At 45.5% G+C, this 129,147-nt stretch overlaps 3 protein-coding genes and 1 pseudogene across 5 annotated transcripts in view; 1 reads left to right on the top strand and 3 right to left on the bottom strand.

Moving 5' to 3' along the window:
- Positions 1-4,513: 4,513 nt before the first annotated feature.
- On the bottom strand, positions 4,514-5,593 carry LOC309352010 (neo-calmodulin). The gene has a single exon (XM_081880266.1). It carries the CDS (start codon positions 5,456-5,458, stop codon positions 5,009-5,011), a length of 450 nt encoding a protein of 149 aa, XP_081736392.1. The 5' UTR covers positions 5,459-5,593; the 3' UTR covers positions 4,514-5,008.
- Positions 5,594-10,934: 5,341 nt separating this feature from the next.
- LOC309351975 (neo-calmodulin pseudogene) lies at positions 10,935-21,393 on the bottom strand (annotated as a pseudogene). The gene is made up of 2 exons (XR_014161551.1): positions 20,650-21,393; positions 10,935-11,191 (listed from the first exon to the last, which is right to left on the bottom strand). The product of XR_014161551.1 is annotated as a neo-calmodulin pseudogene (transcript).
- Positions 21,394-39,117: 17,724 nt separating this feature from the next.
- NET1 (neuroepithelial cell transforming 1) lies at positions 39,118-107,024 on the bottom strand. Of its 2 annotated transcripts, XM_081879902.1 has the most exons (12): positions 106,758-107,024; positions 82,297-82,363; positions 76,888-76,947; positions 51,253-51,360; positions 49,372-49,539; positions 48,150-48,212; positions 46,989-47,085; positions 46,007-46,083; positions 45,017-45,274; positions 43,719-43,889; positions 41,993-42,179; positions 39,118-41,202 (listed from the first exon to the last, which is right to left on the bottom strand). In XM_081879902.1, exons 1-12 carry the CDS (start codon positions 106,949-106,951, stop codon positions 40,793-40,795), a joined length of 1,860 nt encoding a protein of 619 aa, XP_081736028.1. In that variant the 5' UTR covers positions 106,952-107,024; the 3' UTR covers positions 39,118-40,792. The 2 variants fall into 2 exon arrangements, with proteins under 2 accessions (XP_081736028.1, XP_081736029.1); XM_081879903.1 differs by lacking the exons at positions 76,888-76,947; positions 82,297-82,363; positions 106,758-107,024 and adding an exon at positions 57,034-57,315.
- A 20,525-nt stretch (positions 107,025-127,549) lies between these two features.
- The window catches only part of TUBAL3 (tubulin alpha like 3), a 14,124-nt gene continuing 12,526 nt past the window's right edge, over positions 127,550-129,147 (top strand). Inside the window, exon 1 of the mRNA XM_081880068.1 lies at positions 127,550-127,751. Within this exon, the coding sequence (XP_081736194.1) occupies positions 127,749-127,751 (3 nt within the window). The 5' untranslated portion in view covers positions 127,550-127,748. The remainder of the gene's footprint in view (positions 127,752-129,147) is intronic.

Genomic DNA, 129,147 nt, shown 5'->3' with positions numbered 1-129,147 from the left:
TGGCATCCAGATCGAAAAGAGGAGGCCGGCGGTATTTTGTTTAGCTCCGAAAACACAAACGCCGAGATGGCAAAGGCCACACATTCCGTGGGGATCTCCGAAGGTTTAAGGAAAAGAAAAGGGAAAAGATGAGCCAGAAAGGGATGAAATCTTTTGGCTCTCGTTCCCAATACATTGTGCGGGAGTGTTTGGCTGGGAGGGGGTTCAGGAGGAGGAAGCCATTCTAGGAAGGAATAGGGGTAGTTCGTCTTCATGCCTGGAGAGTTACCAGGATCCAGAGCCCAGAAAGGCCATAGCCATAGCTGTCAACTGTCCCTTATTTGGCGGGAAAGTCCCTTATCCCAGCGCCGTGTCCCGCTGCTGTCCCTTATTGATGATGTCCCTTAAATTTCCCGGGTTTCCAAGGAAGCAGCTCCTCTCCCTCCCTCCCTGCTGGCCAGGGAGGAGGGAGGCTCCAACTGTGTTGCTCACCCAATAAGGAGTCTGAGAACGACTGGGGGGTGGAGCTTGCATGCCTTGTGCCAGTCAAATCGGCCGCGTTGCCTGGGGACTCGCCTTTGCTCAGCGCTTCCCAGCGGAGAGGGGACGGTGGTTTTCCTTGCTGCATCCCCTTTGCCGGGTTGCTGCGCTGTGGGAACCACCGCTTGAGGCTTCGTTTGGCTGCTGGCTGGGCTTTCTGCCTTTGGCTTGGAGGGGCTCAGAAGTTGAACATACCTGTGCTCTGAAAATCCCTCACTTTGGCTGCTGATCCCTTATTTTCAAGGCTGCTGGTCCCTTATTTTCAAATCTCTAAGTTGACAGCTATGGCCATAGCTCACTTGTAGAACATCTGCCTTGCACAATAAAGGTTCCGGGTTCAAATCCCGAGGGGAAGTGTGTGGAACAGGTCTCAGTGTTCTGAATTCTGGGAATGGGGTTGAGAGACGCCCTAACCTGGGGAGAAAACAGCAAAGACCCCATGAAGAGAGTACAGCAGAGGTTATATTTTCTGAGAATCCTCTGGAAAAACAATCTCCTAAAGGACCTGTTGATGGCATTTTACCATTGTACTGTGGAGAGTGTATTAACTTATGGTCAGTGTGTGTGGTTTGGGAGCTGCACGGTCAGGGGAAAAACAATGCTGTCCAGGGTTGTGAAGACTGCGGAGAGAATAACTGGGTGCCCTCTTCCCACCTTGGATCAAATCTATGCTGCCAGGTGCCATAAGAAAGCTGCAGAGATAGCGCAGGATAGTGCGCACCCCGGAAATGAACTCTTTCAGCTTCTGCCTTCTGGAAGAAGGTCCAGGGTTATAAAGACCAGGACTAGCCGCCTGAGAAACAGTTTCTACCCAAATGCTATTTTGGTTTTAAACACAGTGTAAGGTAGTCAATGCGATGTGGGTGGCGCTGTGAGTTAAACCACAGAGCCTAGGACTTGCTGATCAGAAGGTTGGCGGTTCGAATCCCTGCAACAGTGTCAGCTCCCGTTGCTCAGTCCCTGCTCCTGCCAACCTAGCAGTTCGAAAGCACATAAAAGTGCAAGTAGATAAATAGGTTTCCATGCGCTGCTCTGGTTCGCCAGAAGCGGCTTAGTCCTGCTGGCCACATGACCCGGAAGCTGTATGCCGGCTCCCTCGGCCAATAAAGCGAGATAATAATAATAATAATAATAATAATAATAATAATAATAATAGTAATTTATTATTTATACCCCGCCCATCTGGCTGGGCCTCCCCAGCCACTCTGGGCAGCTTCCATAGAAACCAAAAATACAGTAAAATGATGAGCGCCGCAACCCCAGAGTCGGTCACGACTGGACCTAATGGTCAGCGGTCCCTTTACCTTTACCTATAGGAGTATATTGTATTTAATTATGGGGTATCAGAGTTTTTAGGAGGCTAACCAGGCTGGGATAGCAGGCTTGTTGGTTTCTGAATGTCTGATGTAGATTTTCAATTTTGTTGTTCTGTATGGCACAATGACAATAAATATTATCGTATCGTATCGTATCGTATCGTATCGTATCGTATCGTATCGTATCGTATCGTATCGTATCGTATCGTATCGTGTCATCTCCAGGTAGCAGGGAACCCGGCCTGAAACCCTTGAGAGCTGCTGCCAGTCAGTGTAGGCCATACTGAGCTAGATGGAGCAATGATCTGACTCAGGATAAGGCAGCTTCCTATGTTCTTATGGCTCCTCCTCAGTCTAGTCCCTGACATTGAGTGAGCTGACATCCACATTGTATAGTGCTAATGGCAGAGGAGCCTCTGGTGCTGATTGGCTTATTGCAGCCAACTAATCTGCATGGATTCCATGAATGGGCAGCATGGATTCCATGAATGAGAAGCAAAGTCAGGTCTTTGGGGTGGGTGTGTTGGCAATGGGTCCCCTGATAGGGTGCAACCCCTGGAGCTGCCTTTGAACACCCCCAGGGCTTCGCCTTGGATAGCTCAGTTCATAGAATCATAGAATTGTGAGTTGGAAGGGGTCCTGAGAGTCCTCTATTCTAACCCCCTACAATGCAGGAATACACAGTTGTCCTATAAGGGGATTTTACCTGCAACCTTGGCATTATCAGCACTGCACTCAAACCAGCTGGGCTACCCAGGACATGGTGCTGATAACGCCAAGGTTACAGCTTTGATCCACGTTTCAGACAGCTGCGAACAGTGCCTCGCGGCCTAGGACCCCTGTACCTACGGGACCGCCTCTCCTGGTATGCCCCACGGAGGACCTTAAGGTCCATAAATAGCAACACCCTAGTGGTCCCGGGCCCTAAGGAAGTTAGATTAGCTTCAACCAGAGCCAGGGCCTTCTCAGTGATGGCTCCAGCCTGGTGGAACACTCTGTCTCATGAGACCAGGGCCCTGCAGGATCTGATTTCTTTCCGCAGGAGCTGCAAGACAGAGTTGTTCCGCCTGGCCTTTGGCTTGGAGCCAATTTGATTCCCTCCCTCTCTTTCTTTTTCCTTTCTCCTCCTGTGATGAGGCTGCATTTTAATACTTTAATGTTTCCATATTTTAATGTTGTATTTTAATGTTGTTTTTAAATTGTATTCATTTAACTTGTTTTTATTATTGCTTGTTAGCCGCCCTGAGCCCGGCCTTGGCTGGGGAGGACGGGGTATAAATAATAATAATAATAATAATAATAATAATAATAATAATAATTACAGTGGTACCTCGGGTTAAGAACTTAATTCGTTCCGGAGGTCCGTTCTTAACCTGAAACTGTTCTTAACCTGAAGCACCACTTTAGCAAATGGGGCCTCCTGCTGTTCTCATCCTGAAGCAAAGTTCTTAACCTGAGGTACTATTTCTGGGTTAGCCGAGTCTATAACCTGAAGCGTCTGTAACCTGAAGCGTCTGTAACCCGAGCTACCACTGTATTCCTGCAGAGGCTTGGACTACAATTCTGTGATTCTCCTACAACGATGTATCACAAGGGACATCTTCTGAGTGATGATGACTCTCTGCCTGCTAAGCTTCCAAGGAATTTGGGGGGGCCCTGGAAACACAGTCAGAGCAGAAACAAGATTTCAGCCAATCTGGTTTACTCACTTCCCACCCCTCACTTGTGGGTTGGGAGCCAGAGTTTGCGATCTTTATCACCAGCGTTTTCAATGTATACTTGGAAAACATGTCCGTGTGACGCAGTCCTTCTTTCCTTTCCCTTTTATTCTTCCTTGAGCAAGCAAACGAGCGTTTAATATCTGATGCCGTCAGAGTTCAGCGCAGACCGCAAAGGACAAAAGCCGACAGGCTTGGAAGCCACTATAAATAGCACAGCCCTTCTATTGTATTTCATCTGAATACATGTCACAACACTCTTTTTATAGCCTCGCTGAACCTGATGTTTTCGTTGGCTGTTCAAACCCTGCGGACCAGAGAAGTCAGAGGAACAGCGGCCATAAAGACACCTCCTCTCTTTCTTCTTGAGGAATCCCATCTGTTCACAAAGACTTACTCTGAGCTCTGTTTCTTGGTCCCTTTAGAGCATGACAGAAAAGTTGGGAGCTGAACTCAAAAGCCAACTGCCAACCTTCCATCCCTTCCCACGCAGGGAAATTTATTTATTTATTCATTTAAGCAATTAAAATTTAACTCATTACATTACTCTGCTTGGGGAGGGGGAATAAAAGAGTTTTACGAAACCCTCAGCTCCTGACACTGGTACTCCCCATTTGTAAGAACACTTTCCTACGGAACTTTCCAAGTCATTGCTGTGCCCATTTCACAGAAACAGGAAGCAAGGGCATCAGAATTCTTTCGGGGGTTTTTTTAACAAAAACTCTAAGGCGCACCTATCAGAGCCTGGCACAAAATGGTGGTTCGGGGGGTGGAGCCACACCCACAAATCGTACACCAGAATGACCTGCATTCTACAAGTGCAAATCTGTATTTGACATACGACACATCAGTTAATCTGGCCCCAAACTCTTAATATTGGTTAGCAGTGTTGGAATCGCGGGGGGGGGGGGATAGAACAGATCAAAAGCAACCAATTAATAATATTTGCATTCTGCAGACGAGGTTAAACAATTAAAACAAGACCAGCCACGGCAACATTTATTTTCACTTGCTGATGTTACACTATCAGGCGTCAGAAATATTCATTATATTATTTGTACCCGTCCCATCTGGCTGGGTTGCCCCCTCACCAATCTTCTACAGTCCACCAAGTAGATCATAATCTACCTTCCATCTGTTGGCTCCGTTCTAGACTGTGGTTAGCCACCTCCTCTCAATTCATTTTCTAGCAAGAATGCAACGTGATCCCATTTGCCGCGCCACAAATCCCTCTGAGCCACAGAGAAAGCGAAAGGAAAAAGTGCATTGGAACTCCGGATTCTTCCATCAAATTAACGCTCCACCGCTCATTATCCGTTTTAATCATATTTGATCAGCCACTAAGCCAAACCACCTCACCCAGACTATGCAAAGGAGAAGAAGACATGTCTACTGAAATAGCTGGAAGTCCCACTGTCCTCGGGTACGCAGACCCAAGTCCCTCAGGAGCGGTCTTCACTTGCCGGACATGATCCGCAGGAATTCCTCGTAGTTGACCTGACCATCTCCGTCCACGTCAGCCTCCTTGATCATGTCCTCCACCTCTTCGTCCGTCAACTTCTCACCTAGCTTGGTCATGATGTGGCGCAGCTCCGCAGCGCTGACGTAGCCGTTGCCGTCCTTGTCGAAGACCCGAAAGGCGTTCCGGATTTCTTCCTCCCCATCGGAGTTCTGGATCTTCCTGGCCATCAAGGATAGGAACTCTGGGAAGTCCACAGTGCCGTTCCCGTCAGCATCCAGCTTATCGATCATTTCCTTGAGCTCGGCTTCTGTTGGGTTTTGCCCAAGAGACCTCATGACGGTGCCCAGCTCCTTTGTGGTGATGGCACCATCTCCATCTTTGTCAAAGATCAGGAAGGCCTCCTTGAACTCAGCGATTTGGTCTTCTGAGAGATGTTCAGCCATGGCTTCCTCCTTGCTTCTGACAACTTCCACGGTCGCCCTGTGACTGCCTTGGCGTTCGCCGGTGCAATGAAGAAGTTCTTCTCTTCCCTTTTTTGGGAGTTGCCAAGAACCGCGGGTGTCTTCTCTGGCCCTCGGCCCAGGGATGAGCCACAATTTGGGGAAAGGTTAGGCAACACCCAGGTGGAGCTTCTGCTGGAGCAAAGTGAATCACGGGGAAGTAGGAGATCCACACCCTTTTAAGTTACACAACCTGCCTGTCCCGTTTGGGTAGAAGAGGCCAGAAGGTAGCGTACATTATTTTATTTTATTTTGGATTCCATGTAATTGGAGGAAGGGGAATCATGAAATTAGAAGTGTGGTTTTATAGGAAGGCCTTCATTTGTGGGCAAAAGCAGTTTGCAGAATCTTGGGATACTAGAGGTAAAAGGGTTAAATTGTAAAGGACCCCCTGGATGGTTAAGTCCAGTCGAATTTGACTATGGGGTGCGGCGCTCATCTTTGTTTTCAGGCCGAGGGAGCCGGCATTTGTCCACAGACGAATCTTGGAGGTCCCAGGCCACAGGGAGGTTAGGCTGGCCTCAACCAGAGCCAGGGCCTTTTCGGCCGTGGCCCTGATCTGGTGGAATGCTCTGTCCCAAGAGACTAGGGCCTTGTGGGACTTGACATCTTTCCGCAGGGTCTGCAAGACAGAGCTGTTCCACCAGGCCTTTGGCCAAGGCACAGCCTGACCCCCTCCTTTGGTAATCCTCATAGAACTCCAGCCCAGTGGTTGCCATTAATTTGATTTGAACTTATTTTATAATTAATTGATTTTAGAATGCTGTATTATTTTTCATAGGGACGTGGGTGGCGCTGTGGATTAAACCACAGAGCCTAGGGCTTGCCGATCAGAAGGTCGGTGGTTCGAATCCCCACGACGGGGTGAGCTCCCGTTGCTCGGTCCCTGCTCCTGCCAACCTAGCAGTTCGAAAGCACATAAAAGTGCAAGTAGATAAATAGGTACCACTCTGGCGGGAAGGTGAGCGGTTTAGTCATGCTGGCCACATGACCTGGAAGCTGTACGCCGGCTCCCTCAGCCAGTAAAGCGAGATGAGCGCCACAACCCCAGAGTCGGCCACGACTGGACCTAATGGTCAGGGGTCCCTTTACCTTTACCTTTACCTTTACCTTTACCTTTATTATTTTACTGTTGTTAGCCACTCTGAGCCCGGCTTCAGCTGGGGAGGGCGGGATATAAATAAAATATTATTATTATTATTTATTATGTGGGCAGCAGGACTAAACTGCTTCTTCCACAACAGGACACTGTGATGGAAGCCAGAGCGCATGGAAACACCATTCACCTTCCCGCCAATAGATGACATAATAAAAGTTTATAACATTCGGCATGGCATGGGTGGAGAAAGGAATTTCTCCCCCTGTCATAAGTCTAGAATTTATAGGCATCCAAGGACGCGGAATGTTGGAAGATTCAGGACAGATCATTTAGCTTTGGAACTCCTGGCCTATTGAGATAAAGTACGTGCTTTCCTACTGGAGTCTCTTTGGCACCTGATAAAAAGGTTCTTGTTTAGACACATCTACCCACATGCTTAGAAAGTTGGAATAATTTCAATCTTGTTTCAGTATGTTTTAATGCACGGTTTTGAATTTTTCCCTGTTTTGCTGTTTTATCTTTTTGTAAACCGCTGGGACTTAAAAAAACCCCAATTAATAGGTGTATATATTTTATGAAACAAAGACAGACAGACAGACAGACAGACAGACAGACAGAAAGAAAGAAAGAAAGAAAGAAAGAAAGAAAGAAAGAAAGAAAGTTCTTTTCTTTTTATGAAGATTACCCACTCTGGGATCCCACAGCTAATTCTCCCCTGGTCTCCTCGCTGGCCCAAACAGGACTAATTTAGCCAGCTAGCCCTGGTGATCATCTAATGTTTATTGGATGGATTTCCCCCCTAAATTGATTTTTGAATTCTGAATTTATTGTTATTCACGTTTTATACTGTATTTTATGCTGTTTTGGCTGCATCAATTGTTAATCAATTTATTGTTAGCCGCCCTGAGCCCGGTTTTCTGAACTGGGAAGGGTGGGGTATAAATAAAAATCTATTATTATTATTATCATCATCATCATCAGACTAGTACTTGCAGACATCCACTGAAGCTGACTGTTGGGAGATTCGGGACAGAGGAAGAAAGTCCTTCTTCACACAGCCCAGAGTTAAACTGTGGAACTCCCTCCCACAGGAAACTGTCATGGCCACCAACATGGACGGCTGTAAAAAAAGGATTGGAGAAATTTATGGACGACTAATGGCTGTGAGGTTGGAAGTGGTATGTTTCTGAATACCAGCTGATGGAAACTTCAGGAGAGGGAGAGTTGGTCTTGCACTCAGATCATGCTTGGAGGTTTCCCTAGAGGCGCAAAATTGTTAGGGGTGCAAAATTTCCACACCCGGTGCTACCTCAATACAGCTGCAAGCTTCCGTCTCCAGGCTCCGTTGCAAACCAGGAAGCAACCTCTCCAGACAATGGAATGATTCTTCTTTTATGATCTCTGTGGTTTCGGTCTCCTGGGTGACACGGGAACCCTGAGGCAGTGCTCCCTCCCTTTCCCTCCCTCCCACCATCCCCTCCACAAAGCCCCGGGCACTGGCAACCCATCTAGATCAGCATCTAGATCAAGGGAAGTAATAGTGCCACTGTATTCTGCTCTGGTCAGACCTCACCTGGAGTACTGTGTCCAGTTCTGGGCACCACAGTTCAAGAAGGACACTGACAAACTGGAACGGGTCCAGAGGAGGGCAACCAAAATGGTCAAAGGCCTGGAAACGATGCCTTATGAGGAACGGCTAAGGGAGCTGGGCATGTTTGGCCTGGAGAAGAGGAGGTTAAGGGGTGATATGATAGCCATGTTCAAATACATAAAAGGATGTCACATAGAGGAGGGAGAAAGGTTGTTTTCTGCTGCTCCAGAGAAGCAGACACGGAGCAATGGTTCCAAACTACAAGAAAGAAGATTCCACCTAAACATTAGGAAGAACTTCCTGACAGTAAGAGCTGTTCGACAGTGGAATTTGCTGCCAAGGAGTGTGGTGGAGTCTCCTTCTTTGGAGGTCTTTAAGCAGAGGCTTGACAACCATATGTCAGGAGTGCTCTGATGGTGTTTCCTGCTTGGCAGGGGGTTGGACTCGATGGCCCTTGTGGTCTCTTCCAATTCTATGATTCTATGATTCTATGATTCTAACCCACCCTATGCCACTGACCACCAGGATAATGTCAAACCTAGACCGCACTGGCAACCCACGCTATGCCACTGACCACCGGGATAATGTCAAACCTAGACTGCACTGGCAACCCACGCTATGCCACTGACCACCAGGATAATGTCAAACCTAGACCGCACTGGCAACCCACGCTATGCCACTGACCACCAGGCTAATATCAAACCTAGACCGCACTGGCAACCCACGCTATGCCACTAACCACTGGGCTAATGTCAAACCTAGACTGCACTGGCAACCCACGCTATGCCACTGACCACCGGGCTAATGTCAAACCTAGACCAGTTTTCCCGTGCTTCCTCTTCAGCTGATGAGCTGCCGCCGCTGAAAACATAACTAAGTATATCAAGGTTAAATTTGCATTCATTGCTCTGTGCACTTTTGTCTCTGGCCCACGCATCACCAGCATCCGGCCCCCAGATGGCTGCCCAACAGGGAATGGGGCCCTCGGGCCCTCATCCACGTGAGTACAACAAAGCGGCCTTCCTGTTCTCTGGATCTAATGTCCTCCTTCCCTCCCTCCTTGCTTCACTTCCTGGCAGGCTGTCTGGAGAAAAGATCTGGTGGCTCAGCGTGGTGCTTCTGATCTGACCATCATTTGTCATTTTAGTTTCTGGCCCCCATATGGGATCATCTTTCACCCTCCGTCATTTTCCGTAGGAACCCAAAGGCCTCTGACAGAACAAGAGCCATTTGCTTTTCCTCCTCCCTTCTCAGGGAACGCGTGTTTGGCTCAGAACTACTCTGAGATGGTTATTTTTCACCTGCGTCGGGGAATCAAGTTGTTTGGGGTTGTCCGATGCTCTGAAATCACCACCTTGAGACTCAGGGGTGGAGCCTTGAAGCTAAATACCTCAAGGACTGCCTCTCCACATATGTCCCAGACCTTGTGATCATCATCTGGGGCCTTTCTTCAAGTGCATCTTCCACAAGAGATCAGGAGAGCGGCAACCTGAGAATGGGGCCTTTTCTGTGGTGGCTCCCCGTTTGTGGAATGCTTTCCCTAAGGAGATTCACCTGGCACCATCACTACAGATACTTAGTTGCCAGGCAAAAAAAATCCCTCTTCTCCCAGGCCTTTGGCTAATTAAACATGGCCTTCTGACCTTCTGGCCTTCTGGGTTGTGGTTTTTGTTGGTTACTATGGTATGTATGTATGTATGTTATGTATGGTATGGTATGTATTGGGATGCGGGTGGCGCTGTGGTGTAAACCACAGAGCCTAGGGTTTGCCGATCAGAAGGTCAGCACTTCGAATACCCGTGACGGGGTGAGCTCCCGTTGCTCGGTCCCAGCTCCTGCCAACCTAGCAGTTCAAAAGCACGTCAAAGTGCAAGTAGATAAATAGGTACCACTCCGGCGGGAAGGTAAATGGCGTTTCCATGCGCTGCGCTGCTTTTGGTGTCCCATTGTGCCAGAAGCGGTTTAGTCATGCTGGCCACATAACCCAGAAAAACTGTCTGCGGACAAACGCCGGTTCCCTCGGCCTGTAAAGCGAGATGAGCGCCGCAACCGCAGTCGTCCGCAGCTGGACTTAACTGCCAGGCATACTTTACCTTTATGGCATGTATTTTTGTGTTTTTATACAGTCATAACTCATGTTACGTTTGCTTCATGTTACCTTTTTTCAGGTTGCATCCTGCGGCGACCCAGAAGTACTGGAAAGGGTTACTTCCGGGTTTCGCCGCTTGAGCATGCACAGACGTGCAAAATGGCGTCACGCGCATGTGCAGAAGCGGCGAATCACAACCCGCGTGTGTGCAGATGCGCCGCTGCAGGTTGTGTTCCTTTCATGTTGCGAACGGGTCTCTGGAACGGAGAGGTACCACTGTATTCTAAACCACCCTGTGATCTTCGGATGAAGGGCAGTATAAACATCTAATAAATCAGAATAATGATTCTCCCTGGCTGAGATGGGTCCGTGCCCTAAGTTTCACTGGAAACCAAATTGCCTGTGAATTGCCTATGACTAAAGTTTGAACTGGAACGGGTAGATCTTCTGACAAAAGGGCCAACCCAATTGCAAGGGAGGATCAAAGCTCAAAACCTGCTTGCCCTGGCTTACAAAGGCATGGGACCCAACCCTGGGAAGGTCTACTGCACAAGCACCCCTGAACTGAATGGGAGAATCTCCCAGGGGATTGTGCCCAGAGATGGAACTGCCAGCCCTGCCAAATAATAGACTCCACAACTGAAAATAGTACCATGGATTTATTTTCCCCTGGGGCTTGAGACGTCAACATCAGCAACATCTGTCCCAGATCTTTATTTTGGGTGTGTCTCCTTCAACCTGGCTGTGAGGAGGAAGACGCTTGAGAATGTTCCTTTGCAAGCTCCTCCAGTTCTCAGGTTGCAGTTCGGGGTATTAAGTGTCAACGGGGATGGTGGCGAGATGCATAGCATTTTCCTGCAAATTTCAGCCAGCGGGTAAACCGAAGTCTCAGCTCCGCTGCAAAGAGAAAAGGGGAGAAAAAAGAAATGGTAAAATAGAGAATATAGTGGTACCTCAGGTTACAGACACTTCAGGTTACAGACGCTTCAGGTTACAGACTCCGCTAACCCAGAAATAGTACCTTGGGTTAATAATAATAATAATAATAATAATAATAATAATAATAATAATGATAATAAATTTTATTTATATCCCGCCCTCCCCAGCCAAAGCTGGGCTCAGGGCAGCTAACAACAATCAAAATAATCCAACGATTCTAAAAACATTTCATTATAAAAATTAATTAAAATCAAATTTATGGCAACCAATAAGCAAAATTCTGTGCAGATTGCCAGAGGAGGGGGGTCAGGCTGCGCCCTGACCAAAGGCCTGGTGGAACAGCTCTGTTTTGCAGGCCCTGCGGAAAGATGTCAAGTTCCACAGGGCCCTGGTCTCTTGTGACAGAGCGTTCCACCAGATTGGAGCCGCGGCCGAAAAGGCCCTGGCTCTAGTTGAGGCCAGCCTAACCTTAAGAACTTTGCAGTCCATGGGACTCTCAAGAGTCTCCTCCAGCACCATAATTCAAAAGCATCCATTCTTTGGCGATCAGCCTTCTTTATGGTCCAGCTCTCACTTCCATACATCACTACTGGGAAAACCATAGCTTGAACTATACAGTGGTACCTCGGGTTACAGACGCTTACAGGTTACAGACTCCGCTAACCCAGAAATAGTACCTCGGGTTAAGAACTTTGCTTCAGGATGAGAATAGAAATCGTGCTCCGGCGGCAGCAGGAGGCCCCATTAGCTAAAGTGGTACCTCAGGTTAAGAACAGTTTCAGGTTAAGAACGGACCTCCAGAACGAATTAAGTTCTTAACCCAAGGTACTACTGTATGGTGAGGACTATTCGTCGACCCACTTGGAGTCATTATTATTATTGTTATTATTTATTGAATTTATATAGCGCCCTATACCTGGGGGTCTCAGGGCGGTTCACAGAATAAAATCAAGATATAAAACCACAAAATACCTAATAAAAGTAGAAACAACAACCCAATAGCCCCCCAAACCCCCACATAGGATGCAAATCAGATCAGTCAAAGGCCTGGTTAAAAAGGAATGTTTTTGCCTGGCGCCTAAAGGGGTATAATGAAGGTGCCAGGTGAACCTCCTTGGGGAGAGCATTCCACAGACGTGGAGCCACTGCAGAGAAGGCCCTGTCTTGCATTGCCACCCTCCAGACCTCTCGAGGAGGAGGCACACGAAGGAGGGTCTCAGAGAATGATCTCGGGTTCATATGGAAACAGGCGGTCCTTGACATATTGCGGTCCTGAGGCGTGTAAGGAATCGTGGAGTCGGAAGGGTCCTCAAGTCCAACCCCCGCAACGCAGGAATCTCAACTGAAGCATCGCTGTCCGATAGCTGTCCTATTGTCCAAGAAAAAGCTAGCAAGAGCTTTCACACCGCAGACAGTAACGGAACGGCAGGGAACCCAAAGATCATCTGTTCGGGCCTCAGGGCCACCTGGTGGTGAGGCCAACGCCAATAGCCAAAAGTCCCAAGGAGAGTCCAAAATCCAAAAAAGCTGTGTTCATCCAGTATTTTATACACACACACAGAGAGAGAGGTTCTCTTGCATAGCAGCGGTTTGGACTAGATGACCGCCCGGGTCCCTTCCAACTTCATGAGTCCATGGATATATATAGAAAAACACCAAAGAGCAGCAGTACATAGCATAATCGCCAGGACAGATCCTGTACCATTATCCCTCACCTCTTCTGTTGTTCCCATCCTATGAGAAGGTTACTACCGAATCGGACTTTATATTAAAAAATGTCCTTTAACATGCGTGTTAGAGACGTGTAACTAGAAGCTGCTGGAGGGGCAGATAATGATTTTAATCACAGCAGGCAGAGTGGGGGAGTTTAACCCTTTCCTTCCCTCACCGCCGCTGCAATCCTGATGAAAAGGACCCCTCTGAAGCTGCTGTTTGCACAGGAAGGACACACACACACAATCGGGTGCCAATGTGAAGAAGACACGTTCCGTCTCATGCCCGGTTTCGTCCTGGTAAAGCCTTTTGTAAGGCTGGAGCCGTGAGGAGAGGTCTACAGAGCCTCAGCCCTATGGGACCGCCTCTCCTGGTAAGTCCCACAGAGGACCTTACAGTCTTCAAATAAAAACATCTTGGAGATCGCGGGCCACAGGGAGGTTAGGCTGGCCTCAACCAGAGCCAGGGCCTTTTCAGTACTGGCCCCAATCTGGTGGAATGCTCTGTCACAAGAGACTAGGGCCCTGAGGGACTTGACATCTTTCCACAGGGCCTGCAAGACAGAGCTGTTCCACCAGGCCTTTGGCCAAAGCGCAGTCTGACCCCCCTCCTTTGGTAATCCTCACAGAACTCCAGCCCAATGGTTGCCATTAATTTGATTCTGAATTGATTTTAGAATGAATTGATTTTAGAATGCTGTATTACTTTATTGTTGGTAGCTGCTCTGAGTCCGGCTTCAGCTGGGGAGGGCGGGATATAAATAAATTATTATTATTATTATGAAGCAGAGTTCATCCCTCAGCCTGCTATGGCCGGCCAACCAGGGGGATCCAGGTAAACCCACAAGCAAGACAGGAACTTCGCCTGACTGAACGTCGTTGCTCACACAGATCCTTAGGACTCCGAATCCCATCAGCCCCAGCAAGGGTAAGGCTGGCTATTAACAACTTGGGACCACTTCAGCTATGAGACACATTCGCTGAGATTCCTGCCTTGCAGGGGGCTGGAATAGAGGACTTTGGGGTCCCTTCCAGTTCTACAATTCTATGAGATCACCTTGCCCCACATGAGCCCATTCAAACGCTTTGATTGGTGGAATTGGCATGGGTGCCACGTACAGTGATACAGTTAAGTACTTAATTCGTTCCGGAAGTCCGTTTTTAACCTGAAACTGTTCTTAACCTGAAGCACCACTTTAGCTAATGGGGCCTCCTGCTGCTGTTGTGCCGCCGGAGCACGATTTCTGTTCTCATCCTGAAGCAAAGTTCTTCACCTGAAGCACTATTTCTGGGTTAGCGGAGCCTGTAACCTGAAGCGTATGTAACCTGAAGCGTATGTAACCCGAGGTACCACTGTAATACCTGGTCCACATTTGTAATAGCTCGATAATTCAGCATGGCAGCATCTACACTTTGGAAGTCCCTGCCTATTGATAGGTGCCTTCGCTGTACTCTTTTCGGTGCCTGCTAAAAACATCCTTGTTTAGACGAGCCAAGCAGTTCGAAAGCACGTCAAAGTGCAAGTAGATAAATAGGTACCACTCTGGCGGGAAGGTAAACGGCATTTCTGTGCGCTGCTCTGGTTCGCCAGAAGCGGCTTAGTCATGCTGGCCACATGACCCAGAAGCTGTACGCCGGCTCCCTCGGCCACTAAAGCGAGATGAGCGCCGCAACCCCAGAGTTGTCCATGACTAGACCTAACAGTCAGGAGTCCCTTTACCTTTACCCAGATTCTTAGAAAGTTGATGTGAATTTTAACCTGTCTCATCATTTTAATTTCTTGTAGGTTTTTAGCTACTGTTGTCAATTCCCCTTGATTTTACTGTTTTGCCTTTACAGGCTGTTTTTTACAGTGTATAAATCTTATGAAATAAAACAAACAAAAAAAGTTGATTTTTTTTGTTTTGCTGTGCCTTTTTTTTTGAGTCGACCTTTGATATTTGTGTCTGTACCTCTGATATTTACATCAGGAAAATGGCATGGGAGGGGTTAAGCCAATCCTCTCTCCCCAAACCTCCTGCTCTGGTCAAGCTCAGAGCCCTCAAAAACTGTGTGTTTCAGATTGTCGCCAGCCAAGCGTTAGATGCATCAAAATTCATAGGCCAAAGTTAGTCACATCCATACATTTCACCCTCGGTTTTGGTCGTTCTTTAAAAGCTATTCTGTGCATCCCAAATATATTGAAATGAAAGGTAGTTTGAGAGCTGAGAATTAGGCAGAGAAAAGAAGCAAGAGAGAAGGCCAGCAAGAAACACATTTCTGATTCTGCCCAATTTTCATCCCAAAATGGGATATATAGCGTATTTCCACATTTTTTCTCAGAGAAACCCATGATAAAGTGCTGACAGATATATGCCTAATATAAACATTTTTGCTAAGCAACTTCTAATATAATGCATCTTTGCATCTCGTCGTTTTCAGGAGTTTGCATTGCTTGGTTGGGGCAAGAAAACCAGAATGCAAAATTCGAATTCCTGCCCTGTCTCTAAGAGATGGCTCCCTGCCCATGGTCACATCTCCCCTCTTCCCTCATCCTTCATCCACGCATCACTGCCAAACTCTTGAACTGGAAGCTCCTCAGGGCAGAGAACTCTCCTGCAACTGTGCATTTAATGTGAGATTAACCTGTACCTAGAGTGCAGGGCCGCGGGGATCTCTGGCCACCATCAGCTTCTCAAACTCCTCGTAGGTGACTTTCCCATCTGAGTTGGCGTCCACCTGTCTCATCATCTCCTCCACCTTCTCGTCCGTGAACGTCTCCCTCAGGTTGACCAGCACGTGCTCAAGCGAGCGCATGACCTCTCCCAGCTCCGATGAAGTGATCACCCCATCGCCGTCCGTGTCAAAATGTGTGAAGGCCTCTTTGACCACGTCGAGTTCTGCTTCTGTGAATCGGTAAGCCATGGTGTGTCCGTCCTCTGCTCAGCACAGCCTCTCTCTCTCTCTCTCTGGTCCCCAGGAAATCACTCTCTCGTTATCCCTGCTGAAATGGGAAAATCTAGCATCTGCCGGAAGGAGGAGATGATGAAGGGACGGATTGCTTCGGTCCACACCCTGGCCTGGAGAGGGATCTACTTGTTTGTGGCGAAACCAGAGGAACAGCTTTGCCCCAGTGTAGGTCGCACTCTTATAGGGTTGGCAGAAGCAGGTGATACTCCACTATCGACATCCATCATCTCTGCAACTTCAAGGAATACAAATTGGGTGGAGCTCTCGCACGTCGCATTATCCGTCGCATTATCCGTCCGGTTTCGTGACATCAGGACAAAGCCCTGAGGTCTCCCTAGTTGATTTTGTGGGTGTGTGGGTGTTTGTGTGATAAATGCACCATTCGCATAGGTGTCAACCGTCCCTTATTTGGCGGGAAAGTCCCATAGAATCACAGAATCGCATTCTTTCCTTGTGCAGAAAGAATGCAGTCTGTCACTGAGCTACATAGGCCAAATATTAATCCTCCACACAGTGATTCTGCTGCAGGTGCAACACATTTTCTCAGCTCTCAAGAGACATCATTTTACTGACAGGGAAAACACAGTTCCCTCTCTAGTTAGTCCATTGCTATTGCTGATCCTTCGCTCACAGTTTGGTGATGGACTCAACATCAGGTATTTGGGTTTTTTAAAAAAAATATTGGGCAAATTCATGGAGGATTAGGCTACTGATGGTTCCTATACTTGATGACGAGCCTCCTTGTGCCTCTCAGCGCCAGGTACAGATGGAATGCGTTCTTTCACACCCTGAGATTCTAGGAAACATCTGAGATGAAGAACAATGGACCTCTATAATTATGTCCTTATTGTAAGCACACATAATTATTTCCTTATTATGCCCTTTATAATTGCATCCTTATTATGACCACAATGTGAAACATTGATCTCATCAACCCTCCTAGACCCATATTGGACAGGGATATCACTGGTGACAACTTACATCATCCTTCCTCCTGTCTGCATCAAACTGAGACCTTTTCGAATTTGTGTTGTTGTTTTTGCATAAAATTTTAATTAAATTTTCTGTTTTACAATTTAAGATACATATTTTTACACCCTTAAAATATCAGTGACTTCCCTCCTTCTCTTTCCATGGTTCATTTTACATATCATAAATCCCTGCATATTTTACAGAAACTATACCATTCAGAATTCCATCATTACATCCATCATGACTTATTTACCCTGTTGACTTTATCTTAATGCTGCCAGCGTTTTCAGCTGTACACAGTTATTTCCCATATATTCAATAAATGTTTTCCAATCTTCTCTAAACGTATGTTCTTCTTGTTCCCTTATTCTAGATGTTAAGTCTGCAAGCTATACCTGAAGGAGCATCTCCACCCCCATCATTCAGCCCAGATGTGGAGGTCCCACTTTGAGGGCCTTCTGGCAGTTCCCTCCCTGTGAAAAGTGAGGTTACAGGGAACCAGGCAGAGGGCCTTCTCGGTGGTGGCGCCCGCCCTGTAGAATGCCCTCCCGTCAGATGTCACAGGTATGTTCAACTTCTGAGCCCCTCCGAGCCAAAGGCAGGAAGCCCAGCCAGCAGCCAAACGAAGCCTCAAGCGGTGGTTCCCACAGCGCAGCAACCCGGCAAAGGGGACGCAGGAAGGGAAACCACCATCGCCTCTCCGCTGGGAAGCGCTGAGCAAAGGCGAGTCCCCAGGCAACGCGGCCGATTTGATGGGCACAAGGCATGCAAGCTCCACCCCCCGGTCGTTCTTAGACTCCTTATTGGGTGAGCAACGCAGCCAAGCAACACAGTTGGAGCCTCCCTCCTCCCTGGCCGGCAGGGAGGGAGGGAGAGGAGCTGCTTCCTCTGGAACCCGGGAAATGTAAGCGACATCATCAATAAGGGACAGCAGCGGGACACGGCGCTGGGATAAGGGAGTTTCCCGCCAAATAAGGGATGGTTGACAGCTATGGGCCTGTGGCTCCATCAAGCCAGTGCCCCCTTTATTCTAGCATCCCGTTCCTACAGCAGCAAGCCACAAGTGGTACCTGAGTGCAACAGCTCTCTGGAAGTAAGTGAATGAGCAACAAGGACACAGGGTGATATCCAGAGCTTGCCCTGCTCAGATTTGCCCTATTGAAATTCTACAATTCCTGCATTGCAGGGGGCTGAACTAGAAGAGCCCTTCCAACTCTACAGTTCTATGCTTCCCATGGCTAACTGTGCCCCATTCATTTAAGTGTGTCTACCCTGAATGCAACTTGTTGTTGTTGTTGAGTCGTTTAGTCATGTCCGCCTCTTCGTGACCCCCTGGACCAGAGCACACCAGGCCCTCCTGTCTTCCACTGCCTCCAGCAGTTTGGTCAAACTCATGCTGGTAGCTTCGAGAACACTGTCCCACCATCTCGCCCTCTGTCATCCCCTTCTCCTTGCGCCCTCCATCTTTCCCAACATCAGGGTCTTTTCCAGGGAGTCTTCTCTTCTCATGAGGTGGCCAAAGTACTGGAGCCTCAGCTTCAGGATCTGTCCTTCCAGTGAGCACTCAGGGCTGATCTCCTTCAGAATGGATTGGTTTGATCTTCTTGCAGTCCATGGGACTCTCAAGAGTCTCCTCCAGCACCAGAATTCAAAAGCATCAATTCTTCGGCGATCGGCCTTCTTTATGGTCCAGCTCTCACTTCCATACATCACTACTGGGAAAACCATGGCTTTAACTATACGGACCTTTGTTGGCAAGGTGATGGCTCTGCTTTTTAAGATGCTGTCTAGGTTTGTCATTGCTTTTCTCCCAAGAAGCAGGCGTCTTTTAATTTCTTGGCTGCTGTCACCATCTGCAGTGATCATGGAGCCCAAGAAAGTAAAATCTCTCACTGCCTTAGAATGCAACTTAGATGGATACAAACCACAGGAACAAAGGTAACTGAGTCCGGCTGTTGGCCCATTGAGCTTGATATTGCCCACACTGACTGGCAGAAGCTCTCCAGGGTTTCAGGCCTCAGTCCTCCCCACCCCTGCCTGGTGATGCTGGTGGAATGGAGCTGGGATCTTCTGCACTCAAAACGGATGCTCTGCCGCTTAGCTATGGAGACCTGCAGGATCAGGCCAGTGTCCCAGCTGCTGCAGCACCCTGTTCACGCAGCAGCCAACCAGACGCCCGTGGGAAACCCACAAGCAGGATTAGAACACAAGATCCCTCTTCAACGCTTGTTTAAATTACTGGATTGAGCCAAGATGGCAAAGCTGACATGCCTAATCAGAGAAAAGCCTTTGGCAACATTTACTAAAGATGGGGGGGGGGATCTTAATTTTTTTGCACAAAAAAGAAAAAAATAAGTCATTATATTTCGGGTTGAGGATTGAAGATAATGTTGGCATATAGAAAGCAGTTTTGCTGGCTGTTTGGATGTGTTGAATAATTTTTATGTACAACTGACAGATGAAGAATCGGAAGTTCTCTTTTTTTCTGTTTTCCTCTTGCTTTCTCTTTTCCCTTTTCTCCTTCCTCTATTTCCCTGTTTTCTCTCTCTCTTTTTGGTTTGTGTTTTCGCTTAGATTAGGTTTCCAGTTTCGACAAAAAGAGATTTGGTCATAAACTTCGTATTCCTTTCCCCCCAGATCTTAATAAAACCGATTCAAAAAATAAAATAAAAAAGAGTCGTCTCCCCTCCTGTGGATTCCAGGAACTGGCATTTAGAAGCACTCTTTGCTGCCTCCAGCAGTTTGAGAAGCCTCTCAAATTTGCTGAGTTGCAGAGAAACGGAGTGCAGGCGGAGCTTTGTCCAGTTTAATTGTCAAATTTCTCCTGCCCAGTATACCACCACCTTCCCAGGAAGGAAGGCTTCTGGTTAGGCAAAAGAAAAAGTGAGAGCACAGAGGACAGAAGCGAATGACTACTAAGGGAAAGTGCAATTTGCGGAGCTCCACGGAGCTCCCTGCGAATTAAACATAGAGCTCCACGAATTAGTGGTCATCGTTGGCCACAGTAAAGTCTATAGGCCTGTGCCAGTACCTGCTCATGCCCATCTCTGTATCACCCTGGCTTTTCTTATTCCTCCTTTCCCTTCGTTCTCTCTCCAGTTGAGTTTTGGGACTGTAAGCACCTTGGGGCAGGGAACTGCCTCCTGCACCCCACCGCAAAGCAATGCACCGCTGTGAAAATTGCAATGGTTCGAAGCTTCTGGGAAATGATAAATAACGAGATGAAAAAGATGCTGAAATATACATTTATTAAGAAACCAGAAGCATTTTTACTTGGCATTGTAGGAGATGGTATTAACAGACAGGATTGTAAGTTGTTTTTATATGCAATGACGGCAGCAAGAATATTATTGGCACAAAAATGGAAGCAAGAAGAACTACCGATGAAAGGACGAAATCGATGGACTATGCAGAATTAGATAAACTAACAGGAAGGATTCGAAACCTGCGGGACCAGAGATTCTTAGAAGACTGGAGTAAATATATGAATTATTTGAAAAGTAATAGTAATGAACAGATTACGCCAGTCGGATTGCCAGAAGTATTGTAAGGAGGACTATTTGAAAATATTACAAGTAAGATTATGAGGGGAATTATTAGTTAGTGATAATTAAGAATAATAGAGAAATTAAGAAATGCAGAAGAACGGAAAATCATCAGAGGTGTTGACGGAAGTCAGAAACATTGTATAAGATAAGCAGTTATGTTATATGAATGTTGGAAATGATATGTTAAAAAGCTAATAAAAAATATTTTTAAAAGAAAATTGCAACGGTTTGTTACCTAGGGCCTTTACTTCTCCATCATCACCCGCACAAATTCTTCGTAGTTGACTCTTCCGTCTCCGTCCACATCGGCCTCCTTGATCATCTCGTCCACTTCTTCGTCCGTCAGCTTCTCCCCCAGGTTGGTCATGACATGGCGCAGCTCTGCCGTGCTGATGTAGCCGTTCCCGTCCTTGTCGAAGACCCGGAAGGCTTCCCTGATCTCCTCCTCGCTGTCGGAATCCTTCGACTGCTTGGCCATCAGCGAGAGGAACTCTGCGAAGTCCACCGTGCCGCTGCCATTGGCGTCCACCTGGTCGATCATGCTCTGCAGCTCTGCTTCGGTGGGGTTGTGGCCCAGGGAACGCATGACGGTGCCCAGCTCCTTGGTGGTAATGGCGCCATCGCCATCTTTGTCAAAGAGCGAGAAGGCCTCTTTGTACTCGGTGAGCTGCTCCTCCGTGAGCCGCTGAGCCATGCTGCTGCCTCCAATCTCACAACAAGCAACCTCGCTCTCTCGCTCTCGCTCTCTCTCAGTTGTGATCCCTGCCAAAACAGGAAAAGCTAGCATGGTGTAGGGGCGTTGAGTGATGTCAGCCCACACCCTCATTTGTGGCCTAAGGCCTGGCTTTAGATCTTGCTCCTTTCTGGAGAAACCTGCTGAGAAGATAGACTCATCAGGCGTGGTCTGGTGCCAGAGATGGAGGGTGCTCCTCAGGGAGGGGCCGTAGCTCAGTGAGAAGATCATCTGCCTAGCAAGCAGAAGGTGTCAGGTTCAGTTCCCACTGACATCTCCAGGAAGGGCTGAGAGGGACTCCTTTGAGCTAAAAGCACCGGTTGGTTACTGTGACTGGCCATAGTTCTAGGATCACAGAATTGTAGAGTTGGAACGGCCCTTGAGGGCATCTATTCCAAGCCCTTGCAGTGCAGGAATCTCAATAATAATAATAATAATAATAATAATAATAATAATAATAATAATTTATTTGTACCCCGCCCATCTGGCTGGGTTTCCCCAGCCACTCTGGGCAGCTTCCGACAAAGACCCAAAATACACTAAGATGTCACACATTAAAAACTTCCCTGAACAGGGCTGCCTTCAGATGTCTTCTGAATGTCAGGTAGTTGTTTATCTTTTTGACATCTGATGGGAGGCTGTTCCACAGGGTGGGCGCCACCACTGAGAAGGCCCTCTGCCTGGTTCCCTGTAACCTGGCTTCTTGCAGGGAGGGAACTGCCAGAAGGCCCCCAGCGCTGGACCTCAGCGTCTGGGCAGAACGATGGGGGTAGAGATGCTCCTTCAGGTATACTGAGCCGAGGCGAAGCTGAACAATATAACACAACACGATGGCCAATAACAATGGCACTAAACACTATTTATAGACTAATGCAAATGGTCAGAAATTGCAACCAAAGTCTCTAAATCTTCTTCTCCAGTCGCGGTAGAATAATTCAAAAGTTCGATATGTACGTAATCTGTCACCAAATATTGCCAGAACAGAGTTTCCAGATAACCAATCTGTTTCGCTCAATGCTTCATCAGCCTATCTTGATCTATTCTTCATCAGCCAGACTTGTAAGAAGTAATATGAGAAGGATGCAGTTCTATTTCTTTACAAGACAATCTTGCAGTATCATATGAGCACTGATCCAGAGCATATTTTCTACAGCGTTTATATTTGCTTACATATAAGATTGGCAAAGAAGCAAAGCAGCTAATAAGCCTGATCTTTATTGAACTGTTGCAACAGGGTGCTCCCCTCACATGCAGGAAAGGAGGAAGAAGATGTGCCTGCCCTTATATAGACATTTTAAATTGCCCGCCCTGGAGTCCAAGACCACCCCCAGAAACATCAAAGCTACATCACAGAAAAGGTGGTCTACAGTAGAAATCTGAGTGGGTTGTTTATCTCTTGTCTGGCAAGTTACCTGTTAATGCTTACTTGATTGGATACCCTGTAGAGCCTGGCCAGTCTTTTGTAATGATGAATAATTAGTTCCTGGGCCAGGTCATAAAGGTAAAGGGACCCCTGACCATTAGGTCCAGTCGTGGCCGACTCTGGGGTTGCGGCACTCATCTCGCTTCGCTGGCCGAGAGAGCCGGCGTACAGCTTCTGGGTCATGTGGCCAGCAGGACTAAGCCGCTTCTGGACAACCAGAGCAGCGCACGGAAACGCTGTTTACCTTCCCGCCAGAGTGGTACCTATTTATCTACTTGCACTATGGTCATAGGCTCACCCTATTCATACACAGACATACCCTTAAGACAGGATTTGTGAAGGAAAAGACAATGGGGAGGCTTTTCCATTTGACTTTGCAAACATTTGGTCAGTTTGGGAGTCCAAAACGCTTCCGGGACTGTTTTCCTGTGCTGCTTCAGACATGTGGTTTATATATTTATGTAGATGTTTGCTTGGTACATTTATTATATATGTAATACCTTAATTTTTTTTATTTCACAGGGGAAACCGCCCCCCCCAATTGTCTGCTACTCTTCTGATGACTTAAACATTCTGTTTTCCCAAAGCAAGAGAGCTGCTCCATCAAGAGGGGGAAGAGGCAAGGAGGAACATCCGAAGGAAAACAAAGCAACTTCATATCATATGATTCCAGCGCTCCACCCCTCCGTTACACGGGAAAACACTTTGGGCTGTGTGGAAATTTCCAGGGGGCGAGACCCCCCTGTGACGCAGTGTTTTGTTTGTTTGTCTGTTTGCTTTCCCAACCCCTCCACCTGGGAGCAAATCTCTGAAGCAAGCTGCAAAGGGTTTGTTGCAGGGATTTATGTATAGGTTTGGGTGGAGGGTTGCCCCTCTAGCAGATATCATGCACATGCAGCCCACTACAAAAATCAGCAAAATTGCTTTTGTGACTTTTATGATTTGTCCCCACAAAACATTTCATCACAGTTTCTTCCTATCTACTCAAAGGGCCTCTGCTGCACAATACCAAATGTAAGAATTCACTGATAAATGTCTCTATGTACTGGCTCACTGGGAAAACGTCAGAAATTCATATAGACATGTGAGCTCAGCTACTCAGCAGCCCTTCTGCCTGAGTGATAATCCCTGGCATCCTGATACCTGAGTGCCAGACAGGTAGCCATGCCAGAAATAACCAACCCCGATGAAGACAAAGGGTGTGATTAACTTGGCTGGGAAACAGGGAAATGTAAATATCTCTTTTATCACACTTGATGGGTGTTTGGTGGAGGGCAAGGGGAACCATGGGGCAGGGTCCAGGATGCTCAGATTACTGCCACCAGACCTCCCCTTTCATGATGTAACCATGATGTATTAGTGATGTAGTTTAGGGGGGGTGTAACATGGGGATTCTCTTTTGTTGGCGGCTTCCATCTTGTTCCACCTGGTGGCAGGTGGGAGTCCTGTCGCGACAGTCTTCAGTAAAGACCAAGCCTACTGGCTGCTGTTATGCTCTGGTATTCCTGGCTGGTGTCCTTGTTTTTTGTCCAAGGGAGACCTCAGATTTCTCCATTAACAGGTTTTAGATCAGCAACTCCTTTTTTTAAAAAAAATAATATTACTTACTTTTAAAAGGAAAAAAGACAGAAGAGAAAAAACAAAAGAGAGGGGGAAAAAGACAATACAATACAATATATAAACAATACAAAACACAACCTAAACCCATTAAACTAAACACATTAAACTAAACTAAACCAAACCCTAAATAAAACAAAACAAAAACTATTTTAAAAAAATACATCCCCCCTTTTCGATACTCTTTCTTTCATTCCCTTGTTTCCTCGACCTCCTCTCACCTCCCTTTTTGTATTCCACTTCTACTAGTTATTTCAGCAGATCCTTTCCATCTTTCTCTATTCTCTATCATATTATAAATAACATTTTTTTAACCTTATTTTAACATTAAAACTAAAATACTTATATATGCTTAACTCCTTATAACATTTCTGCTAAATCCATAAAATATCAATCCACCATTTTTCTATCACTCATTAATTTTGCGAGATTTCTATATATAAACTTTAAATTTTCCAATCTTCTTCCATCAGCTTAGATCAGCAACTCCTGAGGATCAGCTAGGCTCAGGCTAAGGTTGCCAACTTTCAAATCAGCTTGGCCAGCTGCGTCTTTCGCAGCAGTTTGAACAGCAGGGATTTCACAGCATAGGTGTTAAGCGCCTCTTGCCCCTGGGAAATTGCCTGGGAGGGAATACAATCCTCTGATAGAGTTTCTCCACCCAGCTTAAGCAACAGTGACGGATCTCTTCCTCATAAACACCACTGTGGACTCATTCACCCTCGTGGCAGAGCTGGGCCTGTAACTCTCTGCTTTAACAGGACTTCACATGTTCCTGGAACGGATCCTGGCACCGGACCAGATTCCGTGGCTCAAGAACTCAACATAATCCTTTAAATACAAGAAGGATTCCCCCTGCCTCTGTGCTATTGTTTTCCATTATTACTCAGTTCTACAGTATTTCTCTCCGTAGTGTATTTTGAGCCTGAACTGCCCTTGCAATTCTCCAGAGGTCTCTTTTTCAAGAAACAAAACCAAGGCGTTGTCTGTGTCGCTGACAACCCAGGAAGAATCCGCCTTTATTTCCCCATGAAACGGGTGCCTTGATGCAGAAATCTCATGCACGCAGCGCCTGGGTTGTTCAGTTTCACTTCTTTTCTCGCTGTTCCGAGGTACTCGGAGGACGAAGATGACTCATTTCTAAACAGGATGTGACCCTTGCCAACCCAGTCTGACTTCGGTTTCCAGTTCAGGCTCTTCGTTTCGTTTTGGTGCCGTGTCCAGTCAGTCGCTGGAGAAGAGGACGCTGAGGTCTCCGTCAAGCTAATGCAAGCTGTTATAAGAATTTTAAGGTCTTAGATATGTAATAAATGTTCATAAATGTACCAAGCAAACACGTACATAAATATATAAACCACATGTCTGGAGCAGCACAGGAAGACTGTCCTGAAACCATTTTGACTGACCAAATGTTTTCTCTGCAAGGAGGGAGGGGGTGAGGGAACATTCCCATTGTCTCAGGAATTGGGTAATTACCATCTCAAAGGAATGGCCAGACTACCAGGAAAGGCAATCAGCTAAGGCATTATCAGATAACATGGCAGACAGGAAAAACAACAACACTCAAATTTCTGTTGTAGACCACCTTTTCTGTGATGTAGGTTTGATGTTTGTGGGGGGTGGTCTTGTGCTACACCCCTTCTGTGATATTTGTATGATGTATGGAGGGGTGGTCTGGATCTCCAGGACAGGGAATTTAAAATGTCTATATAAGGACAGGCACACCTTTGTTCTGGGTCCTCCTCCTCTCCTGCGTGTGAGGGGAGCACCCTGTTGCAACAGATCAATAAAGATCAGGCTTACGAGCTGCTTTGCTTCTCAATATTCTCTGGTTGGCCTCTGTTCTTATCTCCGACGGATGGAGAACCTACAAAGGATTCTTGTGTCCCTATAAGGGAATAAGGGCAGATTTTCGTTTATTACACATGCCGGGGGGGGGGGGAGCAGCAAACTGGACGTAGAGCTCCCTCCCCCTCCATGTTTCTTCAGGTGCTCGAATGAGATCTATATTTTAATTCTTTGTTGAGTTTATAACCCACTTTTTCCATTTTAAGGAGCTGGAGGTGCTGGCACATGTTTCTCCCCTTCTCCTCATTAAAGCCCTACAACAACCCTGTAAGGTAGGTTAAGAGGCAGCGGCTGGCCTAGGGTCTCCCAGTGAGCTTCAGGGCCAAATGGGGATTTGAACCCTGGTCTCCCAGGTCCTAGTTCGATGCTCTAACCATTACAGAGTAAGGGCTGTGGTTGGAATTTCCAACACCTTTTCCAGAAATTCACCTGTACGTGTGCACATGTGTGATTTGCAGGAAGATACCACTGTTAGAATTCCTGCTCCGTGGTTGCAGTCATGGGATTTTTGTCTATCACATGACGTCGTATGTTTTGACTCCACAGAGTGGAGAGTGATGGAGACAGGATGTTTGTGTTACTGTGTCCCGTGAAGTGGGACTATTGTCCTTTTTCTCTTTGCTGTCTGATGCTAGAGAGAGAGGGAGCCAGGTTGCAGTGCTCCGTGTGTAAATAAAGTAGATTAGCCAAAATGCTGAGTTGCTGAGGTCTGTCACGCAAGCTGCGAAGACTCTGCCGATCCATAAGTGTGCCAATGTCTGTTGACATCAATCACTGTGATGTTCAGGCTGAAGAAAGCTTTTGAAGCTCCCGAATGATCGACCAGGAGGGAGAGAACATGCCAGTCGGGCATGTGTCTCTGCCAGGGTCCTACTCGAGTGTAGGCTGAGCTCCTGACAACCACATGGGGAGGAAACAGCTTTAATGCTTCCCCACCCCCCTCAAGGCACATCTTCCAATTTAAAACCACACCTGTTATGTACTGAGTTGAATAGGAATCAGAATGCAGCAGTCTGATTGGTCCTAGAACAATAGGATCCATAATACAGCAGTCTGATTGGTCCGCAGGAGCCACCCAATCCAACTCCAGATGGAAGTGAATCCGCAACCTGATTGGCCTATAGGAGAATCCCAGAATTAGCCAATCACGTGGGACCCATTGTGTAAATAATGTATATAAAGCAGACATTCGTGGGAAACTTCCATTCCTCACTACTATGAGCTGAATAAAGAGCATGAAATCCACTCTCGACTCCAAGTATATTTCAACACCACTTTTTATCATCATCACAACCACCACCTATTAGTGACAGAAAGGAAAACAGGCTGTGCCCGGGGAGCGGGTGAAAATCTGCATCAGGACCAAAACTTGGTGGTGAGAAGGATTGGACCACCCTTCAAACTCCAAACAGGTGCTTTTTTTGGTGGGGGGAGGAGATGTCAGAGCTGCCACCCCACATCTGCCCCAGCCGTCAGTCCATAATAATTCAATCTGTAAAAGTGAATCATAGAATCATAGAATCATAGAGTTGGAAGAGACCACAAGGGCCATTGAGTCCAACCCCCTGCCAAGCAGGAAACACCATCAGAGCACTCCTGACATATGGTTGTCCAGCCTCTGCTTAAAGACCTCCAAAGAAGGAGACTCTACCACACTCCTTGGCAGCAAATTCCACTGTCGGAACAGCTCTTACTGTCAGGAAGTTCTTCCTAATGTTTAGGTGGAATCTTTTTTCTTGTAGTTTGGAACCATTGCTCCGTGTCCGCTTCTCTGGAGCAGCAGAAAACAACCTTTCTCCCTCCTCTATTGACATCCTTTTATGTATTTGAACATGGCTATCATATCACCCCTTAACCTCCTCTTCTCCAGGCTAAACATGCCCAGCTCCCTTAGCCGTTCCTCATAAGGCATCGTTTCCAGGCCTTTGACCATTTTGGTTGCCCTCCTCTGGACACGTTCCAGTTTGTCAGTGTCCTTCTTGAACTGTGGTGCCCAGAACTGGACACAGTACTCCAGGTGAGGTCTGACCAGAGCAGAATACAGTGGCACTATTACTTCCCTTGATCTAGATGCTATACTCCTATTGATGCAGCCCAGAATTGCATTGGCTTTTTTAGCTGCCGCGTCACACTGTTGGCTCATGTCAAGTTTGTGGTCAACCAAGACTCCTAGATCCTTTTCACATGTACTGCTCTCAAGCCAGGTGTCACCCATCTTGTATTTGTGCCTCTCATTTTTTTTGCCCAAGTGCAATACTTTACATTTCTCCCTGTTAAAATTCATCTTGTTTGTTTTGGCCCACTGGTGCAGTGGAGAGTGTAGAACTAAGACCTGGGAGAGATCTTGTTTTTTTTTTTTTTAAATATTTTTATTAATTTTACAGAATAAAAAAGAACAAAGAATAAAATACAAAAATTTCATAAATCATATTTCTTTTACAGAATCTTTTGGACTTCCCCACATCTTCCCGAATCTGCATTATTTATAATACCAATTTCAGCATTTTGTTATCTTATTTCATCACTTATTGTATCTTTCATTTTGTCATGTTACCCATTTCAATATATTTATAACCCAATGTTCATATTACAAAGTCTTCAGCTATTTATTATCTTATTTCATTACTTATTGTATCTTTCAGTTCATTATTGTATCTTTCAATTTCATGTTACTAAAGTCAAAGTTATTGTGACCATGATCTTATATATTGTGATTAAAACATAATGCAATAAAGATTTTTCTTAATTTCACCTCTCTTTTCTTGTGCCTTAATTTTAATTTCACCTAATTACCATTGCTGGGGCTAATATTTCCTAAAAAGTGCATTTTCTTAACATTCATACAGCTTATAATATTTTTGTAAATAGTCCTTAAATTTTTTCCAGTCCTCTTCCATTTTTTCTTCTCCCAAGTCTCGGATTCTGCCAGTCATTTCCGCCAGTTCCATATAGTCCATCAACTGCGTCTGCCATTCCTCCAGTGTGGGTAAATCTTGTGTCTTCCAACACTTTGCGATGAGGATTCTTGCTGCTGTTGTAGCATACATAAAAAAAGTTCTATCCTTCTTTAACACATTCTGGTCTACAATGCCCAGAAGGAAGGCCTCCGGTTTCTTAGGCAAGGTATATCTAAATACCTTTTTTAACTCATTATAGATCATTTCCCAAAAGGCCTTCACTTTCGGACATGTCCACCAGAGATGAAAGAACGTCCCTTCCGCCTCTTTACACTTCCAGCATTTATTATCAGACAGGTGATATATCTTAGCAAGCTTGACTGGGGTCATGTACCACCGGTATATCATTTTCATAATATTTTCTTTCAGGGCACTACATGCCGTGAATTTCAATCCGGTGGTCCATAACCTTTCCCAGTCCTCAAACATAATGTTATGTCCAATATCCTGTGCCCACTTTATCATGGCGGATTTGACTGTCTCATCCTGTGTATTCCATTTAAGCAGCAAGTTATACATTCTTGAAAGTAATTTGTCTTTAGGTTCTAACAATTCTGTCTCTAATTTCGATTTTTCCACCTGGAACCCGACCTTTTTGTCTGTTTTGAAAATTTCCCGAATTTGGGCATAATGCAACCAGTCTCGCACCTTACTTTTTACATTTTCAAAACTCTGCAGCTTCCAATTGTCACCATCTTTTTCTATTAATTCCCAATATTTTGGCCAGTAGGCCTCCATGTTAAGTCTCTTGCGTGCCTTGGCCTCTGCCGGTGAAAGCCACCTTGGTGTTTTACTCTCCAATAAGTCTTTATATTTTGTCCAGACCATAAAGATTGCTCTTCTAACAATATGGTTTTTGAACATTTTATGAACTTTAACCTTGTCATACCACAAATACGCATGCCACCCAAAAGCGTTATCAAACCCTTCCAGATCTAGGACATCGGTGTTCTCTAACAAAAACCAGTCTTTCAACCAGCAGAAGGCTGCAGATTCATAATATAACCTCAAGTCTGGCAGGGCAAATCCCCCCCTTTCTTTCGCATCTGTTAGTATTTTAAACTTAATTCGGGGCTTTTTGCCCTGCCAAACAAACTTAGAAATATCCCTCTGCCACTTTTCGAAGCATACCACTTTGTCCACAATCTGCAGGGTCTGAAACAAAAATAACATTTTCGGCAAAACATTCATCTTTATAGCTGCTATTCGGCCTAACAAGGAAAGTTTTAGTCTTGTCCAAGTTTCCAAATCCCTTTTGATTTCTGACCAACATTTCTCATAGTTGTCCTTAAACAAATTCAAGTTTTTAGAAGTCAAGAACACCCCTAAATATTTTACCTTTTTAACCACATTTAATCCTGTCTCTTTCAAAAACTCATCTGTTTCTGTAGACGTTAGGTTCTTAGCTAAAACCTTAGTCTTTTGCTTGTTCAACTTAAATCCCGCCACCCGACCATAATCAGATATTAAATCCAAAACTCTTTTTGTGCTAGAAACTGGCTCCTGTAATGTTAGTACCAAATCATCTGCAAATGCTTTCAGTTTATATTGTTTCGCTCCGACCTCAATGCCCCGAACTGACCGGTCCCTTCTAATCATATTCAAAAGCACCTCCAGGACCGAGATAAACAATAATGGGGATAGAGGGCACCCTTGTCGTGTCCCTTTTTCAATATTGAATTCCTCCGTCACCACATTGTTTACTATCAATTTAGCTTTTTGGTCTGAATATATTGCTTCTATACCATTTTCAAACCCCCGTCCCACTCCCATCCCTTCCAAATTTTTCTTCATGAACATCCAAGAAATGTTGTCAAAGGCTTTCTCCGCATCAATAAAAATTAACGCCGCTCTAGTGTTAATATTTGTTTGTAAGAGTTCCAAGATGTCAATAATGTTTCTCGTGTTGTCAAACAAATGCCTACCCGGGAGAAAGCCTGCTTGGTCCTTGTGAATCACTTCATTCAATACCTTTTTAAATCTATTTGCCAAAATATCTGCAAAAATTTTGTAATCCACGTTTAGGAGTGAGATGGGACGGTAGTTCTTAAGTTGAGTCTTTTCAGTTTCTGTTTTAGGAATCAATGTGATGAAAGCTTCTTTCCACGTTTCTGGTGCCTTCTTACCCTCCATAATCTGGTTACATACCTCCATCAAGGGTTGTATCAAATAATCCTTCAAAACCTTATAATATTTGGAGGTAAGTCCGTCGGGGCCTGGAGATTTGCCTAGTTGGAGGTTCTGTATGGCACTCTCGATTTCCTGCTGTGTAACTTTAACATTCAGGGTTGTTCTCATTTCCTGAGGAATTTTTTGTAATCCGTTAGTTTTAATAAATTGATCTATCTCAGATTCTTTCTGCGGCCCTTGTGCATAGAGATCTTTGAAATATCTCTGGAAACATTTCCTAATTTCTTCAGGCTTCTGAACCATTCTTCCTTCAATCTCTAGATTTGTAACTGTATTTAATTTTTGTCTTTTTTTCAACTGCCATGCTAGCAGTTTCCCACATTTATTTGCTGAATCGAAAGATCTTTGTCTCATTTGTTTAATTTTCCACTCCACTTCTTGGTTTATCAGTTTCATATATTGGGCCTGGAAAAATTTCACTTCTCTCAGCACTTCCTTAGACTTGGGCCTAGATCTTAATTTCCTTTCACCCTCACTTATTCTCTCCAATATCTTCTGCTTCTTTTCATTCCAGAGTCTTTTCTTTACAGTGTTTTGTTGTATTAGAAACCCTCTCATCACCGCTTTACTTGCGTCCCAGATTGTTCTTTTTTCCACCGTAGTGTTCAGATTTATCTCAAAGTAATCTTTTAAAGTTTTTTGGGCCTTCTTCACAATCTCCTGATCTCTGAATAAAGTGTCATTCATTTTCCATCTGAAGGATCCGGTTATATTTAGTCTCAATTCCATTTTCAAAGCATTATGGTCGGAGCAAGTTTTTGGGCAGATTTCCACTTTTCTAGTTTTAGGTGCCAGTCCTTTAGTTATCCATATTTGGTCGATTCGTGTCCATGACAAATGAGCTTCAGAAAAGAAAGTTCCTTCTTTTCCTAGGGGGTTCTTGACTCTCCATATATCAATCAAATCCATATTGTCTGTCATTTCAAAAAAAGTTTTAGGTAGTCTGCCTTCTTTTGTTATATTTACACTCTGCGACTTATCCATATTTACAGAGACAACCCCATTCATATCTCCCAACATAATAATGTTGTTATAATCCAGATAGTCCAGTAAAGTCTCATGCAGCTTCTTAAAAAATTCCGATTTTCCATCATTTGGCGCATAAATTCCTAATATCAAAAATTTTTCACCATGTGTGTAAATTTCAATAGCCAAAATTCTGCCTTGTTCATCTTTAAATAGAAATTTCGGTGACAGGCTCTCCTTTGCGTAGATCACTACTCCTCTTTTCTTAACTCTGTCCGAAGAAATAAATTCTTGGCCTAGCCTTTTATTGATTAGCACTTTCCGATGAAGCCTTGTCACATGTGTTTCTTGCAGACAAATAATGTCCAATTGCTCTTTCTTCAATATATGGAATACTTTCCTTCTTTTTTCTGGAGAATTTCCGCCATTTATATTCCAACTAAGAAGTTGCAGAGACATCCTGAGTCAATTTGTAGGCCTTACAATGGGGTGTCTAGATCTCCCGTTCCCGGCGGTGGCAGTGATGGTCCAGCTCCAGGCTGTTTAGTTCCTGGTGGTGGAGGTGGCCAAGACGCAACTGCTCCTTTCTGGAGGTCTTCCCCGTTGTCGTGAAGAAACTTCTGCTGGTCCTCTGGTGTTCTGATTCTTGTTTTCCTTCCTTTATAGCTAAATGATAGTCCTTGCGGGAACTCCCACCTATAAGGAATTGTGTTGTTTCTCAACAACTTTGCCAGTTCTAAGTATGAGGCTCTAAGATCCAATAACAATTTGGGTATATCTCTGTAAATTTCAGCCTTTTTACCTTCTATCTCTAGAGATTTTTTGAAATGTAGGCCTAGTATCTTGTCTCTTTCCTCTCTTGATTTCAGAATAACCAAACAATCTCTGGACTTGTCTTTCTTCACCGATCTGCCCAGTCTAAATGCAGTCACAATTTTAAAGTCTTTATCCTCTTCTATTCCCCAAAATTTGGAGAATAAAAGTGTCAAAAATCCCTCCAAGTTGCCTTCCTCCAATTCTGAGACAGCTCTCAACCTGAGGTTATTCTCCTTGTTTCTCAATTCCACCATCGACAGGTAGGCCTGTTGTTCCCCTACCTGTCTTTGCAGAGGCTTGATTTCGCCTTTAATCTCATCAACTTTTTTACTTGCTTGCTCCGCTTTTTGATAGGCTTCCACAGCTAATTTATGATTTTCAGCTGTAGCTCCTTGTAGATTCTCAATTGCCTGTGTGTTCTGAGAGACCTTTTCAGAAAGTACGCCAATAGTAGTTGTTGCTTGGTCTATTTTTAGTGATTGACTGTCCACTTTTTGATTTAAAATTGCTAGTTGTTCTAAAATTTGTTTCAAAACTGTGTCAGATCCTCCTGTTGCCATGTCCTCTTCAGCAGGCTGTTCGGCCTCCACCTCCTGTGCTATCAGGACGGTTGGAACAGATGATCTACGATGATGAGCTAAAGTTGTTTGGACAAGTTGCACAGGCTTCCTTTCTTTTTCTTTTTCTTTTTCTCTTTCTTTAGCTTTGGCTGCTCTTGTTTTCCCTGTGCCACTCATTCCACACCTGCCTCTTGTTCAAGGTCAAGTTATCCTTTATTCCATGAGAAAGCAAGTCCGGAGTACACACAATTAAACCACAGAAATTCCAAACAAAAAATGTTTCCCAGGCCTCTATAGCTCCACAGTCCTCTAGGGGGAGTATCTTAAAATTTCAGGGAAGGAAAAGATTTTTCCGCCATTTAAAGTTTCTGTAATCTCTTTTTTAGTTTGTAATTCCAAGACAAAAAGGAAGATTCGCAGAGTCCTTTACTTTTTAAGCTAAAGCCACTAGGAGCCAGACTGGTAATTGCAACAGTATTTCAAACGTTTAAAGTTTCAATATATGTAGCAACTTAAAATCTTGTTACTATAGTCCGCAGTTTGACCGCTCAGTTACATACTGACAGCCCGACGACTTGCGTTCTTAAAACAAAGTCCCAAATATAAATCCCATAGGCAAAAATAAAGTCTCTCTTGGTCTTTTAAATAAGAAGACTGCAAATTCTGTAAATGCACAATAGTTCCACTTTACAAAGTTCCCATTAAGCGCCTCAGCGCTCCTCTGTACTTTTGCTTTTGATCTTGTAAGCAGTATCGGGAGACGGACTTCCTTTTACTCGTCACCCGTTTTCAAACCCGGAAAAAGGATATTTAAAGTCCAAATTGTAGTTCACTTTACTCACGGGTATGTTACTTGCCAAATTGATGTTCACAGGAAGAAAGGTCGACGCTCATCAGCAGCAGCTGCGCGGCTTCGCCTCCCGCAGAAAGAGCGATGAACTCACAGCGCCGCTCCCCCTTTCGCGCTCCGGAGCCCCTTACGGGGTCCCTTCCACACTTCTGGGGAAGTTCCTGGCGCCCGCCGAGTCCCACGGCCACGGGCTCCCTCTGCCCGTGGTTTTTTCAAGCGGGTCGTCGCTATGCCGCAGCGAACGACCCTTTTCTGCGGAGCCCCTCTTCAGACGACGAAGAGGACCGCCATCGCTGTTTCGCGCCGCCTCCGGAAGTCAAGACCTGGGAGAGATCTTGGGCCAGTTCCTGCCTCTCAGCCTAATCTACCTCACAGGGTTGTTGTAGGAATTCAATGAGGACTAGGGCCTGGGAGAGACCAGGGTTCAAACTCCCATTCTGCCATGAAGATCACTGAGGAATGCAGGTGGCATTGTGGTCTAAACCACTGAGCCTCTTGGGCTTCCCAATCACAAGGCTGGCGGTTTGAAGCCCCACGACGGGGTGAGCTCCCGTTGCTCTGTCCCAGTTCCTGCCAACCTAGCAGTTTGAAAGCACACCAGTGCTGTTGTTGTTTAGTCGTTTAGTCGTGTCCGCCTCTTCGTGACCCCCTGGACCAGAGCACGCCAGGCACTCCTGTCTTCCACTGCCTCCCGCAGTTTGGTCAAACTCATGCTGGCAGCTTCGAGAACACTGTCCCACCATCTCGTCCTCTGCCGTCCCCTTCTCCTTGTGCCCTCCATCTTGCCCAACATCAGGGTCTTTTCCAGGGAGTCTTCTCTTCTCATGAGGTGGCCAAAGTATCGGAGCCTCAGCTTCAGGATCTGTCCTTCCAGTGAGCACTCAGGGCTGATTTCCTTCAGAATGGAGAGGTTTGATCTTCTTGCAGTCCATGGGACTCTCAAGAGTCTCCTCCAGCACCAGAATTCAAAAGCATCAATTCTTCGGTGATCAGCCTTCTTTATGGTCCAGCTCTCACTTCCATACATCACTACTGGGAAAACCATAGCTTTAACTATACGGACCTTTGTTTACTGGTAAATAATTTGGGGTCCTAGGAATTCACTAGGGTGGCACTTGAACTCAGTTCTTCTATTCATGATGGCGATGGCACTGAGTTCTAATCCCAACCCAGTGACTTCCACTCAAAAACCCCAAAATATCCAAGAATGGAATTGTTCCTCTATCATTATCGCAATTATATCATGTGCCAATGTATAAACGACATACCTGCTTGATGCTATTGTTTTTAAACAGGACACTACATACCAGCTGCATGATGTTCTAGGGATAATTGAACTATATCCTAATTAATCACATGGCTAATTAAAGCACCTGACCAGTAGCCGCAAGCAATTCGTTGACTAACCCACAATTATTTACGACGTCTGCCTGTTTCCCTCACCTGTCTTTGCTCTTCTCCCAAGTCCTCAATTATCACCTTGCCCAGAAACTCAACAGCTAACCATCGCTCTCTCTGAGAGGCCATCTGGGATGTTGGAGTAATACTCTTGACCTACCCTGCGGACAACAACTACTAGACTTTTAGAAGACATCTGAAGGCAGCCCTGTTTAGGGAAGCTTTTAATGTTTAATAGGTTATTGTATTTTAATATTCTGTTGGAAGCTGCCCAGAGTGGCTGGGGAAACCCAGCCAGATGGGCGGGGTATAAATAATAAATTGTTGTTGTTGTTGTTGTTGTTGTTGTTGTTGTTGTTGTTGCTAGTTGGGCCACCTGTGGTTTCGTGCTGGATTTTCCCTCTGTTACCAGACTGGGGTTAGGGGAGGATGCAGCTGGGAGATGCAAAGGGAGATCATAGAATCATAGAATCATAGAGTTGGAAGAGACCACAAGGGCCATCGAGTCCAACCCCCTGCCGAGCAGGAAACACCATCAGAGCACTCCTGACATATGGTTGTCAAGCCTCTGCTTGAAGACCTCCAAAGGAGACGACTCCACCACACTCCTTGGCAGCAAATTCCACTGTCGAACAGCTCTTACTGTCAGGAAGTTCTTCCTAATGTTTAGGTGGAATCTTCTTTCTTGTAGTTTGGAACCATTGCTCCGTGTCCGCTTCTCTGGAGCAGCAGAAAACAACCTTTCTCCCTCCTCTATGTGACATCCTTTTATATATTTGAACATGGCTATCATATCACCCCTTAACCTCCTCTTCTCCAGGCTAAACATGCCCAGCTCCCTTATCCGTTCCTCATAAGGCATCGTTTCCAGGCCTTTGACCATTTTGGTTGCCCTCCTCTGGACACGTTCCAGTTTGTCAGTGTCCTTCTTGAACTGTGGTGCCCAGAACTGGACACGGTACTCCAGGTGAGGTCTGACCAGAGCAGAATACAGTGGCACTATTACTTCCCTTGATCTAGATGCTATACTCCTATTGATGCAGCCCAGAATTGCATTGGCTTTTTTAGCTGCCGCGTCACACTGTTGGCTCATGTCAAGTTTGTGGTCAACCAAGACTCCTAGATCCTTTTCACATGTACTGCTCTCAAGATCGGGAAAAGCTGTTGCACAGCTTCAAGGAGGAACGGCGAACGAGCCGCAAGTGGTACCCGCAGCCTCATTACAAACAAGCTCGGCGTCTGACGTGCAGCTCAGCAGCTGAAAACAATTAGGCTTCAATTGTGTGTCCCCCTCCCCCTTTTAAATAAAATGTTCTGGACCAGATGTTTTCCAAAAGCACATCACGCACAGCGAGACACAAAAGCCAGATGCTGCTTTGAACAGAGCGTGCCGATTACAACTTGGGCAGAGGGAATAACCGCGCGAGCTTTCTGGGGTTCAGAGGGCACTTTCGAACAGAAGCAAAGCCTCGTGTGCTTTCATTTCAGCTGAACGTATAAAAGGTTGGGGGATGGAGAAGTCTGGAGACTTTCTCTTGCTCCAGGAGACCCGCTCTTCCCCTTGGTGCAGGCAACCCAGACCAGCATGGAGATAAGGAGTGGGACTGCATGTCCACCTTTCCAGTGGACAGATTTCTCTTTGAAGGGTGGTTGGGAGAGCTGTGTAAAGGATTCAGCTAAAGCCAGACTGAATCAGGCCTATTTGGGAAAGCCATGCTTCAGCCAAGGATGCAGGTGACAGCTCCAGATCACTCCGAGATTGGTTGAGCCACCTGGTGTGTTCTAGGGATGTCAAGAAGCAGGGCCGACTGATGCAGGAGAGACATGTTTTGTTGCTGCTGGGGCAGAGGAAGGCGTCCGGTTGTTCTGCTGCGGATGCACCAGGGAGGACGTTGCTTCTCTCTGCGCTCCTCCCAGTGGTCATTCCTCCTCTGGTCACTGCACAGCCTTTCTGCCTGTCTCCAGGCAACTGCAGTCGTCTACAAGGGATTCCCACACGGCGGAGTTGACGGAGACATTTTTGCAACGCAGTGTGCGGGTGGTGCTGTGGGTTAAACCACAGAGCCTAGGACTTGCCGATCAGAAGGTCAGCTGTTCGAATCTCCACGACGGGGTGAGCTCCCGTTGCTCGGTCCCTGCTCTTGCCCACCTAGCAGTTCAAAAGCACGTCAAAGTGCAAGTAGATAAATAGGTACCACTCTGGCAGGAAGGTAAACGGCATTTCCGTGCGCTGCTCTGGTTCGCCAGAAGCGGCTTAGTCATGCTGGCCACATGGCCCAGAAGCTGTACACCAGCTCCCTTGGCCAATAAAGCGAGATGAGCGCCGCAACCCCAGAGTTGTCCGCGACTGGACCCAATGGTCAGGGGTCCCTTTAACTTTTACCTTTAATGTTATTATGTAGGCGTCATGCCATCAGTTTCAAGCAAGAGGGATTTTTAAAAATGCAAATATTTACAGCCAGGTTCCCTTGGACTGTTTGTGTATGCAATGCTAGCTTCTTATTGTGCTGGGAATTGGAGAAGGGTGGTAGTTCAATGGTAGAACTCATGCCTTACATTTATAAGGTCCCAGAGACAGTTACCAGAATCCTCAGGTAGGACTGCAAAGGTGGACTATTGGTTTGACTCCACATAAGCCAGCTTCCTATGAATGCACACATTCCCTTACTGTCAACAAGCATGGCTGCCATATCCAGATCACTCAGTCGAGTAGAGCATGAGACTCTTAATCTCAGGCCTCTGGGTTCGAGACTCACGCTGGGCAAAGGATTCCTGCCTTGGCAAGCGGCTTGGACTAAATGACCCTTGTGGTCCTTTCCCAACTCTATAATTCTATGGTTCATTTCCCAGCAGCAAAGCCCATATAGCTTGCAACAAGCTCATCTCGACTTTTAATTATGGATGGAGATATTTTTTGAACTAAAACCATCAGCTAGCTGAACTTTACTACTTTGGGCCCACAAGAGGCCAATGGGCTCAGTAAAGAGACCGATAACCCAGCCTACTGTAAGGGAGTATGTTTCATAAGATAAATATGTGTGCTGTTTTCAGGAGACGCAGCCTCAAAGCTGTGTGACAGAGCTCACGTCAAGTGCCATTTTGCTTCACTATGTGTTTACTGTTAAAATACAGAAAAGAACCCTCTCGGAAAAATGAAAGCGATAAGGATAGTACAATATGCACCAACAGGTTTGGGACAGATGTTCCCATTGGGATAGGAACCCAGGTATCTGAACCACAGCTGGAGTTAAAAGATGCCAGTGAGATTTCTCTGCTTGACCTGGAGAGCTGGCGATTGATGTGCCTGATAAACCACTCTCACATTAAAGATGAAAGACAAGGAAATATGCAGGAAGTTTTAATTGTTCACCACACTTAACACTGTACAAAAACACACACATTTTTACAGAGTCGTTGTGCTTTGGTTGTTTTATTATTTACATTTGTTTCCAGAATTTCATCCCCATTCTAGCTTCTAGCCTGATGGTTCTTCTGCACCAGAAATTCCCCCTCGGGGAAAAAAAAAAGAAAACTTGCAGAACTCGGCTAATTTTTGGAAGTGCTTCAGATGCATTACTAGAAGCGCTCAAAGTTTCTTCCTGCTAATTTGCGTTACACTAAGGTAAACTGCCCTCCTTCCTTGAAATTCAGCAGGGGGGACGACCTCAAAACTGCAAGTAAGGACTTCACCCGTTTCCTTCCTTCTCCTCGCTAACACCACCTCCTACCAAGTCTTGCAACATACACTGTGCCTCCTTTTTGCTTCCAAATGCATCTTTCTGATGCTCCCTTCTAAAGACCTCCTCCCTTTTGTGCTCACTGTAGTATAATCTCCTCTTTAACTAAACCTTCTGCGACATTCCCTAAGCCTTCTGCGTCCACTGCGATCTGCTTTCAGTAGTTTGGAGTACACAAGGCACTCTACGGGCCTGTGGCCAACCCAAAATGCTACATCAAAACGGACCTCAAATCTTCCCTCCCCGTAAGATTGCCAAACTTGCGGGCCACCTAACTTCTCCTGTACCTTTAAAAGGAAATACAGAATTCTGATTACTCAGCACCTTCTCTCTGCTGAAGTAGAGCTGTTTTAAAGGCACAGGCACCCCAGGTCAGTTTGGGGGATGGGAGTAAAAACTCTTGTTCTCCCATTTTCCCAATGGCTCAAGAACATATGGCTTTGTTTCACCTTGAAAAGTCCTGAACTGGCTTTTAAATATACATAACATACCAACACATGCTCTCTCTCACACACGCACTTAAAAAAAAAAAAAGGAAGAAAAACGCCAATTCGGATGTTGAGAAATACAATGAAATCAAAGTACAAAAGTTCTCTACAAATGTATTCAGGTAAAAATAATAATAATAAAACAAGATTAAATACTTGGCAGGTCATGTCAATTCACACAAGGAATGTACAACGAACAAACAAAAATTAAGTACAGAATTCCAGTCAGTAAAATGGAAACCTGTTGAACGTGGGAGTCTGTTTCTCTGAGAAATGCGGGTTGCAGGTCTCAGACCACCTTGCTTCTGCAGTAAGGGCTGAAATAAACCAGATTTAACAACCTAGGGGGAACTGCATCAATCCGAATCGCTCCACAAGCCAAAGAAAACTCAAATTTTAAATAATGAGCATTTTTTCCATGTGGAACTGCTGAGAGAGAAATAAAACACTCTTTTAAAGATAGGCCTGCTCTATTTTCTTTGGGAATCAAGCCTCAAAAAATTCACAGCTCCTTGGCAACAGCTGAAGCTTGCTCCAAAACATTCCTCACAGATGCAACGTTTTCAAAACCCACTTTGTAACCCCAAAAATCAGAGTCCTTGCTTTTCAGAATCAGACTCCAATTCAACAGCGTTTGCTGAAAACCAGTAGCTGCCATCAAAGGAGAACAAAAACACAAACAAAAAGACCACAGACATTTATATTCAGAAGGAGTAACCATCCTCACATTACAGGAAAGAAAATGTACACTTTTTATTTATAAATAAACAGTGGGGAGAAGGGCTTCCGAACCCTTCAAACGAGTGTCTCTTTCCGCTTGCCACTGAGCTGGGCTCTCTCCCTCGTCCTCCGGAGCCCAGAGTGCATACAGTACGGCTTGGGGTTCTTGGCCTCATCCGCCGCCATGTCCGTGACTGAACTGCACTCCACGCCGTTCTCGTCCAGCTCCATGTGGAGGCTGCCGGAGAGGGTGGACGGCCTCCTCTTGATTTTGGTGCTGGGCACAGAGGGCTTGTTCTCCTCTGCCTCTTCGCTGAGCTCCGGCAGCTCTTTGAGCTCGCAAGGCGCAGCGCTCAGCTGGTAGGGCCCAATGGCCGCCCGGATGCAGTTGAACCACTGTTGCTTGTGGAAGATGTCGTTGGCCTGCAGCGTGTGGGACTGGCCAGGAGCTGGGTCTCGGAAGCGGACCCGGAAGATGTTCTTAGCTGCAGAGGGGGGAAAACAAGGGGAGGAGAGATGTCATCAGAATGGAGCTTCAAGATTGCTGATTGACACGAGTTAACTGAGCAATAAGGACGTGGGTGGCCCTGTGGTCTAAACCATGCAGCCTGGGGCTTGCCGATCAGAAGGTTGGCGGTTCGAATCCCCACGACGGGGTGAGTTCCCGTTGCTCGGTCCCTGCTCCTGCCCACCTAGCAGTTCGAAAGCATGTCAAGTGCAAGTAGATAAATAGGTACCGCTCTGGCGGGAAGGTAAATGGTGTTTCCATGCGCTGCTCTGGTTTGCCAGAAGCAGCTTAGTCATGCTGGCCACATGACCTGGAAGCTGTCTGCGGACAAACGCCGGCTCCCTTGGCTAGTAAAGCGAGATGAGCGTGGAACCGCAGAGTCGTCCATGACTGGACTTAACAGTCAGGGGTCCCTTTACCTTTTTAACTGAGCAATGGTCATAGAGGTTCACTTGCCCGACTACTATGACACATGTTCCTGGGTCAGCCAAAGTCTCCCTCCCAGCTCCCTCCCCCAGAGGTTTTCATTTGCTGAAAGGGTTTCACGAATGTTTGACCTACATCCAAATCATGAGTCACATTCAGGACCAACGCTGATATTTTTTCAGGGCCTGGCAAGTCCCAATCTGGATTTGTGTGGAAGTTAATGCCAAAATCCAGGGGAAAGGGGACTAATCCTCACAAATTCCCATTAAAGCAAAGACTGCTGCATACAAGCCAGCCTTCGGACAGAATTGCTGAAGGATGTGAGCCTATTTGCTTCATACCTTTATCGGAATTGCCAAAGGCACCTCGAAAGGAACCTCCCATTTTCACGTCGCCATCCTGCAAGTCCTCCAGTACCAGGTCCTGAGCGGGTATCGGCTGCCGGTACACTTGGTAAGAATGACGCTCGTTACGTGTCACAGGCCGAGTTAGAACCAAGATATCTTGGAAAAGGAAGACGTAGAGCTTCTGAAGGGGGGAGGAAAAGCTTCGGTCAAGATCTTAAATTGGAACAAAATATATGTATATACATGCTACATGCAGAATTACCGTATTTTTTGCTGTATAAGACTCACTTTTTACCTCCTAAAAAGTAAGGGGAAATGTGTGTGCGTCTTATGGAGCGAATGCAGGCTGCGCAGCTATCACAGAAGCCAGAACAGCAAGAGGGATTGCTGCTTTCACTGCGCAGCGATCCCTCTTGCTGTTCTGGCTTCTGAGATTCAGAATATTTTTTTTTCTTGTTTTCCTCCTCCAAAAACTAGGTGTGTCTTGTGGTCTAGTGCGTCTTATAGAGCAAAAAATACGGTATTAGGCACTTCTCCAGTTGAAAGGATCCAAGGGGCCCTTGCTTGAAAGACCTGCCCAAGGCACTGTGCTGGCAGTCAGAGAAAATGCTCAAGCAAACTGGGTCAGCGGAACAACTCCAAATAAGGACCAGATCTCCATAGGCAGACAACCACAATAACGCTAGAGGACTCGCATTGCCAGAGCCACTAATGATGCAGGGCTGCCAGCCAGGGAGACACAAGATAGTTTTGACTACAAAATAGGTTGAGCTGACCTATGACAAGACGTTTTGCTCATAGCTGGGAGGAAGGCCAAGCAACCCCTTTCAGGTTCCAGCTTCTATTTTTGAGAAGCAGCACCGGCCAAGCTTTTAGAGAGCCGCTTTAGACTCCAAGCTGTCATCAGTTTTCTTCAAGCCCCAAAGATTACATACTTGGAAGAATCTAAGGGATGCATTACATCACTGGGAGCCCGCAGGAAATACCTCTTGACCCCCCAGCAAAATGCGTGCCGTGCTTTCTGTAGTAACTTTATGCTAATTATTTCACAACCATCTGCAACCTGGGCAGATGCCAGCCCTGCTCTCGGTGTCTAAGTGTTGCCTCATGCCTCTTAATGGGTTCTTTAATGACCTGGAACCAAAGTCAAGGGCTGGAAAGAAAGTGGGGGAAAGGGGTGCCAATTCTGTCACAGCAAGACACAGTGGTGCCCCGCAAGACGAATGCCTCGCAAGACGAAAAACTCGCTAGACGAAAGAGTTTTCCGTTTTTTGAGGTGCTTCGCAAGACGAATTTCCCTATGGGCTTGCTTTGCAAGACGAAACGTCTTGCGAGTTCTTGCGAGTTTGTTTCCTTTTTCTTAAAGCCGCTAAGCCGTTAATAGCCGCTAAGCCGCTAATAGCCGTGCTTCGCAAGACAAAAAAACCGCAAGACAAAGAGACTTGCGGAACGGATTAATTTCGTCTTGCGAGGCACCACTGTAGTCTTCTCTTTTAAAAAAGAGAGAACAAATTGAGAGGTAAAAGTGGCAGATCCTGGGCACTTATGTCTAGAGGGTTAAAAGATGCAGTGCCATCAAGAATTTGAGACAGGCCAAGTTCTGGACCATTCCACCCTTTGCTTTAAGGTGGTGCCGCTTCACTCTGCAGTTCCTTGGCAGGTGTTGTGGCTGCAGGATGGAAGCATCTGCAGCACCACCTCTGTAAAATCAGGTACTTACATGGCCGTTCTTGTTCTTCAGCTCCCCGTGGCAAAGCAGCACTTTGCTCGTTTCGATTCGTGGGTCTCTCTGCTTCTCGTCGAGGTACTCCAGCTTGTCAATGTAATACTGACATTCAGACTCCCCTTTCTTCAAGTTGATGTCAGAAAGGACTCCCTGGATTATGGAGATCTAAAAGCAAAGGGTCCACCAATTAATGCTGCTTGATAACTGAAGTCGGGCAGCGAGAGCACAGGCCTCAATACAGGCAATGGATTGAGAAGATATATGGGACAGGGCCTTACTCAACTGAGTAAAGGTAAAGGGACCCCTGACGATTACCACAACACAAAACAGAAACAGAATGTTCAATTGCTTGAGCCAAGCAGGACTGCCCAAGACGTTTTGGGGCTGGGGTAGAAACACCAACTGGCAAGTGGAGTACAACACACAAAGCAGTTTCCTACAAAACTGCACCGTGCTGAGCAGAAGCCCTTGGAAGAGCACTGCTTTGTGCTTGCAAAGCTCCCAACCCGTTTCAATGGGACTTGTGCAGGAGAACTTCCTGGCAGCTGGAACCCCCACGAATCAGACCTCTCCCTTTGCTTTTGTGCCTGGTGTTGTTGGGCCTGCCGCATTTAACAACGTATTTAAAAGAATGTCAACTAGTACTAATTGAGAGGGGCCATTTCCACCTAATCTGATCCATCATTCAACAAACTGCATTTACTTTTTACTGCAAGAAAGAGACAGTTTGTAAGGTGGGACTTGGTTTTAAAAAGGTACTTTACTATGGAAAGAAGATTCCAATTAAACATCAGGAAGAACTTTATGACAGCACCGTATTTTTCGCTCTATAAGACGCACCAGACCACAAGACGCACCTAGTTTTTGCAGGAGGAAAACAAGAAAAAAAAATATTCTGAATCTCAGAAGCCAGAACAGCAAGAGGGATCGTTGTGCAGTGAAAGCAGCAATCCCTCTTGCTGTTCTGGCTTCTGGGATAGCTGCGCAGCCTGCATTCGCTCCATAAGACGCACACACATTTCCCCTTACTTTTTAGGAGGGAAAAAGTGAGTCTTATAGAGCAAAAAATACGGTAAGTGCTGTTTGACAGTGGAACGGACTCACTCGGAAGGTGGTGGACTCTCCTTCACCGGAGGGTTTTAAGGAAAGGTTGGATGGCCATAGGTCATGGATGCTTTAGCTGAGATTCCTGCATTGCAGGGGGCTGGACTAGATGACCCTTGGGGTTCCCTTTCAACTCTACAATCATTAATATATTAGAAGCTCTGTGCAGAGAATCCCCAGGCACTTACTGCTTCTTCCAGAATCTGAACATCGGGGTGATCGTTGGGTGTATGCCTCAGGATTTCCTTCAGGAGGAGAGGGTACTTGACCAAGCGACTCCGAGGGATATCCAGAAAGCTCCAGAGGTCCAGCTTGCGGCTGAAAGGAGATTCAAGGCACCGCTGGAGGAAGTCCTGGACTCGGCGGTCTTGCTTCTTCTGGTCCAGGAGGGCTTTAGCTGCCAGCTGGTTGCTGCAATAGGCCTTGTACGCATTCAGCCCTGGTAGCTAGAAAAGACGATGCAAGGGCATTTGTAAACTGCTGCTTCAGAACTGCCGCCCCCTCCCCACTTGAATGAGTCAGGCAATCTGCTAGGTGCACGACAGTGTTCTATATGAATGTGAGGAATTCCAATTATGCAGCTCCCACTGTGGAGAATATAGCAGGGGGAGAAGAAAGCAAGGGGTACATTCCATAGCCAATTCCTCTGGAGTTCATAGCTGCCTTTTGGTTAAGTGAAGCCCATCTACCCTCACGTGAAGATCTTCAAAAGTGCAAAACTTATGAACTCCATCATATACCGTACTTTTTCAGCCTGGAGTGCTAATATACCTGTTCACAGTTGTAGTGTACAAAGTTTCTTTTAGCACGGTTTATTTCAAGTGCCCAGGTTACTTCATACAGGTTATCTCAGTGACCCTTACACAACAGCCCTGTAAGTTAGGTTACTATCATTCTCATGTTGTAGATGAGTAACTGAGGCTGGGAGGAGGCGAATAACGTGAGAAGCAGGCCTCAGATGTTTCTTGTCATTGCTCATCTCAAATTAACTGGCAAGCAACCAGACAGAAATGCAAGTCAATTCGGCTTGAAAAGTTCATTATGCAAATGAAATCCGGAGCAACACACATCAGCTTAATTATAGGATCTCATGACTTTCCAAAGCCAATGTTCCCATGAATTTTGGATGGTTGATCTCCCGTAAGGAACAGAGGGAGAGAGATCCGAGGGTTACTCACCCATTTCACAAGAATGGGTCCAATTTGCTCCACTGTCCCATCTGGCCTTGTCGCTTCCCCCAACCTTGCCAGAAAGTCTGCAAGATAAACACAAAGGGGATTGGTACCAGGACACTCTTTGCAACATACACATTTTTTAAAAAAATTCACATTTAAAACAGTAATCAACGCAAGTGCAGAGTGCTGGGGATGATGTTCAAAGCCTTCCACCTATGCACCACAGAGAATCTATCTTCTCGTGTGGCTTTAGATCTGCAGAAAAACCCTAATGCACATCGCAGAAGAGGTCTGCTGGAGGAGCTGGCCAGCGCTTCTCTCTGCAGTGGCACTCAGCAGCACTTTGCTGGTGTATGAAACAGCCCTCGCTACGGACAATTTACAGTCAGGTAAAAACTTGACTGGACGCGGGTGGAGCTGTGGGTTAAACCACAGAGCCTAGGACTTGCTGATCTACAAGGTCAGCGGTTCGAATCCCCGCAACTGAGTGGGCTCCTGTTGCTCGGTCCCTGCTGCTGCCAACCTAGCAGTTCAAAAGCACGTCAAAGTGCAAGTAGATAAATAGGTAAGCAGGTAAACCGGTGGGCAGGTAAACGGCATTTCCGTGCGCTGCTCTGGTTCGCCAGAAGCGGCTTAGTCATGCTGGCTACATGACATGGAAGCTGTGCGCTGGCTCCCTCGGCCAATAAAGCGAGATGAGCGCCGCAACCCCAGAGTTGGCCATGACTGGACCTAATGGTCAGGGGTCCCTTTACCTTTTAAAAACCTGAAGCTTTCAGAAAGCTTTTGCCATAGGCAGCCCTGTGCTGCCTGCACATGGAATTTTATGTCAGTATTTTGTGGCAGATGCATTATGGTTTTAACATTTTATAGGCCGGTTTTTCGAGCTACTTTGATGTGACGGGCAGAGAATGTGGCATGTTTATGTGAATTCATGAGTGCTGGAGGTTTGGGGTTTTTTTGGAGATGGGGTGGAGAAGCTCACCTTCATGCAAAGGGATATAGGAATCCAAGTCCCCAAAGATGTGAGTGAGCTCTTCTTCAGACATGATGGACAGCTTCAGCATGGGGTCATGGTATGCCTGTCAACAAGAAAGGATGGGAAATTACAAAAAAAGAAAAAGAAAAAAACAGCTTGACAGGGCATTGCAGTGCAGCTGCACGGTTTGGAGTGGGGGGAAAGGGTAGTGACAGAGCCATATCTCAATGGTAGAGCACATGTGTCACATGCAGATGCTTCCAGGTTCAGTCCCCAGCACTGGTCTCCAAGGAGACCTGGGATAGACTCAAACACCAGAGCGCCACTGCCAGTAAGCAGAGACAGGGCCGAGGGTCTGGCTTGTTATATGGGCAGCCTCCTATGGGACTTTCCATCCAACAGGATTGCGACCTCCAGGCAGCTGAAGCAAGAGCTCCCAGAGCACTTTGTGGCTGCGGGATTCACTGCCCACAAAAAAGGCAGGTGCACCTGCTGACTGTCGGGCTGGGAAGGGCAGGTGAGCCCTATAGTTGAGTTCTCTCCTCTTACACCTTCTCCCCTCCCAAATGCTATAGCTGCAATTCCTGCATTGCAGGGGGGTTGGACTAGATCAGTGTTTCCCAACCTTTGGTCTCCAGCTGTTTTTGGACTACAACTCCCATCATCCCTAGCTAGCAAGACCAGTGGTCAGGGATGATGGGAATTGTAGTCCAAAAACAGCTGGAGACCAAAGGTTGGGAAACACTGGACTAGATGACCATTTCTAAACCACTTTGTGTTTTTAAGAAAAAAAACTCAAAGCAGCTTGCTGCACATTAATGGTATAACCTGCCACAAAGGTGCTGCTTTGAGATTTTTTCTTAAAAACATAAAGTGGCTTAGAAATGAAAATATTATTATTATTATTATTATTATTATTATTAAAATTACCATGTGACTTATTTCACTGAAAAACAGAAATTGGCAGGGGAGCAACCAGCACAACTAGTTCCACAAGGAATACATTTCTCCATTGACCTTTAATGGAACGAGCAAAGTCCAGAAAGTCCGAGGCCTAATCCAGGATATCCAGTGCATTTAACTGTTGCAAAGTGGGGGGGTGGGGAGCTTACAAATATATTGACTTGCAGTGTCATCAATATAAAGAAAGCAGAGAAAGATACTAACCTTTCTGGCAAGCTTCAGGTCCTCAATCAAATCCTGCTCACCCCGAGACATTTCGTAGATCGCCTGTGAACAAAAAGTGGGAGAAATATCAGAACTGTCTCCATTTTATTGCCCTAGAAATAACAGCTGCTGAAGTCAAGAATGTACCACTTCCGGGTTTCGGCGGTTTTGCTGACCACAGACTATTCCACTAGCCACTTATGTTGAAGCAGAAGCAAAGCAACAGCCAATCAAGCCCCACCTGTATAGCCCAAACTGTTTTGATCAAGAAGCCAGCCGCTCTGCAGCCCAAGAGGTGGGAAGCTCAGCCGTTGAGCTGCATCCGCCCACCTGGGCTTAAGGGCCAAAACGGAAGGGAATGGCCTGAATCATTGCTGAGAAAAGTAAACTCCTTGTCATGAAAGGAGGCTTTGAAGCTGCGAGATCATGCCAAATCAAACATTGGGACGCGTTAGACTTCAGTGTGAAGTGCTGAACTCACCCAGAGGGCTGAACTTTGGCCCTCTTTTTCTCGTTTGCTGCTCCAGTCATTTGTATTAATGCATAACTTTGGTCTGGATCACCAGCTAGGATGAGTCATAAAGCTGGAGTTTCAGAATTAATCATTTTTTAATGCCCAATACGAAGTATATTGTCTCCTATGTTGGGGCCTTGGCCAGGGGGAATATATTATCAGTCAAGATTCGGAGGGAGAATTTAATCTGTTTTTTAAGGAATGTGGCGGGACAGAATACCTTCCTTTTGTAGAACAGAGTTCTTCAAAACTCTTCCACCACTATTTTCTACGCACTGAACAACTGAGGCCTCCTCCCTCTCCCGTCCTCCCCCCCCCACAAGCTGCATCACAGAAATGCAAAACCAGAGAGCACACTATTTATGCAATCTTCTTCTCATGTATCTACTTGCCCAGTTCCTTTGCCTTATTCCAGGCAGCAAAGTCATGCCTTCTGCAGATCTGGGGATATGGTGGTGGCAGGAGGTTAGCTGTCATACATGGGGGGCTGGAAACATGATTGCTGCCTCCTGAACACTGGGTGCTTCTCTTTACACTGCCGACAGGTCGTCTTAACACGCCTCCGGAGACCATGAGGACTTAGAAACATATTGCTCTTTTCCCTCTCAAACAACAGCCAAGATGCTCAGAAATCCCAATTCAGTGCTGAATTCTAACAGCCCCATCCATCTGGGGCTGGCTTTTGGGGTTGCCCCACTGGAGGCATACCTCTTGGCGCTTGATTTCTTTGGTGCTCAGCGTCTCTTTCATGTTGACATCCAACGTCTCGGACCAAAGCACACTGTTTCTTCTTTTCGGTGGCGTGGGGGCAGCTGACCGGCTGCACAGTTTCTGCGCGCTGCCTGGAGATTTGCTCTCGCCGCGAAGAGAGAACGACTGCAGGACAACAGGGTGGGGGAAGGAGATGGTTTGCATTCGGTCGTGAACCTTAGGAACTTAGGTGTATTTTAACAGACGCTGTACAGAAAAACAGCCGCGAGGCATTTCATGCCAACCAGGGATGTTGCACAGCCCAGCAAACTGCACAATCACCACAACAAAGTCCTGGTCAATGCAACAGCCTCTTGAAGAATGCCTGTGGAAATATCCTTAAGATCAGGCCCACATAATCTGTCACAAACCCACTCATGCAAGCCAAAGGCAGCTGCATGCTAAGGAAGTGACAAATAGGTGAGTTGTCAAGTACCTAGCAGAACGCCATGCCCTGGAGGTGGAATCCAAATTGCGCAGGCCTGCCTCAAGAAACTTCACCCTTAATGGCTTCAGCAACCAGGGTGTGTGTGTAGCTAATCCAGGCACCACAGAGACTTGAGAGATCTAATTTGCCAATGCCCTCTTTTGCCTAACCCTCCCCCTTCCCATACTACAGATTTTGGATAGCTGGAGAGGGTTGGGGTTAAGCAGGCTGAGAATCTGGTTTCAAGTACATAAATAGTGTAATTCTACCTCTCCCAGCTCTGGTAACATTAACAAGCCATGGGAGCTGTGTTCTTTGTGGCTTGAAACAGCACTAGCATCCAGAGCAAGGAGTATTTACACAGTTGGGGTGGATGGTATATCTTACATGACAGGCTTCGCTGAGGTCACGTTTCTATTATGAACAGCCGGGTAAACTCAGACTGCAGCACATGTTGCAGTATGTCACATGCAGCCATCAAGTGTTGGCACAGGCGGCAATCTAATGCCCACCCCACCCCCGGACATTGGCCTCAGTTTATAGGCTACTCCTTATAAAACTGCACCAAGGTCTTGACTGGGCCATCTCTCCACAATTATCTGCAAAAGTAATCACGGTGAAAAGAATTCTGCATCCAAAAGCATGCAAATTTCATTTGTTCCAATGACTTGCTTATAGGTTTGTGCAGAAATGTGGACTACAAGGCAGTTAGGACACAAAATGCCAGTTGGTATGTGGAAAAACTGAATTAAAATATTTGCGGGGAGGAAAAATTCTAAATCCAAGTTCTGCAACTGTAAGAACTGAGCAAGTTTCTATGTCCCCCTCACCCTGTGGTTTCACTAGAGGTGCTTGGAGAAGAGAAGGAAGACAAAGAAGCCATTGATACCCTCAAACATCCACTTCAATTTCCCCCCTCGGGACCCATGAGGACTATAAACTTGCTCATTAAAAAAAGTAAAAAGAGGAATATGAGGCTCGGTTCTGCAGGCTGCAGAAATCCTTTCTTCAGCAGAACTGTGGATAATACAGTGGTGCCTCGCAAGACGAAATTAATCCGTCCCGCAATTCTCTTCGTCTAGCGGTTTTTTCGTCTTGCGAAGCAAGCCCATTGACAGCTTTGCGGATTAGCGCTATTAGCGGTCTAGCGGCTTTTAGCGATCAGCTGATAAGCGGCTTAGCGCTTAGGGAAAGGGCGGAAAAAAGCGGGGGGAAACGCGGGAACTCGCAAGATTTTTTCGTCTTGCGAAGCAACCCCATAGAGAAATTCGTTTAGCGAAGCGCCTCCAAAAACGGAAAACCCTTTCGTCTAGCGGGTTTTTCGTCTTGCGGGGCACCACTGTACTTACTCCATAGTCACCCCCCTCCCAACAATTGCAACATCAAACCCACATGCTTATCTACTCTCTTACCTGTATTGTCTGTCCAAATCTTCGCACTGCACCATTTCTCACAGGAGAAATCAGGTTTGCCAAGGAGGTGACCCGAGCCAGAGGTCGGACGCGCTTATTGCTAGGCTCCTGCAAACAGATGAGAGAACAAGTTGTACTGACTGTTTACTCAATTCTTAGTGCGCTGACAGTGTCCAGACTCTCTTGGAGGAAGGGGATAAGGACTGCACAGAGCATCAAGGCACTCAATCCCAAAGCACACAAGCCCCATCAAAAGACAAATATATTTTGTTTAAACACTAAAGTTATAACCATAGTACAGACCAATTGCTCAGGTTAGCAAGAAGCAAGAATAACAAAGTCCACTATAGCTGGAACAAACAAAGTTGTTTTCAGGGCCAACTTTTTTTTGGCCTGTCCCCCAGGGAGAATGAGGTGTGAGGTTTTTTTCTGAATCTGCCCCTAAATCTATGCTGGGTGTTAAAATAAAAATTATCATGACAGTCTGAAGTGTCTTAGTAAGACAGGCCACCACAGCAAAGTACACGAATAAAGGAAGAGACTAGCTATCTAATGAGAGGTGTGGAAGAAGGAAGAGTGTCTCTGCCCTGGAAGATGACTCCAGTTTGCTAGAAGCTTGTTCACACACAGAAAGGTTTGTGTGTCACTGGCAGTCACCTCCTGTGTATCACTACAGATGTGCTGCTACCACTGCCAGGCAATGTGCTGGAGGCAGAGAGCAGGGATACATCCTTGCATTCCTATGCCTCTCTCAGAAAGGCACTCAGATTCCCAAAGCAAGAACAAGGCACAACTGTGCATTGAGAGAGAGAGAGATGTTCAAAGGCCTGAACTAAAGAGAAATAGGCTGCTCAAATACCTTAGGGCTGCATAGCTGAGGTCTGTGTCATTGCTAGGGCTGACTTTCAAGAGATAATGTCTTAAGGTATTGTAAAAGTCTGTCCCAAAACAGTAACTGCACTTTGAAGTTGCAAGAACAGGGATTTCCCCTCCCTTGGAAATACAATCGTGATCTCATCAAACTCCCCCCCCCTTTTTTTCAGATTTAGGCTATCAATTCCAACCCAGCTTCCCTTCCCCAATTGATTTCAAACCCTTGGGCAGGATCCTGTTGCTTTGTCAGTTTTGGTACAGCACCCACAATCGCAGTGGCCTTCTACACTTTTATTTTCGATGGGGAATTGACAGGATGCCGTAATTTTACAAGAAGCCAGAGCAGAAGGCAACCTCATCACAAGACTGTGTTGTCAGCCGGCTCTATTTCACACTAGAAAAGGGTCAAGTTCATTTGATGTTTTCAATCCAGGAGATTTCTCCTAGAGAAACCAGAAAGGTGGAAGCTATTGCCATGGGGATTAAAAGTGGGACCAACTTCATTCTTAGGTGCACAGATAGTAATGGTTGTTGGGGGGGGGGTTGGGAGTTTACACATGCTGCACAGAGGAAGTGGTAGGACTAAAAAAGGAGAAGGACTGAGTCGGTCGGGCTTTACTGTCATGTCCAGGAGTGACGATTCAGAAATAGCTCTGCTGGAGTCCGTAAAGCACAGCCCCAGCGAGCAACAATGCTTTGCTCTCCCATTAAGATACCAATGAACACGGAGGAATGATGTCATGAATTCCACAGAGGGGGGTTGGGGTTGGCAGAGTGCAGGATCCACTTTCAAGGTGAAGCAAGGAACATGCACATTGACAGCCCTTCTGACAGAGGAAAGTCCCATCACTGTTTGCTTGCAGTTTCATAATGTATCTCATTTGGGGGGAGGGGGGAATGAACACACACAAAAAATCTACAGTATGTGAAATTGTTTTATATAGGTTACTTTGTTTCATAGGAAGCAATGCACACAAAAAAAGAAATAAAAGTATGCCATTTTCATGTCCATGGGTGTATGCAGAACTCCTTTCATACAAGCCTCCTAGGTCACCAAAACTCATGACAGATAACCATGTTTCCTGTTTTATTTGTTCTTGCGGTTAAAGCTGTGAAGCAGGGTGCCGTTATTTCCAGTTCACATATGTTGAACAGAGGCTTGGGAGCCAAGAGACTCACCAGTGAATGTAACCTGTTTACTTTGCTCAAGAGGCAAGATTTCAGCTACAGCCTAAAGACCAGCTCCTCCCACCGTGTCTAGCCCAGAGAAGAGCAGGTTGGGGTTGGGTCTGGGAGTGCCCCATTTTATAGCCTTGGGCAAGTCACTCTTCCTCATGTGAATGTTGTGTGCAACAACTATCTGAAAGGGGTACTGCCAATATAAAGCCCTCTGTAAATAAAATACTATATTAATGCCTTAGGTGGATGAAGCGAACTTAAGTTTGCACTAAAAAAGAGGACATATTCCCCCACACTTGCTCAATGTGGAATGTATTACGGAGGGTGCTTTAGTTTGTGAGCCTGAAAAGGTAGACTAGACATCGATTCTTTTAAAAAAAAAATAAGCAAAAAGTGATGATGATAATAAAAACAAGAATGAGTTTTTCATGGTGGCGTCTACATTCTTTAGGCACTACAATGCATTCCACAGCTGTGCTGCAACATGATATTTCAAGTGGAGAGTAAGGAAAAGGTTTACATGGGTATATGCTGAATTCAGCACTGTAAAATAAGGTAGAAGAGGAGCACCCAGAAGCTAGAGCTCTGCAGAGGAAAAACTAAGAACTGGCAGGCAAGCTTCTTTTCTCAAGGGCCTGTTACAGGCATGTATCACAGCACCATGCTGTTGGTGTGTACATTAAGTTTTCATAGATGCCTGTATAGCACAGCACTGCCAATGTGAAGCACACACATGTGGCAAGGCTGGCAAAAAAAATTCCCTTTTTTTTACAGAGCACAAAGGATTCCACACACACATTCCCAATAGGCTTAGGTTGCCACTCAACTTCTTGGCAATTTCATTCCAAATCAGACAGACACTGGGCAGAAACAAAACTGGTTTTCTTCAGATTGGGGGGAGAGGAACTTCCTCCCTCTTCTAATTTTCTTTAGCCTTAAAAAAAGGAACAACACCCCTTTTAGACAATTATTGCTCTTCTGGAAACCTCTGTGAACAGGCAGACTGCATACATTTTGAGTTCACTGTTCTCACACCGAAATAGTTCACCAAATATTTTTAAATTGTCTTTTGAGCAATTTGTTCATTGTTCCTGATGGCAGCTTTGAGTTTCGGAGTTGCAGCAATGGAGAGCATGACTGAACCAGTTTTTCAAGTTGTGAATTTTAAAGAGAGCATTATCTGACATCCTTGCCTGCTCTCGTGTAGAAAATAGCCTTCACACTTCAGCACAGAAGCAAGCAGAGAAGAGAATATAAAATACTCTTCCAGAGGCTTCTTTTGCTTCAGAAAACAAACCGGTCACGTTCAGATGAAAGCTTTGAACTGAACCTGAATGCCTCCCAGGCAAGCAAGTCGAAATGCTGAGAACACCTGGGAAACATAGGCTTTCAGTTAATGCCAAATGAGATGCGAGCTGAAGAGCTCAGGGGCACAGTTTTTATACCAGCTGCCTGGGAGAAGAAGCTGACACTTGATAGCCACATCTGGAAATTCACTTCTAAGACTAAAGTCTGATCCCACAATATGCTTCTGTTTGTAGTTAGATATCCATTGGAATAGACCACGTAGGTGGTTCCTCAGCACTAATCCAAAGGTGCCCATGTGACAGTCGTTTCTCTCCACCATTTTGCCATATCCAGGGTAACAAAGGATTTAGGACTATGAAGCTGTTCATCTCTGAACCCAATAGAGAAACTACAAGGTTACTCTGGAAGCAGAGTAACAAATTTATGACTTAGACGTAAACCCTATAAACATACTGGTGAATCAATAAGGAATCTGACATAACCTCCACTCCTCAAAACATCACCGACATCTAATTTATGGAGTCTCTTTCATCAAGTCAAGATGTTAATCCTAAGCGCCTGTGTGTACATTTCTAATGGCATTATCTATTTGGCAAGAAGAGCAGCAGCTCACTACATCTATTAATATCCACTTTAGGAAAGTTATGGCAACATCCCAAATTAAGACAGGTTAACAAATGGCAAAGAGACACACCCTGTTGTCTTCAATTCGGCCATCTCAGGCAGTACATCCAAGCTGCGTTCAAGACCTATATAACCTGTCAGGACTCACAGTACTGAACCTTCAGGTTGGCAGATAACATAAAAATGGTTTTTTGCCCTGTCCTCCTAAATTAATAAAGTCTCCTGTACATGGAACATCCAAACAGACAAATAAAGGTAAGCTTACTGAGAAATATCCTGAAGTTTGTTTTCAGTTGGTATATTTCACCTCCACAGCTGCCAAAAATCCTTGCGTGTGTCACACCAGAATGTTTAGACTCAACTTCCAAGTTCTGCCTTATTAAAGCCGAACTGTTGAATCATAAAGAAACCAACAATGCTTCCGGACAGGATGTCATATGTCACAAGGCATCACTTATAGCAGTCTTGACTTTTGAGTTCTCATAATTCCCACCATCCCACCAGAAGACACCTTGAGGTATGCATTTCAGCAGGATTAAAGTACTTTCGTTATGCCTCATATCGCCTGGTCCATACAAGCAATAATCCTGTAGGAATGTCTTGGAGACCAATTTACTCAAGAGTAAGGGAAATGCCATTAAAGTGTACAACTAAGCACCCACAGTGGAGCTTGATCCCTTGAAAACGCATACCTGAGACTAGTAACCCTACTGGCAGTCCATGAAATACTGTAACTCATTTGTGTCCGCTTACTCCATTGCAGGATACATACACACAACATCACAAGATTGGGAGGTGGGCGGAATTAATGTAAAAGAGGAACAAGCCATGCTAAACTCAGAAGGTTAGGGGGAGAGGAGAGAATGAGCAACCAAATTCCACTGACAAATGGCTCAGTTGCTTCAGGTTCCTTAAATGGTAAACGGATGGAGGGGGGGGGGGAGCTTATTTCTCTTTTTTGTAATCATTTTTATTAAGTTTCCAATTTTACATTTCAAAACAAACATTTTACAAACTTTAGAATATCCAAAGACTTCCCTTCTTCTCCTTCCATCGTTCATGTCTTTGTCAGCATGCAACTTTAGATAACATGCATAATATTTTAGGACTATACAGTCCTGGCTCCTCAACATCATTGCTATAAGCAGTCCCTCCCTCTTAATAAATAAAGCAGGGTCAATGCCTAGACCTCAACAAATACCCAAAGGGTTTCAACACACCCCAGCAGCTTCCTTTTAACAGGAAAGGCTTGAGACACACACTTGGCACCCTAATTAAGGAGTTCAGAACTGCCTGCCGCAATTACACCTTTCCTTAACAGCGCCCAGCTGTAAGAGAAGCTTTTCCTGAAAGGGCTGTGTTAAGTCATGCTTAGCTAGCAGCTTCAAATAAAGTACACAAGACACAAAAGTACAAACAGTACTACTCTCTACTCACTGACTCACACCTTAGCCTACGGAGAGCAACCCAGACACTCCGACGGTTTTCACTCTCTTTTGCATCTCTCCCAACAAGCTGACGACATTTATACAGGACTTCCACGTTTGCCTGCTACAGGTGACTTCATTTCAGTCATTTTTAAACAGGCAGGTTTAGGAGCAAGGTGCCAAACAAATCAACGCTTCCAGCTCTTACACGTGCAGCGTAATCCCTTGAAGGCTTACTCTGAAGCAAACCTCCTTCTGCTGAAAAGAGCGGACTTTGGGCAGCGCTTTGGGCAACTCTGCAGAACCGTGCCACTTAAGAAAACCCTCTATCGTTCTTCCGATTGCTTAAGGCTTTTTACGCACGCCTTACCTCTTGTTCCCTGAAAGACTGGTTCTGCGCATCTATCACCCGAATAGTCCTCTTAATGGGGAGCAGCCCCCCGGCGTCATCGTGCGCCACCATAGCCCCTCTTCTTTTCCAAGGCTTCCTCGTGGTTTGTGCCGACTGTAATCCGCCCTCCCCAGCCCTGAGACGGCGAGCGAGGCGGTTACTCAGGCACGATCTGGCCCTCGCCGCGCTCTGAGCTCTGCTGGGGCTGCAGCAACAGCTCCATCCCGCTTCCAGGTGACTCACGCAGACGCGCTCTGAGCCCGCGGCTCCGAGGAGAGGAGTCCAAGAGGCAGTGGGCGGGGCTGGTGGGCGGGGCTTCCTGGCGCCCGGGAGCCATTGGCTAGCCCGCGGCTAAGGGGCCCGCCCAGCCGTCTCAGGTTCCCCACGGCAGGGGAGAACCGGCGCTGGACCACTGGGCTGGAGCCCCCTGTAGGAGGTATCCTGAACCGCCGCAGCACCAGGGGAGACGGGTTTTGCGTGTACAGCCCTCTCTTCAGACGTGTGCCTTGCACAGGAGGACGCCAAGGGAAGGCTAGCGTGTTCTCCTCACTTGCAACAAACTGGCAGCCTGGAAACGTAGGAAGAAACTAAACTCTAAATGCTGAGATCAGAAGCCTTTGCAAAACCAACCCCTCGCGAAAATTGGTCGACGCGATCCCGAGGAATAAGCTTGCAAACCCCGTGCATGTTTTACCGGGCGGCGCTTACTTGTAAGTAAACGGGCTTGGCTTGTGAATCGCAAAAGCAAAGGCTGCGAGCCTAACCGTGTCTACTCATAAGTAAGTTATTGAATCCAGTGCGGCTCACTTCCAGGAAAACGGAATTAGGTTTGCAACCTAACCGGCAAAATAAATGCACGGGATCGCGGCCGGGTAACCCGATCCAGTGCATGCTTTCGCAGAAGTAAGTTCCGCCAAGATCCGTCGCACTTTACTCCCAAAATAGGTTTCACAGGGTGTACTGCAACACATACTTGAGGGTTAATTTCCGAGTTAACATGCATACGGTCGGGTTGCACGACGGCAATCCTATGCACGTTTACTTCAGAGTAAACCACGCTGACCCCCCCAGCAAAAGTCAAGTTACACAGCAGGAAAAGGATGCACGTATCTGGAAGTAAACCCTACCGGTGGCTGTGGGATTTGCTTCTGAGCAAACAAGCATAGGCTCAGGTCAAAGATTTATTGCTTAAACAATGAGACTTCGCAAGTAAGTAAACAAGAGTCGTGGCACTTTGCGGGAGGCGGAACTAGCTACGCAGATCGCTCTTTGCAAGAGGAATTTGTGGAGGCGTCAGGTTTCTCACCTCTGCGCGACAAGTGACACCTGCTAAATGCCTGCTTTAAACACAACGTTTTTGCATCCTTCACACCTGGGTTATTCCTTTTTTCCCTGCGTGGCACGTTTGATGCAGCTTTATCGGAACTGTTTGGAGGGACTCGCTAGAAATCCAGAGCGCCTCTACAAAAATGAGCTTTAATTTACTGTATGTGCAAGTATTTTTAAGAGTGCAGCAACAAACTCCGCTAGTAGTAGTGCTAATTCCAAAGCAACTGAAGTTCAAGCACAGCACTTGTGCAGCTTAGGGGAAATATGAGGCTGCAGTTTTGGGAACACTTACTGGGGAACAACTCCCAAGTCAGATCTGCTTCCGAGTAGTAGAACAGGAGTGAGGAACCTTGCTCAGACCAAGGGCATTCCTTTGGGGACAAACTGGGTGTGTGGCATATGCCAGTGGTGGGTGGGACCAGAAGCAAAAGTGGGCAAGGCAACTAATGTAAATTTTACCTTTGTCCAGGCGACCGATTTCTGCACACACCCCTCTCTGTCCTCTACCCAGGCAGGCGAGAGGCATTATCAGAGTTCAGGATGCATCCCAGCCTGGGAAAAGATGGGCGTGGCCTGGGGAGAGTTTTAAGGACCAGGCAGAGAGGCCACATTTGTTTCCCAGGTCTGAGGTGGCCCACCCCTGGTGTATAGGGCTGGGCTGAAAGATAATCAGATGCTAAAGACAACAAGGCTTCTTCCTGTATCTTTAATAGTGAAGGCTAAGTGGGAATTTTAGCAGGTGATTGGTTTTTCTCTCACTCCTGGGGGGGTGGGGCAGGGCAGCTGCATCTGCATCTGCACCAATCGCCTCTTCTGCCCCACCCTGACCCTTGAGACAAGCCCCGCCTTCCTTTGCATGTAAAAGGTAATGGTAAAGGGACCCCTGACCATTAGGCCCAGTTGTGACCGACTCTGGGGTTGCGGCGCTCATTTTGCTTTATTGGCCGAGGGAGCCGGCGTACAACTTCCGGGTCATGTGGCCAGCATGACTAAGCCACTTCTGGCGAACCAGAGCAGCGCACAGAAACACCATTTACCTTCCCGCCAGAGCAGTACCTATTTATCTCCTTGCACTTTGACATGCTTTTGAACTGCTAGGTTGGCAGGAGCAGGGACCGAGCAACGGGAGCTCACCCCGTTGTGGGGATTCAAACCACCGACCTTGTGATCGGCAAGTCCTAGGCTCGGTGGTTTAACCCACAGCGCCACCCGCATCCCTTATCCTTTGCATGTAGCAGCCCCTAAATATGTCTATGAGCCAGTGTGATGTTGCTAGACTTTGACAAGCAAGAAGGCATGGGTTCAAATCCCTGCTAAAGTCGCAAAGTTCACTATGTGATCTGCAGCCAATTGCCCAACTTAACCTAACAGGACTGTTATGAGGATTAAACAGGGGGACTAACTGGGGGGAATCATGTGGGTGGTGATGCTCCAACCACCTTAGAGGAAGGCGAGGTACAGATGCGATGGCTAAAACTGAGTTAAATAGCACAACTCTAGTGACTTAACGGAGCTTACTCCTGAGAAAGTGGTTCAAGGATTTCAAACTGTGTGTGTCTACACCTTTATCAGATCTGAACCTTGTGGAGCCACACGTGCATTGATCACCTGACATCAGGCAATTGAACTTGAGGACTCCTGAGTGCCCAGATTTCAAAGGCACCAGAGGCTTTGGTTTTACTGCCCATGAGGTGAAGGGCAGTAGCCAAAGCTTTCCTTAGCATAATACATATACTGTACAGTAGTATCATATCCCAATCCTCAATTTGTTGGATTAAACAGATTTTGACCCCAATCTCATGCCTTGGCCCGTTTCTACAGTGCCAGAGTAATTATGCACCCAGGTCTTAAAACGAAAGACGTGAAGCAACTCCCTTCACATCTCAACAGGATTTGTAGCCTAGTAAAGATGCTCAAGGCTCACAATATTCAACCAACCTGTAGCTCACACCTGTGCATGATTATTCAAGGGGGAAATCCCACCGAGTTCTATGGGATTTATTCACACGTGTGTGTATTAGACTGCAGCCTTGCACCATGGTTTTTCTTGTATGGACATTATCCTCTGCTGCTAGAACCTTCAGCTTTTCTCTCAAAACTAGATAACAATTATTTGTTTTAGATTAGACAGCTTCCTTAGGTGTTCAAATATTCAAGATTTGCAAAACCCACATGGAATAAGAGGGCAAAACCAACTAAGATGTTGTGACATTTTCTCTTGCAGCAAAGCAGCTATGTGCTACAGTTTTTCTTAATGAAACTGGAACCCCTGATTAATATATCCTGCATTCCACATTCTTTGTTCTCAAAGCAGCCCCAGCCAGCCAGCAAACTGGATATGTTAACATCCTCTGTTTTATTTTTTGCTGTAAACAACTGTGCCTGCTGTAGGGATTAAAAAAAAAAAGAAAAACCTACAAAAATCCAAACCTCAGGATGGTCCAAGGCAGGAAATAAATTCAGTTATTGTGGATATGTGCTAAACATTACAGCCATTCTGTGCAGATGCCCACATTTCAAGCACTTTCCCCTACATTGCTCCCTTACTTGAAAATAAGAGTCAACCCCAAACATTTTGCTTGCTTTAAGGAGTGTGGCAATGTGCATCTTTCAGATTGTTCAGGGCTGAGTGACCCATAGCTGGTCCTCAGCACCCTCTGCAACATTAAAAGGGACCTCAAGGCAGGGGGGCAAAGTTCAGGTGAAGCAGCTGTTTCAGTGGTACACATGGGCATAGCAAGGATTTATGTTGGGGGGCAGAACCTCAGTTAAGTGTTTTTATTGATTTGCTTGATTTGGGAGGGGCAGCTGCCCCCCTGAACCTTCTTGGCTACGCCCTTGGTGGTACCTGAAATATTTCACATGGCTTGTGAAGTTAGATTGATCCTGGACTGAAATAACTTATCTTAGTGGCTCCCTCTGGAGGCCATGGGTCCACCAGAGGGGAGAATGTTGTTTCTACACTTAGGGGATACTTCCTGAACTTTCGGGCTGACACCACTTACATGGAGCTGCTCTGTGACTCTTATTCTAGAAGTCAACATGACTGCATTTGCACTACTGCTTTTGAATTAAGCAGAACTCTTCATTCTGTTTAATGAGACAGGCTAAATTCCTCCTCCGCCTCCTCTCTACAATCTAGAACAGGCTCCCCCAACCTGGTACCTCCAGATGTTTTGGACTACCATCAAATCCAGACAGCACAGCAAAAACAGCCAGAAGGCACAGGCTGGGGAAGGCTGCTCAAGAACGTATTATTTTACTCATTTTGCATGTCAAGATCACACAAGCATCGCTGTAATAACAGCTCATCTGTTTTCCAGTAATTCTCCCCACCCCTACCCCCCATCCCATCTTCAGTGCATTCAGTTCCTAATAAAATCTGTGTCAAACAGGGCCAAAGAACTGATCCTATATTTAAGTATTTTAAAAGGATGGAGGAAGTTCTCGTGAAACTGAGAGGGGCGGGGCAGGGGAAACACCCTAAGCATCCAGCTGGGCTCTTTTTAATTAATGAAGATTCTCAATTTTTGGCCTTCCCCAAAGTAATGAGAAGATGTAGGGATAAGCCCTTCCAAAGTGTAAATAAACCCACATTAAAGCTTAATTAAAAGGTGGTGGACAGCAAGGGTTTAGATTATGGTCAAAATAAGGAGCACCTGATGCGATCACGGAAAAGCAAACCGCGATTGCTTTCTCGGGGATTACAGTATTTAGACAGAAGCTTGATTAGAATTTGCAGTCCACCCCTATGCATACTTGCCCAGAAGTAAATTTCACTGAATTTGTTTGTGAAGGGACTGTAGAGAATGTAAGGACACAGGAAAGAATGTAGCAAGCTGCCTACTACCGAGTTAGACCATTAGTTGATCTAGCTCAGCATTACCGTATTTTTCGCTCTATAATACGCACCAGACCACAAGACACTACTAGTTTTTGGAGGAGGAAAACAAGAAAAAAATATATCCTGCATCTCAGAAGCCAGAACAGCAAGAGGGATCGCAGCGCAGTGAAAGCAGCAATCCCTCTTGCTGTTCTGGCTTCTGGGATAGCTGCCCAGCCTCCATTTGCTCCATAAGATGCACACACATTTCCCCTTACTTTTTAGGAGGGAAAAAGTGAGTCTTATAGAGCAAAAAATACGGTATTTGTGTGGGAGCATGCAGTCAATACACAATTTTGCACCCAGTTTAGTTAAGTTTCTTTTTCATTTTCGGCTTTGCCAACCCCTCAGACTCCATTGCTTTGAAAAAGAGAGTGAGCAACTTGAGATTGTTTGTATAGCTGCAAAGTGTTAGGGGCTATAAACCCATTTCATTCGTATTCGCAATTATTTCAATGAGATCAAGGGGCAGATGAATGGCACAGCTTTCACAAGTGACACAGGGTCTCCCGGGTGCCATTTCTCATTCTCTGAGGGTGTATCATGTGATTTTTTCCCCCCTTGCTCTCAGGAAGATAGATTAAAGGTATGAAAATTTCAGCTTCTACTATGAAAGTTTGACAACAGGTATGAGAGAAAACACACCCATTGTCTTGAGTTACTTCAATTTCATTTATTTCAGCTTTTCATCTGTGCCATTCTGGCTTAGAGCAGGTAATAGCTTAACAACAACAACAACAACAACAACAACATCCTTCAGAAAAGGCATTACCTAAAGAATAAGGTTCTTTTCCCCATCTTCAGGGTCACACTTTGGTAACCCTTAGGAGGAACATATAGTAAGGGGATAATAGCAAATGACCTCACAGAGCAGTCATAAATATTCTCAGTAATGTATATTCTCTAAACCAGTGTTTCCCAACCTTGGGCCTCCAGCTGTTTTTGGACTACAACTCCCATCATCCCTAGCTAGCAAGACCAGTGGTCAGGGATGATGGGAATTGTAGTTCAAAAAGAGCTGGAGGCCCAAGGTTGGGAAACACTGCTCTAAACAACCACAAGACATGCAATATAAAAGGTAAGTAAATAGGTTTTGGACGCAGTTCACTTGTATTGACTATATGTGCTGGTGTTGCTTTAGTTTTCAAAGGAAAATTGTTTAAGGTGGATTTGGAAAATTTGGAAAGGAAACATATCAGACTTGGTTCCCAGTTCTGAAACACAATTACCGCCCCAGCATTCATTCCAGCATCACTCTCACTACACTTTTTTGCTAGGCTTCCCTCACACCCACATAAATCCCTGTTCCAAGTTATCTACTTCAATCTAGTGATAGGGATGAGAGAATGAGACAACTGAGCCTTAGACTCTCATACTTCTTTCTTCCTTTCTATATGAGGGGAGGAGGTGAAACTCTTGTACTTCTAAGTTTGTGTCAAACCATAGCTTTGACACAAAATCATGGCTTGCCTAATGAGGACGAAATAAGCTATGGTTCAAGTCTGGTGTCTTCCCATCACATCAAAAAGAAGGGGAGCGAAGAGTGTATGAAACTAAGGTTCTTAACTGTTCATTTTTAACAAATTAGCATGGTGTCTAAATTGAGCCAGTTCTCCTATTGCTAGATCGTTGCCCCCCAACCCGGCCCCACATAACAGGCCCAGTTGTACAGGAAACCAGTAGAATATATTGTATTGGAGCCTTTTTCTATTATATAAAATACGATGTATTTTCCTTACCCCATCTCAAACTATTAACTATTTTTAAAAAGAGCATATTACTTTAAAAACTCACTTCAAAGGACCAGGTAGACATCAAGGAGCTGTTCTAATTGTACTGGTTCTTCAGATGCTCAGGAAATCACCACATTTTCCCGTCAGCCAAAACATCCTCTGGTGGGCAGGAGATCATCACATCACAAGATCTGTACAGCTAGTCTCTAAAGAGAGTCCCAAAGATACCCACAGCAAAACATCTAGCCAACAGAAAGGCTAGCACAGCAATGTAAATGTGGTGAAGAAAAGGACAGCGCTACTAGCAGAAGAGCAGCTCCATGGAGTCACACAGGAACTTGTCATCAAGTAATTAGTGTTAATTACCTAATACAATGAACTGATGTTCTGCCTCTTAAACATGCTTGGCAATGGATTATGTAAGCGTGGGCATATTTTGTGGATGTGAAGTGTTTTCTTATTACCAAGGGCCTTGGTATGGAAGAACTGTTCCTGCTATCTTTGCTGACCTGGGATTTGCCAATGCCGGCCAACTTTCACCTACCCAAGTGCTCCAAGCTCATACTTAAATGAAACTAGCACATGATCAATGTTAGTTGAACTGCAAAGGAGACCTAATCTATTGTGACACAATCTTTTGCCCCTGGGAGGTATAAGAGGCGCTGAAAAATGCTTTGCAGCCTGTGAAGTGCCTTGGGAGGGGACAGCAGGTGATGATTTAATGCTGCAAGGTACACACAGGCAGGTATAAGTAAGTGGATGTGATGATTCTCTGCAAAGGCATTTATGGAACTAATCACATGTGGACAATCTCCAGGCATGAGCAATAAGAGGCTCTTGCAAGCATGATGGTGGGGGTGGGGAATGCGTTGTTCCTCCCTAGCTGTGGCTCCAATGTGCAGTAATTACATTTTGATTGACTATTCCCCCAAGGAGTTCAGCATGGCATGCATGTTCTCTCCACCCCCACTTATGGAGTAGATTAGGCTGAGGAGCCCAAGATCACTTAAGTAGGTTTTGGACTCTACATTTCACAACTCTTGTTTAACCACTACACACACTGACCCCTGTTTACTCAGAAACAGAGGACGAACAATCAAATGGAAGACAAGCAAGTCAGCAAATGTCCCTATTTCCATCCAAGAAATGTTGGAGGGTATGGCATTTTACAACCCCCGAGCAGGCTAAGGCAATCCTGTGTAGGGAAGTTTTTCAATGTTTATTGTTTTATGTTTTTATATATGTTGGAAGCTGCCCAGAGTGCTGGGGCAACGCAGTAAGATGTGTGAGTTATAAATAGTAAAAGTATCACTAAGGAATGGGACATCCATATTTTCATCAGAGAATCATTGGAGGGTGTGCATTATGGGCGTACAGCATATGCTAAACTTCTCTTTGCTTCTCACCACTCTCTGACCCAAATGCCTGGGAATTCAGAAATGATGTTAACTCTTAAGGGGTGAATGCACAACTTCACATTATAGTGTTTGTGCAGAGCAGCATCCAAATTGCATGGGGAGCATTGGCCTAGTTGCTGAACTAGGACATCCATGTCGTGACCAAGTTTTAGAAGGTTCTCCCCAATTATTTATTTTTTATTCCTAATTATTATTTTGTAATTTGTGTAGTTTGACTCTAAAGTAGGATTACCAGACGTCCCCAGATTTGCAAATCTGTCCCCAGGAAACATGACAGCGGCAGCCTCAGCAGGCCGGAACCAGCCTGGTAGCGCAGTTGGCTCTGGCTGGCTTCAGGAGCTGCTCGCTGCTGTGGCGCCTGCCATTTTTCCTCACTGGAAGTCCCCATATGATGTCATACACCATGACATCATATGTCAGGCACCACAGCAGCAAGCAGCTCCTGAAGCCAGCCAGAGCCAACTGTGCTACCAGGCTGGCTCCGGCCTGCTGACTGCCGCTGCCACCGCCACTACCGAAGGGGAACCGGGGATGTCCGGCAGTACAGATCTCCTGCCCCCTTTGTTTTGACTGATCGGGGGGGGGGGGGCTCAGAAGTTGTGGCCGGCCGTTGCCCAATTTTTTAAAAAACTCTGAGCATTTATGTTTCACAGGGTGCAAAAGAAGGGCTTTGCACCTTGCCTGGCAGAGAAACCACGCGCCTTGTGCCCCCCCTGGGCAACGCTCACCCACCTGCGACTCCCGAGCCTCCCCCCCGATCTGTCAAAACAAAGGCGGAAGGGGGCAGATCATCAGGGAAGGCTCGGGATATGCTTGGGCCCAGAGTCTTTTGCCTCTCCAACCCCACTACTGACTCCCTGTTGCTACTCAGCTTCCAAAAAAAGGGGGGGTCCCCAGGATTCATTGAAAAAATCTGGTAACCATACTCTAAAGGTTATGAAAGTTATAGCACCTTCTAAGGATCTCAAGGTAGTGTCCCTGGTTCTCTTCCTCCCCGTTTCATTCTTACAACAATCCTGTGAGGTAGGTTAGGCTAAGAGATGGTGACTGGCCCAAGGTCACCCAGTGAGCTTCATGGCTGAATGGGGATTTGAACACGGCTCTCCCAGGTCCTAGTCAAACACTTCATGAGTCTACCACTTTATTCTGCTTTCTGTCCTTTAAAAAATTCAATTTTATTCATTATCTACTTATTCTAGGTAGAACTTTTAAGAATTTACATTTCCTCATAGTAGGGTTTGGGGGCCCACAGCTAGTTTAAGCTGCTGCCATGTTCAAAGGTGTCATCTATCAAATGCTATGACCAGAATGCACATACACTGAGAAAATTACTGCTTGCTTTAGCTCTTCGGGAAAATACACAGCTTTGTTCAAATGAGTACTTATAGGAAGTCAGCCCATATGACCTGCTTGACCACAATACTTCTTGGCTATAACCTGCTTTAAACATTCCAGCAATAGATATTTATGTCCCTGTCAAAAATGTAAAGCTGTGTTCTTGTAAGCAGACGAAGGGGTTGCTTGGCTCCTATAATGTATACATGCAGTCTGGAACACAGCATTTTATTAGGCTGATGGGATGTCTCTGCAGTTAAGATGGACTATATAAATAAAAAGCTCAGCAGCACAGATGTGTTTTTTCTACAATTCATTCCTCCATTGAAATTCAGCAGTATAGACCATCACTAGTACCGTTCAAATATCAACATTCAAGATGGATGAAAGCACAGAAAATCAAATAAAGCCTTCTCTTTATTCTTTCACATTCTGCCTGTGTTAATACAAGAGCTTTGCAATAAGCTCCTGGTGTAAAAACAAGCGAAGATTTACATGAAAGGAAGGGAGAAAAGCAGCCACCACACTACAAGTTTGAAACTGCTTTATATTCTTTATTTAAACTTATATGCTAACCATACACTCATGGTTATTTTCCCCTCATGACTTGGGTGGTCCAGTTGGCAGTTCATCCTAAATGCTGATCTCCAACTAATAATTTATCTTTCAGGGCTGGCCAAGACAAATGCATGAGTTTGAGCTGCCATGTCTGACTAGGGTTACTATAATTGTGGGCCCTGAAAGTGGTACCCAACACAGGAAAGGATGCTATTTTTTACAGCAGCATCTATCTGGTATAAGAGTAATGGCCATTCTTTAAAGAAAGTCATATACTCTAAAACCCACTAGTTCTAAAACTTTTTTTCTCTTGGCTACACTTTCAGAACAAAAATCTGTTCATGGCCACACCATATTTTTTTTAATTGATAAGAAATACATTGGAAAACAAAAAGAAAAAACTCCTAGCAGTGCTTGATTTATAACACAGAACACAACTACTTTATAATATGATCATGGGACACCCATACAGTATAAAACAATGCAGCTACATAAGAACATGAATCATTCCCAAAATATAATTATAAACGAGCCTCTTACACATGTACTTTAAGTATTATACAAACTCAGTGAGAGATGTGAGCTTGCTTTTTTGCCGGGTAATCTCATTTATATTAGTTCTGATTTGAGACAAACTCTCATCTCCTCATTGACACAAAGAAACCTTTCTCTTTTATGACCTTTCATATTTGTCAGAGTCAAAAATCCCTGTTCGCTATATGCAGTGATCAGGGATTTTCGACTCTGACAAATATGACAAATCTGTTTTTCTCTATATGTAGTGGAGAATAGTAGAATAATAGCCAATGCTCTTGAAGAGAGGTATGGATAGTTTCTGGTTGAATATTAAAAAAAAAAAATTACTTTGATACTATACTATATTATACTACACTGATTTGTTTAAATGTTTATTTGATTGTCCTTGAATCTTCCTGCCACACTTGCCATCCTTTCCTGCCACACCCTTTGAGAACCACTGCTCTAACCCCATGAAAGGTTCATTTACTCCCCAAGGACTGGTTTATGTTACTACTAACAGCGACCATTTTGCACTCGTCCAATTGACGCACAACCATGCACATGCTGGTCTCTGCCAACCTAGAAGTGATCTGAAAAGGGGGGGGGCAGAATGGGGTGGACTTAATGTGTGCTCCACTGATGCGCACAGGGGCCAGGAATGGAACTCCCATGCAAAATAGTTGCCACCTGTATTTTGCTTGACTACTGCAAGTTTCATAAAGCAGCAACAGCCGAGAAGCTAGTTCACCATGCAATATAACTTTATCTGGACAAATCTAGAGTCACCATCTTAATATAAAAAAGAGCCCAGCTCAAACAAACAAACAAAAAAGTCCACCTACTCCAGCACCTCATTTTCTACAGAAGTCTGCAGAAAGTTCAGGCACAGGGCGTGATGGTATTGCCCCTCTACTGTGGTCCCGTTTGGCCATCACGATTAACAGCCATAGATAAGAGATGCTGCCCATAAATTTGTCTAAACTCCTTTCAGATGGTTTAAACAACCACCTACGTTTGCGGTAGTCACATCTTGGATCAGCAAATTCCATAATGAATTATGTGCTGCATTAAATACTGTCATCCTTAGGTCTATAGCCCATCAATTTGAATGGCCCCAAGTTCTGGAACTGTGGGCAAGGGAGGGAGGAAATCATAACCCACTTTCTCCACACAATGTCTAACTTTAGTACATTTCTCATGTCTCCGCTCATGTCGCCTTTTTTCTAAAGCAGTGGTGGGGACTCTCTAGTATGCAAACCTATTAAGGTATGGCACGGGCCCAATTTGGCCTGTGAGACTGTTCCCCACAAATTATGCCCATATGCCCCATGCCTGAAGCTCTCAATTGTTCCTTTACAAGTGAGCTCCCTGTCAGTGCCCATCAGCTGACAGGTGCTGACAGGAATCCTCACTGAGATCAGATGCACTAAGGAGTTCCCCTAGAGCGGCCAAGGGGACTTTGTTAGAAGCAGAGAAAGATCTTTTGATCTTTGGTATTTTTCGCTCTATAACACACACTTTTCCCCTCCTAAAAAGTAAGGGAAAATGTGTGTGCGTCTTATGGAGCGAATACAGGCTGCGCAGCTATCCCAGAAGCCAGAACAGCTGCGCAGCGATCCCTCTTGCTGTTCTGGCTTCTGAGATTCAGAATATTATTTTTTCTTGTTTTCCTCCTCCAAAAACTAGGTGCGTCTTATGGTCTGGTGCGTCTTATAGAGCAAAAAATGGTGCATCTTATAGAGCGAAAAATACAGTAGTTTGCATTCAAACCACTTGGCTAAAATAGTGCTTCAAGCAAATGGAGTGTGCTCCTTGAAAGATGCACTTCCAGCACCAATTAGCTGATTGGAGCTGGGAGTGCACCTTCAAAGTAGGTCACTGTAATAGCTGAGCAGCTGGTTGGGGGTTTCTAGTGATTCCCACTGAACTATGACATCATTATGACATCAAGTGATTGACAGGAAGGTGATCCCATCCGCCTATCAAAGTAGGCCCACAAAAGGTGGGGGCATTTGGGATCTGGCCCACTGGCCAGATCCAGTTCTCCACCCTGAATCTAACGTAAAAAGCCATAATGCTTTAGCTTTCTTTTGTAATATAGGTGCTCCAGCCCTTCATGTGCCAAGGGTCCTACACTCTGTTGCACATGTTGCTTCACACAGTGGATAGTTTATAGTAAGGGCTACTGGCTCAGGTCTCTCTAAAGCAGGATTAGACAAATTCACAGAGGATGTCAATCAGTTATTAATATGCTATCTAACTGACTTTTCATGGTAAAAGGCAGTACAGTGGTACCTCGGGTTACATACGCTTCAGGTTACATACTCCGCTAACCCAGAAATAATACCTTGGGTTAAGAACTTTGCTTCAGGATGAGAACAGAAATCGTGCTCCGGTGGCGCAGCAGCAGTGGGAGGCCCCATTAGCTAAAGTGGTGTTTGGGGTTAAGAACAATTTCAGGTTAAGAACGGACCTCCGGAACGAATTAAGTACTTAACCCGAGGTACCACTGTATCTTCCTATAACAGTGATCTCAATTCCAAGTGCCGTTTTTTTATGTGGTTTGCTACATTTAGTGCACTAAACTTCTTCTTTTTTAAAAAAAAAAAAACCACACTCATATTTTCTTGGCACAGAATTCCTATTTCTTTCACATAAGTAATTCTCACAGTACTCCTTACCAGGCTTTTGAGGACCTAGAGCACAGACTAGACTGGAGATTACTAACTATAGCTTCATCATGCCCTTTGCAAGCCGCACTGTACTTCTCTTCGACTCAGCGCTGGATACTGAGGCCCCCGCAATCTTGTTGCTAATAAACATTGGGCCCACACCTTCTGAACATACACACACCTTAGGCTTCACCTGGCATGAATCATTAGTTTGCAACTTACATAATAGCAGAGCTTAGCATTGTAGCACAGTATACACAATGAAGACTTTATCTTATGCCAAGTCAGAGTTGCTAATAAATAAGTGCCAGTCCACTTAATTCATGAGATCCCTCAAAGAACCAGAGGAAGCCGAGTGTTATGACAGTACACAATAAGAACATAAGACAAGCTTGCTGGATCAGGCCAATGGCCCATCTAATCCAGTATCCTGTTCTCACAATGGCCAGTTAGATGTCTGTGGGAAGCCAGCAAGATGGACATGAGAACAACAGCACCCTGCCCATTTGGGAGTCCCAGAAACTGGCACCTAGAGGGACAATGCCTCCATCAATGGAAGCAGAACAGAGCCATCACGGGTAGTAGCCACTGATAGCCTTTCCCTCCATGAATTTGGGTAATCCTCTTTTAAAGCCATCCAAGTTGGTGGCTATTACCATAACGTTAGCAAGACAGGCTATGGCACGTCAGAGGCAGTTTTACTGCAAGTACAGTAGAGTGAAATGAGAATGCAGTGGAAAGATACACATGCACGCGTTCAAGTACACAGTTTTGCAAAGATTCCTGCCAGCTTCACATAACTACATTTCCTAAGAGAAAGCTAAGCATCTAAACCATACAATTTATTTTTCACAGTGCAGCTGTAAGCACAGCTATGCTTACAAATTTGGCAGACTACTGAAGCTTGTCAAATAGTGTGGACTGGGGTCCCCATGAGTTGAGGAGGAGTTCACCAAGCAGTAGAAAGTTCTCTCATGAAAGCAGGGGAGAATTAGGAAGCAGACAGCCTGTATTTCTCAGTTTTAGTAATAAAGAGAGAACACCCGAGTGAAGTGTGATACTAAGAACGTACTCCAACCTTTCACAGTTTCAAGACCAGAGTCTGCATCAAATATGCTTTATCAAACCACCTTTATCAATCTGAGGAAGAATTCACAACACCACAAGAAGTTCAAAACTTCCAAAGTCAACTGAATCTAAAATGGCCATGCATTCTTGTCCCTTCAATCCACCAGTGCTGCAGCTGTCTCCACAGCCTCACTCTTCACCGCTCAGAACAGCCGCTCATTTATTGAATTCTAGGCTCTCGATCTTCACTGTTTGGCCATTCACCAGTTAATAACCAGCATTTATGAAGAACATATCTGGATACTGGCCCCAACCAGGGTGAGGCTTCTGGAAAAGTAGTGGGACCAACAGGGCCTTCATGGGTCATCAAGCAACCTTCACCCATTAACCTTAAAGGCAAAGGGAGCAAACACTTGAAAAATACTGTCATCAGCTTACAAGATATTTTTGCCATCGATCAACATTTGTTGGCACAGACCTTCACCAACCTCATGCTCTAATAAAAATAGTTTCTCTCTCTTTGTTTCTCTCTTTTTCTCCAAATGTGTCAGCTTGAATGCTGGAGGAAGGTCAGGGATTTTTACAAGCCTACAGTGACGTCAGAAAGACAAACTTGAACTGCTGAAAACTAAGATCTAACCTTCCACCTTGTTGGCTTTGAATGTTAACAGTTGTGCATGTTCAGAAGCAAATGCCATTCAGACAAGACCTTTGCAATAATTCGTACCAGCTGCAAGAGAGATGGATCCCAGTTACTGTGGGGTGTATGAGCTACGTGCTACTGAAAATAGCAGCATTTTTGCTTAAATGAGTCAAAATGAAACAATGCCATCTTAATGTAGACAGCCACACCTTTTCAAAACAAATATTGAATTATAACCACTAAGCATATATATTTGGTTTGGTAGTACCAGTGCACTTAACTGTGTGCGACAGAACAGAAAGCTATTTCAATGAATTAAAAGCACACTCTGTTGGATGCTATCAAGCCAATTAATACTGATGTCTACCTTTTTGGTATTAAGACTACACTAAGCCTTATGCGGCGGGACGTGGGTGGCGCTGTGGGTAAAAGCCTCAGCGCCTAGGGCTTGCCGATCGAAAGGTCAGCGGTTTGAATCCCCGCGGTGGGGTGCGCTCCCGTTGCTCGGTCCCAGCGCCTGCCAACTTGGCAGTTCGAAAGCACCCCCGGGTGCAAGTAGATAAATAGGGACCGCTTACTGGCGGGAAAGTAAACGGCGTTTTCGTGTGCTGCGCTGGCTCGCCAGATGCAGCTTTGTCACGCTGGCCATGTGACGCAGAACTGTCTCCAGAAAGCGCTGGCCCCCGGCCTCTTGAGTGAGATGGGCGCACAACCCTAGAGTCTGTCAAGACTGGCCCGTATGGGCAGGGGTACCTTTACCTTTACCTTAAGCCTTATGCAGAACATACAAATGGTTCACTTAGACCAAGGCTGGAGACCTGGGGGTCCTTTAGATATTGTTGGACTCTCATCTCCCATCAGATCCAGCCAGCACAACCAATTATTACAGATGATATGCAGGGCCTCAGGTTCCCCATCCTTGAATCAGTTGCATCTGCAGGGCCTCAGGTTCCCCATCCTTGAATCAGTTGAACAAGCCAGGAGAGGTGAGAAGACAGAGACCAGCAGCAGCAGGACAAGCCAGAGAAGTTGTTGTTGTTGTTTAGTTGTGTCCGACTCTTCGTGACCCCATGGACCAGAGCACGCCAGGCACTCCTGTCTTCCACTGCCTCCTGCAGTTTGGTCAAACTCATGCTGGTAGCTTCGAGAACACTGTCCATCCATCTCGTCCTCTGTCGTCCACTTCTGCTTGTGCCCTCCATCTTTCCCAACATCAGGGTCTTTTCAAGGGAGTCTTCTCTTCTCATGAGGTGGCCAAAGTCTTGGAGCCTCAGCTTCAGGATCTGTCCTTCTAGTGAGCACTCAGGGCTGATTTCCTTCAGAATGGAGAGGTTTGATCTTCTTGCAGTCCATGGGACTCTCAAGAGTCTCCTCCAGCACCATAATTCAAAAGCATCAATTCTTCGGCGATCAGCCTTCTTTATGGTCCAGCTCTCACTTCCATACATCACTACTGGGAAAACCATAGCTTTAACTATACAGTATGGGCCTTTGTTGGCAAGGTGATGTTTCTGCGTTTTAAGATGCTGTCTAGGTTTGTCATTGCTTTTCTCCCAATAAGCAGGCGTCGTTTAATTTCGTGGCTGCTGTCACCATCTGCAGTGATCATGGAACCCAAGAAAGTAAAATCTCTCACTGCCTCCATTTCTTAGCCAGAGAAGTATCAATTAGCAAATAGGTACAGTGAGAATATGCTGATTCAGCAAAGGCTTTGTTGCCTTCAGAGTGACAGGAGGATAAAGTTTTGATGAGGAAAGCAGAGAGATTTATTTCTTTATTGACAAAAATAGTTATAGACCAACCCTCCGCGTATAAAATATCCGGGTGGCAAACAACAACATTTATAAGTGCAATAAAATATAAAATGCAATTAAAACAATGCAAAATAATCATAAAAATGAAATGCAAACTAAATGACTGGCTCACATTGAATAAGTTTAAACAACTGAATAGGCCTGTTGGCATAAAAGGGTTTTAAGAGACATCTGAAAATTAGTTGCAAGGCTGCCTGCTGAATCCCCACTGAAGAATATTCTACAGCATGGGACCCATGACACTAAACAGCCAACTTCTAGCTGAAGCCAGTCAGGCTTTTGAAAGACAGGGACAATTAACCATGCTCCCCAGGACTATCTCAGTGACCAAGCTAGGATGTAAGTGCTCAGGTGATCCTTAAGGCATCCTTGACTCAGGTTGTGCAAAGCTTTGTATAACAATTCAAGAACCTTGAACCTAGCCTGGGGGTGTAAGGGCAGGCAGTGCAGAAGTTTTAGCTGAAGTGTCTACACTTTAGCTGGAGTGCTAAGTACAACAGCAGCAGCAGTGGGTGAAGGCGGTAAAAGTGGTAGATTATTATCCACCTGAGAAGAGGCACGTATTTCTTTCAGCGGTTATCTCTGGATACTTGTATATTTACTGAGCTGATGCTAAGCCTCATTTCTTCCAAGGTTTTGGGGAGCCCGATGAACAGGGAGATTTGTCCAATCCGATATGAAGCAATCACTGAAGAGGGCAACAATTGTGTTGTCTGAGCCTGCTTTGATACCCACTTGCTCTGAGCTGAAGGAACCTACATGTGAACCTTAGATTAAAAAAAACAGTCACAACCATTCACGGGTCAGTGAATCCACTTTTGAGAAATAATAAAATTGAGGCTGATAAAAAGACCAAACAATAGAACCATTAATTAACAAAGGAGGCAATGATTGGGGATCTCATAAATCAGAATTAGCATGTCTCAATCTCATAGTGTTTACTTCAGGAAAAGATAAAGCCACATACAGGAAAAGTACTGCATATACTCGTAATGCCAGTTACACTCAAGGGACAGTGCATTGCAAGGTTTCACCATTACAAACCTTTCACCATTGCTAAGTTCTTGCTTCTGGCAGTGGGAGGTGTTCTTTCATTTATAAAATTCCTAAGTTACCTTTCCATTTTGTGCTCAGGATGCTACGCAGCACACATTTCAAATTGCCAGTATATATTTTTAAATATTGTCACACACATTAGAATTAAGATTACAAAACCAACAAAAGGAAGCAATTTTGAGCAGCACAGTCTTAAAATACTCTCTTCATCTTCTGGAAAAACATAACAGTGGAAGAGCCTGGTGGGTCTTCCCAGGGAAACGTTATTCTGCAGCAGGAATAGCCAATGTGGTACTACAACTCCCGTCAGCTTCACCAGCAGAACTAATGGTCGGGGCTGATGGAAGTTGTAGTTCAACAACATCTGGAGGGCACCATGTTGGCTACACCTGCTCTACAGCATAGGTAGAGGTAAAGGTAAAGGGACCCCTGACCATTAGATCCAGTCGTGACCGACTCTGGGGTTGCGGCGCTTTATTGGCCGAGGGAGCCGGCATACAGCTTCCGGGTCATGTGGCCAGCATGACTAAGCCGGAACCAGAGCCGCGCACGGAAACGCCGTTTACCTTCCCACTGGAGTGGTACCTATTTATCTACTTGCACTTTGACGTGCTTTCGAACTGCTAGGTTGGCAGGAGCAGGGACCAAGCGGCGGGAGCTCACCCCGTGACGAGGATTCGAACCGCCGACCTTCTGATTGCTAAGTCATAGGCTCTGTGGTTTAACCCACAGCGCCACCAGCATCCCGCGTCTCTACAGCATGGATGCCATTAAAAAGCCCAGAGAAATGAAGCCCATCCTAGGAAAACAGATGGCCTTTTACAGTCCCTGCTAGAAAAACATGGGGGAAAGGATGGTATTCAACTATGTTTAGAGTACACCCACTGAAATTGATGGAGATGACTAGGTTAGGTCCATGAATTTCTATGCGTCTAGACCAAGCAAAACCTAGTGTAATATTATTCCCCAATGTCAGGCAGTGGGAAATTGGTTGCTGATAGAGAAAAGCTTGAAGGGAGACTAGTCGGATACATTGTGGGATGTCTGTTGATAAATTATATTAGTTGTGGAAGGTACAGAAATAATTATTCAGAAAAATTGCCCCCTTTTATGACATTTTGCTAGAAGAATGCAAAAAAGGAGGCATTGAGAATCTTCCATCTTACTGTGTATCTTGAAGGGAAACCATTTTTATAGCACAGTTTCTTATTCTTGCCTCTTGTAATTGCTCAATAAAGTTAGAATTCTGTAATAAAAAAGCGAAGGAGCAACATTCTAGGTTTCACGGTCACAGAGATAGGTTTGGAAATAAACCAAAAATCTTCAGGTAGTATAGCCTCTGGTGATATCCAATGCTCACCATACTAAGGGCAGACTCAATGAAATCACTGGGCTTAAGTCCATCGCTTTCAACTATGAGGACAGAGTAAGATACCACCTTCCAGGTCTGGAGGTCTCAATTATCAGAGACGATAATTTTGGGTTCTTTCAGGTGTTGGATTTGTCAGCACTGGCAAGTAGGTAGGTGTGCTGGGCAACTGAAGCTGGGCAACTGATGTTCAAATGCCAGTTTAGCTGGGGACTTGGTAGGTGGAGCCTTTGGAAAGTTGCAATCTCTCAGTCCCCATTTCCCATCAATTAAATGGAAACAGGAATATCCTCTCAACTACCTTGGATGGTTGGTCAACAGAAGAAGGAAAACAATAAAACCCACCACAAGCCTTCAATATAAGGTGGACCAGAAACCTCAATGAATGCAGCACCTTTGCTTATCAGCACAATCATGCGAAAAATGTTTTAATTACCTTAAGATCGAGGCTACAAATACTGACAACATCATCATCTCTCTCTCTCCGCTTCCTCTTCTATAAGGAAAGAAAACACTAGTTATACGAGTTACGTGCCTGGCTTTGATATCCTTGAAAGGAACCAGCTTCCCCAAGTGTTACGTGCCCCAAAGCTGCCCTCCTTTTTACAACTATGATGTAAACAAGCTGGAGGAATTTCATTCTGGCAATTAACGTCATTTGACTTGACATACAAGCAATTCGCCTAGAAGTTATTGCCTCCTTTGTGCTCCTATGAGAAACAGATTAAAAAGAGAACAATGAAAATCCAGAAGGAAGGACAGCAACATGCATTAATGGCGCTATTGACACCTGGAATTCTTTCAAGAATTTACTTAATGAAACAAGAAACCTGTTTGGATTCCACAGTTCTCAGTTATGCTTACCATTATATAAGAGCCAATGTGTGCCATCTCCCACTTCTAAGTTCTACACATCACAACTATCCCATAATAACGTCCTTCCCAGTTCACCTCTGGTAGTGGCAAGTAAAATTTCCTCCCAGTGACCAGGCAAGTCCCCTTTGTCAGAGGAATACAGGCATGTGTCCCACCACCAGAGCATGGCCTTGTGTTCATAAAGGACCATACACTGAGAACATATATGGCTCTCATTCCCCCTTCTAAACTTAAAAATATTTTAGCCTCATGTGGGATCCCTGTAGCACAGCGCTCTTTAACACAAGACTTGTTATTGTGGTTGCTCCCACAATTCTATCACCACAACACAGGACTGTGTTGCAGAGGCTGCATGTGGCACTGTTTCTCTCCCTGACAGAATAATGCTTTGGAGATCAAATGTGAGTCTCCTGCTCATGCATACATTGTGGGTTGGGGGTGGGGGGTGGACGGAGTGAAGCATGCAGGAGAAGCAAAGGAGAACAACTTGAAAGATACGGTACTCCTTTCTCCACCAAATGACTTTCTAAAACATTATTTAAAAAAATTATAATACCACGAGATTATAAACAACATGGAAATGAGTGTTTTTGCACTTCAAAGTATTTCTAACCATATCTATCACATATCTGCAAATTATTCAAAGGAACAATTTGCAAATTAACTTTACAGACTTGGTCAGACTACCATTAAAAATAGACATTGTTTTCTTTTTATTAATCTTGCAACGCTACCAAGAATTTCAGATTCTGCTTTTTACTCAGAAACCCTAGTTTCTGCAATTCAGCTTTACTCCCTGCTTATAGCCAACCTATAGGCTTTAGTCTCATCCAACTCCAGACTCTAAAGGAAGTCCAGAGGTTTGTTTTTAAGACTGGCTAGACTAGTTTTAATAGGTCTTGCTTTGGCTGGGCCCTTCATTTTTCTCAGCCCAGTTGCGATTCATACAGACAGCAGACATTTGACAGCAAAGCCAGCTGTTTTACATCTGCTAAATCAGATGCAGACTCTTAAAAAAAAAAAAAAAACCTGCACTTGAATGGCTCAGAGAAACAAAGGGCTATCCGGATTGATACGTTCTTCTCAGACTGGATGACCCTTTTAAACTCTCCTGAGATCAGTTCATGTGGAAAAGTATTTCTGAGTGCACCAGACTGAAAAAAGCAGGATGTCTAAAGACTCAGCAAAAAGTGTTCATCACCTTTTTATAAAACAAAAAAACCCCCTTAATTAGAAAGAAAACCCATCTTTCTAAAATGGGTGATTCAATGATTGTATCAGATAACAGGAGGCGTAGCGTGGGGGGTGCAGGGGGGGCCGGCCGCACCGGGCGCAACATCTGGGGGTTAGGGGGCGCAAATCCAGGGTTAGGGGGCGCAAATTACTTGCCTTGCCCCGGGTGCTGACAACCCACGCTACACCACTGCCAAATCTTATTTTAAAATAGCCTTTATAACATGCCTCTCCCCTCCGGAACTCAAAAGTGCGCACATATCACACACATGCCACATTTTGTCCTCACAATTTGGAGGTAGATAGGCTGAAAAATGGTGTCTAGCCCAAGGTCATCCAGTGAGCTTCACGGCTGAGCAGGGATTTGAACCCAGGTCCAAGTCTGACAGTCCCTCACTTGATAAATCCAGGGACCAGGAGATGCCGAGGTCAGGTTAATGGTTCCCTTTTATGATTTGCAGGCTCATCTTGCTACAAGCTTAAAATCAGCTTGTCCTAATCTCCCAAATCAGGAAACCCTAGGAGCTGTACTACCCAGGTGAGGTCAGGATTCTTGGCAGCCTCATGTCATTGGGGACAATTCATGTCTGTTAAACTTGTATAAATACAGTTTCAGGTTTGTAATATATAGCATCTAATCTTGTTATCCTCTTCTACTGGAACTAGCCTCTATTAAAAAACATTTACTTACCTTAAGCCTTAAGAACATAATGAACAGAGCAAAAAGTATACAAAAGCAGCTCCTCAAGAGATTAGGAGTGGAGAAATAGTCTCATTTTGAGAAGTATCACCTATCGGAAGTTATTACCAAGGGGCTGGCTGGAATTAAAAGCAAAGGAATATTTCTACAGCCATATTTCTAGGTTTATAGCACACAGACTTCTGTCAAACAGCACTTATTACTGCTAGGGGTGCTCTAGTTCTGATTCAGCATCAGTAGCCTGAAGGCAAGGTGGATTTTCTGATACATAGAAGAAGTGTGGGATGAGCCAGTGTACTCCATTTACCTTATGGCTAATTTCCGTCACTTCCACTAATCCCATACAAGCAAACTGAGCAGCAAAATTTAATAGAGCAGACAGGCACCAACTTTTGCTTCTCGGTTTCATACTTAAGGGAGACTTGGCACTTCTTGTTTTATGTGTTCTGAATATGCAGATATGCATTCATCAAGTTTCAAAAATCTTGCTTACAATCCTCACCAGCTCAAAAAAGGGGAAAAAATCAGGTTCTTCCATGACCTCATACTGCATTTGAAACACGGCACAAGGTCAGGACCAGTACCATGAAGTAAGAGAAAACAGCTTAGACCAGGCTTCCTCAACCTCAGCCCTCCAGATGTTTTGAGACTACAATTCCCATCATCCCTGACCACTGGTCCTGCTAGCTAGGGATCATGGGAGTTATAGACCAAAAACATCTGGAGGGCTAAGGTTGAGGAAGCCTGGCTTAGACTACGGGTGGCTAACCTATGGAACTCCAAAAGCTGCTGAACTACAACTCCCAGTAAAGGTAAAGGTAAAGGGACCCCTGACAATTAGGTCCAGTCGCGGACGACTCTGGGGTTGCGGCGCTCATCTCGCTTTACTGGCCGAGGGAGCCGGCGTACAGTTTCCAGGTCATGTTGCCAGCATGACTAAGCCGTTTCTGGCAAACCAGAGCAGCGCACGGAAACGCTGTTTACCTGCCCGCCGGAGCGGTACCTATTTATCTACTTGCACTTTGATGTGCTTTCGAACTGCTGGGTTGGCAGGAGCAGGGACCAAGCAACAGGAGCTTACCCCGTCGAGGGGATTCGAACCGCCGACCTTCTGATCGGCAAGCCCTAGGCTCTGTGGTTTAACCCACAGCACTACCCACGTCCCCACAACTCCCATTACCCTTGACTATTAGCTATCCCAGGCTGGAGCTCATGGGAGCTGGAGGCACATCTTAACTTACATTAGTTAGGGTAAGGCCTGCAGGGCTTCTCCTGCCTCAACCATTTTTTCACATAAAAAGATAAAAAGGCATATATAGTGAATAGGGAAAACACAAATTAAAATAAATATTGCTGCCCATATTCCTATCTACTTTCACTCCTTTGCTTTTAGGACAATAAAAAATAATGGCCTTATTGTACTATCATCATTTTCTTGTACCGCAATCAACCTTAAAACTGAACTTATGTGGCTTCATTGCACAGGGACAGCCAGATCGCTAGTCCATCCAACCAAGTACTCTATTAATTGGCAGTGGTTTTCCAGTCTTTTCTAGCCTTGGTACCTCATGACCTTTTGGGTGAAGATATCAGGGATTGAATCTGGAGCCTTATGCATGCACACTATGTATCCTACCACTACAGCTGTTTCCTAGTATTTGCTCTGGTTGAAAAAAGTGAATCGAGCTATTAAAACCCCAGTGGACAAGTGCCCTGTGCCTCAAAGCAAGAGGAAGAACTTGAGTGTGATCCAGCTCGTTATCCAGTCAATGCTCTGTACAGGCCTCCATTCCACAAGATCCAAAATAATTTGAATTGTATACAAAGTTACTCATACTCAGAGCAGACCCACTGAACTCAATGGGCATGGCTAACTTAGTTTCACTTAAGTTCAGTGGGTCTACTTTGAGTAGAACATGGCTGCCTGAGTAGAACATTGCTGGATATATAACCCTTAGCATCCCTATCTAGCTTCTGCAATTCATGAAGAAATAGAAGTGGTGGGGAGATGAGATTCAAGTAGGGAGAGCAGGAGAACGGCTTTGTAATCACTTTTTTGGTTGTTGCCTTGAAGGAATGACCAGTCTTAGCTAGTCACCGCAGGATCAAAACTGAGGCAACAGTTAAGATCATAATAGTCAGTCACCCTTGAGAAGCACATTTCCCCCTAGATAAACAGCATGAACTTCCACTTAATGAGCAGGTCTGTAAGGACTTGTTCTTGTGATTGCTTGAACATGAATATAAATCTCCATGGGGACACTGATAAAGGATAGCATGTATGGAGACATTGGGGCAAGACTTGCATGTACGCCCCTGCCTCCCACCAGATACAGCATTCACATGTTCAGACAAATGCCTGAACATGCCTTCTGTGTTCTAAGTTTGAAATGCACCATCTCCAATAAGCAAGATGGAAAAAAAATACTATTTTCTCCAATGATGCCAATAGTCCCAGGCAAGAAACAAATGTGTAAGCAGAAAGTGCCATTGGAAGATAAAATTACTTTAGCTGTCTAGCCACACAGTGTTCCTGCTAAAAGCAATATGCTTTTCTGAGCCGCAGGAGTGGAAGTAGCTTCTACATGTAAGGAAATCAACACACAATGGGCACACACATTTTGAGACAGGAAATATCTTTTTACTGGATGATTTTTTTGGAAATCAGTTCCTGACTGTAGGTGCTGTATATGTCACATTGACTTCAGCAGGTCTTGTTTAAATTCTACTCGATCCATAGCTGGTCAAATTATTCTGTTACAGTATGCAAAAAGAAGAAATTAATGGCAGACGTTGTTCTAGCACATGGAAATACACTGCTGCACATCATGTAAGTCTCACAAGGCAGATCAGGTACACTGAATACCATCTGAGAGCTAGCAAAGCTGGTTTAACCACCAGCAGCATATAGAAAGTAAAAAACTGTAGCTGTCTGTCTGGGCACAGAACAAACTTTTAGTTGAGAGAGGAAGAACATGAACTGTTTCTTTGTTCATTATTCCAATTGTGAATTAATACGCTGTTTGCTTTACTCACCAGGGTAAAATCCCAATGTGGCCCAGGAGTTAGAAATGTGAATGAGCTTCCTCGCCGCAGAGAGTACCTGTGGACAGAAAATGTTTTCTTGTTTATGACAGCAGTTACAAGGAAAACCCTGAAGCTCTTACAGAGTTCCAGGCTGCTTTGCTATGAAGAACATTTAGCACAAGATATACATACACATGTGTGCGTGTGCCAGTGTGCCTTGACCCCATGCAAGGCAGAGAGCTTTTAAGCAGAGTTATGTGTCATCAGCATATTCTGACAACCTACTCCAAAGCTCTAAATGATCCCACTCAGCAGTTTCATGTAGATGTTAATTAAGCAGCATAGGGAATAAAATTGAAGCCTGGGAAACTCCACACTGATGGCTCCCCAAGCACCACCCTCTGGAAAAGACCATCCAAGTAGGACAGGAACCACTGCAAAGTGGGGCCACCCACCCCTAAGTCGGACAGCCACTCTAGAAGGATACCATGACTGATGGTATTGAAAGCCAGTGAGAGGTTGAGGAGAATTAACAGGGACACATTTTCTCTGTCTCTTTCCCAACAGGTGTCATCATATGTCATCATACAGGGTGACCAAAGCAGTTTCTGTTCCAAAACCGGACCTAAGACCTGGTTGAAATAAATCTATAAAGTGAGTTCCCTCCAAGTACACCTGGATCTGGTCCTTGGCCACCCACTCAAGAAGGGGAGATAGGTAACTGGCTGGTAAGTTACATAAATGTTTCTCAATAACCAAGCCTTTGGCTAATTGACATTCTATGGCATTTTGTGGGAAGGAGGTTACTGGTTTGTTTTTGTTTCATTGTGTATTCTGTGTTCTCATTTTGAATGTTTATGTTGTGAAATGCCCTGTGATCTTCAGATAAAAGATGGTATACAAATTTTAATAAATAATAATAATAATATCATAATGAAACTGCAGCCCACTAAAATGCCCTCACAAGTAATTCCAGGCCAAGAACTGAGAAGGGAACACTCCATTCCTAACAACTTCCATCTCAGCACCAGTGCTTAGTTTCCAAAATTAGATCTGACTCTGCTCAGGTCTCTGCATGCTTGCTCTCATCAGAACAGAACAGCTGTTTCTGGCTTTCCAGTGCAAGAGAATGGAAAAATCTCTTATTTTTTTGCATGATCACTACCTGAATTTTCATAAAGGTACAAAGTAAAATAAATAAATATTGTTATTCTTTCTGTGCTTCTGAACATCTGCCATATGTCAGTGATTTCCATGGAAATTGCAGGTTCTGAAGAAGCCATATGTTTCTGACAAATATTCCAACTTCAATGTTGTCTCAGTATTTCAGCGGCCAAATCAGCCTTGCAGAGAATGGAACAGTGCCAGGGAGTATTTCATACAATGCTACAGTTGTGTGACATACACCTTTTAAGGGTGTTAAATCCACTGCCTTAAGTCATTCTCCAGGACTAGAACAGACTTAAGCAAATACGTTCACTTCCAAGTTTCACTGTCTAATAAGCTTGAGGCACAGACCTTTTCATTTATTTTGGACTCCGTAGCTTTTATCCAAAACTCAGATTTTTAATATCTCAGAAGAGTAGTTTTATATAATGACAACACCTAATTTGATCAAATAATGGATTTTTTATTACATGACGCTCCAACAACTAGCAGGCTATAATGTTTCCACTCTGTGCTTCAGTTTACATCATAGTATTTGGGTGGGTGGAAGTCCTATGAATGCTGTAAACTGTATAACTTCAATCAGTGCTCTGCTGAATCAATCTGAAACACATGCCTGTTCTACATCATTTACACAGGAGACATGCAGGAACCTGTGCAGGTACAATCTTTAAAAACTGGGAAGAGAAGTCATAGATGGGAGATCTGTGGGGGATGTGGAGACGATTCTGAGAAGACAAAAACATCTACCCTTTAGCATGTACATTGATGTTGCTGCTACAATGCAGAAGAAAATATTTGCTCTAGCCACCATGGCCAGTAAGATGCTAGTTACTGAACCTGGCTCCTCTCTTGCTACTTCTGCTGGGTAGAATTCAGAGGGCCAGGGCATTGTTCTGTTCCTTTGTATTTACTGATGCTCAGAGCTCTTTGGTGATATTTGACAAGCCATTTGAGCATACTAGAAACTCTTAAATATTTACTTGAGGAAGACTGAACAATGGCACAACTTCCTCCAGCAAATAGCTGCAGTCACTCTGGGATTTGACAGGAAGCTTCTGAGCCTCTCCATTTGTCTATATCAATATGCTAATTCGTCAGTTGCTCAATCCCCCCCACCCCGCAGAAAATTGTTGGAGTCACCGACCTCCAAACTGGTGTGGAGGAACTGGGTAACTTTTACATCTCTCAATTGCATAGACGAGTTGTTCTTAAGACTGCCCTGGAATACACTATTCAGCCAGCCATAATTTGCAGTTACCATCATCCCAGCCTCTCCCCAATTTGGAGGCGAGACAGGTTTTCATCCCTAGGAACATAATACAAGGCAGCTTTCTGAGTTATTGCTCCGCCTAGCTCAATACTGTTTACACTGATTAGTAGCAGCTCTCCAGGGTTCCACAGAGATCTCTACCAGCTGGGACATTTTGCATACAAAACACATACCAGGTCTAGGTCATCCCTAGGAAGCCCTACTATTTGCCAAGTGTCTTTCCAAGGTTCTTAACCAACTTGGGTCCAGGACACCTCATGGAACACCTGATCCCTTATATTCTGTGCTCAATCCCAGCTGTCTTCAGGGGAGTCACTGTTAGTGGTCCCCTGTGGCTCAGATGTACAGATGCACTGGCCCCCGGTGGAGTACAGGATCAGGTTTAAGGTGCTGGTTTTAACCTTTAAAGCCCTATACGGCCTAGGACCCTCGTACCTATGGGACCGCCTCTCCTGGTATGTCCCATGGAGGACCTTACAGTCTTCAAACAAAAACATCTTGGAGGTCCCGGGCCACAGAGAGGATACGCTGGCCTCAACCAGAGCCAGGGCTTTTTCGGCTGTGACTCCGATCTGGTGGAACGCTCTGTCACAAGAGACTAGGGCCCTGCGGGACTTGACATCTTTCCACAGAGCCTGCAAGACAAAGCTGTTCCACCAGGCCTTTGGCCAAGGAACAGCCTGACCCCCTCCTTTGGTAATTCTTCACAGAACTCTAGCCCAATGGTTGCCATTAATTTGATTTGAACTGATTTTGTAATGAATTGATTTTAGAATGCTGTATTATTTTACTACTGTTAGCCGCTCTGAGCCCGGCTTCGGCTGGGAAGGGCAGGATATAAATATTTTATTACTATTATTATTATTATTATTATTATTATTATTATTTCCAAGCAAGCGCCATTGTGGGCCCAATTTTATGGAACTCACTTCCAATTGAAGTAAGACAGACCCCCTTCCCTGTTGAACTTCTGGCAGTTACTGAAGACTTCTTTAATCCAGCAAGCTTTTAATTGGGACCTGATTTTATTGTTTTAACTCATCTTTAGCCTCCTGTACATCACTTAGAGACAACTGTGATTAAGCGGTAGACATGCTGTTGAAATAAATATAAATATGTTAATAAATTGTGGGTGTCTTGATCCATAGTCACAACTTGCACAAGTGCAGTGGTATGAGGTCTCCCTTGTCCACATTTGGTCTCATCCAGCAGACCATGAGTAGGTAGGGCAACGCAGCGAACTGAATCCTGTCATTGGCAAATCCGTCATGGAGCAGCAGTGCACGCCATCCACTTGGATAGAACAGAACAGGATATTCTCCTGTTGAGGTTGGATGGTGCCTTTGCTTTGCAAGCAGCCAGGAGTCTGGCCAGCATATCTCAATGTTTATGCCATCTGGTTCTTTTTCTAATTTCTGCTTTGCCTCTCCAAAGATGCTTTGACAGCAAGTTCCTTTTGGCTGCCTGGCTGGAAGCTCAGCTTGTTTGCTTAACCTTCCCCACCCTCTCTCCTTCCAGAATTAATCTGCACCAAGGGAGGTAAACTGAAGAAGGAAAAACAAGAGTGTTTCCCTTCAGCCAAATATACTGGACCCTTGTGGTAGGTTTCCTGTTCTGCCTGCTTAACTCAAAGGAAAGGCTGCTACCCATCCCCACTATATGCATATCTTGTCAATCTATTGTTGTGGAGGAAGCATGCTGGGAACATCAAACAGAACAATAAGCTTGGATTCTTCCCAAAATATAGATAAGAGGACCCTTTGAAGGTCCCAAAAGATGCAGATGTAAAAATAATAATAGCAGAGCTGTCAGGTATTCAAAACATTTTTAGTTACGCATCAGTCATCTGCCTTTAAAACAGATGGATCAATTTTAATAAATCTGCATATTACTAAAAACTAAATATGAATGCCTTATAATTCAACAGAACTACGTCTTCTTCTTCATTCCCTGCTTGAGCAACACACATTGGTCCATTCAGCCTGAACATTACAGCCCAGATACCAGACACTATTAGACAAGAGACCCTTAGGTTATCTAGTCCAGCTTCTCCTCCAAGTCACCTAAATTACTGCAAGTCTCAAAAGATTCCATCAGCATATTCTTCCAAACTTTGGTAGCTGTTCTGTTTGAGGGTTTGTCCAGAGAGTTTAATCTAGTGGCCCTGTTAACCTTAAAACACCCTTCAATGTCTAAAATAAATTAGGTAGCAATTCTCTATTTCCTTCCTCTTTGGCTTCTAACCAGCTTTGTTTTTCCAGTTTTAAAACACTGGCGCACAGCTGTATTCAGCGATATTAAATGCATATTAAATAATGCATTTTCAGGCAGCTAGATTATGCTAATGACAATTTACAATTACAACAAGGAAATAACCTTCAGCACCCTCTAACTAACAGTTGTAAACAAGGCAGAAACCGAGTAAGCATTTTTAACTCCTAGGTTGGAAAGCGAGTTCTTTCAGCCCAATGTATTTGTATCTAGTTTACATCTTTTAAAGCCACAATTCTACATGTTTACTAAAAAGTAAACCCCACTGCACACAGCTTATACTGTTACCCTACTTTTGTTGTTTCTTAAAATATATATACTGTATACAGCTTTTCACATACAGTAAACATAATGTTAAAATTCTTAAATCCTTAGGAGTGGGAAAGGTAGAAATCTCAAATCTAAGGGGAAATTCTACCCTCCAAGAGAAGCAACTCCGAAAACACTCTGGCTGAGCCACTATTTGGCAATCTGCAACTCTGAATCAATTAGCAATTCTAGTGGCTGCTTCTAATGCAGCAAAACCATAAAAGTGGCACAACTGGGTAGAAAAGTTTAAATAGCAATTGGTGGGTGGGTCTGTGTGCAAAACAATATCTGACCACTGAAACCAAGTGGATCGGACACAGACTGCTACTGTTGATTTCAGGACTTCTTGTACTTTTCAAACAGTCTACAGCAGCCACTACTTTGATCTTTTTATATCCCTTGGGGTTTCTGGCAGAAGGGGCTTTAGACACCTCAGACAGGTTTCAGCAATACTGTGCATGTGCTTCCCCCACCTCCTTTTAAATAGCAAAAACAATGGCTATAATCATAAACACGCCAGCTTTTGAACAAGTCCCATGGCGCAGTGGGACAGACTTCTAAGAACATTTGCCCTCAACTTCTTTGTCCAGCTTGGAAAGGTGAAGCAACACAGCTGAGCTAATCAGAGATCATTAACGAAGTGTCATTATCCACAAGTCATTTATATGATGGGCAGTGGTGATCTGGCATGCTTCCCACATCATCAGGGCAGCATGCATGCATCAACCCCGAATTCACCATTTAACTCCTCCACTATCTCCCAACAGCAGACTTCCTATATTGGCAAAGGACCTTCCTTTCATGTTCTCTCCGGATTTTCCTCCCATGGGACTTCTGGTCCAAGTCAACTGCCTAGCAACCTGTAATAGGTTCGGGCCAAGCTACTCTGCAAAGGAAATTAACTCTGGACAACATTCCAAGCTTGCAAAGAGTCACTCATTTGAATCTCTGGGTAGAATATGAGCTACCTACAGGTAGGAAAGCCTACACCTTCTGGCTTTATTTGAAGAGCCACAATATTACAGTCCTGCTCAAACAACTGTAAGCAGGCACTTGCTTGGGGATGTCTGCTTCAGTGGCTTAAGGTTCTCACAGTGCCAGAGTCCAGCATACTATTTCAAACCACAAAATGTACTCAAAAGATATTCTGGGCAAAGTGTTATGACGGCGTGACCTCTGCAAGACTTAATTCTGAGTACACCCACAGAGGACTTCCCTGGTCCCATCCTGTCTCCCACCTGCGCCCACCCCATGCAGTGAAATTAGACTTCAAATGACCTTTTTATTTGAGTCGAAGGCAGCTTTATTCAAACCTAATTGTGGCACATGGGTATGAGTAGTAAGTGGAGCACATGAGTAGCTGTGTGGTACATCCATATGCCTACGTTTCCGAGCACAATTCAAAGTGTTGGTGATGACCTTTAAAGCCCTGAATGGTCTCGGTCCTGTACACCTGAAGGAGCATCTCCACGCCCATCGTCCTGCCCAGACACTGAGGTCCAGTGCCAAGAGCCTTCTGGTGGTTCCCTCGCTGCAAGGTTACAGGGAACCAGACAGAGGGCCTTCTCGGTAGTGGCATCTGCCCCGTGGAAAGCCCTCCCAGCAGATGTCAAGGCAATAAACAACTATTTTACTTTTAAAAGACAACTGAAGGCAGCCCTGTTTAGGGAAGTTTTTAATGTCTGATGCTGTATTCTTTTTAATATTCAGTTGGAAGCCGCCCAGAGTGGCTAGCGAAACCCAGCCAGATGGGTGAGGTATTATTATTATTATTATTATTATTATTATTATTATTTTATATTATATATATTGTGGCATGAGGGCAGTGCCAACAGCCCCGCCCCCCAATAAAATACTTTGGAAATCCTCCTGTACAAGTTTTGGAATGGGTAGCAGACATGCAAATCCATGCAGCTGTATCTAACTGCATCCTACTCTGAGTAGACCGATTTAAATAAATAAAACAAGTTTGCCGTGCCCATTAACTTCAGTAGGATTACTCTGAGTAGGATTGTGCTGAATACCCCTCACAGTGATACCTCTAAACCAGATAGGGAAACAAACCAAGTTTGGGAGAAATATCAGATACTTTGTAGCCTGCATCAAATCTCCAAGAGTCCAAAAACACTCCTGGCTCTGCTCCCAGTTATCCCCATTTTACAAACAGGGAAGCAAGCAGAGAAACTGCAACAGAATCAAAGGCATCTATCTAGTGAGTCAACAGCAGAACACACCACAAGACTTCACAGGTCCAAGTCCAACACACTCTGTTGGTGCTGGCTTATCAGTTAGGACATGTTATCTCTTGCCTCCTACTCTTACAAAAAAAAAAAAAAAAAAAAAAAGCAAGCAAGCCTGCGCACACAACTGAAAAATGAAGGTAGACAGTTAGGACTAACAAAACCCAAGACCTAGCACTAAGCAGCAGTTACAGCCTCAGCAATAAATAGGATTTATATATGGCCAATGCTCAAGGATAAAAGTGAACTCTAATTCCAAAGCAGAACAGCAAACAACAGCGTTGATGGGAAAGGGCAGATTGTGCTGTACTCATTCCTGTAGAAAGACGCACACCACGTTGTTTCCACGTGGACCGTGGCACAGCCCACGATTCCTTGCTGCCACCCACCAGCCCCTTGGGATTTGCTCTGCCTCCTTTTTAAGTAAGCTTTCCAGCTTACTTAATAGACTAGAATAGAATTCCAGACTAATAGCATGTTTCCAGTTAAGCAGGCAAGAGGCCAATTCTAAGGTAGCTGAACTTGACGCACATATTTTCCTACCTATTTCAAGTGCTCCCACAGACGAACAGCAAAGATCAAATAAAGGCACTGGGCCAAATCCATGAGCAAAAACCCCACTCGCAGATTATGCCAGCTCAAAAGAATTGCCAGTTGTGGGGTGGGGGTGAAGTTCAAGAGACATTTTAAGTTCTTGTGGGAAATTATGCCCAACTAGGATCAGCAGAAGTCGTGGCATGAGATTTGTCACAAAACACATTTCCCATGATTAAGACACTGTTTTCCGTTAGCTACTTATTTTAGATGATCACCTTGTTTATAAGACAAGTATTCCTTTCGTTTCAAGCAGTGTTTGCAATGAATAGCAGCAAGATTTCGGTTATACGTTTAGTTACGGGAATATACAGTGGTAGCTCGGGTTACAGACGCTTCAGGTTACAGATTTCGCTAACCCAGAAATAGTACCTCGGGTTAAGAACTTTGCTTCAGGATGAGAACAGAAATCGCGCGGCAGTGGCCCCATTAGCTAAAGTGGTGCTTCAGGTTAAGAACAGTTTCAGGTTAAGAACGGACCTCCAGAATGAATTAAGTTCTTAACCCGAGGTACCACTATATAGGGGGTGGATGCAAAGAGATCAACTGTATTCTGTACATTAAACAAGTTTCCATATTTTTATCTTTGGGAAATAAATCCATACATAATAGGCTAAACTTTGTCCACTGTTGGTAGGAACATATTGCAATCCTTTCTAGACACTGCAAAGTTATGGAGTGTTCACTCACATGGAGTGATGAGATGGAAGCTGACCATCAAAAGGATAGTCACAACCAGTTTACATACGGTACTTAAAAGGAGGCAGTTGTGGGGAAGCAGTTGTGTTTGACTGGGAAAAGCCCCACAGAGAAATAGAAAGAGCTTGTGCTCAGGGCAAGCAGGTGGGAGAGAGGGGGAGACTGAGAGCTTGGAAACAGAGAGCAAATTAATGAATTAGTAGTAGTAGTACCACCCTGAAGATCACAGGGTGATTTACAACATAAATATGCAGAATGAGAACACAAAATACATAATAATTAAAAAAAACAATAGCAGCCCCCCAAACACATTTAAAAGGCCATAGAACTTTTAATCAGCTAAAGGGCCTAGTTATAGAGAAACACTTTCATATAACACATAAAGATATGTAATGAAGGCAGGAGGCGAGCCTCTATGGGGAGAGCAGTCCATAAATGGGGAGCCACCGCAGAAAATGCATTTTCTCATGTTTCCACTGTCCAGACCTCTTGAGGAGGGGGCACATGAAGGAAAAGCCTCAGATGATGATCTGTAGACAATGAGTTCAAGCACATGAGCCTAAAATATATCTTGTTTGCAGAATGTACAGGCCTGAAAGAAAGAGGGCAAATAGAAGCTGGTCGAGCCTTTAAATCACCCCATAGTCGCCTTGGACTGGTCTTAACCATTCAGGGGTCCTTTACCTCTTTTTACCATTTACTGGCATATTGGAATAGCTAAGAAATAAACTTTCGGGTCAGAGAAGAGAAATAATTTCACAAGTATTCAGATCTGAGTGGGACAGAGGAGAAAAGCAGGAGCAAGACAAATACTAGGTATTTAGCAGAGATAAGTGGGAGCTACAAGAGCAAAAGGAGTCTTCCAGGAAAAGGCTGAGGCAGCAGAGACAGGCAGCTTGGGGGGTGAACACAACTGGGCTGGGTCTGCTAGGAGTAATGCCTATATCATTTAGCAAACCTTAAAAAACCCAAAAACCATTGTGTGGGGGTGGCCAAGCTATGTTCATGGATCTTTCATTTTGAAGGTTCACAGTGCTTATAAAAGAACAGCCATATCTGTGTCTACTGTATGTCTCCACCCTCTCTTCTTAAGCAACAACCAGGTAGTTTGCAAATTGCTAGAGACACAAAGCCCACAACTTTTGGTCTGCACAAGGATTTGTGGTCAAGTAATAATAATAATTTATTATTTATACCCCATCCATCTGGCTTGGTTTCCCCAGCCACTCTGGGTGGCTTCCAACCGAATATTAAAAACAATACAGCATCAGTAAACAGGTGTGCTGAATTGGCTATCAAATTTCAAACAAGCCATCTTTTTTAATGGAACAGTAAAAAAGCCAAATGTTCAGCACCTAATTTCTCCCCTTACCCAACAGTCTTTTCTCATACCTAGCATTTTGCCGTTGGCCTTTGTGCAGATACCCTCCTCAGCCATTGACAGGTTGAGTCAGAAATAATTTTTCCTTTTTACCAAACAACTGTATTAGGACCATGAAGAGGCTTTAATGTTAAACTGCAACTTATGGTAATAAGAAAATTAAAATGCCTGGGACAACAGAGCTGTGTGGCATGAGACACTAAATTTGTCTGTTTGAAGATAAAAGTTTGAAACGGATCAGCCAAAACCAAAGATGAGGAAGTTCTGTGCCTCATCTCCAGTAGCTCATTTTGAAATTGAATAGCATGAAGAGCTGGTAATAGTCTTCCCTTATTCCAGTTCCTGTCTCAACTGCAGGCCACTTTGGGACCCAAATGAGGAAATGCAGGGTGTCAATTCTCTGCTAAACAAATAAGCAAGCCTTTAGATGCAGCTTACTGTGGAGCACCTAGCAAGTGATAATGTAGGCCACTTTGCCATGCATAGCTCCTCCTGCTAATTCCTGCATATCAACCTGCTTGTAAAACACATAGCTAGATGAGATGACTGAAAAGCTAGCAACCACATCCCATTGTCCCACCCATCCTGCTTCATTACCACAGCCTTTCCCCTTTAACATTTTAAGAGCTGATTTGAGGCATAGACACCCTTTCACCATAGCCAGCTTGCTAATTTCCTTCTGTGAGAGAAAAGGGTAGTTTCTGAACTTGCATAACTCTGACTATTTTAGTCTCTTCCTTCATTTCCTTTTTCATGCCACATCAAAATCTCTGGTGAAAGGATAGTTGTACAGGTGTAATTGTGCACATTCAGAAAGGTTTGATTTACTATTTGATATGTAGTATATTAGATGTATATCCAAGAAGTTATGTTGTTTGGGGGGGGGGTGTGAGAGAACAACATGCAGGTCAACAGTGTTTCAAGTCAAAGTTATAGCATATTCCCTTTCATATCCACATATACATTGGGTGTCACATTGTCTCCATTTATGAATTATGGTGGCCTTTTGGCATGGCCATAAGCAAAAAAGTTTGTGTGTGCATTTTATTAATTAAAGACAAAACAAATGGGAAAAGCAGACCTCCGGTTTTGAGTTAATCTACACAAAGAGATGTGTTATTCTCTGACCAAGCAGCCAGATTGCATTTTCATGTAAGCACCAAGATGATGGTACTGTGCCCTTCCCAAGGAAGTAATAGTGCCACTGTATTCTGCTCTGGTCAGACCTCACCTGGAGTACCGTGTCCAGTTCTGGGCACCACAGTTCAAGAAGGACACTGACAAACTGGAACGTGTCCAGAAAAGGGCAACCAAAATGGTCAAAGGCCTGGAAACGATGCCTTATGAGGAACGGCTAAGGGAGCTGGGCATGTTTAGCCTGGAGAAGAGGAGGTTAAGGGGTGATATGATAGCCATGTTCAAATATATAAAAGGATGTCACATAGAGGAGGGAGAAAGGTTGTTTTCTGCTGCTCTAGAGAAGCGGACACGGAGCAATGGTTCCAAACTACAAGAAAAAAGATTCCACCTAAACATTAGGAAGAACTTCCTGACAGTAAGAGCTGTTTGACAGTGGAATTTGCTGCCAAGGAGTGTGGTGGAGTCTCCTTCTTTGGAGGTCTTTAAGCAGAGGCTTGACAACCATATGTCAGGAGTGCTCTGATGGTGTTTCCTGCTTGGCAGGGGGTTGGACTCGATGGCCCTTGTGGTCTCTTCCAACTCTATGATTCTATGATTCTAATAGTATTCCTTGTTTCTACACTGTGTTCGGATCAAGGACAAGATGAACCTACATTCCGTAGTGTGCAAGAACGCTGCTTATTAAGTCAGTTGTGAAGGAGCTGTTATCCATGCACTTGGAACCATAGAATGGTAGAATCGGAAGGGACTGCAAGGGTCATCTAGTCCAGCCCCCTGAAATATGGGAATCTTTTGCCCAACGTGGGGCTCAAACCCATGACCCTTAGATATACAATACCTTTATTGTCATTGTCCCATACAGAACAATGAAATTGAAACTCTATTGACTGAAGTATCCTGAGTTCTGTTGATGTGCAAAGTGTCTTCTAAACACTTTGGGATTAGAAGAATCATAGAATCATAGAATCACAGAGTTGGAAGAGACCACAGCTTACTGTGAAGAGAAGAAGAGCATTTATTTCCATCTGAACGCATTACAGAAAATAGCTTGCAGCTTTCCAATGCATTAAGAGTGCAGGGTGCTTCCCACCCCCCACCATAGCCCCAGGTTTATTAAGCCAACACAATCCAGTTAAACACAACCACAGCATAACCATCTGCACAATTCACTGTTTTCATGTTACCTGCGAGTCTACTAAAATAACAGTCCTCAACAATAGATTGTTGTGAGAGTGAACAATTCAAGTACAGTGGTGCCTCGCAAGACGAAAATAATCCGTTCCGCCAGTCTCTTCGTCTAGCGGTTTTTTCGTCTTGCAAAGCATCCCTATTAGCGGCTTAGTGGATTAGCGCTATTAGCGGCTTAGTGGCTATTAGCGGCTTAGAAAAAGGGGGGAAAGGGAAAAAACTCGCAAGACGTTTTTGTCTTGCGAAGCAAGCCTATAGGGAAATTTGTCTTGCGAAGCGCCTCAAAAAACGGAAAACCCTTTCGTCTAGTGGGTTTTTCATCTTGCGAGGCATTTGTCTTGTGGGGCACCACTGTATTCTGTGGCTGAAACCCAAACATACTATCAGAGAATAAACAAAAAATTCCTTCCAGTAGCACCTTAAAGACCAACTAAGTTAGTTCTAGGTATGAGCTTTCGTGTGCATGCACACTTCTTCAGATACACTGAAACAGAAGTGTTTCAGAAGTATCTGAAGTATCTTCAGAAGTATCTGAAGAAGTGTGCATGCACACGAAAGCTCATACCAAGAACTGACTTAGTTGGTCTTTAAGGTGCTACAGGAAGGAATTTTTTTTTTTTGACTATGGCAGACCAACACGGCTACCTATCTGTATCAGAGAATAATCACCACTCAGCACAGTGGGATTCATTTCCAGGTAACCATACATAAGAACCCCTGACCGTGAACTCAAGTCGTGGCCGACTCTGGGGTTGCGGCGCTGATCTCGCTTTATTGGCCGAGGGAGCCAGCGTACAGCTTCTGGGTCATGTGGCCAGCATGACTAAGCCGCTTCTGGCGAACCAGAGTAGCGCACGAAAACGTCGTTTACCTTCCCGCCACAGCAGTACCTATTTATCTACTTGCACTTGGACGTGCTTTCGAACTGCTGGGTTGGCAGGAGCAGGGACCGAGCAACGGGAGCTCACGCCGTCATTGCGGGGATTTGAACTGCCGACCTTCAGATCGGCAAGTCCTAGGCTCTGTAGCTTAACCCACAGCGCCACCCATGTCCCTTTACCCATACATAAGATTGCACTATAAAAACTTTTCTGTTCTGAAACAGATGCAGAACTATTGCTGCAACACAACCTGCTTGGTGTAGCTTAGGTTGAAGCTTCAAGAATGCTTCCAAATAACATGCCAAGAAACTTTTACTATAGGGAAGAAGCTGGGGAGGGAAGCATGCACACTTTTCTATTCAAAAGGGAAATGGCCTGTGGTCAGGAAGAAAAAATATTGTACAGCCAAACACAGAACAACCTTTGCAAACACTCACATTGTTCTAGCTACTGAAAACTGAAAGACTTTCCATACAGAACAAAATATGCTGTTTTCCACAACACTGTCCAAAAGCAGCTCCATTCTAGGACCAAGTCGGTCAAAATACAAAAGCAGCATCATTTGCGCCACCTTGTGCTCATGCATATACAGCATGTTAAGGTACATGCCATAATCAGCTTTAGTGGCTTTCTCTTTAAGAACTGGGAAAAGATGTGCAATATAAAATGATATGTTTAAGCAATTAATTCTAATGCCAGTAACTAAAAAGATGGGGCCTTTTCTGATAAGAGGGGGAAAGAAACAGCAACAACAAAACACATCCTTTCAGACCAAGATAGAACCAAATACAGTGGTACTTCTGGTTAAGAACTTAATTTGTTCTGGAGGTCCATTCTTAACCTGAAACTGTTCTTAACCTGAGGTACCACTTTAGCTAATGGGGCCTGCCGCTACCGTGCAATTTCTGTTCTCATCCTGAAGCAAAGTTCTTAACCTGAGGTACTACTAGCAGAGTCTGTAACCTGAAGCGTCTGTAACCTGAGGTACCACTGTATAGTGTGCCCCCAAGCAATGGATAGTTGGCTTTTCAAGCAATGGAAAGCTTTTGGGGCGGGAGGGGGGGGGTCGGGATTCCCTGATGGGGAACATTAGAAAATCAGCATCAACAGTAAAATCTGATGCACTGTTTGGGATCATCATTTGTATTCATGAAGTCCACATGGCTTCCTGGAAAGCATGGAGCTTGCTCTTCGTTCCCCACTTGCATCATCAGTCATAACCATACAGGGGAAGCCTTGTTAATTTCACTTGTTCTGGATGGCTTGCAAATCACGCTGACAAAGCTTTTCCTTTCACTTTCTACTCCTGGCTCCCACCACCAATCAACCCATTCCTGTGTTTCATTGTTATACTGTACTATGAACCATAGAGTAAAAAGAAAGGAGAAACTGAAAGGAAAATATCTGCTATAGTATAGATTCAGAGTCTACCTTGGTGCATCTAGCTCAGTGCTGTCTACATGGATTGGTAGATCTCTGTCCTACCCAGAGATTGAACCTGGCACTTTTTATAAGCAAAGTATGTACTTTGCCTCTGAGTTGCAGCCTTTTCCCAATCTATTTACTTTTCTCTCTCATCTGTACATGTTCTCTTGAGACCTGGAGGGAAAGCTCACACCCAGAACTTAATTTCTTTAAAAAGCAAGAAAGGAGGTAGGACACTCTATCACACTACAGGCCAAAACCAAAGTGAAGGGATCATTTTTTATTGTGTAGGGGGAAGCATTCAACCTCAAGAATACAGTGGTGCCTCGCAAGACGAAATTAATTCGTTCCGCAAGTTTTTTCGTCTTGCAAGTTTTTCGTCTTGCGAAGCACAGTTTCCCATAGGAATGCATTGAAAATCAATCAATGCGTTCCTAAGGAAACCGCCTTCAGTCCAGGTCCGGGGACAGTCTGTCCCCCGACCTCTTCTGAAGGCTGGGGGGGGGACAAGGGCTTTTCTTCCCACCCCCAGCATTTTAAAAAACCCCGGGACAGCAGAGGACTTCTCCGCTGTCCCGGGGTTTTTTAAAATGCTGGCGGGCGGCAGCGCTGCCGCCCACCAGCATTTTAACATCGCCCCGGACAGCGGACTTCTCCGCTGTCCCGGGGCGATTTTAAAGCCCCCGGGAAGGAAGGCGGGGGGGGGCGAAAGTCTTTGCTCCCCCCGCCGCCGGCCTTCAAAAGCCGTCCGGGAAAGCGGAGAAAGCGCTGCGTTTCTCCGCTCTCCCGGGAAGGCAGGCAGGGGGGAGCAAAGACTTTTGCCCCCCGCCGGCGTTCAGAAGAGGTCCAGGACCTCTTCTGAAGGCCGGTGGGGGGCAAAAGTCTTTGCTCCCCCCCCCCGCCGCCTGCCTTCAAAAGCCGTCCGGGATAGCGGGAAGCGCTTCCCTGCTATCCCGGACCGCTTTTAAAATGCTGGCGGTGGGGAGCAAAGCCTTTCGGCCCCCGCCGGCCTTCCTGGACCTCTTCTGAAGGCCGGAGGGGGGAAAAGGCTTTGCTCCCCACCGCCAGCATTTAAAAGAGATCCCCGGAGATTTCCCTATGGGCTTTCTTCTTGCGAAGCAAGCCCATAGGGAAATTCGTCTTGCGAAGCGCCTCAAAAAACGGAAAACCCTTTCGTCTAGCGGGTTTTTCGTCTTGCGAGGCATTCGTCTTGCGGGGCACCACTGTACCAAGAAACACCAAAGCCAATATATAGTTATGTTGTACTCAGTTAGAATCATGGAACTGCAGAGTTGGAAGGGATCCTGAGGGTCATCCAGTAAAACCCACAGCATGCAAGAATCTCAGCTAGAGAACCTAGGGCAGATGGTCACCCAATACTACTACAGCTAGCTGGGGAAAGAGCAGAATTTCCCTTTGAAATCCACAAACATGTGTGAACACCTGTTTGTTAATAGTAATATTTTCTGTGAGTGATCTGAGTGTATTTCCCTCATCTAATCTTTGACATTCAGATCACAGCTTGCATTTCTGGGAAATGCTGTCAACACTTTAAAGGAAGAAGCATAGTTCTTGGTGGTTCAGGCCACAGGTACCCAGGAGTCTTACTATCAGAAGACATACCGTATTTTTTGCTCTATAAGACTCACTTTTTCCCTCCTAAGAAGTAAGGGGAAATGTGCGCGCGTCTTATGGAGCGAATGCAGGCTGCGCAGCTATCCCAGAAGCCAGAACAGCAAGAGGGATTGCTGCTTTTGCTGCGCAGCGATCCCTCTTGCTGTTCTGGCTTCTGGGATTCAGAATTTTTTTTCTTCTTGTTTTCCTCCTCCAAAAACTAGATGTGTCTTGTGGTCTGGTGCGTCTTATAGAGCGAAAAATACAGTACTTTCCTTGTAATAATTTGTGGTTTTTAGTATATTTTCTCTCCTTTGCTTTTTACTAGCCAAGAGGTGGAAAACCTGTGGCCCTCAAGGTGTTGCTGGACTCCCTCAGTCCTAGGAAGCATGGTGAATAGTAAGGGGTGACAGGTGTGGGAATCCTACAACCTTTTAAGAGGCCCAAGTTCCCCATCTTTTAGGAGTTCAGCACCCAATTCTGCTTTGTTCTGCATCCAGCCTTCCCAAACCATGTGGCTGGGGAAACTCAGCCAGATGGGCGGGGTATAAATAATAAATTATTATTATTATTATTATTATTATTATTATTACCTAGTTTACACTGCAAACTGCAGGCCGGGGCTGCTAACATTACAGCTAATTTTTACAGCGCCTAGTCTCTATAATTAGCACTATCATCTACTGGCATCTAGTGGACAGGAGCTGACTTACAGTCAACACTCTACAGCTAGGCTGGCACTGTTACGTGTCTCAAGAACTGTATTTACAGAGTCATCAAGGATTAGTTAAATCTAAGCCTATGACACATAGGTCTGCTCGTCAGGCCTCACTTCCTAGGTCTAAAAAGAACAACTTGCACCCCATGCTTTCCTGTTGGAAGTCATTTTCACACCATACACCTTACATTAGGTAGGAGAGACTGAATAGCTAAGGAAGTCCAGACTATAAAAACAAAATCAGTTCTGCTGAAACAATCATCCAGAGCACTTAGGGGCTAAATAGAGCTATATTTTGTAATTTTACACCCTAATTAAGGCTCCTGGGACTAATCCCCAATGAATACTATGGGGCATATACTTCCAACTAAGCATGCCTCGTATTGTATTGCATGAAAGGTCCTTAAGGGAATAATTGCACCCACTCACCCTGCCTTGCCTTGTTAATTTCTGTAAGGAGTTTTGTGCCCTTGAGCTTGTAAGGAGTGCCCCAACGTGAGAGCCTGAGTGTATAAAAAATATCTCTGCATCATTAGAACAGACATTCAGTTGGGATAAACAGAAGAAGAAGAAGAAAGTTGGATATTTCAAAATAGAATTGAAGGGATGGGCTGATTTCTTAGCATATACCCAAAGTGTATTTACAAAGCGGCCTACAACTGGTTTGAATCTCTCTGAAATACAGTGGTACCTTGGGTTACAGACGCTTCAGGTTACAGACTCTGCTAACCCAGAAATAGTACCTCAGGTTAAGAACTTTGCTTCAGGATGAGAACAGAAATTGCGCGGCAGCGGCCCCATTAGCTAAAGTGGTGCTTCAGGTTAAGAACAGTTTCAGGTTAAGAACGGACCTCTGGAACGAATTAAATACTTAACCCAAGGTACCACTGTATTATGATAAAATTTGTATTGTGGAGTTCTGGGCAGTGATTGGACACTGGCAACTCTTTTCCATATGCTATTGAAACAGTGCGTCATCTTACAATGTTTCAACAACCAACTAACCAGCCTCATTTTAAACTTAATATTGACTCACTTTAAACCTGGGATTCAGAAAAATGGTTAAGACTCAAGCATGCATGTTTTTGAGGGTTCCACAGACTGATACTCAAAATCCCAGTACCGTGTATTTGGAAAGTAAAGCACATGTGGTACACATATGAGAGCCACCTTTAAACATTCTGCCATTAGTAAACTTGTACAGGATTGCTCCGAAAGTGGCTGGCAGAATGCTAAACCTGTCTTGTCACTTTCTCTCACCCTAGAATAGTTCTGCTATAAAATGGATGAGTGGTTTTAATGTTCTCCTAGCTTACACAGAGGACACAAGCACTGCAACCCGTAAATGCTAATACAGAATTGGTGTAAAATAACTTTATACAGTGGTGCCTCGCAAGACGAAAATAATCCGTTCCGCCAGTCTCTTCGTCTAGCGGTTTTTTCGTCTTGCGAAGCATCCCTATTAGCGGCTTAGTGGATTAGCGCTATTAGCGGCTTAGTGGCTATTAGCGGCTTAGAAAAAGGGGGGGAAAGGGAAAAAACTCGCAAGACGTTTTCGTCTTGCGAAGCAAGCCTATAGGGAAATTTGTCTTGCGAAGCGCCTCAAAAAACGGAAAACCCTTTCGTCTAGTGGGTTTTTCATCTTGCGAGGCATTTGTCTTGCGGGGCACCACTGTACCAGCTTTGACCTACCTTTTAGTAATGACAAATGTTTCAATACTGCCAGTTGGCACTCCATCCGCAGAGTAGGGCTGGGATGCTGGTCAACTGGCTGCCTATTTGATTGGGGCCAAATATTATGTGAAGTTGAGAATACCCTGGCATAAGTGGCAGCTAACCTTTATTATTACATCATGGAATCGTTCAACAGGAATGGCAGGAGTGAGGGCACCTTCCTTCACCTTAGAGGCAGCACCTGAACTCTCCACCTGCCTCTCACATATTCTGTATTTAAGGGGAAGCCTGCATTGCACTTAAACTCCTAGAGAGCATCTGCTCTCCTCACTTTCCAATTAATGTACATGATTTAAAATTTCCCAGTACCTCTGAAAAGGTACTTAAGAATTCAAGAGAGAGGATGTCATAGCCAGCACTGGCTCCAATAATGGAGACCTACTCTATCAATTCAATTTTTACCCTCCATTAAGCCAGCTATTGGTATAAAGTACTGTGCAAAGGGAGGAATCTTGGCCAGGGCAGAAATGCTCGAAAACAACCCTGTTTGTCCTTGTAGGCCTCAAGAAAACTTGACCTACTTGAAATAAGTAAAAGTATGTTGCTGGCTGCTGAATTTTAATTGGAGTTACAATAAAAGGCTAGTAGAAGGCCATCTAGCAATAAAAGAAATGTTGCATGTTGAAGGCTTCATCTGCACGTTGCAACATTATGAGGTCAAGGTTAGCAGTGGTAGAATGTACTGCACAACTTTAGGCTGCGGGGAGGGGGAGGTTGTCAGATTTTGAATGTGACCTGGTTTTAAAAATTAAAAAAACAACAACTCCACCCCACTAGCAGACAACTAGCACAACAGCAGAGAGAAGGCTGGGTTAGAACTTTTCTCCTTAGTGTGATAGTGTGTTTGCTTGTTACTTGATTACTCCTCATCTGCAATTACACAGCCTATTTTATCCTATCATGATTCTGCCACCTCATTCTGCTGCGTAGGTAGACCAGACCTAAGGTCAGATTTAGACATAATATCAGGTCTACAAGAAAAACTTATGCCGTACATTGTTCCACACAACTAGCTTCCCTAAACTGAGAAGAGAAGGAGCCCAGGGCAGCAAGTGCAAATTCTATCAGTTCCCAGTTAGCATGAGAGGAATATGTCAAACTTCATTTTATATAATGCAGCCATTTTAGTGCTAAACTTGAAAAACTACCTGGGCAGAAAAGCAGTATATAAATCCAAAAAGTGAATAATGAACTGTTTTGAATGGAATGTGAGTGACGCTTGCCGGGGTCATTGATAGAATCACAGAATTGCAGAGATGGAAGAGACCCCCAAAGGTTATCTAGTCCAACTCTCTGCAATGAAGGAATCACAGCTAAGGAATCCCTGACAGAAGGCTAACCAACCTCCATTTAAAAACCTTCAAGAAAAGAGAGTCCACAGCCTTCCATGGTAGTCCGTTCCACTGTCAAACAGCTCTTACTGTCAGAAAGGTCTTCCTGATGGTTGTCAGAATATCCTTTCTTGTCATCTGAATCCACTGGTTTGAGTTCTACACTCTGGAGCAGCTGAAAACAACTTCACTCCATCTTCCACGTGACAGCCCTTCAGATACAGTGGTGCCCCGCAAGACGAACGCCTCGCAAGACGGAAAACCCGCTAGACGAAAGGGTTTTCCGTTTTGGAGGTGCTTCGCAAAACGAATTTCCTATGGGCTTGCTTCGCAAGACGAAAATGTCTTGCGAGTTCCTGCGGGTTCCCCCCCCCCTTTTTCTAAGCCGCTAAGTCGCTTATCTGCTTATCCGCTAAGCCGATAAAAGCGCTAATCTGCTAAGCTGTCAATGGGCTTGCTTCGCAAGACGAAAAAAACGCTAGACGAAGAGAATCGCGGAACGGATTAATTTTGTCTTGCGAGGCACCACTGTAATCTGAAGATGGCTCTCATGTCACCTCTGACTCTTCTTTTTCAGGCTAATACACCCAACTCTTCCGCATGCGGCTTGGTTTCCAGACCCTTGATCATCTTGATCGCCCTCCTCTGCACACGTTCCAACTTGTCAATATCCTTCTTAAATTGCGGCACCCAGAACTGGACACAGTATTCCAAGTGTGGTCTGACCAAGGCAGAATAGAGTGGTTCTATGACTTCCTTGATCTGGAAAGTGTACTTCTGTCAATGCAGCCTAGAATAGCATTCACTTTTTGTGATGCTGCATGACCCTGCTGACTCACATTAAGCTTATGGTCCACTAAGATCCCCAGATCCTTTTCACATATAAATGTACAGTGGTACCTACACACACGCTTCAGGTTACAGACTTCGCTAACCCTTCCATGGTACAGTGGTACCTCGGGTTACATACGCTTCAGGTTACAGACTTTGCTAACCCAGAAATAGTGCTTCAGGTTAAGAACTTTGCTTCAGGATGAGAACAGAAATCGTGCTCCGGCGGCAACTCAAACCAATGGCTTCAGGTGACAAGAAAGGAGAAAGGAAAATATTATTTTGGGTTAAGAACTTTGCTTCAGGATGAGAACAGAAATTGTGCTCTGGCGGCGCGGCAGCAGCAGGAGGCCCCATTAGCTAAAGAACAGTTTCAGGTTAAGTACGGACCTCCAGAACGAATTAAGTACTTAACCTGAGGTACCACTGTACTTACACAGCTCAGGACCTCAATACCTTAAGGACGGCCTCTCCCCATACAAACTGACCCAGACCCTGCAATAGTCATCTGAGGCCCTTCTCTATGTCCCCTCTCCCAGAGAGGTTCAGAGGGTGGCAACAAGAAAAGAGGTCTTTTCTGTGATGGCTCACCATCTGTGGAATGCTCTCCCCAGAGAGGCTCGGCTGGTGCATCATTACATGTCTTTAGACACCAGGCAAAAGCATTCTTCTTTACCCAGGCCTATGGTTATTAAAAAATCTATGGCCTGCAAAAGTGTTGGGGATAGGACTCTTGTTATTATTATTTTACTTTTTATTATGATTTTATCATTGATATTGTGTAATACGTTTCTAATGTTGTACACCACCCTGATCTTTTGATAAAGGGTGGTATATAAATTGAATTAATAGTAATAACAACAATAGTAGAGTGGTACCTCGGGTTACATACTCTTCAGGTTACATACACTTCAGGTTACAGACTCCGCTAACCCAGAAATAGTGCTTCAGGTTAAGAACTTTGCTTCAGGATGAGAAGAGAAATCATGCTCCGACGGCAGCAGGAGGCCCCATTAGCTAAAGTGGTGCTTCAGGTTAAGAACAGTTTCAGGTTAAGAATGGACCTCTGGAACAAATTAAGTACTTAACCCGAGGTACCACTGTACTGGTAAGCCAGGTGTCCCCTATCTTATATTTGTGCAGCTGGTTCTTCCTGCTTAAGTGTAGAGCCTTACATTTGTCCCTATTGAAATTCATCTTGTTAGCTTGGGCACAGTTCTGCAATCTCTTAAGGTCATCTTGAATCCCAGTTCTGTATTCTGTGGCATTAACTACCCCTCAATGGGCACACAACTTGAGGGGAAGGGAAAAGACTTGCACCCTGAACACACTGCATAAACAGCTTCTGTGTCATAGGGAAAGGTCCCTTGGGCATTAATCTAAAACATGCAGTTTTGCCAGTTGCCGGGGAGCAATACTATTGAGTTTATGCCCTCTTTCTGACCTTCCCAGGGGTGGGACGGGACAGATTTGGCTGGCTTTTGTGGGTGACAGGATGCAGAATGAGATGGATTTCTGCTGTAATCCAGCAGCGCTCTTGTGTTCTTACGGATGCCTGCTGTGTCATTGTTTTTTTTTAAACCACACACATCACATATCAGGTGCCCACTTCAAAGATCCGGATGAAATATACAAAAGAGCTGGCTGGCTACGTCACTCTGATTTTAGGATTTTTGCCATACTGCTATGGGTGGTGCAATAGGGGACTGTCGCATTTGCTCTGCCTCTTCACCCGCCATTCATTTTCTTTTATTTGAGTGCAGTGGGGGCTCAAAATCCTTTTAGATGAGGGCGGCGGGGAGGGTGATAATAACAATACAACAACACAATAAGAATAGTTTGCACTCAACTCATGATGATACACGGATATAATACGAATAGGGGCTCATCCCTTTAACAAGTGGGGGGCTGTAGGTTCTCACACTTTATCTCAGACTCCCTCCGTCCCTTTTTCAGGTAGAAAGCTGGGGCTGGGCATCAATAACAGTAATACTACTACTACTAATAATGGCATACAGCAATGTGAATAAAATTGTACTGGACTCATCCCTTTAACAGGTGTGTCGTGGGGGAGGGGGGACCCCTCTGCAGGTTCTCAGCTTCATCTCAGACCCCCCTCTATCCCATTTTCAGGTAGAAAGCTGGGGCTGGGCATCAATAACCCTAATACTACGACTAATAATAATAATAATAATAATGGCATACAGCAATGCGAATGAGATTGTACTGGACCCATCCCTTTAACAGGTGTGGTGTGGGGGAGGGGGGACCCCTAGGCAGGTTCTCACCTTTATCTCAGACTCCCTCCATTCCCTTTTCAGTTAGAAAGCTGGGGCTGGGCATCAATAACACTAATATTACTAAAAATAATAATAATGGTAATAATCTTCTTTGGCGATCACTCGTAGCTGAGTAAGACTGTTTTCCATACAGCAATGCGAATGAGATTGTAGTGGACTCATCCCCTTAACAGGTGTGTCGTGGGGGAGGGAGGACCCCTCTGCAGGTTCTCAGCTTTATCTCAGACCCCCCTCTATCCCCTTTTCAGGGAGAAAGCTGGGGCTGGGCATCAATAACACTAATACTATGACTAATAATAATAATAATGGCATACAGCAATGTGAATGAGATTGTACTGGACTCATCCCTTTACCAGGTGTGTCGTGGAAGATGGGTGACCCCTCTGCAGATTCTCAGCTTTATCTCAGACTCCCTCCATTCCCTTTTCAGGGAGAAAGCTGGGGCTGGGCATCAATAACACTAATATTACTAAAAATAATAATAATGGTAATCTTCTTCTTTGGCAATCACTCGTAGCTGAGTAAGACTGTTTTCCATACAGCAATGCAAATAAATTGTACTGGACTCATCCCTTTACCAGGTGTGTCGTGGAGGATGGGGGAACCCTCTGCAGGTTCTCAGCTTTATCTCAGACCCCCTCCATCCCCTTTTCAGGTAGAAAGCTGGGTCTGGGCATCAATAAAACTAATAGTAATAATAATAATAATAATAATAATAATAATAATAATAATAATAATAATAATAATAATGGTAATCTTCTTCTTTGGCGATCGCTCATAGCTGAGTAAGGTTGTCTTCCATACAGCAATGCGAATCAGATTGTAATGGACTCATCCCCTTAACAGGTGTGCCGGGGGGGAGGGGGGGGCCCTCTGCAGGTTCTCAGCTTCATCTCAGACCCCCCTCTATCCCCTTTTCAGGTAGAAAGCTGGGGCTGGGCATAAAACACTAATACTACCACTTATAATAATAATGGCATAAAGCAGTGCAAGTAAGATTGCACTGGACTCATACCTTTAACAGGTGTGCCGGGGGGGGGAGGGGGGACCCCTCTGCAGGTTCTTAGCTTCATCTCAGACCCCCCCCCCCTCTATCCCCTTTTCAGGTAGAAAGCTGGGCCTGGGGTTCAATAGTAATCAATAATGGTGGTGGTGATGCAATCGGATCGTCCCTGTGACGGGGAGGGGGCTGAAGGCTCTTACGCCCCCCCCCCACTTTTTGAAGGGAATAATATTGGGGAGGGGGTCAGCCCCCCCAGCACCTCATACCGCCAGCCAGGCCCCCCCCCCGTCCATTATTATTATTCCTATTACCGTGAATTTATTTCTCACCCTAAGGACCCAGGGGGTGGGGGGGGGCGAGGGGGCACTTACCGCCCGCAGGAGGAGGCGGCGGCGGCCTGCCGGGCCCCTCCGGGGGTCTCGAGGAGAGGCGCGCCTCCCTCGCTTCTCCTCACAGGCGCTCCCCCCGCGGCGGCGGCGGCGCCGGGCCTCGCCGCTTGCTGCTGCCGCCGCCGCCTCCCCTTCCTCCTGAGAGGGGGCTTCTCAGCCAGGGGGCCGCTCTCCATGCCGGGCGAGACCAGACTCGCCTCCGCGGAAGCCCGGGACCAGAATGGTTAATGGCGGCGGCTGAGGGAGGAGGGCCGCCCGGCCGCCTCGCCACACAAAAAAAGCCGTTTGAAAATGGCGGCGGGAGCCGCGCCGGCCAATCAGCGCCGCCGACGGCCGGTTGCTAGGAGACGGCGCGAGGGGGGGGAAGAGGCCTAGCTGCCAGGCCTGAGGCCTTCTTCGCTTTGGGGATTATTTATTTTTCCAAAGAATGAGGGTGGGTTGTTTTCCCCCTTCCTCGTATCGCCTCGTCTCGGGGAATGTGGAAGGAGGAGGATTAGGCTCCAGAAATGAACTTCCTACGTGTTTCAGTGGGTCTACTCCCGAGTAATGTGTATTATGTAGTTGTTTGTGCACGTCTGGCACGTCTGGTGGCTTACAGATAAAAGACCAGAACACAGCTAAAATCATAAGAAAAAGACGATTATAATATGTTATGTTATGTTATGTTATGTTATGTTATGTTATGTTATGTTATGTTATGTTATGTTATGTTATGTTATGTTATGTTATGTAATATAATATAATATAATATAATATAATATAATATAATATAATATAATATATAATATACACACATATTTTGTGTGTGTATTTATTTTTTTCCATAAAATGCCTCATTTGAGAATTCAGCTCCCATTATGGCAGCATCCATGGTTTCCATCTCCTCCACTAGTGTCCAGTTTAATAATAATAATAATTTATTTGTACCCCACCCATTTGGCTGTTACCCCAGCCACTCCGGGCGGTTTCCAGCATATATAAAAAAAATGTTTTACTATAACATTCAACCTTAAAAAGCTCTATACAGCACTGCCTACAGATGTCTCCTAAAAGATACAGAATTACTCAAAGCTAAGAAATGAATGCTGGTCTGGGAAAACCTTTGCTAGGATAAACCTGCAGACAAGTTTATTCTGCTAGTTGATTAATGCATTTATAGTTCACCTCTACTCCAAGGAGTTCAAGGTGGTGTACGTTGTTCTCATGTTGCATGCAACATTATATATTGCATCTATTGTCGGCATATAACCAGTGCTTGGAGATGTGCAGTGTTCAAGGTGTTACTATTTTGGACCAGTTTACCTGCAAGTTCCCCTTAGCCCATAACATGCCCATCTGGCCACTTGGATCTGCAGAACTGGCGCTGCTTAGATTCGGTTCTCCACATCTGCACACTAGTTGGCGATATATTTATTTTTTAAGTCCTAATATCCAGTTTTGCCTAACATATTTTTTTTTGCCAAGCAACTTCCCCTGTAGCCTTATGAGGCTTTGCCCTTGGGTGGGAAAAATATTGCACCTGGGAAAGGGAAGTGGGAGTCAACAGACGCTCAAGGAATAGTTTCGGAGAAAAGGCTTTTATTTCTACCATCCATGAACTGGTAGAAGGAGCAAGTGTGATAAGTCACAAAAAGCATGCACGAGTTCACAATCATGTGCACAAGCATATATACCCATTCCAGATCCCTCCCCCTTTCTCCTCCCTAGGTGAGGTCACCTGTCCTCACCTTCCTTCACCCCAACATTTATATTCGCACTTTACCCTGCTGTGTGCATCTTAGTACACATGACTTGGCTGGAGAACTGCCAAAAAGTGTGGATTTTGGAGGATGGCTGCATTGCGGTTTGCACATTGCTTAAGAAGCTATGGTTTTCCCAGTAGAGATGTATGGAAGTGAGAGCTGGACCATAAAGAAGGCTGATTGCCGAAGAATGGATGCTTTTGAATTCTGGTGCTGGAGGAGACTCTTGAGAGTCCCATGGACTGCAAGAAGATCCATTCTGAAGGAAATCAGCCCTGAGTGCTCACTGGAAGGACAGATTGTGAAGCTGAGGCTCCAGTACTTTGGCCACCTCATGAGAAGAGAAGACTCCCTGAAAAAGAGCCTGATGTTGGGTAAGATGGAGGGCACAAGGAGAAGGGGACGACAGAGGACAAGATGGTGGGACAGTGTTCTCGAAGCTACCAGCATGAGTTTGACCAAACTGCGGGAGGCAATGGAAGACAGGAGGGCCTGGCATGCTCTGGTCCAGGGGGTCACGAAGAGTCGGACACGACTAAACGACTAAACAACAACAACAAGTGTGAACTGAATCAATTTTCTCCCACCTCCCTGTCTCATTATGGAGCTATGGTCTGCCCCCCACCCCATCACCTGTGAGGCAGGCCTGTGTCAGGTCTGCATTTGGTACAGAATACCCCTTTCTTTGGAGGAGGGCTGGTAAGGTGGTCTTTAGAACTGCCTCCTGCTCCGTTTCTGCATTTTTCACCTACTCCACCCCCATGTGTTACATGTCTGGCCAAAGTCTGAAGGCTCCTTTCAGGTACCGGAGCAAATCTCTCTTGCTGGAGTGAACAGCTTTGGCAAAGAACCACCTGACTCTGGTTTCATTTCTCCACAAAAGGGCAAGGAGTGGAGGGGGGAAGCAGTAAATGAATGTCATCTGGTGCAAAGCAGTTTTGACTGGTTCAGTTATTTTAAGCCAAAGTGTACAGTTTAGAATCTCTGTACCAATGCTAATGAGTTTTGTTTATTGCTTGGCATGCGCACAGGGCCATTCTAACTACTCAGAACACATTTCTGCAAAGAAACTCCACTGCAATCTTATAATGGGTTGACATGTTTGGCTGACTTACCCTCTTACCGGCTAATATTTCCCATTTTTCCCACTGTAAACATTTGCATCTGCAGCCTCAAGGAGCCCCAAAACTGATGTCTGTAGCTCATATTTGTCTGTACCGTTGAAGGTACAGTGGTGCCTCGCAAGACGAAATTAATTTGTTCTGCGAGTCTCTTCGTCTTGCGGTTTTTTCGTCTTGCGAAGCACGGCCATTAGTGGCTTAGCGGATTAGCGCTATTAGCGGCTTAGCGGCTATTAGTGGTTTAGTGGCTTAGAAAAAGGGGGGGAAGGGAAAGAACTCGAAAGAACTCGCAAGACGTTTTCGTCTTGCAAAGCAAGCCCATAGGGAAATTCGTCTTGCGAAGCACCTCAAAAATGGAAAACTCTTTCGTCTAGCAAGTTTTCCGTCTTGCGAGGCGTTCATCTTGCGGGGCACCACTGTATTGCTGGATGCGTATAAGTATTAGGAAACAGACAAATACTGAGCCAGCTTTCCAGGGTTTCAGGACAGACAGCTCTCCCAGCCCTTCCTGGAGAAGCCAAGAATTGAACCTGAGTGTGTCTGCATGCAAAGCAGATGCTCTACCACTGAGCTACAGTCCTCCTCTTGATCTAACATGGTTCATCTTAGGTCCTTAAGGAACAATTTCTCCTAATCTGAGACATCTAGCTTCCTTTCCTTTAATATCTTCCAAGATGCTGGTTCATACCTTATTAGCCCGATCTGTAACTCCTTTCAAATATTAGTGAAGGCCGACTGCAAGTAATTTAATCTCACTGAACCCTTCAGAAATAGCTGGGAGTTTGCAGAATCATTTTCCATCCGAGCTCTGGAGATTTGTGATAATGTGGAGGGCATGAATCTGGAACACTGTTGACTAAATATAAGAAAGAACTTTCTGACGGTAAGAGCTGTTCAACAGTGGGATGGTCTCCCTTGGGAGGTGATGAATCTTCCTTCCTTGGAGGTTTTCAAGCAGCGGTTGGATGGCCATCTGTCATGGATGCTTTAGCTGAGATTGCTTCATTGCAGGGGGTTGGACTTGATGACCCTAAGGGTCCCTTCCAATTCTACGATTATATGATTCTGCTCTTCCTTGGATAAAGTCGGTTAGCGTTCTTCCCTCCACTTTTCTTGCGCTGGGAGACAAGTTCTTGTGTCACTTAAAGCTCATTCAGAGAACTTTGGAGGATAGATGGCGGCAAGAGCAAACTTGAAGAGGGGTATTTGACGGGCAAAACTGGTCTATAGGCAGAGGATTGAGGATAATTTAAGGAGTAACAACACAAGACAGATGTGGCAGGGGATTCAGCATATTACCAACTACAAACCTAACCTTGGTGCTGTCGACGGTGACCCTTTGCTGGCGGAGGAGCTTAACTTCTTCTTTGCTCGCTTCGAGAAGGAGCCACCTGAGACGCCGGTATTACAGCCACCAGCCCATAGGGGCCCCTCATTCACTGTAGAGGAGCATGAGGTGAGACAGGTATTGAGGATGGTGAATCCGAGGAAGGCTGCTGGACCTGATGGCATCACGGGAAAGGTGTTGAAGGGCTGTGCGGATCAGCTGGCGAGGGTATTTACTAAGATCTTCAACAAGTCCTTACACCAGTCTATTGTCCCACCCTGCCTGAAGTCGTCAACTATTGTTCCTCTGCCTAAAAAATCCACAATCAGTAGTCTGAACGACTACAGACCAGTTGCACTGACTCCAATCATCATGAAGTGTTTTGAGAAACTGGTGCGCCGTCACATTATTTCCTGTCTTCCATCAACTTTTGACAACTACCAGTTTGCATACAGGGCAAATAGATCCACGGAAGACGCTATCACTACCACTCTCCATGCTGCTCTGTTCCATCTGGAGCAGCCGGGGAGTTATGTGAGGCTGCTGTTTGTGGATTTTAGCTCTGCTTTTAACACTATCCTCCCCCATAGACTGGTGTCCAAGCTAGAGGCGATTGGACTCTCCAACTCCACCTGTCTCTGGGTTTTGGACTTTTTGTCAGAACGTTCTCAGAGGGTTAGAGTAGGGTCACATATGTCCACAGCCCTTAGCCTTAACACCGGCTCACCACAGGGTTGTGTGTTGAGTCCCCTGCTCTATACTCTCTATACGTATGATTGTACAGCCATTTATTCCAGCAACAAAATCATCAAGTTTGCTGATGACACTACGGTGGTGGGGCTCATTTCAGGAGGGGATGAGTCCGCCTATCGGGACGAGGTGGAGCGGCTTTGTGCTTGGTGTGGAGAGAACAATCTGGCTCTTAATACGGCTAAGACCAAGGAATTGGTGGTGGATTACAGGAAAAAAAAGGCGGACATTCAGCCCTTGTATATCAACGGGGAACGGGTGGAGAGGGTGGCGGAATTCAGGTTTTTGGGAGTGACTATCGATCAGGGCATGACTTGGAGCGCAAATACCACTGCTCTGGTGAAGAAGGCCCAGCAGAGAATTTATTTCCTCAGACTTTTAAAGAAGAACAATCTGAGTGAGAGACTGCTGGTGTCCTTCTACCGAGGCTCCATAGAGAGCATTCTCACATACTGTATTTGTGCCTGGTTCTCCAGCTGTACAGCTAGGAAGAGGAAGGTGCTCCAGAAGGTCATAACCACAGCCCAAAGGATTATTGGTCATCCCCTCCCATCTTTGGAAGAACTGTACGGTTCCCGTTGTCTTAGGAAAGCAAACAATATCCTGCAGGATGCATCTCACCCGGGACACAGTCTGTTTGTACTACTGCCTTCTGGCAGGAGATACAGAAACATCAAGTCAAGGACAAATAGACTGAAAAATAGTTTCTATCCAAGAGCTGTGGCCTTCTTAAATGCAGTAACTCGATAGTGTGACCTGGGAGTTTGATGGGTGTGGGTGTGGGTGTGGCTGGAATGTGGTTTGTTTGGTTGTTGTTGTTGTTTTGCTTTTGTTGTTTTTAAGGGATGGCATCCAATTTCGTTGCACTTGTGCAATGTTGCACTTGTGTAATGACAATAAAGAATCTATCTATCTATCTATCTATCTAGATGCGGGACAGCTTAGAAATTCGTAGCATTTTAAAATCCCTGGTGGCTGGCAGGGCTGGTGTTTTCATAAGTTGCTTTCTGAAGGTAGTGCTGCTCAAACTATTCAGATGCCCGGGGGCCAGCAGCAATAAACATGCAGAGATAACTTCATCTGATGAGGGTGGAAGCTGGTCCATTAGGGCAAATCGAACGCTGTTCCTACCAACAGCCTGGGCTCACTTGCCTGCTTCCATTTTTAATAGACGGGGAGTGGCTTTGCCTGCTGTTGGCTCTGGCTTCACCTTCTGTTGGTCTCCATCTTCCCCGGTCCCTTGTTGTTGTTTAGTCGTGTCCAACTCTTCGTGACCCCATGGACCAGAGCACACCAGGCCCTCCTGTCTTCCACTGCCTCCCGCAGTTTGGTCAAACTCAGGTTGGTAGCTTCAAGAACACTGTCCAACCATATTCTCCTCTGTCGTCCCCTTCTTCCGTTAACTAAACAGAACTCCTGTGTTGGTGGCTACAGAGGTGTACCATTTCAAAAAGACAAATTGAGTATGGCACTGTGGCTTGTCAGACAATGGTACCCATTGAGACGTCTGCTTCTTGGGAGAAAAGCAGTGACAAACCTAAACAGCACCTTAAAATGCAGAGACATCACCTTGCCGACAAAGGTCCGTATAGTTCAAGCTATGGTTTTCCCAGTAGTGATGTATGGAAGTGAGAGCTGGACCATAAAGAAGGCTGATCGCCAAAGAATGGGTGCTTTTGAATTCTGGTGCTGGAAGAGACTCTTGAGAGTGTCCATGGACTGCAAGAAGAACAAACCTATCCATTCTGAAGGAAATCAGCCCTGAGTGCTCACTGGAAGGACAGATCCTAAAGCTGAGGCTCCAATACTTTGGCCACCTCATGAGAAGAGAAGACTCCCTGGAAAAGACCCTGATGTTGGGAAGGATGGAGGGCACAAGGAGAAGGGGATGACAGAGGACGAGATGGTGGGACAGTGTTCTCAAAGAGACCAGCATGAGTTTGACCAAACTGCGGGAGGCAGTGGAAGACAGGAGTGCCTGGAGTGCTCTGGTCCAGGGGGTCACGAAGAGTCGGACATGACTAAACGACTAAGTAATCGACAACAAAGTAATCATTAATCACTCTTAAAACATTGCTCTCCAATACCTCTTGAATATCACTTTGCCTGAGAAAAAAACAAATCTGACTCCCTCCCAAATCTACAAATCTACACAACACACAAGGAATACATATTCTGGATGGATCAGAACTAAACGACCCAACCAGCTCAGCACTGACTAACAAGAAGCTCTTTAGACACTCATAGCACAGATATAAAAGTTCTAGTCTTTTCTTGTTCTCTCTTCCTGCACCTGATACTCAGGTATACTACCTCTGAAAACTGAGGTGCTTTTAGCAATCACAGCTAAATCCACTGGCTCAGAGGCACCCCAAGGTCAGGTTAATCTGGCCCCACGATTTGCAGGATGGTCTGATGCTGCTTTAAATGCCCACAGAGGGGAAAAAATAGGTTTAATCCGCAGGCATGCTGGCAACTGCTGGATGACGAGTAACAGCCCCCAGTCCAAAGGGGGAAGAATGCGCACCAAGATCTAACTTCAAACATTTTGCAGTTATTGTTTACATAGCGCCATTGGCGCGCCTGCTTCTTTGACATGTTTCAGCCTTGGCACCAAGGCAAACTGTGAAGATCGGGCCCTGGCTTGAGCTAAACCATAAACACAGTCTGTTTCAGCTCCTTTCGGGCAGCGCATTTGGACACTGCTGCCTGTTTGGAGTAGAGATTATAGCATTTGGTGCATGCTTCTATCTGCACGCTGCACTGCCAACCCCTTTTCAGCTCTGCTTTAATGGAATAGCATTGGAAGTTAAAGTCATGCGAATCTTGCAGATACAGCTCTAAACTTTCAACTCCCCCTCCTCCTCCCTGCTATGGCGTCCAGATTAGGATGCTGTTAACCCTCTGCTTCAAGCCATTTTACTCACCGCTAATAACATCTGAAAGGGATGCGGGTGGAGCTGTGGGTTAAACCAAAGAGTGTAGGGCTTACCGATCAGAAGGTCGGCGGTTCGAATCCCTGCGGCGGGGTGAGCTCCCGTTGCTCAGTCCCTGCTCCTGCCAACCTAGCAGTTCAAAAGCACGTCAAAGTGCAAGTAGTTAAATAGGTACCGCTCCGGCGGGAAGGTAAACGGCATTTCCGTGCGCTGCTCTGGTTTGCTTCCAGGTCATGTGGCCAGCATGACTAAGCCGCTTCTGGCAAACCAGAGCAGCGCACGGAAACAAAAAGCTGGCTTCATCATCCTAAAGCAGGTTCATCATCATCCTAATTTATTATTTATACCCTGCCCATCTGGCTGGATTACCCCAGCCATTCTAGGTGGCTTCCAACAAAATATTAAAATACTGTAATGCATCAAACATTAAAAGCTTCCCTAAAAAGGGCTGCTTTCAGATGTCTTCTAAAAGTCTGGTAGGTGTTGTTCTCTTTGATATCTGGTGGGAGGGCGTTCCACAGGGCGGGTGCCACCACTGAGAAGGCCCTCTGCCTGGTTCCCTGTAACTTGGCTTCTCACAGTGAGAGAACCGCCAGAAGGCCCTCAGCGCTGGACCTCAGTGTCCGGGGAGAATGATGGGGGTGGAGACACTCCTTCAGATATACTGGACCAAGGCCATTTAGGGCTTTAAAGCACCAACACTTTGAATTGTGCTCGGAAACGTACTGGGAGCCAATGTTGGTCTCTCAAGACAGGTGTTATGTGGTCTCGGCGGCCGCTCTCAGTCACCAGTCTAGCTGCCGCATTCTGGATTATGGCTGAACGTTTATAGAAAGCATTCTATAGAAAGTTCAGCCAGAACAAAAGCAAGAGTAAAGAAACATGCCATCAAACATTCTTAAAAAGGGAAATTTACTCTGGTACGTTTATGATCCAGATAGGCTTTTTACTGAGAGGAGATGGAGGAGGAGTTTGGATTTGATATCCCGCTTTATCACTACCCTAAGGAGTCTCAAAGCGGCTAACATTCTCCTTTCCCTTCCTCCCCCACAACAAACACTCTGTGAGGTGAGTGGGGCTGAGAGACTTCAGAGAAGTGTGACTGGCCCAAGGTCACCCAACAGCTGCATGTGGAGGAGCGGGGAAGCGAACCCAGTTCCCCAGATTACGAGTCCACCGCTCTTAACCACTACACCACACTGGCTCTCTTATGCAACGGGATGCAACGGATACAATGGAAACAGCAGCAGAGCAATTCCGCAGCCAGGCACACAAGTGGCTCTGCATGCGCCCTGCAGGCAGGATCAATCTGCGCATGCACATACACACACACACGGGTTGCCAGGTCAGGAGCATCCCAGCCCCTGAGATTTCAGGGCCCAAACCTGAGACCCAGTCACAGGCGACAGGGCCCTCGAGAGTCTATGCAATAATTTGCAGAGATGAGTGTGAATCATAGCTGTCAACCGTCCCTTATTGGGCAGGAAAATCCCTTAGCCAAGCACTGTGTCCCGCTGCTGTCCCTTAATGATGATGTCCCTTAAATTTCCCGGGTTTCAAAGGAAGCAGCTTCTCTCCCTCCCTCCCTCCCTGCCGGCCAGGGAGGAGGGGGGCTCCAACTGTGTTGCTTTGCTGCGTTACTCACCCAATAAGGAGTCTAAGAACGACTGGGGGGTGGAGCTTGCATGCCTTGTGCCGATCAAATTGGCCGCGTTGCCTGGGGACTCACCTTTGCTCAGCACTTCCCAGTGGAGAGGTGACGGTGGTTTTCCTTGCTGCATCCCCTTTGCCAGGTTGCTGCGCTGTAGGAACCACCGCTTGAGGCTTCATTTGGCTGCTAGCTGGGCTTTCTGCCTTTGTCTCAGAGGGGCTCAGAAGTTGAACATACCTGTGCCCGGAAAATCCCTTATTTTGGCTGCTGATCCCTTATTTCCGAGGCTGCTGGTCCCTTATTTTCAAATCTGTAAGTTGACAGCTATGGTGTTAATTGGGTGACGGGAAGAATCTGTGCAGTAATTTGCACCAAGCTCCTGCAGGACTGAAGATGGCAAGCTGCACACAGTGTCTTCTTAAGCAACTTTTTTAAAAAGGAGCATAAAAAGTAGAAAAAAAGAAAAGAGAATCAAAGTTACAAGACAGTTTCTTTTAAGACATGCTTTAATATTTAGCATTTATACAAATCCGGGGTGTGCAAAGCTTCAGGATCCTTGCAAGAAGCCAGGAAGATTATCCCTTGATGGCAGATATGTGAGGGTTAGAGCAGAAGAAGGTGGAACGTTTAATGTCTTACCCAAAGCCCCCACTATGAGTTTGCAGCAATAAAGGCAGCGTTAGGACCGGGGGCTGCCCGATTCACCGTTCAACCTTCCTGCAAAAAGGCAGCGCCTTTCCAGGCTTCAAAACAGATGGTTTTAACTTAATCCTTGGAAAGAAATTTTCTGGCTAGATGCCGTTCAAATTGACAAGAACAGCGGGGGCTGGCTCAATGGTTTTGACTCATACAAAAGAATCTTTCGGTTGGGAAAGCCATCACTCCCTTATAAGTACTTGTAATCAGAGTCCTTTTACTATATACATTCTGCGCTTATGCATGCTTACTCATGAGCAGCAAACTCCTATACATACTCCTACTCGGAGTTTGATGGGATGCACTCCTAGGTTATGTGCCTATGGGATCCCGCCATAAGTCCCACAACATTCGGGGAGAGGGGTTTACTCCCAAGAAACTAATTGTACCGAGAACTGCAGTCTTATATATGCAGCCTGATTATTGCAGTGGGTTCTTTGTGTAAGTGTCAGTACAAGCGACGGCAGGCTTGAGAACTAAAGCCAAATTTTTAGAAAATCTTGGGTCAGCGCTGCCTCAGAGAGAGACCCTCCAAAAAGTTTTCATCTCATTGTATAGAAGAGAAGAGATGACGAGTTAAAGCTTGGTTATAGAGCAGCCTTTCTCAACCTGTGGGTTCCCAGATGTTGTTGAACTACAACTCCCATCATCCCTAGCTAGCAAGGCCAGAGCTCAAAGATGATGGGAGTTGTAGTCCAACAACATCTGGGCACCCACAGGTTGAGAACAGCTGTTATAGAGAAACATTTTTGCCTGGTGCCTAAAGATGTTTAAGGAAGGCACCAGACAAGCCTGGCTGGGGAAAGCATTCCACAACTGGGGAGCCACCATTGAAAAGGCCCCGTTCTCGTGTTACCACCCTCCAGACGCCTCGAAGAGGAGCCACACAAAGAAGGGCCTCAGGGGATTGCTGGGTCTGGGTCATTTCATAGCCAGCAACATTAACCATTTGCTTTAAATCGTTGTTAAAAGATGTATTTTAAATTGTTGTAACCCACCCTGGGTTGTAATTGTAAATTGTTGTAACCCACCCTAGACAGCATCTTAAAAAGCAGAGACATCACCTTGCCAACCAAGGTCCATATAGTTAAAGCTCTGGTTTCCCCAGTAGTGATGTATGGAAGTGAGAGCTGGACCATCAAGAAGGCTGATCGCCGAAGAATGGATGCTTTGGAATTCTGGTGCTGGAGGAGACTCTTGAGAGTCCCATGGACTGCAAGAAGATCAAACCTCTCCATTCTGAAGGAAATCAGCCCTGAGTGCTCACTGGAAGGACAGATCCTGAAGCTGAGGCTCCAAGACTTTGGCCACCTCATGAGAAGAGAAGAAGAAGAGTTTGGATTTGATACCCACTTTATCACTACCCTAAGGAGTCTCAAAGCGGCTAACATTCTCCTTTCCCTTCCTCCCTCACAACAAACACTCTGTGAGGTGAGTGGGGCTGAGAGACTTCAGAGAAGTGTGACTAGCCCAAGGTCACCCAGCAGCTGCATGTGGAGGAGCGGAGATGCGAACCCGGTTCACCAGATTACGAGACTACCGCTCTTAACCACTACACCACACTGGCTCTATAGTTTCAGAGTCGCCCCATCATGAAGCACCTGCCTCAGGCAGTGGAAGTGCAAGGAGCAGCACTGTGCCCGCCCCACCACTGTTGGCAGAACTATTTAGTTCTGTGTAACTCACTTTTGACAAACCTAGACAGCATCTTAAAAAGCAGAGACATCACCTTGCCAACAAAGGTCCGTATAGTTAAAGCTCTGGTTTTCCCAGTAGTGATGTATGGAAGTGAGAGCTGGACCATCAAGAAGGCTGATTGCCGAAGAATGGATGCTTTTGAATTCTGGTGCTGGAGGAGACTCTTGAGAGTCCCATGGACTGCAAGAAGATCAAACCTCTCCATTCTGAAGGAAATCAGCCCTGAGTGCTCACTGGGAGGACAGATCCTGAAGCTGAGGCTCCAAGACTTTGGCCACCTCATGAGAAGAGAAGACTCCCTGGAAAAGACCCTGATGTTGGAAAAGATGGAGGGCACAAGGAGAAGGGGACGACGGAGGACGAGATGGTGGGACAGTGTTCTCGAAGCTACCAGCATGAGTTTGACCAAACTGTGGGAGGCAGTGGAAGACAGGAGTGCCTGGCGTGCTCTGGTCCAGGGGGTCACGAAGAGTCGGACACGACTAAACGACTAAACAACAACAACTCACTTTTGATGCCATTTAAACAAGTGGCCGTCTCTGCTTGACAAGCTAATGAATGCACACTTTGCGGAGACCTAATAACTAGCTAGCTTGCTTGCTTGCTTATGTGATAGCTACATACAAAGAGAGAGAGAGCTAGCTATAGAACAGCTGTTTGTATAACACAGGAAGTAGGTGGTTTCTTCACAGGAAGTCACTGCAAACAGGAGGAGACCAAGCTGCATGGGGGGGGGGATGCAGAACTGCAAGGAGGAAGGAAATGTCCATGCCAGAAGGACAACAACTGCCTGAGAGGCTGTCCACGATCGTACTCCTGTTTCTGATAGATGCTCTGCTGAATCTGTACATTCGCAGCCTTTCATCCAAGAGCGGGCATAGGAAGATCTCTGTTGGATCAGAAACAAAGGTTCTCATCGTCCTATGAGCCTGGCTGCAGGATCCGACCAAAGGAGGTCCATCTAGCCCAGCACCCTGTTCTCAGCGTGGACAAATGTCTCTGGGAAACCTGCAAGCAAGACCTGAAAACCAGTAGACACTGAGAGACAACAGGACTGCTCAAGATGCCCCAACTATAAAATTGGAGAAATCGAGAGATATATAGCCACACCAGCAGGATATCTCTTCTTTTTCGTATCCAAAAATGCAAGAAGGGCTTTTACACTCGCCAGAAGCTCAGCTCTGCCCTCACCGGTCCTGGAAGGATCCTTTAAAAAAGTCCCATATGCTCAGAGACTTTGCGCCTGTTCACTGGGGGAGATAGGAAGCCCAGAGCACTTGTTCTTTAGATGTCCCTTTTATGAAAAGGCACGTTGTGAGACCATTGATCCCCTGCTGATGAGGCTCGCTGACCTCCCGGAAAAGCAAAAAATTGACCTTTTCCTGTTAGGCAAAGATCCTAAGACGACCCGGATGGTCACCAGATTCTGTGTACAGATCTGTAGGCACAGACCACCCCCCGACCCAAACTAAATTGTTAAGAAAATCCCCAAACTCGGTTCCATGGGAGACTCTGGGTCATCTCTCTGCGGTAGCTTATCTTAAAGTTTTAAGTGTCTATACGCTTACCGCATTTATAAATTTTAAATTTATTGTTGTACATTGTTTTAAATGTTTGCTTTCCTTCTGGGATTGTACCCCAAGTGTGTTTTATAAGCTGGTCTCCGACGGTAATAAATTATCTATCTATCTATCTAGCCATTGAGGCTAGCACCCCATTACTCTCCAGCATTCCTCGGATGAAAATAGGGCCATTTCTCACTCCCTGCAACTGACCCTCCTCAATCCCCCATTTTGGTGCCCCCCCCGGAGCATTTCCTATCAGAAGAAGGGCAAGTGCCATCGTCGTTACACCAATGGGACACAGCAGCCACTACAAGCTGCCCAAGGGAGGAGGCTGGGAAGCAAAGGCCATGGGGAGGCAATGGGATGGCTCCATTGCAGCTGCCACAACCGCCGTCGCTCGGGACAAGTGCCAGCTCCTCCTTCTCCTTGTGTGGGGGGAATAAGGACATTCCGGGATCAAATCAGAATCTGGGATGGCTTCCGTAATTCCAGGACTATCTCTGGGTAAAAGGGACACTTGGAGGGTACCGGACGCATTCCTAGCCTTTTGAGCCTCCATAAATTTCTCTAGCCCTATGCGGCCTAGGACCCTCGTACCTACGGGACCGCCTCTCCTGGTATGCCCCGCGGAGGACCTTAAGGTCCACAAATGACAACACTTTGGAGGTCCCAACCCTCAAGGAGGTTAGATTGGCCTCAACTAGGGCCAGGGCCTTTTTGGTACTGGCCCCGACTTGGTGGAACGCTCTGTCCCAAGAGACTAGGGCCCTGTGGGACTTGACATCTTCCCGCAGGGCCTGCAAGACAGAGCTGTTCCGCCTGGCCTTTGGTTTGGACTCAGTCTGACCCTTATGTTTCCCTCCCCTTATGATTGATTTATGGGCTACTTTTAAAATGAGGCTGTATTTTAAATTGTATTTTAATCCATATTTTTAAAAACTGCCCCCCCATTATGTTTTATTGTAATTTTATTGCTGTTAGCTGCCCTGAGCGAGGCTCTGGCCGGGGAGGACAGGGTATAAATAAATTTATTATTATTATTATTATTATTATTATTATTATTATTATTATTAGTCCTTTTAGAGCTGTCCAAGTTGGTGGCCACCACAACCTCTTCAAACTGTTTGAGATGCTTACATCAGTCGGGAGTCAGCCCCAAATCTTGCGGGGTGGGACATTCCACCCCAACCTTTTTCCAAAAGCAGCTTTCATACTTCTCAGGTGCATACATCTGAAGCACACTGAAAGCTCATATACCCAACGCCGGAAGCAATGTGCTTTTAAATGTATTCGGTGTATGCAGCCCTTATTGTATTCAAGAGTCAACTGTTCCTTGCCGTACGGTTCATGGTAACCACCTGGGAATGTTCTTCTGGAATCTCCTTTCTTGTTATTTCAACCTGTCGGATTGGCTCCCACCCTCTAGAGCAGTGTTTCCCAACCTTGTGCCTCCAGCTGTTTTTGAACTACAACTCCCATCATCCCTGACTAGCAAGACCAGGGGCAAGGGATGATGGGAATTGTAGTCCAAAAACAGCTGGAGGCACAAGGTTGGGAAACACTGCTCTAGAGCAGTAGAAAAACAAGCTTCCTCTATCTTCCATGTGACAACCCTTCAGATATTAGAAGATGGCTATCGCTTTTGAATTCTGGTGCTGGAGGAGACTCTTGAGAGTCCCATGGACTGCAAGAAGATCAAACCTCTCCATTCTGAAGGAAATCAGCCCTGAGTGCTCACTGGAAGGACAGATCCTGAAGCTGAGGCTCCAAGACTTTGGCCACCTCATGAGAAGAGAAGACTCCCTGGAAAAGACCCTGATGTTGGGGAAGATGGAGGACACAAGGAGAAGGGGACGACAGAGGACGGGATGGTGGGACAGTGTTCTCGAAGCTACCAGCATGAGTTTGACCAAGCTGCAGGAAGCAGTGGAAGACAGGAGTGCCTGGCGTGCTCTGGTCCAGGGGGTCACGGAAGAGGCGGACACGACGAAACAACAACAATCATATCATCTGTCTCCTGTTCTCCAGGTTAAATACCCAACTCCCTCAACTGTTCCTCATGCAGCTTGGTTTCCAGACCCTTGATCTGCAAGGATAAATATCCTTCTTAAACTGTGGTGCACAGGACTCTAGGTGGGATCAGACAAGAGCAATACATGTTTTTATACTTCTGTTCTTTTTTTATGTGTAAAATAATTTAATTTTATTTTTAATTCCCCCCTTTCCTTTATTTTATTATTAAATTCATATTAAACGTTAGTTACTGTATAATTTCAGCACTGTACATAACATAGGTAAAGGTAAAGGGACCCCTGACCGTTAGGGCCAGTCACGGACGAATCTGGGGTTGCGGCACTCATCTCGCTTTACTGGCCGAGGGAGCCGGCGTACAGCTTCCGGGTCATGTGGCCAGCAGTGGCGTAGCATGGGGGGTGCAGGGGGAGCTGACCGCACCGGGCGCAACATCTGGGGGGGCGCGTTCGCCGCCTCCGGAGTCGCCGAAGAGCCTCGGGCGCAGGCTATAGCAGAGCCCCATGTCTCGTGGAACTGTCGAGCTGTGCGCGCGTCTGGGCTGAAGGCGTCCGGCAGGCAGCAGCTCTCAGCGCTCGCCGCAGTCCCCACGCGTCAGGGCCACGGAGGGCACGCCAGGCAGCCCCGCCGCCGCCGCTGCTGCTGTAGCTGCTGGGCCATGTTGCATTTTCCTCACCTCTCTGCCCTCCTCCTCCGGGCAAGCGGCGTCGTTTGGGTGGCAGCGCCAGTGGCAACTCACTTCAGATCACCTGACACGGACCCGCCGCCACCGCCGTGGCTACCTTAACGTAAATACCCCAGCCCAGGCAGCAGCAAGAAGAAGCTGGCAGCGCCGGGTTAGGGGGCGCAAATTACTTGCCTTGCCCCGAGTGCTGACAACCCACGCTACGCAGCTGGTGGCCAGCATGACTAAGCCACTTCTGGAGAACCAGAGCAGTGCATGGAAACGCCATTCACCTTCCCGCCGGAGTGGTACCTATTTATCTACTTGCACTTTGACGTGCTTTCGAACTGCTATGTTGGCAGGAGCAGGGACCGAGCAACGGGAGCTCACTCCATCACGGGGATTCGAGCCAACAACCTTCTGATCGGCAAGCCCTAGGCTCTGTGGTTTAACCCACAGTGCCACTGCGTCCCTTGTACATATCATATTAAATATACGGATTCCCCACATCTAACCCTATACCCTATTCACCATTTACCCAAATACACGTGACGTCCCTCACCCACACCCATGATGTCCTTCTTGCTACATTAAAACTCTATCATATCACTGTGCTTGTATTTATTCATCACATTAATCAATCCTCTCTTCCAGAATCATTGCATCTTAGCTTAATGAACTCAATCAGTACTTACCCAAAGATTTCCATTGAACTAATATTGTACCATATATTCTTGAACACACTTCCATTCCTTTCTTAATTCTTGTTTAGATTGCATTCTAATTAGAATTTATACTGCTGTTCTATTGGCTCTGGTCTATATTTATATTTTAAGGATATATTTTGTCTTTTATATGGCACACCACTTAGACTATAAGAGCAGCTTGACAGTGGAATGGTAGTGGATTCTCCCTCAATGGAGCTTTTTAAGCAGAGGCTGGATGGTGTCCTAAACTGGCTGGGTGCAGTTAATATTTAAATCTTAGAATAGCTTTGGAAGTGGATATGGGCTGTAGGGTTAGAAGTAGAAGATAGTGTATTTTAAAACAGTAGTATTTGTAAGTGATAAAATGTGAAGTTTTCTATGGTTAAAGTAAGTGTGATTTTAAAAAATGGTTAGAAATTATGATATATGTAAACTGCTAAAGATGAAGTACAGTGGTACCTCGGGTTAAGTACTTATTTGTTCCGGAGGTCCATTCTTAACCTGAAACTGTTCTTAACCTGAAGTACTTCTTTAGCTAATGGGGCCTCCTTCTGCCGCCACGCCGCCGGAGCACGATTTCTGTTCTCATCCTGAAGCAAAGTTCTTAACCTGAAGCACTATTTCTGGGTTAGCGGAGTCTGTAACCTGAAGCATATATAACCTGAGGTACCACTGTAAAATGAAAATCAGATAGGTGGGACGTGGGGAAGCCCACCTAACAATGTTTAGAAAAATAAAGATAAGACAAGAATCTGTTGGTATTGTTTGTTTTTCTGTTTGTGTTCTTTATTTGTGTTATAAAATGAATAAAAAAAATTGGGGGGGAAATTAATAGACCGGCTGGATGCAGAGGAATGGTGGGAGGCAGCAACTGAGGAAGAAGGTTCAGAGCTTGGGGATTGGTGGTGGGGCGACCATGAGTGGTCAGAGGGAGCAGACTGAGAGGAGGAGAAGGAGGTGTCAGAAGCTGAAGAGGTAACAGGGTTTAGTGCGCAGGAAGAGGCTGTGGCAGAGAAGTCCAGAATCGGAGGCAGAGGTAGAGAATGGAGAGGACTGAGGGAATCCAGAGGCAGAGATGAGGCAGGTTGGTGAAGAAGCCTGGGTGTCTCCCCCTCCTGCTGCAACCAGCTCCCCTCTTTTCTGGTCTGCCGGAACCAGAAGAGATATGAAGAGAGAGGAGCAAAGGCAGGCATGCTGGCGTAGTCTCAAATTGCTTGGGAACAACCCAGAGGAGGAGGAGACTTAGACAACTGTTGGAAGGTGGGGAACTTCAGTCCCTACAACTGCCTCATCATCATCATCATCATCATCATTTTATTTGTAGGCCGCCTTTTCATAGTGAAAACAATGCTCAAGGCGGCTTACAGCACGACAAGATTTACAGTCACACCTTGGGTTACAGCTGCTTCCGGTTGCGTTTTTTCGGGTTGCGGACTGCCGAAACCCGGAAGTACCAGAACGGGTTACTTCCGGGTTTCGGCGGTCGCACATGCGCAGATGCGCTAAATCACACTTTATACAGGACTGAGGCATGTGGAGGATTTAATAGATTTTTATTAAGCTTTTAAAGGTTACAAAAAAAGAAATAAAAAGAATTATCAATTTAAAAGATAAAAAACAGAACAATACATAGAAGCAACATCATCACATAAAACAAAGAAAGAAAGAAAGAAAGAAAAGAAAAAAGAAACAAATCAAACCTTTACATAACTTTCCTTCTTTTGCTTATTTCCTTGACCTCCTCACACCTCCCTTTTTTGTATTCTAATTCAATTAGATATTTCAGCAAATCCTTTCCAACTTTGTTTTTATCCTAGTAATTTATCTTAATATACTGTAATTTTACATTCTCTTCTTTCACCAATTAACTATCCATATTTACTTAATCCTTTATATCATTTCTGCCAAAACCACATTATTTCATTCCAACATCCTTCTAACATTCCTTAATTTTACAATGTTTCTGTAAATAATCTTTAAATTTCTTCCAATCTTCTTCCACCAACTCTTCACCTTGGTCTCGGATTCTGCCAGTCATTTCCGCCAGTTCCATGTAGTCCATCACCTTCATCTGCCATTCTTCCCGGGTGGGTAAATCTTGTGTCTTCCAATACTTCGCGATGAGTATTCTTGCTGCTGTTGTGGCATACATAAAAAATGTTCTATCCTTCTTTGGCACCAATTGGCTGACCATGCCCAGGAGAAAGGCCTCTGGTTTCTTCTGGAAGCTATATTTAAATACCTTTTTCATATCATTATAGATCATCTCCCATGTGGAGGATCCTCCATTCGCAGCTCTAGCCGGGAGCAGAGGATCCCGGCGCTGGCAGCAAACCGCAATGTACAGTGTATGTGCGGTTTGCCGCCACGCCGCTCGAGCACCGTACAGATGGCAGTGGGATCCCTCTATCGCTACTACAGCAGCATGTAGAGGATCCTCCGTTAGCGGCTGCAGCTGCAAGCAGAGGATCCCTGCACCGTTCGTACGGCACTGGAGCGCCGGCAAACAGTGCATGTGCGGCATTTCTACGTATGGTGCATGCGTCATGTGTAGCGATGCCCCGCCCTGGGAGTCACAACGCCTTCGTTCGCCCCTGGTGTTCCGTGTTCATGATCTGCTGCTATAGTCCAACAATTGGGGGAGGCAAGCGTCTTGTTTGTGGGAGGGTTCTTGCCCCCCAGCCCCCAATCTGGGGCAAACCATAGCTGCAGCTTCCAAACCAAGGGCAGCCCTGCACAGAGAGCATTGCAGTAACCCAGTCTCATGGTAGCCAACGCCTGCACAGCATACTGTAGCTAAGCTAAGAGCAAGAAGGCAGGAAGTGCAATATGTTCCTAGCTGTAAAAGAAACAAAAAGTTTTCCCTGTCCTGACAAGACAGAAGCACTGTTTTGGGGGGACCGGGTGTGGGTGGGTGTGGAGGACTCCCTGGTCCTGAATGGGGTAACTGTGCCCCTGAAGGACCAGCTGCGCAGCCTGGGAGTCATTTTGGACTCACAGCTGTCCATGGAGGCGCAGGTCAATTCTGTGTCCAGGGCAGCTGTCTACCAGCTCCATCTGGTATGCAGGATGAGACCCTCCCTGCCCACGGACTGTCTGGCCAGAGTGGTGCATGCTCTCGTTATCTCCCGCTTGGACTACTGCAATGCGCTCTGCATGGGGCTACCTTTGAAGGTGACCTGGAAACTGCAATTAATCCAGAATGCGGCAGCTAGACTGGTGACTGGGAGTGGCCGCCAAGACCACATAACACCGGTCTTAAAAGACCTGCATTGGCTCCCGGTACATTTGCAAGCACAATTCAAAGTGTTGGTGCTGTCCTTTAAAGTCGTAAACGGTCTCGGTCCAGTAGACCTGAAGGAGCGTCTCCACCTCCATCATTCAGCCCAGACACTGAGGCCCAGTGCCGAGGGCCTTCTGGCAGTTCCCTCCCTGCAAGAAGCGAGGTTACAGGGAACCAGGCAGAGGGCCTTCTCGGTGGTGGCGCCCGCCCTGTGGAACGCCCTCCCACCAGATGTCAAAGAGAACAACACCTACCAGACTTTTAGAAGACAACTGAAGGCTGCCCTGTTTAGGGAAGCTTTTAATGTCTGACGCTGTATTGTTTTTAATATTCATTTGGAAGCTGCCCTGACACACAGCCAGATGGGCGGGATATTAATAATAATAATAACAACAACAACAACAACAACAACAACACATTGGCAGTATTGGAAAACCGACACCTGTGGGTTCCCCACCACCACCAAAAGTGTGCACAGTGCAGGATCCTTCCTGGGGACATAGTAGCCATTCTTTCCCCTGTTTTCTGAGGGATGCTCTCAGAAAGGATGTGAGGATTTCTCAGCAGCCGTTTCACTCCGAACCTGACAGCAAGCAGAGGCATAAGCCTGTAGCAAACTATTGCGGCCGATTCCAGCCTTTTCCTGGCATTTTTTGAAAAAGCGCCTCTGTTGCTTTAAATGAGGAGAGGACTTCATCTTCAGGTGGAGTCAATTCTTGCTGGGTTATAAATTTGCTGGGAGCCGAGAAAGCAGCTGGTTGTTGTTTTTTTGCTGGAATCTTAGCAAGCGTATAGAACCAGTATGGTAAGCTGATGGCATTGTAGTTTCTCGTTTGGATTAGAAACTGTCGCTTGAGTGCTGTATGTATTGATTTTATCTGAGCTGTGGATCTTTTTGATAACTTTCAGTTAACTTTTCTGGAAGGGTTATTGATGAAGACTTTAAGCTCATTTGGGCTGGTGTTTGCTCCTTATAAGGTAAAAGCTAGGCAGTAGCAAAAGGGAGGTTTAGAGGGAGGGGGGGTCTTTTCCGCACACCCCTCCCCTTAGTTTTTCTCTTTTCAGGGGCTTAGCTGATCTTCTTGCAAAGTTGTGGGTCTCCTTTCTGACAGCTGAGATCTCTTTTCCCTCTGGATCTTTAGAGGCATAAAATGTGTTATTCTGCTGTATAAAGTCCCGCTCTCGTTTTTCCACCTCCCCTTTCCTCCTGCCCTTTCCCCTACATTATTTCACACTTCAGTTATGAGCATGGTTTAGGTAGGAGATTACTGTACTTTTGCAGATTTCTTCCCCTTATTCCCCTCCCCTGTATAAGAGGAAACTGCCATATTGCCTTTGTCTACTGTAATCCCAAGGGCTGATATGCTAAAAGAATAGAGCTGTTCCCCCTTTCCAGAAAAAGAAAAATTATATATATTATTTGTGAATGTTTCAAAAGTATAGACTCTCGGACAACCTCAAAAAAAGTTTAACTAAACTTCTGGGAAGCTCTTCCAAAGGACTGCTGCTTGCATTTCATTTATTTATGCTAATCTTAATGGATTTTAATTAAGATAGCTGCTTAGGGGGTGTAGGGGGAGTCCAAAAATCTAGAGTGCTTTATCCCAAAAAGCAGATCCATTGTTGGTCTTTACTCATGAGTAGGCCCAGGTCCACTGACAGGGCAGTTCTGGAAGTCTATATTGCATGAGCTGAATTTCTGAGCTGTGACTTCACTCCTTAACCCAGCAAAATTTTGGATTCAAAGACCTATTGTTCTCTTGTTATCAAGTTGCCCAGTTGAGTATTTGCATGGAAGTTTAACTAGGAAAACCTGCCAGTCCAACAGTGTTTAGTTGGAATTCCTGGAGGGGGGAGAAAAAAAAGCACTGTACAATTTTGATCTTGTATGGTCCTGGAGCAGAAACGGATTAATCTTTTTTTTATTATTTTAATTTTTTTAAGTTGGGGGGTGGTATGCTTTAACAGTTGCACGTGGAAGCCAAGAGACGGCTGTCTCCGACCGAGGAAATCTTCTGCAATTCCAGACTGGCTTCCTTGCTCTGTGGTTGCGTTGGGAGCAGGTGCTACCACTTGGCAAACTGTTGAGAGAGAGGAAAAAGGGGAGTGGGGAGACTTCTCTTCTTTGCTGGCCGCAAGGAATGTCCCGAGTGACTCCAGCAAATTGGGACAGAAGAGCTACAATTAGAACTCCCATCATA

This window comes from Podarcis erhardii (genome assembly GCF_964252035.2).
Source record: "Podarcis erhardii genome assembly, chromosome: 10".
Taxonomy (NCBI): Eukaryota; Metazoa; Chordata; class Lepidosauria; order Squamata; family Lacertidae; genus Podarcis; species Podarcis erhardii.
The sequence above is the reverse complement of the archived record's forward strand: the minus strand, read 5'-3'. Positions and strand labels throughout refer to the sequence as shown.

Excerpts from the sequence above, each read along its gene's own strand:
- LOC309352010 (XM_081880266.1), bottom strand. The coding sequence starts at position 5,458 with ATGGCTGAACATCTCTCAGAAGACCAAATCGCTGAGTTCAAGGAGGCC.
- NET1 (XM_081879902.1), bottom strand. The coding sequence starts at position 106,951 with ATGGAGAGCGGCCCCCTGGCTGAGAAGCCCCCTCTCAGGAGGAAGGGG. Across the intron at positions 49,540-51,252 it reads GATTTGGACAGACAATACAG|TCGTTCTCTCTTCGCGGCGA; the intron begins GTAAGAGAGTAG and ends GTTGTCCTGCAG. Across the intron at positions 46,084-46,988 it reads CTATATCCCTTTGCATGAAG|ACTTTCTGGCAAGGTTGGGG; the intron begins GTGAGCTTCTCC and ends TTTATCTTGCAG.